General features: G+C 34.4%; 9 protein-coding genes and 1 non-coding gene across 18 annotated transcripts in view; 4 read left to right on the forward strand and 6 right to left on the reverse strand.

Moving 5' to 3' along the window:
- The window catches only part of LOC115995303, a 2,205-nt gene extending 1,198 nt beyond the window's left edge, over positions 1 to 1,007 (reverse strand). Inside the window, exon 1 of the mRNA XM_031119821.1 lies at positions 392 to 1,007. Coding sequence (XP_030975681.1) covers positions 392 to 1,007 — 616 coding nt within the window. The remainder of the gene's footprint in view (positions 1 to 391) is intronic.
- Positions 1,008 to 12,179: 11,172 nt separating this feature from the next.
- Positions 12,180 to 21,572, forward strand: LOC115979730 (histidine-containing phosphotransfer protein 1-like). Of its 4 annotated transcripts, none has more exons than XM_031101794.1 (7): positions 12,180 to 12,389; positions 15,661 to 15,791; positions 15,900 to 15,968; positions 16,788 to 16,859; positions 19,774 to 19,846; positions 20,495 to 20,616; positions 20,898 to 21,572. In XM_031101794.1, exons 1-7 carry the CDS (start codon positions 12,330 to 12,332, stop codon positions 20,986 to 20,988), a joined length of 618 nt encoding a protein of 205 aa, XP_030957654.1. In that variant the 5' UTR covers positions 12,180 to 12,329; the 3' UTR covers positions 20,989 to 21,572. The 4 variants fall into 4 exon arrangements, with proteins under 4 accessions (XP_030957654.1, XP_030957669.1, XP_030957666.1 ...); XM_031101809.1 differs by lacking the exon at positions 20,495 to 20,616 and adding an exon at positions 20,204 to 20,264 and having other exon boundaries at positions 12,181 to 12,389; positions 20,898 to 20,971; XM_031101806.1 differs by lacking the exon at positions 20,495 to 20,616 and adding an exon at positions 20,204 to 20,260 and having other exon boundaries at positions 12,181 to 12,389; positions 20,898 to 20,960.
- A 3,030-nt stretch (positions 21,573 to 24,602) lies between these two features.
- LOC115979753 (histidine-containing phosphotransfer protein 5-like) lies at positions 24,603 to 35,777 on the forward strand. 2 transcript variants are annotated; one of them, XM_031101819.1, is made up of 8 exons: positions 24,603 to 24,866; positions 26,906 to 26,992; positions 27,267 to 27,366; positions 27,745 to 27,875; positions 27,974 to 28,042; positions 29,969 to 30,040; positions 31,749 to 31,821; positions 35,490 to 35,777. In XM_031101819.1, exons 3-8 carry the CDS (start codon positions 27,307 to 27,309, stop codon positions 35,586 to 35,588), a joined length of 504 nt encoding a protein of 167 aa, XP_030957679.1. In that variant the 5' UTR covers positions 24,603 to 24,866; positions 26,906 to 26,992; positions 27,267 to 27,306; the 3' UTR covers positions 35,589 to 35,777. The 2 variants fall into 2 exon arrangements, with proteins under 2 accessions (XP_030957679.1, XP_030957675.1); XM_031101815.1 differs by having other exon boundaries at positions 26,906 to 27,366.
- A 5,909-nt stretch (positions 35,778 to 41,686) lies between these two features.
- LOC115979766 (flagellar radial spoke protein 5) lies at positions 41,687 to 46,250 on the forward strand. The gene is given in 10 exon segments (XM_031101830.1): positions 41,687 to 41,728; positions 41,730 to 41,814; positions 43,415 to 43,499; positions 43,636 to 43,752; positions 44,611 to 44,675; positions 44,765 to 44,853; positions 44,953 to 45,032; positions 45,352 to 45,463; positions 45,671 to 45,790; positions 45,894 to 46,250. Coding segments are annotated over 10 exon segments (978 nt in total). The 3' UTR covers positions 46,077 to 46,250.
- A 595-nt stretch (positions 46,251 to 46,845) lies between these two features.
- LOC115979777 (DNA polymerase epsilon catalytic subunit A-like) lies at positions 46,846 to 76,413 on the reverse strand. Of its 3 annotated transcripts, XM_031101839.1 has the most exons (41): positions 76,112 to 76,413; positions 75,633 to 75,698; positions 75,438 to 75,497; positions 75,260 to 75,355; positions 73,547 to 73,707; positions 73,283 to 73,371; positions 72,978 to 73,195; positions 72,080 to 72,166; positions 71,731 to 71,865; positions 70,744 to 70,866; positions 69,270 to 69,353; positions 67,890 to 68,054; positions 67,599 to 67,775; positions 66,882 to 66,995; positions 66,497 to 66,601; positions 64,645 to 64,763; positions 64,406 to 64,547; positions 64,233 to 64,327; positions 63,990 to 64,095; positions 63,822 to 63,901; positions 63,541 to 63,717; positions 63,235 to 63,322; positions 63,015 to 63,095; positions 62,788 to 62,931; positions 62,451 to 62,546; positions 61,735 to 61,935; positions 60,372 to 60,426; positions 60,145 to 60,287; positions 59,615 to 60,054; positions 58,795 to 58,942; positions 58,522 to 58,716; positions 58,334 to 58,408; positions 55,797 to 56,953; positions 55,669 to 55,717; positions 54,586 to 54,746; positions 54,442 to 54,508; positions 52,155 to 52,265; positions 51,840 to 52,010; positions 51,526 to 51,738; positions 50,118 to 50,224; positions 46,846 to 48,185 (listed from the first exon to the last, which is right to left on the reverse strand). In XM_031101839.1, the coding sequence occupies exons 1-41, from the start codon at positions 76,268 to 76,270 to the stop codon at positions 47,825 to 47,827; spliced, it is 6,621 nt and encodes a 2,206-aa protein (XP_030957699.1). In that variant the 5' UTR covers positions 76,271 to 76,413; the 3' UTR covers positions 46,846 to 47,824. The 3 variants fall into 3 exon arrangements, with proteins under 3 accessions (XP_030957699.1, XP_030957704.1, XP_030957711.1); XM_031101844.1 differs by lacking the exons at positions 69,270 to 69,353; positions 70,744 to 70,866; XM_031101851.1 differs by lacking the exons at positions 66,497 to 66,601; positions 66,882 to 66,995; positions 67,599 to 67,775; positions 67,890 to 68,054; positions 69,270 to 69,353.
- An 8,945-nt stretch (positions 76,414 to 85,358) lies between these two features.
- Positions 85,359 to 87,186, forward strand: LOC115979798 (60S acidic ribosomal protein P2B-like). 2 transcript variants are annotated; one of them, XM_031101858.1, is made up of 4 exons: positions 85,359 to 85,469; positions 85,555 to 85,644; positions 86,564 to 86,796; positions 86,927 to 87,186. In XM_031101858.1, the coding sequence occupies exons 2-4, from the start codon at positions 85,557 to 85,559 to the stop codon at positions 86,951 to 86,953; spliced, it is 348 nt and encodes a 115-aa protein (XP_030957718.1). In that variant the 5' UTR covers positions 85,359 to 85,469; positions 85,555 to 85,556; the 3' UTR covers positions 86,954 to 87,186. The 2 variants fall into 2 exon arrangements, with proteins under 2 accessions (XP_030957718.1, XP_030957724.1); XM_031101864.1 differs by having other exon boundaries at positions 85,368 to 85,469; positions 85,552 to 85,644.
- A 2,234-nt stretch (positions 87,187 to 89,420) lies between these two features.
- On the reverse strand, positions 89,421 to 89,492 carry TRNAC-GCA. Its single transcript has one exon. It is a non-coding gene; the product is annotated as a tRNA-Cys (tRNA).
- A 13,759-nt stretch (positions 89,493 to 103,251) lies between these two features.
- LOC115956893 (histidine-containing phosphotransfer protein 2-like) lies at positions 103,252 to 108,511 on the reverse strand. Its single transcript, XM_031075180.1, has 6 exons — positions 108,180 to 108,511; positions 107,594 to 107,724; positions 107,400 to 107,468; positions 105,542 to 105,613; positions 104,526 to 104,598; positions 103,252 to 103,605 (listed from the first exon to the last, which is right to left on the reverse strand). The coding sequence occupies exons 1-6, from the start codon at positions 108,237 to 108,239 to the stop codon at positions 103,561 to 103,563; spliced, it is 450 nt and encodes a 149-aa protein (XP_030931040.1). The 5' UTR covers positions 108,240 to 108,511; the 3' UTR covers positions 103,252 to 103,560.
- Positions 108,512 to 113,301: 4,790 nt separating this feature from the next.
- On the reverse strand, positions 113,302 to 125,244 carry LOC115979813 (peptidyl-prolyl cis-trans isomerase CYP71). 2 transcript variants are annotated; one of them, XM_031101872.1, is made up of 14 exons: positions 124,936 to 125,244; positions 124,742 to 124,827; positions 122,046 to 122,134; positions 120,867 to 121,106; positions 120,616 to 120,737; positions 120,266 to 120,341; positions 120,014 to 120,121; positions 119,752 to 119,928; positions 119,358 to 119,575; positions 118,873 to 119,005; positions 117,763 to 117,986; positions 115,563 to 115,716; positions 114,608 to 114,773; positions 113,302 to 113,637 (listed from the first exon to the last, which is right to left on the reverse strand). In XM_031101872.1, the coding sequence occupies exons 1-13, from the start codon at positions 125,085 to 125,087 to the stop codon at positions 114,690 to 114,692; spliced, it is 1,863 nt and encodes a 620-aa protein (XP_030957732.1). In that variant the 5' UTR covers positions 125,088 to 125,244; the 3' UTR covers positions 113,302 to 113,637; positions 114,608 to 114,689. The 2 variants fall into 2 exon arrangements, with proteins under 2 accessions (XP_030957732.1, XP_030957735.1); XM_031101875.1 differs by lacking the exons at positions 124,742 to 124,827; positions 124,936 to 125,244 and having other exon boundaries at positions 120,867 to 121,114; positions 122,046 to 122,135.
- An 8,127-nt stretch (positions 125,245 to 133,371) lies between these two features.
- Positions 133,372 to 137,990, reverse strand: LOC115979827 (serine/threonine-protein kinase D6PKL2). Its single transcript, XM_031101886.1, has 2 exons — positions 137,348 to 137,990; positions 133,372 to 134,878 (listed from the first exon to the last, which is right to left on the reverse strand). Exons 1-2 carry the CDS (start codon positions 137,917 to 137,919, stop codon positions 134,077 to 134,079), a joined length of 1,374 nt encoding a protein of 457 aa, XP_030957746.1. The 5' UTR covers positions 137,920 to 137,990; the 3' UTR covers positions 133,372 to 134,076.
- Positions 137,991 to 144,179: the final 6,189 nt, after the last annotated feature.

Genomic DNA, 144,179 nt, shown 5'->3' on the forward strand with positions numbered 1-144,179 from the left:
GTTTACAATAACTTCCTATAAAATAAGTTTTTGAAAATCCATATTTTTAGACATAATTATTTTAATATATATATATATATATTAATTCAATTTTAGAGTAATATATAGTGTTAAACTACACAAAGATAAGACACTATTAGCCGGTTTGAATTGAAGGGAGTAGAGTAGAGTAAATTTGGCTCAAAATTAGTCTATTTTCAGCCAACTCTTTTTTACTCCCCTTCACTCTCCCTCCTTCTTCCATCAATCCAAACATGCCCTATTCCCAAACGAATAGTTTTAAAGAATCACTTATTCAAAAGCGGAAAAAGACTTTGAGATTGAATCATATGTATTGTTACTCGTTAATTTAAGTTCTATATAAAGAGCAAAAGTGTAAGGACAAACTTACTGCAAACGGGACTGCAGGTGACGCAGTCAACCTCACATTGCTCGGGGCAACCACTAGGACAACTATGCTCCATGGCATAGCAGTGAGGGTAATTCTTATTCATGCATCTAACTTTCTTTCCATCGGAACTCGAAGCTGGGGGAGGTGGAGGGGGATGTGAAGAAGGGGGAGTGGGTGTTGTCAATGGAGGTGGAGGGGGTGAAGGATAAATAGTCGTAGGAGGTGGTGGAGGTGGTGAAGAATAAATGGTAGAAGGTGGCAGTGGAGGTGGTGAAGGTGGAGGTGGTGAAGAATAAATAGTAGGTGTGGGAGGTGGAGGAGAGGGTGAAGGATAAGTTCTAGGAGGTGGAGGAGGTGATTGCTTCCTAGGCTTTGGTGGTGGTGGTGGTGGTGGTGGTGGTGATGGTGATGATGTACAAACAGGTTGGCATGAAACACAATCCACCACACAAGTGCGAGGGCAAGTTGTAGGACAATATTTGTCTACATGGTAACAAGTAGGGTACTTTTTGTCTTTGCATTTCACTTTCTTCTGTTTTGGTGGTCCTGCCTCTGCCACCATCACTGTGAAGAGGAGAAGCAAACACACAGTCAGGCATGCTATAGATTTAGCCATTTGATGATGAAATGAAAGAATATTGTTCAAATGACTGTGGATATAGGTTCCCTATACTCCTCCTTTTATATTGATTTTGAAAGGTGGATTAATCGGTTAGCTTGTGTAAGCCTCAAATTTAGCATGGGCTTCACTTCACGCTTGCTTTTTTACGTGGAGTGCTCTTTACTTTAATTCCAATTGGCTGTCACATGCCCCATCAAAAATTAAGAAGTCAACCTCTAATTAAGTCTTGATCAATTTGTACGTCAAAACTGATTCCTAGCGTTTTCGAGTTAGACATGTAGTCTTTGTAGGGTAGATAAAAACTCCAAACTCGGTACTTACATTTTAAATAAGATCATGCTACTATAAATGTTCTTGAATCCCTAGCCTCTGCATAGGGTTGTCGATCTTATATTAGGATAATTATTTTGTGAAATAATTATGTCTAATAATGCCAGAGTATTGGTTTTTTTTGTTAAAATTAACGATATCCTCAATCATGTATGCATGCCATTATTTTGGATAACAATGTAAGCTTTCTTCTTCGCTCCTACTCCAATCAATTCTTTCTTGTATGTAGGCCTTGTGTATGTCATTTCTACTAGTAGTACTAGTATGACCGTAGGAATCTTGTTTGGATTTTTGAGTTTATGAAATTGTGTAACATGGGTGGCGCGCTAATTACCAATATAGTGATAATCACGTTTAAACTAGATAGTTGCATTTGGAAAAAAGAAAATGGAAACTCTACTCTAAAGGAATTAGGAATCTCATCTTAGAAAAAAAAAATACTCAAAAGAAATCTTAGTAGCATTCTTAAAGCCCTTCCTTTCGGCATTTAAATAGGTACTAACTTTACATCTGTAATGGACTTGCGAAAAGTCTAGTAGGCAATCCATGCATGATGCTATTCTATAATTGCCTTCAGGATAAATGATATAAAATAGAGAGAGAGAGAGAGAGAGAGAGAGAGAGGACTAAACGATTAACTGTACTGTTTTTTACATAAATGAGTTTTTTTAACGTATATATAAATAAGTTTTGAGTCATTTGACCTAAAAGAGGAAATTTCTAACTAATAAACTCCAAGTACTTGCAATGTACTTTCGGTCCATGTAATTTAGATAACCATTCAATTAGATGTCTATTCTAAGCCTTTCAATATTTATATGTCAACAAAGATTAATTGGAATTCAGTGGTCACAATGATGCGACATACTTTCTTTTAATTTTTTTAAGAAAAAAAAATCTCATTAAACATAAGCAAGTTAAAATATTTTTAGTTTTTATATATGAGTACTTTTTTGGGTTTATTCTCTTGGCAAGATATATAGGGATATGAACTTTTCTCTTTTAGAGTTTCAACCCCAAAACAATTGGAACATAAAATAAAAAACATGACTTAGGCTATGTTTGTTTTGGCTTCAAACCATTTTAAGAAATCATTTTCCGTAAAACCATGTGTTTGGTTGCGCATGAAAAATAGAATTTTCCGGATTTGCATTTCAGTTGACCGTAAAAAGAAGCCTTTGACCCAGAAATTATTTTACATTTCTATTTTCACTTCAAACCATTTCCGAACCGAGCTTCAGACGCACAGAGAGAGAGAGAGAGAGAGAGAGAGAGAGAGAGAGAGAGAGAGAGAGAGAGAGAGAGAGAGAGAGAGAGAGAGAGAGAGAGAGAGATGGTGAGCAAGAACAGAACGAGCTCCAATCCGACGACCACAGATCGAGCTCCAATTCGACGACCCACACTCCACCGGTCTCATTGATCGCAGCACCGCGCCGATCGCACCGCGCCGATCAAGCAAAGATCGACTCCAACGCCGCTTGATCTCGCCTCCGCCGCGCGATCTCGCCTCTAGATCGAACCCAGTCGCCTCTCTCTCTTCCTTCTTCTCTCAATTTGACCGGATTTGATGAATTTTTTTTCTGGGTTTTGTTTCTTGTGTTTCTGTATTGAGGAATGATATTATATATTTGTTTGGCGGCTGAGAAAATGTGAGCAACAAGTAGAAAATATGTTTTCTATGGTATTTTCAAGAACACAACCAAACACCAAAATATTTTTCAAAACATTTTTTGAAATGCAACCAAACACTTGAAAATATTTTCATTTCCCGAAAATATTTTCATCTGAAAATATTTTACACCCAGAAAATATTTTACACTGAAACAAACACAGCCTTAGGTTCAATGCTCCAATGCACTAACTAGCTAGACCCATCAAGATGATAAAATATAACTTGTCCAAAAATATGTTATAAAAAATATTTTTAAGTTAATCTTCCATATGGATATCACATGACTCAAAAATAAATTCACTAAATTTTGGATATCATATTCCAATAAGATGATATTGACTCATTAAAAAAGAAATGATTAATTACAAATTACACTCCTGAAGTTTTTTGATGATTGGATTTTACACCCCAAAATTTCAAAAACTTGATTTTACACACTAAATTTTAATTCCATTAGCAATTTACCTCTCATAATTAGTTTTTATTATTAAGTGACACATCATCGTATTAATATATTTTATTTTTGACAAATCAACCCAAAAATTACATCGTTTCAGTAATGGCCAAGTGAAGAGCTGACACAATCAAAACTATGTCATTTCAGGGCAAAATTTGGTATTTAGACTGTTTTTAGAAAAAAAATTTGTGAACAGCATGCGCGTCAAACTATTTAGTTAGTTGGACTGATTTTGGAACTCGAGTTTGGCAAACTCGAGTTCCGGCCCAAAATTCAAGCTATAGTGGCATTTTTTTTAGTGGCGTTTGTCAAAAACGCCACTATATGTACCCTATAGTGGCATTTTCTATAAACACTGCTATAGGAACAAAAAAAGGCCACTATAGGGTTTGCTTTCCAGCCCAAAATCGAGTTTGGCGAACTCGAGTTCCAAAAACAGTCCAACTAACTAATTAATTTGACGCGCATGCTATTCTCCAAAAAAATTTCTAAATTCAGTCTAAATAGCAAATTTTGCCTCATTTCAGGCCTAAACTTAAAACACAAACCTTTAGCTTAAACGACACCTAAACTCTAAAATCAAAAACAGAAACCATAAACCCAAGCGACAACTCAGCTCAACCCAGCTCATGAACCCAGCAGCGGCCAGCAAGTACAAATCTAGCAACAATAACCCTAAGAACTCACAAACCACTGCAAACACCACCAATCACGGCAAACAATTTTAGCATCAAAAATCACAAACCCCACCCTCTTTGACTGAAAACCTAGGCCTACTGCATGCATCCCTCTTCAAGAACCAAACCCAATCACAGTAAAGCCCACCAACTACAATCTCCAGCGAAAGCCACCTTCAAGTACCAAATCCACTCACACCACCTTCAATCAACAAGCCCACTGAACCAATCAACAGAGAAACCCACCTTCAGACACTAAACCCACTCGCACCACCTTAATTCAACAACCAAACAACTACAAATTCAGAAAAAATAACCTTAATAAAAAGCGAGAAAGAGAGCTGGAAAGAAATGAAGGAGAACTGATGGTTTTACCGTTGCTGTGGCCATCACAACCGAGGGGTTTGGGTTAGGAAGGTCTCGTGGGGTTTGGAGGTTTTGAACATATTGTGGGATTCATGGTTTCTATTTTTGATTTTAGAGTTTGGGTGTCGTTTAAGCTAGAGGTTTGTGTTTTAAGTTCAGGCCTAAAACAACGTAATTTTGATTATGCCAACTCTTTACTTAGCCATCACTGAAACGACGTAGTTTAAGAGCTCATTTAGCAAAATTAAAATACATCAGTATGGTGATGTGTCATTTAACAGCAAAAACTAACCGTGTTTTGAATTGCTAACAAAACCAAATTTCATGATGTAAAATCAAGTTTCTAAAATTTTGGAGTTTAAAATCCAATCAACCTCAAACTTCAGGAGTGTAATTTGCAATTTATTCCAAAAAAAAAGAACTTAGTTGGAAAAATCAAAACCTTAAAGACTTCATTCTTAATTGTATACTCAAATCACAAGAACTTAAAGTTTTTTGTAATTATAAAACCAAAAAGTCACATAATCAGTGGATAATTAAAAACTATAATATATATTGATAAACCATAGGCATTATGTTTGGTCAATGCTAATTCTCATGAAATCTACCATTAGCATGAACCCATGTCCATCTGGAACTGGTATCTTTATAATTCAGTAAAACTTAATTTATGTCCTTAATTAATTAGTAGGGCTTTGTTGATAAGTAATGAGAATTAGATGAGAAAAAAACATCTGGTACTTGTTTAATGTTTGTTTACAAGATGATCAATCGTTAGACACTAGAGAAAGACGCAATACCGAGACCAGTCAATGGAGGAAATTATATAAGCATAGTTATCATACTTTGTTGCCTTATTTTGGAGATTGCTTTGGCAGGAAGTGAGGGGCTGTGATTGGTTTCTTGGCTTACATGAAAACACGAAGTCCCCAAATTAGTGTGATGCCATGAAGAAAGGGTTCTGACTTCTCGATTTTTGGTCATCTGGGCGGCACAAACAAAGGCATAGATAGTGTGTGTGATTTACAAGCATAAGTCAGGGTCTTCTTCTCCATATATAGTCTTAGGAGCTTTTCTTTTTCTTTTTTTTTCTTTTTTGAGGAACTAGTCTTAGGAGCTAAGTACAGCTACCACAACACAATAAATTAAAGGTTGCGATCATAATCATATTGAACACCAAGATGCACGTAAGGAAATATATGCAGTAGAATGATGAAGAGATATCTCTAGTTATGATTGTTCAAGTATTGTAGAAAGAAAACCACTGCCTTCTTTAGAGAGAATTCATCTAACTTATAACCAATATATCTTGATAAACCCTTTCCTGGAGATGCATGTTCCCTTTTATGTCACTGTTTATTGGAAAATAATCAATAATTCCTTAATATAATAACGTAATTTTATTTTTCCTTGAATCCCATCATGAATATCAAGTTGCTATACTCCAAAAGTACTAATAATTAATTTTATTTATTAAATAGTGTTTCATCATTAAACTTTTCATAATTAATATATTTAATCTTTATTTATAACTCAAATCAATATTTAATAAACATATAATAATTAATCATTGAGATAAATTATGCATGGAAAACATTAGATATTCTAATATAAATTTATTTTATATTCTCCACTTGGTTCACTTGACATTTAAATATCTTATTAATTGAGTCATATATGGTATATGGACATTATTATACTACCATCTCATCTAGATTTGAAATACTTCCACTCAAATAGAGAGCCCATTATTTCTCTAAAAAAATTAAAATAAAGAGCCCATTACATGAATCATGACCATAATACCATTAATATATATAGCAACTAACAAGTACTTCATTCCGTGAATTACAATGCATTTTACTCTTTAAGTTAGTACAAATATCAATTTATAATGGACTTCCGGCCAATAAGCCATTCAGATTTTCATTTATATATCCCAATTAATGGATAAAATAAACTCTATATATACATGTTTTCTCAAAAAAAAAAATAAAATAAAATAAAATCTATACATATACCTGGTGTGAACAAAATAAACATCATTCTGTTTATTTTCTATTGAATAATTACATATATGTTACAAAAACTAGAATGACTAGAGAAAATTAACCCCCATAGTATATAAGTTAACAAGTCTTATTCTTCACGTGATCTTTTTACTAATTTACAATCCTTTAGCCATAGGATTTGTGATCATTAATTAACTCAGTAGGTATATGCTTAATGGATAACTTATGTTTCTTAACACTCTCTCTAACACAAAGGTTTTATTTGGTAGGGGAGTTGGAAGAGTAAGAGTATGAAAAATATAGGAAGAATAGTAAAGCTGGAAGAAATAAATTATTCTTGTTTTCTTTTCTTGTGTGTTTGATAAAAGGGATAAAAAAATAAATATAAAAATCCTTTATAGATATTTTTTGGCTTTCATATTTTCTTGAATTACGTGTTGATTTTTGTTTGTTTTCTCATGATTATATCATTTAATTTATTTCTAATATTTTGAGACTTTTTTTTTTTTTGAAAGTCTCACGAATCTACATAAATAAAGCAAAGATGAAAGAAGAACTAATATTTGAAGGGATGGAGTGATCAATGTTTGCGTTCTGCTTATTATTGTAATTTTCAATTATGCTAGTGTTAGGGTCATATTTTATTATAATTGGCTAATTTTTTGACAAAATGCACTTTACTTATAATTTGGTAGATCTAAGATGGGTTTAGTACTTCAAAAAACATGTTATTCAAATCAAGTATTAAAGACATAAAGACTGGTCTAAGAAACAAGTGAAGAATCATTGAGTCTCAATAGAAGCCTGCTATCGAGACTTAATGTGAACCTTGATAAATAACTCGACAGCAGCTCAATCTATCGAGAATTACGATTTCAGAATTTCCAGATCAGGAATTCGACCCTAGACATTTATAAGACTTATCTTAAGAACTGTTACACACGGATACAAAGACCAAGAGATTTTTTTTCTTTGTGAGAAGCTACCGCATTTGTACACCATAGGGTTTTGTAACTAAATATTTCCTGATCTTCATTGTTGATGAAGTGAAAAACTTTACAGCCAACAACATCTGTTCAAGTTGCTGAAGTTAGTCACGTACTGGGATCCGTGCAAAGGGTTAGTCACAAATTGGAAAGGTTCAACTGTAGGTTGGTATTGGAAAGAAAGCTACTACAAGATCAAATCCAATTAGGTATTAGAGCAAAGGTTCAACTATAGGTTGGTATTTCGGGATAAGCCAGGGTAGTTGATAAGATTCCTTATACTTGTAACCGCTTGATTGTTGATCAGTGGATTCTTGAGAGTGACGTCCTTAAAATCACCAGATGGGATTTTTGCCTTATGAGATTTTCCTCATTTGTCAACAAATCACCGTGTCTCATTTGTTTTTTGTTGCACTTAGTATTTTTGGTGATTTGTTGGTACCTTCACGATTTATATGCAATTGAACCTAATTAATCAACTTGGATAATTGAATTAATTAACCGGGGTTAAGCTATCTTAACCCAACAGCTAGAATTTGTAATTATAATATTGAAGGAAAATGACTTTTCTACCTTTTAATTTTTTTTATTTAAATAATCAATCAATGTGACCAAAAAAAAAACCAACCCTACCAACCCAAACCCATTTGGTTCGGTTACTTTAATAATAATGGGTTAGTTGAATTAATGGTTTTCAAATTTGATGATGTTGGATATTGGTTTAGATTGAAAGTACCATTTAAACCGACCCATTTCACATCCATAATATTCTTTTTAAATCAGTATAATTCTTTCGAGTAATATTAGTACCACTGAAATTGGCACAATTTTGTGCCTCAACTCGCCACATAGTGAGTTGTGGGAACACACATTCACCAATCACAATTCGCCATTTAGCAAGTTATAGCACAAAATTATGCCAATTTTGAGGGGACTAGCATCACCCAATTCTTTCTCATCTTCTTCATGGGAGTTGAAAAAATAAAAAGAGAAATAAATAGAAGCTCTAACAAACTTAATTAAATATAATTTGTCCTTATATAAATAATGACCAACTGCACAAAATGCATGGCTGAGCCACACAGAGTAACTCTTGTGAGCAACATACGTTACATACTTACCTACTATATCCTCTCGGGGTTACATTTGACAATAACTAAAAATCTCTAGTTATTACGATGAATTGCCATTCAAATCTGTGGAGAAGAAGAAGTCAAGTGTCTAATAACTTATTATGAATGAATGTACTCTCTATTTCTCTTGTTGCGTTCATAGAATTTGAGATTTTAAAAAAAAAATTAAAAATATAATTACAGAAGTTAATATTTAATTAAAAAAGTATAGAGTTTTGTAATTCAATGGTATTGTCTCATTTCCTTTACGAGGAAATCAAAGTTCAAATCTCCAATTTTTGTAATTATTAAACTATTTGAGAGAGAGAGAGAGAGAGAGAGTAATATTGAGTCATTTTGCAAAAAGCCTTTGTAAGTTGTAGCTAAAAAGAAAAGGTTGAGTCATTTTTAAAATCTTTAAAACTAAATCAAGATAATTGATAAAAGTCTCACTATTTTAATATAGGGTTGAACACACACACTAGCTTAGTTGAGTCATCCCCCCCACCCCCCAAATTATAAAATATATATTAAGTAAGACAATATTTTATATTCTCGATTAAGATTAGGTAGGTATGCTACATATTTGAAAAAATGTACAATATAATTCTCCATATATAAATTATTCTTTTTCCATTTTCAATTTATATGCTTAAATTTTTTTAAGGATAGTATCTGTAGGGACAAGGGCCCAAAATAATATATTGGGCCTTGAGCCTTGTCTGAGGACATTGATATGTCCGAGAAGAAGCAAGTAGTTGTTAAACGTTACCAATTAAAGTCTCAGAGATGGGGAACAAGTGAGAGGTTGTCCGAGGAGGAACTCCTCCTCGGATAGATGAATATAGTTCACAATATGTACTCCATCTGTTAGTGTAATCCTCCAAGAAACTTTAATGATAGAGACATGTTTCATAAACATACGAGAAGAAAGGAAATCTAAAAATATCTAAGGGAAAGCTACCACCACCACATTAAATGCACTGCAGCTACTTTTCTGGCCGCATTTATGTGAAGAAGACCTCTGAATAGTACTACCTTAGCTACCACAACTCACAGAAAACCAGAAAGGATATCTGATGGAACAAGTACTCAAGTAAGGGTTCGGATGATCAACAGGTGGAGGGTGAAGATAATCCAAAGGAAGATATATAAGGTGAAAAACTCTTCATGGAGAGAGGATTGGAAAAATGAGAAAGAGAACACTGTAGCAATCCAAATTGTCTTTGTATCTAACTGTGATCAATATATATAATTTTGATCTCCTCGGACTGAAAGTCCATTAAGATCAATACTTATTATTCGTGCTTGATTGTCATTTAATTTAATACTAGCCGTTGTTCAATTCATTAGAGCCTAGTTCTTGTATCCAATCTCTACAAATTTATTGTATTGAGCTCATTGGGCCGAGATCCCATACCCTCTGGATTTGGGCCACAAATCGGGACCCCACAATATCAATTTACAATTTAAACAGTGAATATTTGTTGACTTTTGGAGCTAATAAACAACAAAAGTTGTCAATACATTATCAAGCTTTAACATCTTCTGTTGAATATAAAAGTTTTAGACTATCATAACGACTTACTTTTTCCAACTAAATTTGTTAATACTTTATTGACTCCACGGCCTTCATTTGAAGACAAGTTTCAAACTATCATAACGACTTACTTAAATAACGAACAACTGATGAATAATAAGAATCTTCTTTTTTTTTTTTTTTTTTGTTCAAAATGAATATTAAGAATCTTGTTAATTTAACAACATGAATCTACATTTATGATTCATCATAGGAAAATCATGACTAAAATCAAGCCACAAAAATTTCACAACTTTGCATTTTTGCCACTAAATTTTTAGAGAACAAAATTTCATATTAAATTTTTTTTTTTTTTTTTTAAAAAGAAGAAGAAAGAAACATATATCTATACTACCATTTAAAGGGCTTCCTGATTTTATAATACATTATATAATCAGAGTACAACTACAAAAGGGTCTAACCTTTGTAGTTGTAGACTGGGGTTATAAACACTATTATTACTATTTTCATGTATGTTCTAATAAGTATTATTATTTACTCAAAAAAATAAAAATAAATGGGCTTCCCTTGTTTGGGATCCTCATTTTTTTTTTTTCAAAAATGCCCCACACCCCTATGTTTAAGTAGAGACAAAACTAAATGACAATCCGGTAAAAATATAACTTTAACTCCCACTAAAATATTGCCTAAAAAATTTGGTCGCTCTCCTATTGATTTTCAAATTATTTTATCCACTTATAAATTAAATTCTCAAAATAAAAATTATATATAAAAAATAAAGACACAAGTTTTTTTTTTGCTATAAAATAGGACAACTAAGCCCAACGTTTTCACTTTTTTTTTCTTCTCCTTTTTCCCCCTTTATCAAGACTTAAACGCTTCCCTTTCTCTCTCTTTTTCTTTTTCTTTTTCTTTTTTTTTTTTGTTTTTTCAGTTTCCTTTCTTCTAAATTCTAATCTCACTTTTTTTAAAAAAAATTTGGTTTTTGTTTTTATTTTTTAATCTATTTTTCTTTATTTTTGAATAATTAAAAAACTGTGATTTTTAATGTACTCCCTTTTTTTCTTTTTAATGATTTATTTATTTATTTATGTTGGTATTTGAATTGTTTTCTCTTCAAATCTGTTTGCACTACCTTTTTTTTCATTTTAATGAATATATTTTCTATGTCCAAAATAAAATCACTATGCATGTGGTTTAATTGGATAGAAGAGAGAAATGTCTCAAATTGATATAAATGGAAAATTATAACACTAAACCCAAAAAAAGTCTCATCGCATACACAAAGCGCGTGTGATAAAGTTAGTATATAGGTGTGTGTGTGTAGTATGAGAAATGTATAATTGTTTTGGGAAATTGGGATTGAATTCAACACATGCACGCACATATATATAAATTATTCTTTTTCTATTTTCAAATTGTTCCCTCGATTTCATACATAATAGCATTAACCGACAATTTATAACGGTGAATATTTGTTGACTTATTGTTAATAAACAACAAAAAAATGTTAATACTTGATCGGCTTTACGATTTTCATTTAAATACAAAAGTTTCAAACTATCCTAACGACTTACTTAAAATAACAAATAACTAACAAAAAGTAAGTGAATTAATTAATTTAACAACTCAAATTTACATTCATATTTCATCGTAGGGAAATCATGACTAAAATGAAATCACAAAAATGTAATAACGGTCATTTATGATTTTCATATTTAATATACGTTTAAAGTGGAATTTTTTTATATTAATGAGTAACTGAGAATAAAATTTACTTAGACTAATATTAAAAATTGACTCAAAATCATTAACAAAATGTGCTCAAGTAGAAAACCATAAACAAGAAGAAATTCAAATTAAAAATAAAATAAAATAAAAAGCTTTTCTTATGAATTTTTTTTTTTTTTTTTTAAATGGTGCCCTCATGGTTAATTTCTTAACGTAGAGGGGTAAATAAGACCCTAGTGCTTTTCCCTCGCCCGTTACTCCTCTTCATACCAAAACGACAAAAAGAACCAGAACCAGGGTCACAGACAGCTATCTCAGCCTCTTAAAAAGAATCAAAAACTATTCTATAAAAACCAAACCCCCATTCTCACTTCTCACTGCTTAGCCTAAAATCCTTCACTCTACTCTCTGTTTGTGTGTGAGGAAAAAAAAAATGTCTTTGGAGATTCAGAAAGCTCTGCTCTTTGGCTTCATTCAGAACATGTATGACGAGGTAACCGCTAATCAGATTTCACTGTTTCGTTTTTCTCTTTTGTTCAACATGTTTTTCATTTTGAATTTTGGTTCTGAAATGTGAAATCTTTGTTTTTAAAACATTTGGAAGCCACCAAAAAAAAAAAATCCCTGCTTTTTTTACACATGCATTCTCGGAAAAAGCACTGACTTTGTTACATGCTTTTACTGCTACTGTATTTTTCGTTTTGATAGAGATATTTAAAGAGAAGGACTTTCGTTTTCTTTTCTTTTTTTTAATTTTAAATATCTTGAATAGAGTATGAAAAGACCAATTTTTTCTTAAAAGAATTTTCCTCCAAATTGAAAAGCGTATTGATTTTCAGACTCTTTATTATACATCATTAGTATACATCACTAATCTTGCATCTAGAAATGTTAATATCACAACAAAGTTAACCATTTTTTTTTGCCAAAAGTGAGTGGTGGGTCCATAACAAAATCCACACCTCCACTACTCACAATCCCAACTTACTAGTAGAAAGTTGTGAAAAAAGTTATGAATTTTGTTATAGTTCACAACACCAACTCACTAGGTGTGTGTTTAAATACAGTTTATTTTGCTGAAAACTAAAAACGAAAAATAATAAAATAATTTTTTTTTTAATTACTGTTTATTAGAGAGAATACTGGGCATTTACTTTGATGCACTGTTCAGGTGCTAGACTTTAAAAAAAGCCCTGAAACGAACTTTGTTATGGTAGCGTTGTTCTTTTACATGTGAACAATGAAACATTGAATGTGAAATTATAGATATTATGTATATGATTGTGATTCATGTGTATTTTTTTTTTTTTTTTTTTGAGAAATAATTACAACATATAAAATATTCAGTAAAATATTTTGAAGGATTTGGTATGTCAAGTGAAACTTTTCAAACATCCCCCTAAAGTGAGTCATTGTGCCGGAGGTTCGGCAAACAGGCAACAGAAACGGCAACTGGAACGGTAGCTCCGGTGGCCACCGCTACAGTGGTATATCCGGTGATCAGACTACAACACTAGTGGCCAGAACGGTGTCTCCTACAACCGGACCGCCAACACCCGCTGACCGAATCTCTAACATTGGTCGTCGGAATGGCAGCTCCGATGACCGGACATCCGGCACTGGTCGTCGGAACAGCGGCTCCAATGACCAGACATCCGGCACCGGTCATCAGAATGGTGTTTGCAGTAATCGAATCCCGGCACTTGAAAATGTTCCATAAAATATTTTACTTCCAAACAAACGGAGCGATAATACGTCTTCTGAAAATATTTTATTTCAAAACAAATGTAGCTTTAATATTTCGTCTAATCCATTACATAATAGATTGGAAGAGATTTCTCCAACCCTGGAGGTCAACTTTTTTTTCCCTATTGATAAAATTTATGATTGGATTTGAGCTTTGTTCATACGTGGATTTGAAATAATTGTTGGGTGCATTGCACCATGAGTTCAGCCCACTTGTAATAGACATGCTCATTTAATGAGCTTGTCTTTAATGTTTCTTATCTTTTCTTCATCATGTACAAAAGTCAGCATTAGTAATTGGGTTGGTTGGCTTAGGCGTGTCCAACACGCTGAAGGAAGAAAGAAAAGAAAGAAGTAAAAGGCATGGTCATTCGGCTATGGCAGAGCTGAAGAAAAGAGAAAAGAAAGGCGAAAATGGGTAATTACCCATAAAAAACAAACTATTTAGTTAATAGGGTCCGTTTACAAACTATATATATTTTTAGCAACTCGAGTCTCTAAGACTCGATTTTGGGCCCCTAAATCGACCCTTTAAGACTCGATTTTCATGGGTTGTTCCTGTCTGATGTGGCAGTTTATCCAGATGGCGTCTACATGGAAATCGAGTCTTAGAGATTCGATTTCCAACCCAAAAATAAAATATTAATGACCCAAAATGCAGAAACAGCGGAAAAAAAGGCAGAAAGAAAAAAAAAAAAAAAAAGAGAAGAAGAAGAATTGAGGAAATCAAATGACAGACAGATCCAGGCCGGTGACCCAGGCCGTGCGCGACTTCTTCTCTGATGAACACATTCTTCTCTGGTTTTTTTTTTTTTTTTTCCTTTCTTCTCTGATGAACGGGTTGTTGTGGTTTTCCTGCTGCCCTTGTGGTTTTTTTTGTTTTTGTTTTAAATGTAAATCAAGTCTTAGAAACTCGATTTTCATGTAGACACCACGTGGAAAAAGTGTCATATCAGACAGGAACAATCCATGAAAATCGAGCCTTAGACGCTCGATTTAGGAGCCAAAATCGAGTCTTTGAGACTCGAGTTGCTAAAAATATATATAGTTTGTAAACGGATCCTACTAACTAAATAGTTTGTTTTTTATGGGTAATTACCCATTTTCGCCGAAAAGAAACAAGCAAGGCCATTCGGCCAATGCGAGCTGAAAAAGGAGATTTTGGTTGAAGCAAAGTCAAAGTAAGTGGCTTGCATTTAATGTGACTTGATGTGAAGAGTGTGAAAGGGAGAAAAGAAGGAATAGATGAAGAAATAAAGGTAGAGGCCATTCGGCCATTTGGGCAGAGGAAGAAAAGAAGTGAAGTCCCAAGAGTGTGGTGAGGACTAGTGCAGTCTTGAAGAGCTGCGTGAGTGAGAGCAAGCAAGAGAGAAGAGAAAAATAGAGAGAGTAAGAGAAAATACACAGTGAGAAAGAGAGCAGTGAGTAAAAAGAAAAAGAGAGTTTTTTTTACTCAAGTTGTATCTCTAAGTGTTATAATCTCTATTTTATATAGTGAAATTATTCGGAATTTGTCCTGTGGTTTTTTCCTTCAAGAAGAAAGGGTTTCCACGTGAATCTTTGTGTTTTTTGTGTGGTTGTGCTTTCGCTGTGCTTGCTAAAATTTATTCACAATTATATAGAATTTTTCCCAACAATAATAAGGTGTAAAATGTAATTTCAAATCATAATATCAAAATTTAAACCCTCATTTTTGTAAAATTTATATCAAACAATATATACTCATAATTGTTCTTCGAAACCCTTGATTTTAATTTCTCAAATCCAAACACAACTGACATGATAAAATGATTTTTATTTGTGTGACATTTTCCACTATCACTCTTGATTTGTATGATTTCATATTTTCATTACAAGATTTTTGGGAAAATAACATTTTTTTTTTATAAGTAGATTGAAAAAATTGTTTTTGGTTTCTTTCAAATCTTATAACTTTTTATTGATAAGTTGAAATGGTTTATAAATTGTGGTTTGGAAAGAAAATGCTAAGTTTTTGGAAAATGTTTAATTGTTTTCAGGGATATGTGAATGACCAATTCTGGCAAATACAACAAATGAAGAAAACTAATCAACCAGATTATGCTGTGAGAGCAGTCACCAGCTACTGCATGTCTGCACAAAATTTGTTCACTCAGTTGACGGATCACATGTAATTATGAACTAGTTTAAGTTTTGTTTGGAAGTTGATAACTTGATTATCATTTGTAAAATAAAGTTGGTTATGAATTTATAATCCATTTTCCATACTTATCTGCAGCAACCAAGAGAATGTTGATTTTCATCAGGTTAATGTTTCCGCTCGTGAATTATTTGAGCAATCAAACAGGTAACATTTCATATTATGTTACAATAAAGAAACGTGTTTATTTTTTGGAATAATAAACACTTTCACTAGAAATCTTCAAATTGTGTCTGTATTATATGGTGACTTTTAATATGTCTAACTTAAGTGTAATGTGTTTTTTTTTTTTTTTTTTGGGGGGGGGGGGTGTGGGGTTGTCAGAAAGTCTGCATTTCTAATTATGAAAATGAGTTGCTGTTTCATTTTTTTTTTTTTTTACTGTAATTGCCCAACCCCAAGGAGAAGTTTTTCCCCTTTCTTTATGAGTTTGACTTTTGTCGCTACAGCTTTCATCTCATGTAAATGACTGTTCTAAAGGATGTACCCTCTTTAAGGGGTAGTGTGTGTGGTCTAGGGTTCAGATGATTGTGTCCTATTAAGTTTTGGCAGTACTACCCTTTCCATTCTACCTGAAAACACTATGAATATGAATGTTTGAGTCTTTTTTTTTTACTATAATTGCCCAACCCCAAGGAGAAGTTTTTCCCCTTTCTTTTTGAGTTTGAGTTTTGTCACTACAGCTTTCATCTCATGTAATGACTGTTCTAGAGGATGTACCCTCTTTAAGGGGTAGTGTGTGTGTGTGTGTGGTCTAGGGTTCAGATGATTGTGTCCTATTTAGTTTTGGCACTTCTACCCTTTCCATTCTACCTGAAAACACTATGAATATGAATGAGTCATTATTTAGTCGCAGCATTAATCACATGGACTGAGAATGCATCTAGTTATCTAATTTTATAATTTTTCTTCTTTCCATGATTGTCTCAACAATACAATTATATGTTCCTTTCCTTCTTGGTACAGTGTTGGTGCAGCGCATGTCAAGCATGCATGTGTTGAACTCCTTCATGCTTGTGAGGAGAATGATAAGGATTAGTAAGAAAGCACTTTCTTTCTCTCTCTTTTTTGTATTTTTTTGGACTTAGCTGTCTATTATGTCTATATCCTCTAGCTTAAGAAAGTCATATACATGTTCATGACTAAATGATTATTTTGTCCCTGAAAATACTGTCAATCAACAAGTTCAGTATATCTTGTAGAACTTTTATCTTCATGCTGTAGGTCTTGTACATTTTTTTTCCCTTTCAAGGATTTCTAAAGAATTTTGCTACATTTATGAATGATTATTTTGTAGTTATGCCTTTGAGCTTTCCTTTTATTAATAAATTTCCTTATTACTTAATACATACATACATAAATATATATATATATATACACACACACACATATATATATATGTATATATGTACACACACACAATTTAAGCCTTAGTATCAGAATTAACTAAATGAGTCATTGGTGTAGATATTATTTAGACTGCACAAAGTCTAGGGTTTTATTTGCTTCTCTACTTGTTTTCTTAAAAAATTATCAAATTTTGCATAAATGTATTGTGGTATTTATTATTGTGCACACAAACACATTTTTTAAATCACTAAACTCATTTTTTTGTATAATATTAAAATACAAAATTAAATATTTTAAAGATGGAATGCCAATGAGCTCTAACTCCACTGACACCCCCTCCTCATGTAAGCTTGGTGGAGGGTGAAATCATGTGTTCAAGATCCATCGGGTGTGTGTGTGTAATTTTCCACACAAAAAATAAATAAATAAATAAATAAATAAAAAGATGAAATAGTTATTGATATATCATAATCCTGATCTTTTGCAGGTATCGACAAGATAAAGTGGCCAAGTAATCCAATGGATTTGTCAAAAACTCATCCAATAAAAAGTTATTGAGTGATGTAACATTAACAAAAGTTACATTGGGTATAACTTGAACTCAACCCATCTAATTTTATGCATTAGAGTATTATTTGAATAACCAATGACTTATATCTATTAGTTTTGGTCTATGATATTAGAGTTTAATTTTTCTTCTCTGCATTTTGTGGGACTTGTTTTGTATCCGGTGTTGATTGATCAAATTTCTTGTCACTCTTATGATTGATAGATGATTGGAAAGGCTTCTATATTCCAACTTCTCTTTTTAACATATTTGTGTGTGTTTCTCAACCTCCTGTTTTTCCCTCTTTACTGGGGTTGAATGGGTTCTACCAAATATGGATAATTGACTAAGGTAACTCATGCTTAATGGATGAGTTGTTTAAGCAGTTGACTCAAGTAGTGAAAATGCTCTTACAAAAAATGATGTCCTGAGTTCTGGTTAGCTGTCTTTAATGAATCAATTTGGTAGATATCCATACTAGTGCATAACACTTCAGTTGTCCTTGCAATTGAAGGCATCAAGGACAAAGTGGATGAGAAATATATGGAGAGCTTTGGCTTTTGAGCACAAACGAGTATCTTGTCATCAGTTCCAGTTCTGAGATCTCTTGAAATTGAAATCAAATCGACGATTTAAGCTATGGCATAATTGCTTAAAAAACAAAAGTCACCAAATGGTAGATTCTCAATTTAGTTATGTGTCTAGTAATAATATTTTCTTCCAATAGGTTATCAATCTTCATGACCTATTCATAGACTCCCCTTTCTAGTCCAAAAAAACATTTTTAACAATTTTTTGGAAGGTTAAGATTTCATCTTTTTTTGATAAGTCGGAAGGTTAAAAAATCCTCAAAATGATTGGCTTATACATTGATGTACTTTTTCTTATTAATTAACAATAAATATATTCGTAAATGTCAGTCAAGTTTGTCTTAGTATATTAATTCATATAACACAAGTTTGGGAAGTAAATACAATCCGTATTTATACACATTATAAGATAATGGCATCATATAATTACAGTTCACGGCAGGTATATCATGTGTAGAAAGTACACAAGTTGTTACTGCCAAAAGGTGTCCAAATATTATCTTCAATTACTAAAACTTTATTAGTGTTGAAGAAAGGTGCCTTGCATGATATGTACTATGGTAAGTGGTGCATTGGAGAAAACGTATTCTTTAGACATTTGGTGCTGAAGAGCTTTCTCTGCTAGAGTTGATGCTTTTGAGTTGCTTTACAAGTGGATGGCAGCAATTAGCTGTTTTTCCTTTTTTACTATTTTATTGTTTCTGGATTTTTTTAATTTCAGTAATTAGTTTTGTCTTTTTTATTTTCTGGCATTTTGTATGCCTACTAAGTCCCACCTAGGCACGTAATGGAGTACCACCCCCCGTTTTGTGAATATTTTTTAAAAAACATTCTACTAATCCAAAATAAAAATAAAAAAGTTTTGATTTCTGTATTTGGTTGCTTCTAAAAATAAAAAGAAAATTACATGATCTAGTGATTAATGTCCTTGAAAAATATCTCCATGTGTTATTGAGGGTTCTTTTAATGGTTTTAGTACCCGTGGGTTTATTAACAGTACCTTTTGATAGGCAAAGTATTATACTATCAATATGTCAAATATATTGAGAACAATGCTGATGTGACTTTATTGTGATATGTTAGCAATAAGTTGACATTTTAATGCAAATGTTTAAAAATTCTTTGATGCCTCTATTATTGAATTTCGTCACTTTATTATGAATTGATCATTGCATTGGTGGGCTTATAAAAAAATTGTCTGTGGATATTTAATTTCATTACCATACATGTCCACCATTAAAGCATGTAAACATGCTCTCTTTGTTCCATTTTTCTTTATATTCCGCAATTAACTTTTATTTTGTCTCTATCAAACTTAAGATATTTTCTCTTTTTTACGGTACTTTTTTCTTTATGATTATTATTGTGCGTGTGTGTCTTTTTTTATTATTTAAAATGTATGTTTCTATCTACGTATGTGGATTGTTAATGTGCATCTATTTTTGTTTAAATTGTGATATTTCAGTTGCTCCAAGACTCTGTATTGGACTAAGAATGAATTCTCCCAACTGAAAAGAAAATTTGAGACTGTTGTTCAGGTATGGTGGTGAATAGTTTAATTTTTATACTTCTAATAATCATTCTCTCTAGTTCTTCTGGGAATAAATAGCACATTCTACCTTCTTGTGCTTTTTTTTTTTAATCAAAATACAACATGGTCTTTGTAATTTATTTATTTTTTTACTTTCATGTAGAAAAGTTAGTAGAAACTAGATGGAAGTATAACCCTTCTGACATTTGAGAATGGTGTTGGTATTTAAATTTCTTTTGGATATTAACAGAGCTCATCTAAGACATGGGTTATAAATTTCATTTCAGGTTACCAAAGAATCTTGGTTAATACAATCAATGGCTATGTGATTATTGTGATTAATTGCTTTATTGTGCTGTTGTAGACAGTGGCAGAGTGATGTTTAGCAACTTTGACCTTGAGCTGGTTCTGATTATAGTATGTAGGTGAAATTTGCTGTCTATGGTTCCCTTCCCTTATGCATATCTGCAAAATACTCTTGCATAATTTCTAGACATCCATATGTGTTGATGAGTAATTGTGTTAGAAATTAGTAATTTATTTTCTGAAGTGTGAAGTGCTTGAATCATAAACCTTAATTCATGCATTCTCTTAATCTGAATTTTACTTATTTTATACTGACAACTAGCATGTCCTGTGCCCTCCTCCCAACCAGCAATCAAGACACACATGCATGTGCAGAGAAGTTTTTTTTGTTTATAAATGGTTTGTGGACAAAAGGGTAGTATTTTGGGGAACAAACAAAAGAAAAGAGAATTTGGGACAAACAAAGTCTAGGTGAGTAGAGAGAGAGACCTAGTGTTGCAGTTATTCTAAGTTGATTGTGAAGCAAAAGATTGAAGACATTAATTAAATGCTGTTGATGGTGGAATTAAGTATATATGTTCAGTAATGATTGAATCTCAATGTTTATGTTTCTCAATAAAATTTGTCCTCAAAGCTTCTCCCTTTTTTTCCCTTTGGCCTGAAAACTGATTGAACACATTTTAAGAGTAAGAACCTTTTCAAGTGCTTGCATTTTCTAATTATTTTCTTCTCTGGGCCAACTTCAACTGCAGATGGAGAGAAAGATCATTGACCTTGAGAATGGACATTGAAAGGAAGCTGAAACATGTCACTAGATGGGTCCTATATGATCTCTCCAGCTAAATAATATCTGATTGAAAATCTGACATGTGAGGTTCGAAACAGGAGAATGTGGTAGATAGATCAGCTTTGTTATATATGGTCTATTTGTATCTTTATGTTAACTTCATATCATATCTAGTTGAACCAACTAATGACTTGCTTATGTGAATGGTGTTGTTCCCAAAAGTGCTAAGTTCATGGGGATTTTATTTAAAACACTGAAAGCTGTTATTCTAGAATTCCCTTAAAATCATAGAACATGAAATGTTTGTGGAAAATCAGGCACTAACTTTGTTAGTGATGTTGCCAAGCAGTAGATTTTGGCTTTATATGACTGTTAAATATGCTAACTAATTAGTTGTGCATTCAATAAATGGTGGGTAAGCAAGGAAATCAATTAAATTTAGTGGGAAAGAAATAGAAATTTAACGGACCAGCAATATATTTTTGTACCCCCAATACTTGTCAGGTGTTTCTCAAGTTAGTTGTGAACCGCATAGAGTCATAGTCACAGAAAGTTTTGTTATCTCTAGCTACAGATAAACTTGCTAAGTGCAAATTAAACTTCTTATTTACTCTAAATGCCTTATTTTGGAGATTCCACATTTAAGTTTGGTGCAGGCACATGAAGCAATAAATGCTCAAAAAGTTGTTCACTTTCTAATTTCAGAAAGTTTTCTGCCTTTGATTTCCTTGCTATGCAGATATGGTGAATATTGATTTTTACTTAAGCTAGTATCTGCTAGGGTGAGCAAGATGTTGCTTGTTTTCATGATGAATTTATGGATCACTGGTCCTTGAAAAAATTTGAGTTTATGCATTCCCTTGATGCTGCTATTAATTAGGGTACAAAATTAATAAAAATTGAAGAAAAGTATGACTTGTAGGAAATATTTATTGATGTTATTCTAATTAGTTGAAGATGAAGAAATTAGAGTTTAGAGGTTTCTTTAATACTTAATTCCATGGTCGAATATTGTTGATATGATCTAATGATGAGAGAGGGAGAGAGAGAGAGAGAGGGAAGAAGAGTTGATCTAAGAAGATGTTTCACTTTCTTTTCTTGACCTTCTAGAAGTTCTTAGCCTTAGACATTGACCCTTGCTGACGAAAGATGGCCAAAACGATGCAGCAATAAAATTGAAGAACAAAACAAAACAAAACAAAAAAAGAACAGATAACCTAGGAGTCAACACCAAGCAAGAGGAACAAAACCTCTAGGAATTGGCACCCTACGGTTGGCTAGTGTCAACAACAGACCATTGGATAAATTCCAAGAGAAGTTCTATTCATCAATCAAACCGTTATCTTCTCCATAGGAGAATAATACTGTGCTTATATAGACTAATAAAACTAACCCTAATTCTAATTGACATAGGAAAACCCTAATTCTAATTCTAATTGACTTGAGAAATTCCATTTATTGAATTACAAAAACTATAATCTTTCCAGCTTTGGTCCTTGGTGTTTTTGTCTTTTGCATCTCCATTGGACCAAGCCTAGGAGGGTGGTAGACATGCTGGCTCTCACTGGAAGGGGCCTTCTGGTAGACACCAGAGTGCTGTTGTATGAAATGCAGCTCATTTGTGCATCATGTGCACCATTTGGAGAGCACAGAATAGTCACATTTTTTAGGCAGTTGAGCGCTCTTTGCTGGACCTAAAGTTTATCCTGCTGCACACCTTGGTTGGATGGCTATTTGGAAATGTCATTCTTGTTCTAATCTAGTTGAGTTTTTAGATGCTTGTTCTTAGGTGATGCTTTTGTAGCTGTCCGAGTCCGAGTAGACTGCTTGTGTACAAAGGATGCTATGTAATTTCTTTATTTCTAATAAAAGCTTTCTTCCTTATCAAAAAAAAAAAATAAAAGATAAAATACAATTGACTTCAAAAATTAAATTAAAAAAATATCTATTGCATCAGTTGGGTCCCTTCCTCAACCAATGTAGGGGCTTTGGCCACTTCCTTTCTTTTTAAATAAGCTTTGTTGTTGAAGAAAAGAACTTGATAACCTTGTACTCTCACAGGGAAGTGTAATTTTTACACAATCCAAATGTGCTCAAACTGTCACATTTCTAAAAAGTTGGTAGGTTTTCTCTCCCCACATTCCAACATTCTCAAATTAACCAAATGCATCCATAGGTTAAATCTAAATCATAATAAAAAATTTCTGTCTTATTACAAAGCATGCATTTCTACTTAATACCGAAGTGTCTATGACCTAAGGTTTTTCATTCTGCCGATAGTGTACTTGCACGGTGGTAAAGCACTATATGCTAACTGAGTCAAATCTTTGGTTGTCTCTACAGCCTTGGATCATATCCTAACTGAACTAGGGATTAGGACCTTAAGGAATGGAAGAATGCTGCGAACTAATTTAATATTGTAGCTCATTATTTTTTTCCTCACACAATGCCCTTTTTGTTTATCTTATTAAAAGACAAAACTCATAATCTTTTACAGGAAATATTTCAGTAATAGTTTTGTGTGAGAGAATCTTTTCCTTTTCATTTAAGGTTCTGTTAGATTTGGTAGGTCTTAATTGCCTCTCTCTGGATTGCATTCAGTTACCTCTGTGACATCACTCTTTTGTCCTATAGGAGTTGGCATTGGGAGCAAATCCCTAGCACCAATTCTGCTACCTCTGTGACATCACTCTTCATCCGTTTCTGTTCCAATTTTCTTTTAGGGTTCAATTTGGAAATGCTTCTTTTAAAAATGCCATTTGTCTCTTAAATTATTCATTGCTAGATTCATTACCATTTTTAATTGGTTCTGGTTATGATATGTAAGGGTGAAGGACTCTAGATAAGACATTTTGATAAGAAATCGTTCAGTAGGGTGTGAACAAAATCAAAAGCAACTCTGAAAGGAAAGAGTAAAGAAGCAAAACAAGTAAATGCAGATAGAAATGGAAAATATGGTAGAGAGAAACAGGAAAAATGCATAAAGACAACAGTTGTCATTTCCACTGCTCATCCATTCTGTGCACATGCCTTACTGTCTGTCACTCTCTCTTTCAATTTCTTTCTATAGAGTTTCTTTTTCTCCTTTACAGATTAAACTGTTTTATCATCGCCAATGAATTTAATAATTTAGCTATAAAGCGTGATCAGGTTAAATTATTCTTTTCATCAGATATATTCTTGTTTGTATTTTCAGCTTGAGTTAGTTGATTTCCTAGTCTCCAAGTGTTCTCTGGGATACTTTAATCGACATGAATTAGATTTTATAAATTTTATAAGTACTGTTTTATTCTTGTTTAGTACTTTGCTCATGTATACCTTTGATGGACTAGTTATGGTGCAACACATCTTATTTGTGCACAACAATAAATGGTGTTCACAGTAAATAATATTCATACTGGTGCCATGATAAGATAACTTACTTTTGACTTTCCTATGTGGTCTTTTCTTTTTGCTAGGGGAACTGTGACTTATCTTTAAAAGGAAAAATAAAATTAGTTTATCACATTATAATTTGACCAAGAAAAGAATAAAAGAAAATTCATCATTTTTGAGAAATTGTAATGTTCATCATCATATTAAATCTTATGTCAGAATAGATAATCTATTTTGATAGGGTAAGCTTTTACATCAATAATATTTTGTAAATTTTTTTTCTTTTTCAGGCTTGTGAAAAAACTAAAAATGCATTGTTGTTAAATCTTCTTCAAGTTAAATAATCCATTATGGTGTGAGATGTGATTCTTTCAGCAGTTTAGTATGAGATCTTCACTCAACGCCCTTGTATTCTTGCAGCTTCCATTGTTGATAATCACAATGCGGTATTTGCCCTGTCATGCAAGAGGCCTCAGTTTGAGCAGTGAGTACAGATTTGGGTGGCTAAAATGTACAACTAGATCTTACTTAATCATTGGAGCTTGGAAGCGCTTTTCCTGTGAGTTATGAATGCAATGTCATCTCTATAGATTCTATAAATTCTTTTTGTTTTTGAATAGTTGAAATTTAAAATTTCTCTTGTTCTTATGAAAAATAGAAAAGTTTCTGAGCAGCTTTCTCACAAACTGAACCCTGGAGCAAAAGTATTCCAAGTGTTTATGTACCAAAGCTTTTTTCCTTTACTTTGAATTCCATTTACTCCTTAAAATTAAGACTGTACTTCTAATACCAGAGTGATGCCAATGATGCTAGAAGAGGTGATCCTTATCCTGTGTAATGTGTTGCTGCAAGTAGAGGCATAGAGCTTGTATCGGCCCACTTTCTTGCCAGTGGGCATTCTCTGACTCTTTTTTTTTGGAATAAAGTATGTTGTTCAGCCAAAAGAAAAAAAGTAGAGGTGTAGAGCTACATAGTAGGGCAAGATTATGCAAACATATTTGACATAACTCTAATGAAAAGCCTTCTCTTAGACAAGCACAAATACTTTAACCCCAAATCTGTCATTTTTTATTACCTTTTGCCGACGAGCTCTGCCTCAAATGACACTTCCTCCTCCCACAATAACGGGATGGAGGGTGAGGTGATGGGTTTAGGACTCACTAAGTGCATGTCTCACTTGCAAATAAATTTATCTTTTTTTTAAAAATAATTATTTATAAAGCTGCAATTTAAAAACTTTCCTTATTTGATAACAACTCTATCAAAGCAACTAGCAAGTAAATAAAACCTAATCTAAGAAAACCTGTCATTTGAAATCCTATCCTGTCACATAAGCAGTGCATAAATTTCTTAAAAAGAGATTTCTCAATAAAGAAGTTACTTAAACCACTTTCTAAAAAAAAACAAAAAAAAAAGGTTACTTAAACCATTGTGGGCCAATAAGGAATCTAGTTCTGTTATCGCTATTAATGAAAGTGACAGACAATTATATTGTATTTATGCAACTAAATAGTTGAACATTATATTGAAATTTGTTTGTTCAAAAGACATGAAAAATAAATTTCATACTTTCTTAAACCTTATTCTTATTAATGTAAATAATCATGTTGTTCGAATTGATTTGATAAATTTAATTATGGGTTCAAATCCCTTTATATTTGGCAATGAGCTTTATAGTCATAAAAGCAAGTGCAATTTTTTTCTTTTTTGAAACAAGCGCAAATTAATAGGTATAAATTTAAATATGGGTTCAAATCTCTCTCTCTCTTTTCCCTTTTAACACCTAACCTGACATGTGGGCCCAAGACTCCTGTCATAAGTAGAGGTCAAAATGTGCAATTTCAAACTTAAATGTAGCCAATGAGTTTTAACTCAAATGATACTTCCTCTTTTCATAATTATGGGATTGACGGTGAGGTCTTGGGTTTAGGATCCAATGGGTGCATGTGTACTTACCAATTTTAAATTTTTTTTTTTTTTATAAATTACTTAAATGGGAGAAATGGAGATTATACGAGGTTCAAATGCAAGACCTCCTTGCATTTCTACCATAATGAATTACCACTTATCCTAAAAGAGTAAGTTTTTAAGAAGTGGGTCAACAATTTCTATTGTGCTCACAAACATGGTAATGTTATCCAACTCTTACCATGTCAAGTAGAAGAGGGAATGGGCATAATTAAAAGAATATATAATTTAGGTGCTATTACCTACCAAATATATTTTCACTTTGACTCTCACCATTTATTGCATTGATTGACAGCAAAATTCTTTCAAAAAAATTTTAAAGGTATTGTCATTCAAATTAGTTCCTCTAGAACCTAAACCTGTAATTTGCAGTTATGAAGCCACCCAATAATTTTTTGCCACACAGCTATTTATTGGTGAAGCCATCTTGAGAAAGGTTAATATATTGTGTCATTTCCTATCAAGAAAAGTGAAAATATTCCATTTTTATGCTTTGCACTAGAGCAGTTTGTTATCATGTCGTAATATGTTGTCTGATTATTAGAAAACTAAAGTTATTGATTTACTGGTTGTCATTAAATCACTTTAATGGTTTATGGTTGATTACATATTATCATACATGTCCAACAGTTTGGATCATTCAAAGGGAGCTGCTGGCCCGATCAAGTTGCCCCCATGGGCATTATTCATCCTTGACGCATCATTCCATGATTGTTTGTATGATTCTAAATCTTTATAACTCACTTAATCTATCTATATGAACAATGTAATTACAGAATGATGATTTGAAGGGCATTTGTCATTGAGAATGGCAAAGATGTTAATTTGCAAATTCTAGGTGTTATATCTACAAAGAGTCATGCTAATCTCATGGCAGTCTGACGCAGATTGTTTTCATCTGCAATTAATTTAGTCTTTCAAACCTCACACTGAAGCAAGTGTATCTCATGCAGAATGTTTCCTTCTTAAACAGTTAAAGTTTTTCTTTTAGTTTCAGTTTCTTAGGGCTTCTGACACCACGTTCTATAGAGATGGCTTTGTCTATTCTTAAAGGACTGCTCCAAGGATATGTTCAGTCATTGTTTGACGAGGTGACAGAAAACTTTTTATCTGGTTTTTGATTTGGTTCTTTTTTATCTTCTTTGCCAACAGTCCTTTTGCTCTACTTTGTAGGATTTTTGTATATCGAAATGATTTTAGGGGCTTCTAGAGGATTAACACCAATTGATATTCTTTCACTTGTAATGGCTTGATCATAATATAATTGAATTCTTCTGAATTCTTGGATGTTTATTCTAGTTGAGGTTTGGGATACTAAAATCTGATAATGCAGTAATTCACCTGTTCCTGCATCTTTTGCATTTTAATACAAGTTAGATTTAATTTTGAATGAGATTCCATATCCTGGCTTGAACATTTGTTTGGAAAAGAACGTTCAGACAGTTAATAATGTGTATCATTGCTTGCAGGGGATAGTAAATGATCAGTTTTCTCAGATTCATACTTTGAAAAGTGAGGAGGAACCTGAGCATGTTGTGCAGCTGATTGATAAGTACTTTGTTGATGTTGAAACAATCTTATCAGAACTTACAAGCAAAATGTATCTCCATATTCATTTAATTTTACATGGTTCCAGTTACAGATTCTAGTTCTATATTTACTTTTGGTTATTTCTCATTCATGTTTTTATATCTGCAGTGATTGTCCTGATGTTGATTTCTCAAAGCTGTCTGAACTGGTTCACAAAGTAGATGAGAGAAGCTTGAGGTAGCATGATAGATTAATTTATCAATTGCATTACCTTAATGATATTCACCTATGTCTGGTAAATGGAGAAACTCTGTCAAGGTTCGTAATGTAAACATGTTCACAGGCTGCTGTTATTGAAAGGCAATTCAGATCTATTTGGGTATATTTAAAAGCTGCTTCTAACATTGTGTAAAGGACAGCTGGTTTTTATAAAATGTCTTGCCTTACTCAAGAGCAGGAGGCTTTGATCAAAGGTTTGGGACTTGACATCTATCTTAGTGAAGGGCATGGCAGACTAAACACATGCCTTTCTCAACTTTTAGTAGTAACTGGTTCCGTTTCAGCCAGGCCTTTTTCCTTTCGCTTTACAATCCAACCCACTGAATATATGTCTATAGATTTGGATAATTTTTTCTCATTTCTTTTCTAGTATTGAAAGATTATTTAGTATTTTATACTTTTTTTTTCTTCTTCTTGTAATAGTTTTTGCTTGCTTAGTTATGTTGTTCTTCTTGACATTGCTTATTTGCAAATAGTAGTTACCATATAATATGGGTGCTAATGAAGGAACCTTGTTTTTGCATGATCTGCCCAGGCAGTTTGATCATTTTTCTCATCAAGTAAGAACACACATTGAGATTTTAATAGCACTGGAGTTTATCATCAAATTTTCTTCATTCTAATAGAATGCTAAGATTTGTTTTTCCTCCTTTGTAGTAAAAGTAAGAAAGCATTGTCTGTCCTTACCACCTGTTTCATGAAACTGTTTTTCTAGCACTTACATCCCAGCAGTCTAAACTATGAAACTTTTATAGAACATGGAATAGAAAATGTAATTTATTAGCTCCTTTTTCCTATTATTACTGGAAATTGCTGTAACTTTTTGTTAGGCAATAAAAAATTGTATTCAAACAAAAAAGAATTAATACATTGAAACTAAAAAAGAATTAATCCTATCATCAAGTTGTCATCATAAAAAGTTTAGAACAATGAATTCAAGAATGCATCAGAGTGTAAATTTCCCAAAGCAAGCAGCCAGTCAAATAAAGAACGTAAAAAAATAAAAATAAAAAAAAGCTTTTCAGTGAGTTCCCTGCCAGCTCTTTATCATTGAAAGTATGATTATTCCTCTCGCACCAAATTTTCCACATGATGCAAAGAGGAACTGTCCCCCAAATCTCACCAATCTTTTATATACGTGGATACTGGTGTAGAAGTGAATAATGAATATTCCTTGTTACAGATGATACACTGCGCCGTATCTTCATTTTTCCCAAAGAGAGGAATCAATTATAGTTGCACACTTTGATACTCAGATGCACCCTTTATCTTTGGAGTTTTGGGAAGAATGTGATTGACACATTGGTATGTACCATCCTTGATGTATACCTGAGTGTATGTAGAGTCAGAAGGAAATCATCCCACCCGGCTTACCCCTGACACATGTTGTGATTTGGTCGAAGGTTAAATATCAGAAGCTGAACTTCCTGATTCATGTTTATGACATCAACAACATTGAGTACTAGAATTTTCAGCACTACTTGTAATGGTCAATCTAATATAATGGGATCTCACAAAATGTAGACTACCATTACCTGCACTGAATATAACACGTCTACATGATTGTGGTTTGAATATTTAAGATATGAATCACATAATGCTAAGTTTCAAGCTATATCTAGAAACAATGGCAACCTTTAAAATTGATATCATGAGATTGAATAACTTTCCTCTTGTTCTTATGATCAATACTATCTGCTTTTCAACATGATACTTGGAGTGAATGGTTTAATTCTTATGTCATTTTGTTAAGGAAGTTTTAATTATAGACTTGTTTTCCCAAAATTATTTATGTTTGCTTCAAGGGATACGTAGAAGATTATTTTCTCCTTCCATCTCTTGGTGATTGCAAACTGGATCTTACTTTTTTATTTGGTGTTACAGCATTGGTGCCAAGCATGTGAAACTTGCATGTGCTGATCTCATAAAGTCTTGTGATCAGATGAACAAGGAAAAGTAAGGATTTCTGTTATTCACACTGCCTAAATATGAATGATGACATATTGAGAAGAAGCAATTAAGATCCATTTTGCTCATAGAGAAGTTACTAACAAATTTTGAATATAAGATATACTGGCATTAACCTAGCTTTTTCAAATACAATATACCAGGATCGTAGTAAAATTCAAAATTTGACCCCTAGTATATCAAATTTTGAATCCTAATGGGACCAGTGGGTCCAATCACTGTCACTATTGCTCTTGAAAATGTTAATAGTATGAAGTAGTTTAACCAGTAACCAATTGGAAGAAGCGTCATAGAAGGATATCAAATGAGGGTTTCATCCTCCTTTTTGTGTAAAGTTTACTTAAATGTGACTACTTTGGGGAGTTCCTGAAGTCCTTGTAGTTGTGATTACCGTTTTTCCTTTCCCTTTTCGAATGTTTTCCCTTTGCAATGTGGTTTTTGTTGTATGCTTGTGGTGTTCATGGGCTTATCCCTTTTTCCATCTATTCCAAAAAATTAATAATCATCCATCCAAACAAATTGCTAGGGGTTGTTTGATGTTTTAGATTTCTTTAATCACATTTTTTGAGTAATTTATTTTCTCTAATTTCCATCATAAACTGCTCTATCAAGTCTCTTTTCTTGTTCAACTTCAGGACTGAATGTATTGTAATTGAGTTTGTAATCCTTGTTATAAATTATTGCAATTGATTTTTATTTTTATTTTTAAACTGGGCCTTCTTAATTGGTAATGTCAGGTACTCTAATACTTCACACACTTGTGCATGTCACACTAATTAGGTTATGAGTTACCCAACCAAACCTCTCTTTTTCTTGCTTTCATGTCAAAATTTAAGCACATAGCAAGTTAGAGTGTTTTGACATATATGCATATATATTCACAAACTTGCATGCATATATACATATTTATATGTATTTATGTTACATGAAGGAGGTAGCCCTCCCTCACTTCTGGGTTGATCCCTAGAGCTCCGTTTTCTTAGGGGAAAAGATACCAGCTCTGCACAAAGGCTGGTAATGTGCTCTGACATGTACACTAGAGGGTAACCAATTTTTCCAAAAATGATTTTTTGTTCACTTTTCTACTAGCTAGTTGGTAACCGTGAAATGCACAAAGGAAAGCTTAACTTAATATGATTTTTCTCTCTTACTTTTTTTGTCTAGATATGAAATTTGATAATTGTGGTAGTTATTAATAGGCATTTATTATGATTGAGTTTGTATATGGAACTTATATATTTACCTTTCAAATAAAATATGACATGCCAAGATTTTAATAGAGGGTTTAAATATAAAATATAATTTTAAAATATTTACATATATAAAATAATGACCTGTAAAATCGTGAGGCCCCAAAAGCTAATGCGGCACAATCTTATGAGGTCAACCAAAAGTCAAACTCAATTTTACATATATTATAGATTATATATAATTCGATGTTTTCCTTGTAATGTATACATTTTAAATTAAGGCATAGCTGATTATATTCATTCAATCACTAAGTTTGTCCTCCTGTTGTTTTTTAATTCCTTCCATTTGAATGAATCTGCCAGTATCATTGAGTTTTGCAGTAACTAAAAACTTGCCTTTTACACTAAGAAGATTATTTTTATTTCTCAATTAAATTTGTCTCATACTTGCATAAATGAATTATTAATCCCCTGACCCCTTTGTATTGCAAATTTTTCTGTTTCAGTTTCTCCAGAGCCTTAATTTGGATAAAGAATGAATTTTCTCACACTCGAAACAAGCTGGAGGCCTATGCTCAGGTATTGCACAATGTTCATTTATATCTTCTAAAGTCTCATGATAATGTTTAATTGGAAAGGGCATTGTACTATTATTCTTGATCTTTCATATGTATGATTTTAAGTTTTTATTTCCTTGACCTTTGTAAGTCTTCTTTGGAGAGAAAATTATGGAAACCTGATTTTAAGGACGTTGGAGAAATAGAAAGATGATATTTTGGGTTGTAATGGGCGGTACTCTTCTATAAGGATCTGGAAGTTTCTAGGAATTTTTCTAGTGATGATGTTTTCTTCCCAGCTATTTCAAGAATACTCCTATTGTAACCGCTTGGTTATCAAGAATTTCCTCCACCTCCTTTATGTAATATCCTTCAAGGAGCAAGTAACGCATCCATTTGTAAATATTGAGAAAATCTGTGGTAGCAAAGACTAGATGAAGCAAAGATTTCTAGGCCATTGCTATGAGGGAATTTAAAGAATTCGCTTCCTCAATTGCAGGAAACATGGTTGGTAGGTCAGAAAATCAGATTTCGATAAGGATGTTACATTACCATTAATGCAACTCAAAATTATTTCATGGAATGTTAGGGGTGTGAATGACCCGAGGAAGCAAGTAGTTATATAGGAACTGCTTGCAAAATGGAGAGGCAACTATTTAGGGGAGGCAAGAAGATGAAAGTGGCAGATATGACTACTGGGGAGGCAAGACTATTTAGGGGTCCATATGTGGATTGGATAGCTTTCAATTTAGGGACAAGGGTGCGCGTGGTTGTACCAATGTCTACCTTGGTTTGTCTGTGTTAGTTAAATAGAAGATGCAAATAAGGAAAATGTGAATGAAAATGGGCTATTTCTAAGTCCAGCAGCCCTTTCCCAATTCATTCCATATATATGGGAGATTATAAAATATTATAAAGCACATTCTGATGAGTAATGCTACAAACACAAACTATTTTACAACATTTTTACAAACTGCTAATATAGCGAATTCTTACTAGTTCTAATATATGCTCATCACTAACATCACATTTTTACTTACAATAACTATTTGGAAAATGTTAAAGCCATATCAGCAGTTTGTAAAAATGTTGTAAAATAATTTGTGTTTATAGCATTACTCCATTCTGATTGTGACAGATGGACATGGGAGGGACATCTCACCAATGTTATCCTTCTAGAAGGATACAATTCTCTTTGTTTCTAACATTCCCCCTCAAGTCGGAGCATATATGTCATATAAACCCAACTTGGTACAAATAGATTCTAATTGAATCCCACATACTGATTTAGTAAAGACATCAGCAAGTGGGTTCTTTTCTTTGGGCTTCTTTGTGCTCATTATATGTACATGAAGTAGTCTCTTTAACTTAAAAAGTATTCTTACTTATCAAAAAAATCATCAAGTTAGTTCTCAGATTGTACGCACGGTGTAGCTATTTCGTCTTTGTATCTTGTCCCATACAAAGTAGCAGTTTACTTAGATGTGCTTGGTCCTTTCATAATTTTGATAGGTAATAAAAAAAATTATTAAAAAAAGACTACATGTATAAAGAACACAAAATAGCCTGAAGAACTACATCAAAAAGAATTATATACAACAAGGTATTGACTCTATGAACAACACAATGGAACTACTATTCGTAAAACCCCATGTGCAAGACCACTCATATAAGGATTCAAAGCAATGTTTGTAGTAGCTTGATTATCACAGGATTGTTTGATAGGAGTAGGTACTATGGCTAGAGATATATTTGGGGAGTCAAGTGCCATGCACAGTGGCATTTTTCAGATGGACAGCAACACTGGGTAGGATGTTGATAATTTACAAAAACGATACATTGGGATTTTAGATCAGTGTTGCATGAGTAGACAGAGTGGGGGGACAGTAGGGCATCTCATGCTTCATTGTTCTATGTTTAGAGGTTTGTGATCTTTGGTGTTTGCTTTAGTTGGAGTATCATGGGTAATGCAAAAGATGATAATCCAAATGTTATCTTCATAGCAAAGAAGATTCATTAATTATAGAAGTGAAAAGATTTGGGAAGGCTGTTCATTGTATAACTCGTGGACTTATTGACAAGAAAGCAATAGTAGGGCTTTTGATGGTGTAGAACACCCGATTATGTAATTAAACAGATTATGTTATGCTCTTTGTCTGATTGGGTGATTGCATTAGGCAACATCCCTATTGTATTTTTTCTGGATTTTTAGATTCTCTAAATCTTAGCTTGTAATGTTCTGCAAGTTGATTCATCAATTATATTTAACAAAATTATCATTTACTTATTAGAAAAAGGTTGATCCTCCCCCTTTAGTGCTTGCTTAATAACTTTATTATAAGTCCAACAGGGTTAGAGTTGGACAACATTACCAACTTCTACCTTAGACCATTAATATTAGACTTCATCATGAGATGATCAAACTCTATGGTATATTTTTCAACAGACATACCTTTTTGCTAGAAATTGTGGAACCTAAGTATCTTGTTGGTAGTTGTCTGGCAAAAACTTCCTCTTGGCATTTCTCAAGAAACAATACAGCTTCTACATTCATGATCTCCTTTTATTGGATTTTACACCATAAAGATGCGGATTTCACAAACTTCACCTTACTATGATTTAGTAAATATTTATAATCAAAGACCCCACCAAAACATGACAACAACAGCCATCCATGACAACCAAAACTATGACCCCAAATTTATACCAGATTGGTTTAGGGAGTAATGAGGGAATAAAGGTACACACTCAAAATGGATTGATAAGCTCACCACTATTAGAAATTGCCAAAGAGATATAGAGCAAGAAACTCAACACCTATAGGAATCCACAGAAGGGTGAGAATTAAACTAGAAATCCCTCTACTCACAAGGTAAAGGCTGATTAATTGAAAATAAAATTCTCTTTCTGATTCCAATTTACATATGTGATGAGCTTAGAACAACCCTTTAAACATGGTAATAACAACTTACATCCCCCAGACAAAATTAATTAATAAAAATCAAGAACTTGAGAAAATGTTCATAACAAAATTAACAAGACCCATTAACAAGACATAGGAATTGGAAAAACCATATTGGGAACTAATCAAGCATAATTAGAAGCAAAATAATTTAAACTTGGCTATTTTTGGAGTACTTTCTATCAGCCCAAACAGTCTATAGCAAAATTGCCATAATTTCGTATAGAAAACTCCAAATTGCACGCTGTTTGATACCTTGGAAACTGGAGACCTAGAGCCTTGCAATGGTATATAGCTTGCTAGCTAATTCTTCTGGAATCATTACCAAATTAATTTTGAAAATTCCCCAAAAATCTCTCTTTAAGTCCTTTGAACTTCACTAGTGTGCTTGAATTATCAAGCACCAATGTAAATGATATATACTGTTGGCACTTATTCAAAAGTTCACCCATTGGGAGGCATTGATGGTTTAAGATTTAAGATTAGTCATGGTTTCCCATCAAGTGCAATGGATTACCAGCCAAGCTATCCCCATGACTCAACAAGCTAGAATGTATATTGTCCAGCTTGAACCAGCAATTAATATCTATATATATATATATATATATATATGTACCAAATGCTGGTAATATCATAGTATAACTAAAGGGTAATAGCCTATTTATTTTGTTTTCAAACAATCTTGTGTTTTACTACATTTAAATTACTCTCAACACATTTGTGTACAGATGGAGCGGAGGATTATCAGACTCAAGAGCAAACAACAAAGCAGCGCTTGTGTGCCATCAAGTTCTCTCGGTTGTTTGAGAGAAGTTCCTGAGAAGTGAGAATGCAATCACTTCCGTATGGAAGTGAAGAACTGTAATAGCATGTATAGAATTTTTTATAGTTGCTCCATCTACGTGGTCGCATGTGTTTACAAGGGATGCTTTATAAACAAAAGCTCTATCTACCTATTAACTTGAGTTTTCTGTTAATGATTTGACAATTAATGTTCTATATTTTCTTCCTACTTATTGTGCATTGTTCAGATTCCAAAAAGGGAACTAGTTAGCCACTGAAAAAACTGCAGTATAAGCACTACCACATTGTCTTTAGTAGCGTAACAACAAATCGATAATTGAAAGTTCATGACATAAAGTACTTTTGGGATTATTACAATTTAGGATTTTTTTGCCATTTAACACAATTTTAGGAACAATTTTGTTAGTTAGCAGGTTTCTGAAATTATTTAGGAAACTAGCATCTCACTGAGTTCAATGTAAAAATCGAGCCTGTAAGGCGTACAAACTGAGCTGAAGGAGTGATGAAAAAAGAAGAAGGCATCCAATCCAGCTTCATTTGGGCAGAGCCCAACTGCCATCGCCTCATCTTGGGGCAAGTAATTTATGAAATTGCAACTTTATCTGTTGGACACCAACACTCCGTTCTTCCTTCTCATCGCCACCGCCGTCGATTGCTTTGAAAGCAATTGCCTGATAGAAGATGAGAGCGTGGGATTGGGATTGGGATTAGGATTGGGGTTTGGTTCTTGTTTTGTTGTTGTTTTTTGGGTTTGTTGTTGAAAGAAGATGAGAGCGTGGGATTGGGGTTTTTTTTATTGTTTTCTGGATTTCTTGAGAGAAGATGAGAGTGTTTGTTTTCTAGATTTGTTGAGAGAAGATGAGAGCTGGGTTTTGGGGAGAAGATGAGAGTGTGTTTTTTACGGGTTTTGTTTAGGGAACTCGAATCTAAAAGACTTAAGTTCCATGTGGAAAAAATTTTCACCGAGCTTTGCCAGCAGATAGTACTTGAGTATCTGAGACTTAAGTTGCTATAGTGAACTCAAGTCTGAGTGACTTGAGATGTTAATTTCTTAAATAGTTTGGAAACAATGTTAACTAATGAAATTGTTAGTATTTTGGTGTTAAATTGCCAAAAAAAAAATCCTTGCAATTTACCTCATTGTGGTTTGGCTCTATCACAATTTATAGTACACAAACTCTTAATTGTTACATTTAATCTCCTGAGTTTGGACCAAAATGAAACAATTAAGATTTCATTCAAATTATCACTAATACTTTCATTTTAATACAAACTTTAGAGGCTAAAAATGTTGCAATTGAGAAAGGCTTTTGTGATTCTAAATTGTTATTGGACCAACCCACGTGGAGATAAATTGTTTAACAGACTAAATTATGATGGATTAAACCAGAGTGGATTGTGTGTGTGTGTGTGTGTGTGTTTCGTTGGAATGAAGTGCTTTACTTTCATTGCTCATTGTTGATGGCCATTTTGGAAGTCCAAGTGGAAAGGAGAAGCCCAGTAACGTAGACAGAAAAGAGTTGGTAAATGGATAGAAAACATATTAAGCCCAAGTGGCAAGAATAATGGATCATAGGCCTATAAGATAAACAAATGGGTCTTGAGGGGGCAAATGGGCTTAAAAGGGCCTGGAAAGAGAGAAAAAAAGAAAACCATGGGCAGTATATGATGTGGAAAAGTGAGAATGGGTCACAACAGGCCCAAAGTAATGAAAGTAAAGAAAGTAAAGGGTTGATGACAAGCCTATGAGCCCCAAGGATGAGGGATAATGTAATTGGGCCGGAGAAACCCAAAGAACTCAGTAAAAGCCCATGGGAATGCAAAGTTAAGAAAAGGGCCAAGAAAGCCCAAGGAAAGCAAATGGGTTAGGGACGTCCAAGAGAAAACAAATAGGACACAGGAGCCCGCCAGTGATATAATAAAAGAACCAATGGCCGTACTGGACCATTGAGAGAATAATAAACGGCAAACCTAAAGAGGCCCAGCAGAATTGAGGCAAACAACTTCGCAACAGGAATGATAGAGTGGCATGGCAGGAGATGGTTGCAAAAAAAAGGGTGGACTGAAGAAAGGCAAAGCCCACCGTTAAGCAAAGCCCAGCTCCTAAGTGGGGCAAACCATAAAAGAAAGGGAAACCATATAATAGTCAAAAAACGAACGGCAGACTATACAGGCCAACCACAACGAACGCATGAGCAACAGGCAAATTTTGGACATACATGGAAGAGAGGCACGTGCATGGCCCAGACATCACCCGCCTGTACCCAGCCAATATAGGACACGGTGAGGACATGGGTCAAAGGTAAAAGGGCATGGTTTGGCAATGGGGAGAGGGGAAAAACCTATTCTAAGGTTCCTGCTCGGGCTCTTTTGGGGGAAGTGTCCTATTGGGATGACATACCACCCAAAATAAACAAAACTGAGTTTGAACCACTAGGTGCATGCCATAAGAGATAAGGAGAGAGAAGGCACCTACACCATAGTAGGGAAGGGTACCACGACAGACAAATAAACAAAATAGCTTTCTTTTGTCTGGTGATGGAGAGTGGCACACAGACGGACCAGTGGTAGTCGACAAGTACACCCAAACCAGACAAAGGTGATTAAGGCTAAAATAGTAAAATCCGATCACGGCAAGCACTATAAAAAAATGCCATTGCCGTGTACAGGAGACCAAGCACCACGGAATAGGAACTTGAAAAAACGGGGGAATAGAAAACAAGTATTGAGCAAAAGAGAAGAAAAAAAAAAAGATAAGAAAGGGGAATGTTAGAAGAAAAGGAAAGAAAAAGATAGAGAGTTAAAGCAACAGGCATGCACCAATAGGTTGATTCCTCTCTCCCACTCAAAGTTCTGCTCTCTGCCAGAAACAAAAAAATTCTCTTGTGCACCAACCATTTAGGTCCGTTTCCCTCAAAGTGATTAATTTCCACGGCAGGATTTCCCTGGGAGATTATTCACGTTGAGAAGAGACGTTCTTCCCTCTCCAGTTTTGGTCCTACAGATTAAATTTGATCTGATTTCTTTCTTCTTTTGATTAACCCATATACTACCTACTTATTCCCTTTACTTTCTTTATAAAAGTAATTGTTGTTAAACTGTGATTATATTTTCTTGATTAGGAATTATCTATTCACTTTAATTAAGAAGTCAAAGTACTTTCTTTTGTCTTATTATTATCATATCTGCCTGCCACGACTCATCTAAAACAGCTCTGTCTGCCATAAGCGTGCTTTTGGCGAGTGAGGCATAGTTTGCGCACAAACCGGACTAAATTGAGTTGCAGCTGGACCGGTCTCAACTCCCTTACTCAGAATATTTGAACCCGGTACCGCAAGAGGCAGCCTAGCCCGATATAACCAAAAAGGCCCACAACACTCATGATTATGCTTTCTTAGATACAAGAGATTGGTTAGAGATCCTTCTTGCTTTCAACACTGTACAACATTAATATAATCTACAAATGTTGCTCCAATCCTAATTTGGCTTAGGGGATAAACCAATTAAGCTCAAATTCAAATTATATTTCTAAGTCTGGCACATTTATAAATTTTGTACCCGTAGTTTTAGAGTTTATTTTTTTCCGCTGATGGACTGAGGTGCTTTGCTCATGAATCATGATGACGCATTCTTAAATACAGGAGATCAGTTAGACATCCTTGCTTTTAACCCTGTACAACTTTAATATAATCGACATATGTTGCTTTATTCCTAGTTTGGCTTGGGGGAGAAACCAATTAAGACTCAATTACAAATTATCTCTAAGTTTGACATGTTTTTATTTCTATCTCTATAGTTTTAATTTTTTTTTTGAATTTCATCCTTCAACTCTCATTTGGTCTTCTGTAACATCCCAGATATGTGGATAGAATTGGATGAATGAGTTGGGCGAACATGGGTTGAGGCGTTGAGCCACACATTGGGTGCTATACAACACAAACATGACTAGTGTTTTTAACGTTAACTTGACTAGTTCTTTTGAAATATAGCACAAATATGACTAGTGTTTTCCTTGGATCATGACAAATGGTATCAGAGGTAATCAAAATATTATCTCCAACCATGGGGGATGGGCAAGATAGATTTTTCACCACAACCCAGACATATTTACTAAAATACCTTTAAATTTTTCATAATTTCAAAATAACTAGTAGATTTTTCCTTTCTTTCATTTCCTTCTTTTTCTATCATATTTCATCTTTCACAAGATATACTCACACAGTCAATGCCCCACCCTCTCTATCATTTTTTTTTTGAGAACTACCCTCTCTATCATTTCATTTGATTGATTGTTTCATACTTTCATATTAGATCTTAAGTTTTTAATTTTGTTAATTAAAGTTTCAAATTTATGAAATTTTTTCAATTTAAGGCCTCTATACATCTCCATTTTTCATTTATAAGATTAAGGGCAATAACATAGCAAATAAAAGTGGGAAATAATTTATTAAACTTTGCATTTCACTTAAGGTAGTTTATAAATTAATTTAGTAGCTACTAAACATGAGAGTAGCAAGAGAAAGCTTTGTTTAAAGAGAGAAATGTTTGCTTAGAAAGAGATAATGATTGCCAAAAAACTAAAATTGAGTACCTAAGTAAAACACAGTTTTATAAACAATTTTTCTTTTTTCTCTACTCCATTAGAACATCAATCTATCTCTAACAAACTCTCTACCTTTCTTTTCTTTTTTTACAAATCTATAGTGTGTGGATCAAAAAAATCTTACGATGAAAATAAGAATATGATCGTCACAATTAATTTGTTAATATGGGCCAAGAACTTTTGCAAAAAAAGAATCTAAAAAGAGTGAGATCCTAAGCAAGAATGGCAATACAATCTTAAAAAGGAAGGAGGTGCAAGCTATATATTCACAATGGGTCCTTGGGCGTGCAGATGGACTTTTGAATACAATTGTTTCTCTCTTGCTCACTTTTTTCCCTTCACACTTTTTACTAAGAATTTATGGATCCCCCTCCTTTTGGGGTTCAAGTCTTATTTACAAGGGTTGAAGTCCCATCCTCACTGTACATCTATAGGGTGGATGAAAGGAAGGAAAGATACTTGTCTAATCTCCTTTTTTTTGCTTCTTTTGAGATGAATGTGGGTGGAAGCATGGATGTGTGACACTATTCCGGTGATCATTCTACATTAAATGCGGCTTGACTAGCAAGTAAAGCACATTTAATGCGGAAATGATCGTTGTGGAGCTTACAAGTTATCTCCCCTAACTTTTCGAATGTTTCCTTTCTCAAATAGACAGCTCTCTAGTCCTCTTCGTATTCTGAGGAGGGTGTTTGGTACTTAACCAAGGATGAAGCAATCCTCAAGACTGAGGTCTTTGTCACCTTCTTGGGGGCCATGGACTGGGCCTACTTGACCCTTCATTATTCTCTTTCTCCCTCGTTTGGTTCCTAAGCCCATGGGCTTATTTCTTTTGTTCAGTCCCCCCAAACACCCCCCCCCCCCTCATATAGTGACTTTGCAAAAATAAATAAATAATAATAAATGATTGAATAAAAATTTAGTTAACTCTTCCTTCTTTAATTGAATAAAATTTGCTAAGTTAACTGAAATTTACTATTTGAAATACTTATAAATTATGTGAAATATAGAAGAAAAAATTTTTTCTCCAAATTTTGATGAAAAACTAAACATAGAGATGTTGGAGTGATCTTGGTGATAGCAATTAGGACTTCAAATTAAAACGGTTTCATTAATTTGAGATTTTAATTTATAAAAATAAATATATAAATAAAAACTCTCATATTTGATATTTCCATGCATGAAAAGATAATGTAAGGGTATAAGTGTCTTTGCAGCAACTCCCAAAAAAAAAAAAAAAAAAAAACACAACGTATATATCAAACGCGCCAAATCCAAACGGCAATGAGTTTTATCCCCAACTCCTCACCACACAAACACAATACTCCACGCAACAGTGGAAATGGCAATGGCAATGGCAATGGCAGCCACTGTAAAACCTGTCTTTGCCAATCTCTCTCATATCAAATACACCACCACCACCACTACTCGGCCCCGAGCGAGCGTGAAGTGCTGCGCCGTGCGAACAGAGGAGACTCAGCGAGTCACGCTCGCCAACGGGAACGATTCCCTCGACATATGCCGAGTCCTCAACGGAATGTGGCAGACCAGTGGGGGATGGGGCCGAATCGATCGAGACGATGCCGTTGAGGCTATGCTTCGCTACGCCGACTCCGGCCTCTCCACCTTCGACATGGCCGATCACTGTGAGCACTACTCAAAACCCTAACTCTCTCTTTCTTTCTTTCTTTGTACGTGGCAGGTACTATTGAGCTGTGTAAAACTTTTTCTGACTTTTTATTCGATTTTAAATAAACCACGTTGCCTTTTGCTTGTCACCTGTTCAGCTTTGTTGAACTTTGAACCCTCTATTCCTATTTAATTACGTTTTTGTACCTTTTTAGTTTTGTTTGTTGAAATAATATTTCTTTTCTTTTCTTTTCTTTTCTCTTCTCAAAATGCCCAAAATGTTAATTTATTTATTATGAAAATAAATTTAAAAATTAGATAGATTTGTTATGGGAAAAACTTAGTTTAGGAAATATTTTTAGATTTTTTTGACAAATTTTTATATTTCTTATAAATTTGATATTAAAACTTTTATTTATTAACAAATTTGATACACATTTTGTAAGAACTCGGGTTGAACGGGTTACAAAGAATTCATGGGGTCTAATTGGGTTTTAACAGGTTTTTATGCACGGACTCAAACCCGTCTAAGTATCAAGGATTTGGCCCAACTAGCTCAGTCGGTTCAGGTTTAATAACTATGTGAGATATATTATTTATTTATATTTTTTTAAAAAGGAAAAAGACAGGGGTTATATGCAAAATTGGTACAAACTTTGGGACCATTGCAAAATTGATAACATTTGTAGAAAGTAAAGGCGCAGAGACAGTAGGAGATAAGGACAAAAATTAGTTGTACATGGTATGTGTTTAAAGCATATATACTAGAAAAGCAGAGACCTTCACAACCTGCTTCTATCTTATTTTGAAATGGCAGAGTTGTTGCACCATTCCTTGAGCAAGTTCACTTTCACGTTCAACTCAACAATAACAAAAACCAAAAGAGACAGTACTAGACCACGAAAACTGAATTTGGGACCAATAAGGTGTGTGTTAAGTGAAGAGAATCGAAGAACTGTAGTCAAGAATGGGAAGGATTCATTGGATATCTGCAGGGTCGTGAATGGGATGTGGCAGACGAGCGGTGGCTGGGGTAGAATTGATCAGGACAATGCAACTGATGCTATGCTTAAATATGCTGATGCTGGACTCACCACTTTTGATATGGCTGATATATGTATACTACTAATGCTACTTCTAACTGTTTTTATTATGCAGAGGGACTTCTGTTTGGCCAATTTTATGGAATGTCTAAAACTTTGAATGATGTCTTAGATTAGATAGTTAATAATGCTTTGTAGTTCTTGGATTGTCTTTTATGTTTTTTGATAATTAGATAGTTAGGGGTAGGGGATTTGAACCCTCAATGTCTCTGTTAGAAACACTAGAAGGTGCCAATTGAATTACAACACATTATAGTGTTCGTTTGGATGTAGCTTTTAACTGAAAGCTTATTTGATTATTGTCGAAAGTTGATTTAAGTATAGTTAATACTTTAAAAAAGTGAGTTTTTAAAAAATTGTACGTAAACAAATAAACTAAAAAGTTAAAAAGAAAAATCTGTTGGCAAACACACACATAATGTATGGATTCATGACAATTAGTCAACTGGTTTTGGATTTAAGTTCGGGAAATATGGGTTGTTTTCTTATTGTTTTGACTGTTATGATGTTGTAGATGGGCCTGCAGAAGATCTTTATGGTATCTTCATCAATAGAGTTCGTCGAGAGCGCCCACCCGAATTCTTGGAGAAGATAAGAGGGTGAGTGCCTCCTACTTATTATACTAATCCAGTTTGCATCTTTTTGGTTGAATAGAAAGAAACTAAAACCTTTTTGTTGGACAATATAGAAAGGGAACCCTTACAGTATGTTTGCCTCTTCTGTTATGTGATGCAGTCTTACTAAATGGGTGCCTCCACCTGTTAAGATGACAAGTAGCTATGTCCGGGAGAGTATTAATGTTTCTCGGAAGAGAATGGATGTGGCTTCCTTGGATATGCTTCAGTTTCATTGGTATAAATTTTTTCTTTTCCTACTCAGCTAACCTAGTGTGATAATTGATGATATGGCTGCATAATTTTTAGTGATGTGAATACCTATTATTTTAGTGCTTGGTAGGTAATCCAATATACAATAAATGATCATGCTATATTTGGATAGGGAGCTAGAAATTCAATGAAATTTTTTGTTTGATCTGGATCCATTATTCAGCCAAAAAAGAAAGAGAGAGAGGAAAAAGGCTCCGTTTGTCAAAAAAATTGTATGTGGAATAGATTATATGCTAGGGTTGACGTTTGATGCTAGTATTGATGTTTGTTGAGGCAAGCAAGGTTGTCAGGGTGGGTAACTTTTACATATAACAGAGTATTCCAGTCTGCATCAAACCAGATACTAGCAGGATTTTTTTGGAACCATTTTCTGGATGTACTTTTCCATAGAAGTTGGTTTGACTGTAATTATATTGGAAACTTATGTCATTTAACCCTGCGTAAGTATTGGTTCAGAGTTCAGACTGTTCAGTTCATAAGACAAAAGGTTTGACAAATAATGCATTGTCAGACTCTTGTAACTTGTGTAACAAGGAAACTCCAATATAAATAATTACCATGTGGTCAGAGTATACAAGCATGTCCAAATAAATTCTATTTTCACTATCTTTTATCTTTCTTGCTACTATCCCATACATTATAGTTTTTGTACATTGTACTACTTTATTACCTCAAAAATACAATTAATGTTCCTTACAATTGATGTTCCTTGTATTAGGTCCAACTTATCCAAACTAATAGACAATAAATAGAGTATTAAACTAATATTTGTTTAAGATTGTTATTCTCTGATGGCATTTTTCTCAATTTCTACTTGAAATAGGTGGGATTACTCAAATACTGGTTACCTTGATGCACTAAAACACCTTACAGATCTGAAAGAAGAAGGTTAGTATCATTTTTCTCATTAAGATACGTTTAATATCTCAGATTGCATTTCTCGATTTGATCAGATCATTTCAGCAAGTGGATTGCAGGTAAAATCAAGACTGTTGCCTTAACAAATTTCGATACAGAAAGATTGCAAATAATCCTAGAAAACAAGATTCCCATTGTGAGCAATCAGGTATATGCTAGATACAATTGTATGCTTTTACTTCTAAATATTTTAATGTTCTCCCTTACATCATATATTCTGTTGTAATAATAAGTATGGTTAATGTAGGTGCAACATTCAATTGTTGATATGCGTCCTCAACAGAAAATGGCGGAGCTTTGTCAGCTTACAGGAGTCAAACTTATAACGTATTTCTCTCTCTCTCTCTCCCAAAATAGACATGCACACAGTTATATTGTCTATCAAGCATTACCCTCTACTATAGGATGTAATCAGTAATATAGCATGAGTCTTTTTTTCTGAAAAAACAACAAAAGTTTGGCTCTTCCTGCATTTTTTTGCTCATTAATTGGCCAATAATTCCTTGTTAGTGTGATAATCTAAATTTAGTCTTGGAGGGAATGACCACCTTCAATGTTCATTTTGGTAAAACATTTTATAGTCTCTGGCAGACAACTAAGCATTCTTTTGCATTTCTCTTTTTTAAGATAAAAAATTCTGATGCAGGTATGGAACAGTAATGGGTGGTTTGTTATCTGAGAAGTTCCTTGACACCAACTTGTCCATTCCTTTTGCTGGCCCTTCATTAAACACACCCTCCCTCCAAAAGTATAAAAGGGTATGATGTTCTTGAACAGAAATATCCTGTCAATAGTGATTTTGGAATTTATTTTTTTGGATGAATAATGGTGATCTGGAAATTTGTAATACTATTCGGGGAGTGGGAGTCTTTTTTTGTTGGGGTTTGTGTGTGTGGTTTTAAGGGGAATTTGAAATGTTATGCATGATGTTGAATCGTTGATAGAAAGTTTACAATATATTGCAGATGGTTGATGCCTGGGGAGGATGGAGCCAGTTCCAAGTACTGCTTCAAACACTTAAAAAAGTAGCTTCTAAACATGGGGTCTCAATCCCAACTGTTGCCGTGAAATATATACTAGATCAGGTAAAATCGATTCTCCCACTTTATTATAAGCTTGAATCTATTTGACTTTCGATAAGCCACATTGTGAAGTCACCTTTGATTAGTTTGATTTGCAAAACTGCAGCCAGCAGTGGCGGGATCGATGATAGGTGTTAGACTTGGGCTGTCAGACCATATTCAGGAGTCAAATGCTGTCTTTTCTCTCGTTCTTGACAATGATGATGTAAACAGCATACAAGAAATCTCGAAAAAAGGGAAAGATCTTCTTAGAGTGATTGGTGATTGTGGAGATGAATATAGGCGTTGAGACTTAGAATCGCTTGTCCTCGTGAGCTTTTTTTTTTCTTAAGAAATGATCCTACAAATACTTGAACCCCCTTCTACCTTTTCCGTTTGGCTCTCAAAAATAATAATAATAATAATAACAGTATAATGTATGAGCTTCGAAGTTATTGAGTAGAACATGGGCGTATAAAGAGTATCTCTGAGGCAAAAATTTAATAGTATTCATATTATACATAAATCATGTCTTAACTCAAGAACACAATTTTAGTTCTACATATCAATTTAGATATCTCTTAAGGCAAAATAATCATAGAATTCATGTTATGTAGAAATCATGTCTTAAGAACACTATTTTAGTTCTACATATCAATTTGGATATTAGACATCCAAACCTTTGGATATCTTTAAAGCAAAAATTCAATAGTATTCATGTTATACATAAATCATGTCTTAGAAACACTACTTAAATTCTACATATTAATTTGGATGACAAACATCAAAAATTTAAGGTTTGGATATCTCTAAGGTAAAAATTCAATAATCAAATCAAAGCTTGAGTGACACTTAGATTAAATTAACAGCCAAGATTAGAAGTATGCCGGGTGCAATACCCCAACTGAGGTAAGAACTAAGAAAGCTTGAGTGACACTTGGCCTCTGGCAAGAAACAAGTGGATCAACATCAACCTTGTACCTTTAAAGGACAGAACTAAGCAATTAAAACAACCAAATCAAATATTGTATAATAAGAACAATTTTTCTTTTTCCTTATGAGAAGATATCAGAACTTGAACTCTTTAATATTCACAAGTGGTAACCTCGGGTTACAGGAACCGCACATGCTTAAATGTTAGGCAAATGCTCAAAATTCAAAAAGCTTAAAACCCTGAAAGCCATCAAGAACTCAAGTCTCATTGGAGGTTTCCTAGCTACTTTTTCTCCTGATCTTCTGCAATCCTTTTGGTCCACCTGGTGAGCCACCAAAGAAACATCTCTTCCGTTGTGATTTTCAGTTATTCTCTCCGTTGCGGGTCTTCTGCACTCTTCGTCACCTCTAGGTCATGATATCCACATGCAATGACTGATGTATCTGTAAAACTAAAAGGGACTTGTTATTATAGGGGCAAATGATACATGAGCCCTTTTCATTGGATACCGTTAAGCATCAAGTTTGCCTAAACTATCATTAAAGCCAGTATCCATTGCAAACCATTTAAAGACAGCTTCATCCAAAGTGTGCACCTCAAATCATTTGCTTTTGTCAAAGCCTCAACTCAACTCAACTTGGTAGTCAGGGATTGTACACTGAATACAAATTATATTTCATTGATTGAATGAATCATTTCAAAGTTATATACAAGTTTCTGATATAACACATTATACACAATCTACAAATAAAAGAAAAAAAAAATTGTAATACATCGTTTAACCAAAGATCTTGTGCCAACCCCAATCCCCCCCACCCCCGGAAAAGTGGGGACAGAAAATTTAAGTCATGAGTTTTACTAAAGCGAAAAAGAGAGATGGGGACCAATCCATGGAAGACCCTGCCTAGCATAACTATAGCAACATCTACCCATTGAGGAACCAATACCTGAGCCTATGTCATGAGTAGCAATACAATTTCCTAACCTCATTTATTTTTCCCTTCAACTACAATAGCTTCAACCCTAACATTATAATTTAAGCTCACCAATTTCAGGCATCTTTTAATAACTGCCCACATTGGTCACTCATCCAATTGAATTTATAGGAGACTATAGGTTAATAGTCATCGAAGTTCTAAAATCCATGAGGTACACTCCTGGAGAAGTTGAAATTTCTGATGAATAGCTATCTTCAAGAAAATCTGCATCTTACTCCGGAATTCAGTCAAATCTTCCTTGCACTTAAATGGGCCTGCACAAGCACATTGCTCAGCTAAATGTGCAGCCTTCACCTGATTGCACCTAAGACACACCAGGTCCTGCAAGTGGTAGAGACGTTCTCTCTGCCGTACAATTTGAAGAAGAGCGTTCTCCATGACCTCACGATCGTAAGGTTGGCCACATTGTGGCACAGCACAGCGCCACTCCTGAGCCAGTAGAGCTGTGTCACGGCATAAGTCCAGCTCTCTGCAGTCATTGCAGTAGCTGTCCAGAAAAATGAATGTTTATCAGTGATCGGTTTGAACTTTGGAAAAGGTTAAACATGATAGTTGGATCCAACAAGTTCAATGAGAATGAAAAGAAAGAAAGATTAAATTATTACTTTTTTAGTGTATCAATCAAGGATCAAGCATCTAAGAGCATAAATTAAACAAGCTACCAGATATATTTAACATAATACATGAAATCCAGCCTTCCACAGCCCCCCCTGTCACGATACAGACTCTGGTTTCACTATGACAAATTGTACTGTCATGACTTTCGTATAGAATGGCTCCTTTTCCTATATATTGATTAAATTAACTTTCGAATTTGATTTTATGCAAGGCTCATTAAAGGATACCATAACAAACTTTACACTCTTTTTGTGATAATTGCTTTCACTAGGGTACTAGCTTGTACCAATACACAAGTACTAGCATCTAGAGCATATCTTACATGCCTTCCAGTAGCAACGCAATAGTACACTTGAGTGAGTTGTGATGTTTAACGGTTTTCCAGATTTGGGCCTTCAGAATTCACTATATATTGCAAATCATTTCAGCCAACCTTATTTCCTACTTTGGTTTGTCAGACAAATATTCACAATGTCATTCAGAAAGAAATTCAAGAGGTGAAGCCAGACCTGGGAAACTTAGTCATCACAATTCTTATGTCCATTTATGTTAGTCTAGCTACACATCACACCCATAAGTTGGCTATCCTTTTGTGTAAAGTTCGTCCTTTCAATTATCCAAATCAAATATATCATTTGGGGAGAAATTTGATCCCCAAAATCAATGCAAAATATGGTCCTGTTCATTTGATACTACTCATAAGATTAAATTGCAAATGTAGCAACATTGAGGTAAATGAGCAAGTTGATGTATCATAGTAACCTGAGAGTAATGCAGTCTAACTGAATCTAGCAAACAGAGATCCACCTTCAATGTTTTAGACATAAAATCATCAAATAATTTATGATTTCTGATTTTCACTCTAAACCTATTTATGGTCGTAATAATTGACAAATGTTCTTACCAAGAGCCTTGCAACTCAACTAGCATCTCCTGCTGTTTCCAACAAAGATGCCCCCCCCCCCCCCTTCCCCACTCCCATACTATCAAATATATCCCAAAAAAACATTGACCAATGTTCTTTATCTTAATGAATTGAATTGTTTTAACCAAGAGAAAGAGAGAGAGAGTATAGATAACCTAAGAGCAACACCAAGCAAGGGAGAACAAACCTAGTAGTCAGCACCTAGAGTAATTGGAATTAACACTGGACTGTTGGAAAAATTCCAGAGAGATTTTATAAATCAATCAAACATGTATCCATAGGAATAAAATAGCAAGCTTATGTAGACTGCTAGGACTAAACCCTAATTCTAGTTGACTTAGGGAAAGGCAGTTATTCAATTACAAAACTAACCTCAACTCTAGAAAATTAAATAAAAATTACTAGTAACCGAATTAACTAATAAGACTAAACATAAAATACAATTGACTTTCAAAAACAAAACAAAAATTTCTGTGCTTCTAGCATCAACCACTTCTTGTCAAAGTCACTTGTACTCAACTTAGAAGCACTTAAATGTTAGCTTTGCATTTTTTTTATTCACATTAAAGAGATGGTGTGTAAGGTCATTATGGTCATGATAACAGGCCTGTTTGGCCAATTAGCTTTATCTTAAATCTAAAAACAAGGTGGAGGGTGTAGTTGCAAGATCAAAACCCACCGGGTGTATGTGCTATTACCAACTTTATTTGTATATCATTTGGACAGGCATTGTATGCTTTCTTTTATTTATGGACATGTTCCCTTTTTCATATACTTTTCCAATCACTAATTATCTCCTATCAACTCCCAGTAGTACAACTTGAAGGAAAAATAAAGCACTGGATTTTTTGGGAACCTCTTAAGAAAATCTCTTACCTGCAAATGACATTTGATAAATTGAAGGATGGGCAAGGATCATGAAACTCAGCTTCTGGAGCAAACTCCCTCACACGCACAAATTTTAAAAGATTCTTTCTCATCACCTGTGGAATATGGGCACATGAACAAGATATCACTTTACTGACCAAGGAAACCCATAAGGAAAAGCATTTCAACCTGTACCAATTGTCAGAAGAGTTGAGCTTTTGAAGATGAGTAAGTGTGGAAGAGTTCAGTTGCATATAATACACAGTTTAAACCATAAACCAGCGAAATATTAAGGTTGCATGAGAAAAGAAAATTCCAATTATTCCAACCTCAAATGTATATCTGCATATTTCTTTTGTTGATAGGTATATGTACATATGCATATTGATGCATCAATAACCTGATTCATATTCCTCAATTTTCAATATCTAGAGCCCTATCATTCAATTGTCAACCAGTCAGCCAGCAGAAGCAAGCATGCAAATTGTTATTATAATAATTATAATATGATGCAGAATCAGGAATTGCATTGGGTAGATGACAAATGGCTAAGTTAAAATTAATGTTCCATGGCATGTGGTCATGACCATTAGTTCATCTGTGTAACATTTTAATTTATATATCTTAGATGTATCACAATGATGAAATCACAAAATAGGCTCTGTGATCAAACTCTTGAAAATACATCAAATTTTAATGCTAAAGTTTATGCATTATTTGTTAAAAATCTCAGGTGAGAACAACCTTGTTAGAACCAGAATTCCAGATAAGATATTAGGGTCTTCAAAAGTGACTTGAAAATCATATGATTCTACAATATTGAAATAGAAAACTAAATCAAATTTGATAATCTAATATTGTAAAATCTTAAAATAATTGAAAACCCTAAGCAAAAAAGATAAAATGAGCAAAAAAATAAAATAAAAGGAATATATGAAGTAAAAAACTATGAGGTTACACCAAAACTTATACCATTTAACAATTACTCCTAGAAAGTAGAGAGCATTCCAATGGGAAAAGGGTAAAAAGAATAGAGAACTAGTAAAACCCACAAATCACTACATCAAACATCTATTTATTGGGTTTCTTTGCAAATGTTTATATTAAGCATACTAGACAAACATTCCCTTGTATTATATCATACAAAGTAAAAATATTGCGTCTACATATTATGGGTCTGATTGGGATTCGCTTATTTTGCTAAAACTGAAAACTTTTTGCTGAAAGTACTGTAGATAAAAGTAAAAGTTAGCTGAAATAGTACAGTGGAACCCATAAATAATATTAAAAAGTACAGTAGGATCCATGAATAGTACTAAAAATAAGCTGAATAGTAAAATAAGTTAGTAAAAATAATCTTTGCCAAACAGACACTATATACATAATATAATGCCTGAATCAATAGAAAAAGTATTACCAGAACATCATGTTGAACATTTTGGTCTAGGGCCAGAACAGCACAGACATGCTTAATGAACTCAAGCGCAGCATCCCCTTTGTGGGTTTTATCAGCAAATTGTGGGAGCCCAGAAGATATGTTTTGGTCATTTTCAGTTTTGCTCATCCCCTTCATATGAAGAATGGTATCACGAACAATACCCAAAAGTTTGTCTGTGAAGTAAGAGCTGATCTGTAGAATATTAATAAAAATACATAAATCCAATTAGTATTTACCCACATTGAGGAATCAAAAGTCATACAACCTTTGGTCACAAGCATTCTTATTCATACCTGCCCTTTTAGATATTCTGTCATATGTGACTCAAAATTCTCAGCACCTGCAACAGTCACTGACGGAGTAGACAAGTTGCCATCCTGCAAAGAGGCTCTAATTGCAGCTTGCTTTTGTGCATAACTCCAGGGAATATACATAAACTGAGAGACGATAAAAACAAAATGATCCTGCAGGAAGAACACAAAATGACTGAACCAGTCAGTCTGGGAAGTATATGAATGCACTAAAAATAGAAATTTTGTTTGATACTTATATTGATATTCCCCTAGCTGCCTTTCACTGTACAGTAAAAACATCACTGGGAAGCTTACCTGAATTTTCTTGGGTAAGTATTCAGCAATATTCCAGCTTGACACAATATCCACTTGAGATTCATCAGGTACAATATCATCAGCTTTGGCCGGAATTCCACCATAGTTATACTATCATTAAAAGTTAAAGCAACCACAAATCAAATGGAGTCTAGTTTGCTAATGAATATGATTCTAGTTTGCTAATGAATATGATTAAGGTAATAAAGAAGAAAAAGAATAAACTTTTTTTATAAGTAAATATTTCATTAGATAAACACAAAGGGGTACAACCCATGTACACGGGAAGTATCAACATTTAACTTAGAAATTACAACCGTCAAGAATTTTAATTAAACTTGCAAAGGAGAATAGACTTGAAGCATCCATCCACTCAAATAAATATTTGAGGAATAAAATTTTTAGGTATAAGACAAAACTTTCATTTATGTATATTCCCTCGGTACGAATAAGAATGTAGAATATTTGAGTTTTTCCCTTGGTATATGCATTTTGCAAATGATATAGTTTTAGTGGATAACATGGAATCAAAATCGTTTTAAAGATTTAGAGGGATAGTTTAGAATGTAAATGCTTTAGATTAAGTAGGACTAAAAACAGAGTACATGGAGGGTACATTTACATGTTTGATTAAAATGAAGGACATAAGGGAAGAGAAAGGACTTATCATCCTTTGGTTGGAAGGAAAGAGAGGAGAGAAAGGAAGTGTCGAGACAAATTGTTTATACGGATCCACCAATATTTTATTTTTTTTACTTTCCCTCCAAATCCATAAAATTACTCTTATACCCTTAAAGAATTTTGATTTTTTGTGAAATCACCTTTATAGCCTCATAATTAATTATGAATTTATAATTTACAAGCCCAATTATAAAATAAAGTTTAATTATTATTTTTTTATTCCTTCTCTCTCCTTTCTCTTCCCCTCTTCATCTAAACACACATAAAAGAAATATTTTCTTTCCCCTTTCTTTTTTCCTTTCCCTCCTTTTTTCTTTTCTCTTCTCTTCCCTCCCTTTCCGCCCAAACAAACATAGCCTTAGTGAAACAAAGATGCAAGCCTTATAAAATTGGATGGTCATGAGATATCAGAGATTGTGTCCTTTCTTTATCTTGGATAAAAAAATTCATAAGGATGAAGAGATCAAAGAGGATGTGAATCACAACATAGAGCAAGGTGAATGAAATGGAGATTGGAAAAACACATCAGGAATAATGTGTGATTGTAGAATACCTCAAGTTAAAGTGAAAGTTTTATAAGACTGTTATAGGACCAGCTATTTTATATAGTATTGAATGATGAGCTACTAAGAAGTAACATGTTAATAAAATGAGTAAAGTTGAAATGAGAATGTTAAGATGAATACGTAGAAAACAAGAAAAGACGTGATACAAAATGAAGAAATCCATTTAAAGAGATGGCTTCTATTGATCAGAAAATGAGGGAAAGTCATTTGAAATGGTTTGATCAAGGGCAAAGAAGAGTTATTAATGCACTAGTGAGAAAAAGTCAACTGATTCAAGTTGGGGGATCAAAAGCATAGAAGAAGTAACAAAACGGACATGATTATTAAGGATGTGACAGAAACTATGAAGTTGGATAAGATATATTAGCAGACAAGAAAACATTTGGCCGACCCAGATTAGTTTGTTGAGGATCCATCACGGATCCCAAAGTGTTGGGACAAAAGTCTTTGTTGTTGTTAGATGACACATTTTTCTTTTTCATTTTTCATATTCTTATCGTCTTGTAATTTTATCATGTGGATTACTTGATTTTCTACCAAAAGATCAAAAAAGTGACTATTTATAATTAAGATGTTTACTCCAGCACAAGGATCTTCAAATTTTAGTCTAGAAACTGACACAAGACTGACCCGTCACCAAACAGATAAGAGGCATCAAAGCATGACTTACTTGAATGCTTTTTTTTAACTAGGGTTTATGCAATCTAAAACCTAGCAAGGCCTACCAAATTTCAAGCTAAGCAAAAAGCCCGACCAAAGGTCAGTTTTAGCTTTACTAATTTCTTGTATCTGTACCTCAAATGCCTCTTAATATGACAATTTATGAAAAATTGAAGGTCCTCCAGAATTATGTGGCAAATAAATTGTGAACTACCCAATGAGATGGATACTTATTAAGATCTAAGAAATAATCTTTTACCAATTTATGGAAAACAAAAGGGGGAGGAGGGGAGACCAAAGACAACCAAAGAATAATGAGAAAGCCATAAAAATCCTAGGAAGTGCAGTCTAAGTTATAAACAAGGAGAAAGTAAACAAACCTGATCCATGAAAAGCAAAGAATGCCAGAAGTTCATTGGCTCAAGCTCAATCCACTCAAACAAGTCTCTACAAAATAGCAAAGACGAATTACATGACAGAAGACAATAGCAATAAATCTACTTAAATTCTTTGTCAAGACCAACCTCTTTTGCAGAGTTTTAAGCAAGCTATCACAGTAAGCTTTGGCAGCAGAGAGATCAAATTTGCCTGTGTCTATAATAACCTTTGAGAAGTTTGCAAAAATAATTGTGGCACCCAATTTCCGAAACTCGGCCAACAATAATGCAAACACCTTTTGCATCACCTGTAGATATTAAAAACAACCAACAGAAGTCAGATCAATTGTTTAGGACTTAATTTAGGTAAAATTCACATATTAAATGAATCACCATATCTCACAAGGTATACAATTATGAGAAATCCAATTCATTGTGAAAGATCTATTTTTTTCACAAATAAGATAATTCAAATCATTATTATAACTAGCTGATGTCCCGTGCGATACACACGTATGTTATAAGTTCATTTCAAAATATTTGATAAGAAATTATTTTTATGACCAATTTATAATACTCATTAAGTAATATAATATTTGAGAAATAAGCTTCAATTATTTACATGCCATTAGAAAAAGGGAAATTTATAATACTCATTAAGTATTGTAAATTTTTAAGATTAATATAATTTAGAATTTGAACCTATTGTAATATTGCTTGCATAAATTGGCAAATATTTAATTACTTTTCCAACTTAAGAACATAATTATTCTTATTATATTCTTGATTGTGTGTTAAATTTTTTTTGTTGGATTTTGTTTAAATTTGTTTTATTCTCTAAGAATGCATCACATGGTATAACCTTAGGCTACTAAGGTATTAAACGGAATAAAATGAAAAACTTTAAGTTTGATGGACTAAAATGACAATTATAGGGTGTAAATTTTATGTGTGTATGTGTGTAGAGAGAGAGAGTCATACAAATTTTTGAACTTTATTAATAAATACATTGAAATAAACACATCTTCCATTAATTAATACTTTGACATAAATGCTAAACTTTGAAGAGGTGGAAGCTTAAATAAAGATAATTTCAAGGAATGTGCCATGTAACAAAACCTCATACAAAGTAAAACAAAAAGTATTTAGAGTAACCTTAAAGCTCTATGTGCAGCCTAGACTACTTTCTTGTGTTACAAGGAAATCTTATGCAATCCAACAAGTATTTACCTTGTGAAGTATGCGGTGAAGAGCTGGGTCATGAAGTTTTGATTCAGGGCTGCAACATAAAAATGAAACTAGTAATTATATGATCCAAAAACAAGACGGCATACAAATCAGAGTTAAGATGCTGCAACCTGCAGAGCCATCGATATAGATGTTGCAATATTGCATCAGCATATACATTTCCAAACGTGACTGCATCTGCAAGGCACCTTTGGATCAACTGTTTTAGGACACGAAATGCAGGTGCACATGCAGTATCCTCATCAAAGCCAACATGTTCATTCTGAACAGGTGCTCCAGAATGCATGTCCTGGTCATATCCTAGCAAAGCACCTCCTTCCATTTCATTCACTTGGTTGCTTTTCAAAAGAGCATTTACAGCCAGGTGATGAATCTTTAGCTCCACTGTTATTTTTCTATATGCACCAGGGTATGTAAGAACAGGTTGATGGACCTCATCAGCAAAACAGGTATCTTCCTCATTAATGCCACCTAGATCTGGAACACCATCATCAGATATCCAAAGTACCTGTTGTTGATCACGTAGTGCTCTTGAAAAGAAGAGATCTGCTGTAAATACAAGCCAATCAAGTTCAAAATTCCCCACTGGTACATGGGCATATCTTGACAGAGAGATTCTGTCATTCAACCACTGGGACGATGCAGCACAACGTTGCATTCCAATTTTCGCAGCCACTTGCTGCCACCCAAGAACCTGATAGTGACTATCGCGAGCATTGGAAGGAATGGTCACACATGGGAAATCATCTAGAGCTCGTATACCTGACTTCATTGATTGAGCATTTGGGCATTCAATAACAGCAATTGTAGGTCCGTGATGTTCATGTCTGTACTCATTTATTTCTCTTTGCAAAATCTTTTCAGCATCCTTGATATATCCAACATAGTCCACCTTGAAAATTACACCATTTCTAGGAGGAGGTGGTTCAACAGATAGAGCTTGGCAAGCTTCACGGAATTGTTTTTCAAGAAAAGATGGTGACAAATCTTTATTTTGATAAGGATTAACCACCACAACAGATATTGTTCTTGATGCAGGAAAATACCCAATATATATAGCTCGTCCTTCAGAGATGCTGTGATACAAGTAAAAGAAGGAGATGGATTGCTCCAGATAAGAGCATTCAGTTGTTGTCTTCATGTGTAGTTCACTCAGACTCCAGGCATCCTGGATATTTCTTTTCTTAGCTGTTTTGTCCACTTTACAGACACAACCAATCTGGAGGATAGCATTAAACTCCAATGGCACCTTTGTTTCATATATCCCCTGATCAAAGGATTGCATTCCAGTCAAACCACTTAAGTAGATATCTCAAATAAAACTGGTAGCATATGAGTCATTTTAGCCCTATTAAACAAACCAAGTTCTGAATTTCAATATTCCAACCCTTAGAGTGGGACATTAGAGTGGACGTTAAAATACATATAAATAGACAAATTACCATAGAGGGGGGAACTATTATGTCTCAGAATCACTTAAGAAATCGTGAATTCAATCACTTAACCATAATTTTTAACACTCCCCCTCACGTGTGAGGCCCAACACATGGGATTTTAAACATTTTAAATGGGAGAAGAATAGAGACAAGGATTAAACTCAAGATCTCCTGCTCTAATACCATGTTAAATTATCAATTGCCCCCAAAAGCTTAAATTGTTAGGAGATGGTGAATTCAATCACTTAACCATAATTCTAACACACAACAAGAATGAAAAATAGGCAAACAAAATCAAGAGACAAACATGTGCACTTACATTTGCAAATGCATTAGTAGGATCATTCATCTAAGAGTTAAACCCTTTCCAAATGTGTTACAGCAAAGAATACGGGAAAGAAATCCCATAGTTTAGAGTAACTTAAGATGCTTGGAACCAATAAGTTCACAAGAAATTTCAATTGCCTATACTCACATTTCAAAGCTAAGAAGGAAATTCATAAAAGCCCTTAAAAATTAGCATTGTAGAGGGACAGGATTAATAAGTAATATAATTTTTACATAGCATGCAATAAAAACTTCCACACTATTTGAGCACTATTGGGAGATCTTGCATATACATTATCCCTATGATATCTACAGTTTCCAAAAATAGAAAGACCCAAAAAGAATGCCTATAATGCCTTAAAGCAATTTTAAAGTCATCTTAAACAAAAGTAGATGTAACCTGCTATACTTATTTGATGCAACTTACACAACTGATCATGAAATCATAAGTTGTACTCATAGAGTCTAAAATTTTATGTTTGACATAAGTTGTACCCATTGTCACTTTGCCAGCTGAAAAAAGACAATATAAAGCGCTAAAAAAATATAAAGTTGCTGATGCAACACCTCATACATTAAATTAATCTAGTTTTGATAGTTTGCAATCTACAAATAAAATACCCCACATTTCTGTTAATGCACAAGCAGAAAACATCAAACTTCAAACCATATAGGAGATTTCCTAACCAATCTCTTTTTGATTGGTAGCCAACATGACAACACAAGCGTAATTACCATTTAAAAAAAAGGCTAAGAAATTTGTGACATTAAACGGAAATGAAGACCAGTAATATAACTATATAAGAAATCATGCACAAGGTATGCAACAAGAACCATATATGCCTTTTTCAATTTCTTAAATGATTATAGATTAGCATACTGACCTCAACTTCAGGGTCTGCAAGGAGGGCTGCAAGTTTTTTGCTATATTTTCTAAATTGATCTTCATCAATTATAACCTATTAATAATTCATCAAAGAAGAAGAAAATTAAACCTCAAATACCTTTCATATGAAAAAATCTGGTAGAAGCACCATTATTGTAACTTTAAAAGAGCTAACAGTAAACATACCTCATACAAGTTAAAGCTACGCCTTCCATGAGGAAGAATCTTGCTTACGCGCCTTCCCAGAAATTCTTCTGTTACAGGTGCTTTTGAGTTGAGGTAAAATACCCTAGGAACAGTCATGGGAATCTTAAGCATGATTCCTTCTAAAACAACCCAAGCAAAAAATTGGCCATCTGAACTCGGAACTAGCTGTATAATCTGAACCATAGAAAGAAGAGATCAACCTTCAATTCAAGCCATTCCATCTAAGTGTTTAAAACGAATTAAAACCAATACCTGCCAGTGGCAGCGTGTTAGAGATGCTTCATGCCTCTTAAAATATGAACTGACACCAGATCTGCCCTGAGTATCTTTATGATTTGTCACATCACCCAGCACTTCAAGAACACCTTTACCACGGCGTGGAGTCCTTGAATTGCTCAATCTGTTAAAGTCAGTGCCATTTTACCAAGTAGTAGATTAGCAACATCATCAGGAAAAAATATCTAAGCTCACGTTAAGAGACTTGCATACATATCACAGTTCATTTGAAGTTCTACATATAGTTGGTGGGTAGAACCACATATTTGGCCAATCAAATAAAATTTACTAAGGACCTGTTTGTAGTCCCATGGAAAGTGGACAGTTATATTCTCATACCACCTAAATGATGCGGAGTCATCCACCATAGTTGTTGGGGTGGATCAATTTTTAAGAAATTAAGAAACTCCCTTATTTAGCTTTTTATGTTTATGGTTGCCACTTTTGAATTGCTTCATTGATGACAATATATTTTTTCACAAAATCATATCACATAAACAACAAAACAATTCATTGTCCATGGGAAATAAAAACAGGCCCTATTTTTGGTCAGCCTAATCTTTTTAGTTACACAATTCTATGCCAAACTCCAAATGGAAAAACAATATCATTTTATAAATAATAAAATGTAAACTGGTTCTTTCAATGTTATTAATCAGATCTATTGTAAGGAAGAAAACTCAAAACAAAAGATGTACTAGGCAAATTGTGAATCACATTTGTACAATATCCAATCTGTATGAACAGTTCTAAAACCATCAAATGGGCCTTTGTACATAGGAAACAAAGAGCATACCTTTGCCTCTTCCTTCTCTCTAGAGTATCTTTCCACTTTCTTTTCTTCAGTTCAAGCCATCCTCGATAATCTACATTTTTGTCAATATTTTCAGAAGAAAGGGCAGGTAGCCTATGATCAGTTTGTTGTTGCAGGCAGCCTACTTGGTCATTTGTCTTGACAGAGTTTTGTCTATTATTAACTTCATAGCAACGAACAATTGGTCTAGGTCCAGTTACAGATTTTCTGCTTTTGTTTCCAAAGTCCTCCAAGTCTTTAACAATTTCTTCATTCATCACACCATTGGCGCCAGCAGCATCACTATTCTTTTTCAAAAATTCATCCCTGTTCAACGAGCTGAAGATATCAACTAATTTGCGTTGTCGAAACTTGTCCTCCTTCTCACGAACCTTCTTATGCAGCCAATCAGGATGTACTACCCTAGGGACGGGATTCGCAACCTGAAAATTTCAACTCATCTTACATGAGGCACACAAAAGAAAAAGGGAGATAGATAACTTCAACAAATAACAATGAACAAGCAACAAAACCTTTTGCATTGCTGCAGGAATGGTAATAACTTTCTGAATTGCTGAACTAAGCCTTTGCTTGTAATAAGACCAGTCAATAATGGATCGAATGCCCACATCTGATGAAATCTTGCACCATCTCCGCACATAATGCTTCATTATTTCTGTGAATTCAAATGTGTACATGCTTTCTTTAGTACATAAACAAGAAGCAAATGAAATTTAAGAAAACCATGGCAGAACTTTACCGGCATCAGTTTCAAATATTGCAACAGGAACAGCACGCTCACTTACAGGTGTTCCCTACTTGCATAACACAAAAACAATCTTTAGATTAAAATGACACCACCCAAAAAAAAAAAAATTAGAAAATTAAAAAATAGATATGCCAAGTCTAGTACAATAACAGTATCTAAGATAGCAAAAAGAGATGAAACAAGCACACCAGGGAAACAATCTCTCCTTTGTTTCTGAAACAATCTCTCCTATGTTTCTGAAACAAAGAGATGAAACAATCTCTCCTATTATCATGCATATACAAGCATGGATATATCAGAAACAAAGCTGCTTTGATTTGAGGATGTCTAAGATAGCAAAAACAAAGGGAGGCCCGGCCTCCTATTTCTTCCTAATTACCAAGAATCTCACGTTGTTTTTGCTATGTCAGACATCCTCAAATCAAAGCAGCTTTGTTTCTGATATATCTATACTTGTATATGCATGATAATAGGAGAGATTGATATGTGCAGCATCCAACAATGCTAACAACACCTTTGACCTCACAAGGAAGATTTAAACATGATGATGATAGGCTGAAAACTTGTCCATGTTAAAATACACTTCAATGAGAATCAATAGCTCATATAAGAGGATAAAATAAAGGATGTATTATTGAGTGATTGATTTAAAACTTTGATCAAGTAGGCTTTTCACATGAGGAATAGATTATGCTAGCCTAAGAGTTGGAAAAGAGCAATTTAAATCAAGCTGACATTCTACAAAGTTTAGCTGGGGTCAGAGGCATGGATGAAATTGAGTCAAACACGTTGATGGAAAGGCAAAGGTTGGCACTAACAATAATGTTTCTGATGGTGACAAGGGCAGCAAACAAATTATAATAGGATTGTTGGCTTTACTGCCAAGATCCTGAAGAGTATAAAATTGCTCTTTCATTATGAGATTTGGAATGACTTTCTCAGCACATCAATCTTTCAAGTGTAAAGTAGATCAGCAACACAAATTGGGTGAAAGACAACAACAGCCACAAAATCCCGAGCCTACCATGAGAATACCCTTCCAGGACAACAAAGGTGATAAATATATCATCAATGCTGACAAAATTCATGCCAAATGTTAAATTAATCACAATTAATATACCAAGAGCTGCCATCATATAGCCAATGGTATTTTACCTAATCCAAGAGAATTTCTATTTCATTCCTATGAATGGATCTATATTGTCCATACTGAAGCCTATTTCTGATTGTTCCCTTGATTTTTGCACTGATAATGACCATATGATATCAGAAGAAACTTCACTGGCTAAGTACACACATGGAAGGATCCATAAAGCTCACATTCCTGAAGCTAAAAAGAAAAAAAGGAACATACCTTAGGTTCACATGCAACTATATACTGGCAGCGGAGTCCTTTATCTTTAACCATTGCATCACCAAGAAAATCAGCAAGGCGTCTTGCAGTCGTCACTGCACATGACTTTTGTTCACCATAGTCAGCTAAGGACTTGCTCATTGTGCTTGACTCAGATATGTAGTCAAGCAGCTCACTGTCTGCGATATCGTTTCCTTGATTCTGAGATAAGAAATGAAAGAAAAGATATGGGGAAATTTGAGCAATCCCTATGTTAAATTACCAATTGTCCCAAAAGTTTAAGCTATCAGGAAATTGTGAGTTTAATCGATTAACCATAATTCTAACACTCCCCCTCACTTGTGGGCCTAAACTTCCCCTTAATAAGCGAGGGCCCAGCAAGTGGGAAATTAACATTTTAAATAGGAGGTAGAGTGAAGACAGAGATCGAACTCAGGATCTCTTGCTCTAATACCATGTAAAATTACCAATTGTCCCAAAAGCTTAAGCTATTAGGAAATGGTGAATTTAATCACTTAGCCATAATTCTAACACCCTGTTTTGAAACTTGAATTAATCATGAAACTATGAACATCCTCTGTTACAAATAAATAAGAAAGAGAAAGAAAAAGGGTTTGCACAAGGAACCCTAGAGCCATACTTTAAACAAAGCAAGGGGAAATTCAAACTAGTGACCAAAGCAAAATCAAAATCAATACATCAAACTATTTACGTACATCAAGAAGATCGAGCCAGCGGTTTGCAACAGAAGCTACAGCTGAATAGCATTCCTCCAAGGTGGACCCATGGAGGAACTTATCAAAGAGCTCAGCCTGCAAACAAGATAGTATTTTACATACAGAAGGAGATAATTTGGAAAAAAAATATAGTCAGATGCATCAAGACTAACTACTAAAATGAATATAAAGTTGGCTCATTTTTTCTTTCTGTTGGTAGGAAGATTTGGTTCCATATAACATCAACATAATTTTATCAAGACATGCCACAATGAAGAAAAAACAAAGCCAATTCTATAGCAGGTAAAAGCAGGGACATATTACAATAAGAGATTACCTGGAAAACTTTGATGAGCTTCAGCTCACCTCTACGCTTGATCTCAAAACCTTTAAGCTCGGCAAGGGTTCCATCATCATTAAAAACAGCATATCGCTTCTTAATTAAGATTCCTTCTTCCTTAGAAGCAGGAATAATCATTGCCTGCACGGAAGACCAGATGATTTGCATGAATGCAATGAAGAACAAATCAATTGTTAAATTAACTAGTAACTATTCAACATTACCTTGTATGGTCCATCGACTTCAAATTCAATCGAGCATTCACTATGAGTTGTATATCTTTTATTGATTGGATCTGTTAGTGTCTGTAAAACATAGTAGTTAGAACTTGAAGAAATACTGCAGTTACATAGACAGCCAGAGTCATGTCGCAATACACTAAGCGTAACCAGAATGATACAGAATACATCAGGTATTAAACAATCAATAAGGTTCCAAGCTAACCTGGTATTGATCATTTGTATTGTTTCTGGCCACATCAACATTGAGCATAACACATGGATATGAGATTGTCAGCTTCTTCTTCAAGTCTCTGAAATATATATTTCCCATATGATAGTCAGCTTCTTTTGATACTCAATAACAATATTTTCACAAGTCAGAACAAAACCTTGGATGATGCATTTAAATTTGGCTACATGCAAGTGGTATAATTAAAATAAATGTCAGATAATTGATGAGGATTTTGACAGTTGACATAAAAAAAAAAAACACCAATAACTATGTAAAGCATGAAGAGCAGAATCGTACTTGGTTTTGAAAGTAAAGTTCTCTGGAAAAGATCCAGGAAGCACACACCAGATACCATCTGTATCTAATTCAAGTGGTTTTCCAATTTTTTCAACCAATACGCGAGCATTCTGAATTATTTTTGCTCCTGTATAAGTAACTACTCCAGCCATTTCCATTGAGTACCATCTTGCACCCCTGGAAGAAATAAATGTTTGAGAGATAACACAAACACAGAAGCCACTGTAACAACAGGCTCCATACAATTAGTTTTCAAACCAAATGGAAATCACCAAACTCACTTTCGCATGACGTAACCATAGAAGGAATTAAGTATACACTTATGGGCAAGTTGTAATGAATCATAAAGCACTACCATATCCTGCAAAAACAATACGAGACTATGTAACTCATCATCACAAATTGACTATATTCCAATTGTTCCAAAAGCTGATGAATAATCTTCATACTTGTGCTTCCTGGATTTTTATAGAATTTCCACTAGCCTTGGCTTCTGACAACTTCCCTTTCCAAACCTTGTTAAGTCCTTTGTATTCATACCTTCTGTCCCGAAAGCTTGAACAAGATCAAAAGAAATGCGACTTAGTGAAAAGAAAATGTAATTCAGGAATACACAGACGCACACAAAAGGACTTTCCTTTTGAATATTACAAATTCAGAATTTATAGCATAACAAAATTTTAACTGCTCACCTACGAACAGTGTCAACATAAAATGGGTTTTCCCGCATGCAGATCCCTGCTTCTCGGAGTTCAGTGACTGGCTTATCAAGTACCCGTTTATATGCCTGCAGAAGACAGTAAAATTTATTATCTCTGGCATTACTTAAGCAAAAGCATCTACTAGTACCAAGTGAGAAATATACCTTCTGACTGTACTTTTTTAGACGCTCCTTTAGCCTCAATTGTTGCTCTGTCTTTGGTAGGTCAAGAAAAGATTTTGGCAACTGACCACCAGTACCATCAACGAACTCAGACTCAATTTGCTTCTTCAAATGATAATAGTCACTGAAGTTATTAAGGAGATGTGCATACACAATCGTCAGTCAGTCTTTTATTGATGCACCTATAGAAATAAGGGAAGACTAAAACTAGAAATAAAAACCTCTTCTTTGCCATGAATGTCTCTCCACGCCAAACCCATTCAAGCTTTCGTAGACAAGTTTTTCCGGGACGGTTGAAATCACATGCAGTGCAGACCTCATCTGTAACTATTGATGGTGGCTGGAATAAAACAAGAAGAAACCTTGGTATACATTGATAGCAAAGGTACAAATTGGGGGGATGAGACTAACAAAAACTATTTGATGATGCCGATGTACAAAACAAAATAAACATTTAAAACCACTAATATATCAGCTCAAATTGGAAAAGACATTGTAATGCACTAATCAGGAGATAACTCTCAAAGAAACAAGATAATTAAGAGGCATCAACAAAGCATGTTAATGAACACAAAACCTTACCATAGCAATGTGATCCCACAGCGGGTGTACTAGGTCAATCTGGGATATATAAATGACTACATGGAGTTCCAACTTTTACTAATCTATTTGATGTATAGCACAAATATGGCTATCGCTTTATCAGGTTGTGACAAACAGTATTTAGGCCAACCTTGTAATGTAATGTCACCTGTTGCTTGGGGACAGTACAGAACTAGGTTGACCTTTGCTATAAAAGCAATTACAGTAATGTTGACAAAAACTTGTGAAAAGACAACAATTTCCTTGCTAAGGATAAGAAAACTGGTTTAATATGTCAAAGTAAGTGAACTTGTAGTAATTATAAATGTTGGGAAGGATTTCCAATGGAAAAAGTATTAGAAGTGGTTGGGATCTCTTTTCTGAACATTAAATTTGTGGTTGGGGATAATAACCAGGTTTGCTTTTGGCATGAGCTCTGGTGTGGTAATTCTCTTTTAAGATCAGTTTCTTGACTTAATCCTTCAAGATATGGACAAGGGTACTTATGTTGCCTCATACTTGGGTTGTTCAAAAGAGATAGTACATCATTGGAATCCTCTTTTTTTTTTTGCCAAATTCCAGTATTAGGGGTTGGAATTAGTTGCTGGATTTTTCATCTGTAAACTAATTTTCCAGAGTGCGTTGGAGGTTGAAAAGGTCAGTCCATAAAGCTTGATGTTCATTCTCTTCACGATGCCCGAAAAGGCTATTTGGTTTGGAATTGCATATGGAGTGCAAAGGTTCATCAGAAGGTCTCTTTTATTGTTTGAATAGCTGCATTGGAGAAGATATGATGGTGGACAAACTTCATAAGAAGGAAATTCTTATAGTTGATTGGTGTTAGATGTGTAAAATCTATGGGGGAGCAAGTTGATCACACTTCATTGTTTGGCGGCAGGAGAGCCTCAGTTACTTGTTTATACAAGCAATGCCAAGGAATTTGATCCAATTACTTGCTTGCTATCAAAGCAAGTATAGTTTTTTTTTTTTAAGTAGGAAGTATATTTGACATAGACTTATACTAAGAGATATGGAATAATTTTCCATTAAATCTTTATATGGACATTTTGGAGAGAGAGAAAGATAGAAATAGTCAAACATTGGATGGTGTTGAGCTCATTCGTAATTCAATCAAGTTATTATTATTGGGATTTTTAAACAATTGGATGACTCTTACAGGCTGCATTTATAAAATTCCTTGACCTTTTAAAGTTTAGATTGTAATAACTAAGGAGAAGTTCTGTACATTTCCAATTTACTTGGGCTTTCTAGTTTCTCCTTTAATTTATGAATTTAATCTTTATCAGAGAACACTGCCTTACAGATCTTATGATGTCCCACTGTCATATTCTCCGTATTCAAATCAAAACCATTCCATCCTTGCAACATATTTTACAAGCAAATGGAAAACATAAACCAAAATTTAAAAATAATTTTTTTTTTTAAATGAATATCATCCACAATTACTAAAAGCATTTATTAACATCGTACCTGGAGTCTGTTTGTTAAAATAATATTTGGATACATTGCAGCTACATCAAGATGATAAATAAGGGGGCATTCATCGCGTATAGGTTCGCCTTGCAGTCTTACAAGCTACAGATGAGGGAAGAAAATAATTAATGAAAAAAAATTCTTCCCGAATATATATCTTTAAATATTCAGATGTTAACACCATATTTAGGTGAAGAACTATACAGTAAAAAATAAAAATAAAAAAAGAATTGCAAGCTTAGTGGTTATGAGCTTTAAATGCAAATTACTATACAATGCATTACATATTATTAAAAGAAAATTTACTGAACATATTTGGACATGAGTCCAAGCCCCATTACTGGAACATAAATCATATGCTTGAAATAGAAATACTCAGTACCTTTTCCATTATAGCATTCTTCACTTCATCATAATTGGACACCAATTCCAAGTCCATCTTACCCTCTACTCTTATAGCATATTGCAAATCCCGGTCAAGGTTGTTGATCAGTTGCTGTAATTCAAAATACTCCAGAGTGAATCAAGTATATTCACAAAGCAGAAATAAAAGGATTCATATTAGGAAACCTTAATTCAGTAGCTTTTGATTAGGCACAGTAGATTCTTTTTCTTTTTCTTTTTCTTTTTCTTTTTCTTTTTAATTCAGTAAAGCAACTTCCAGAAAATTTTACAAAAGGATGGATCAATCTTGAAGGAAGTTGTTAGACTGAAATATATAGGAATAAAAAGGATAACATTACAAGATAAGTGATGCAGCAAATAAAACAATATTCCACACAGAATGCCTCGATGAACCAAGACTACAAGTCTACAAGGTTAAAGAACATATAGTAAGATTTTCAACAATACAAGCACACTCAAATTGCTGTTTGGTGTATGTTAAAATATTTCCACCTAGAGGAAATAAACACTCATTTGAAATAGATATATCATATTTAGTTGTTTTGACAAAATAGAATAAATTCACTAGACAGTGGCCTATGAATGTAGAGATACTGGATGAACACTAAATCAAACCAGAAATCATTTTCGAATGATGTAACTGAACGTCTGGTCAATAAAAACAGTACATGAAACAGAAGAAGAAATTGCATACCTCATAGGCAGATGGATCAAGCTTGAAACTAGTAGGAATATCAGATCTAAAAACCCCACTTTCGAGGCATTCCACATGGCCACCTATATAAGTCTCACTCTCAAGAAGGTGACTATTGTAAAACTTCTCTGGGTCAGATTGGTGTTTGTTAGGACAGATAACATTAGCCTGATACGCCTGTAAAGGTTGCAAAACATGTGAAACTGGAAGAAACTTGATAGCATAGTGTTGGAAGAATTTGCTTTACAAAGAAGTGCAAAAGCTTCAGAATGCATGCACACAAGAACACACCTGAACCATAAGCAGCATTTCACAAAGGGTCCCACTACCTTTGCGTAAAACCTCATCTGGTGACATAGGTATAATAGTAGCAAGAGAGAAAATGAAGGGATGAACATACGTCATGTACAAGTAGTAAGTTGAAACAGCATCAGAAACAGAATAGGAGGCCATCATCTGTGATAATATTTTCAACAAAAAAATACATATATACTATCATTAGAAATGATCCCAAGAAGGTAATGTACAAATAATTAATAAATAAAGGTAGGCAAAAACCAAACAGAATTTTCAACTGAAAAACTCAACAGGTACTACATATCAACAATGCGCTTCAAGAAAAAAATATTTTTACAATGCTGACTGCCAAGAAAAAGAATTGTGGTATATAACATCCCTGGCCGAGCAACCCTGAGACAACAATAGCAGCACTTGGGATCAGGGCATCTGATGTGGTGGCAGCCAGCAACTTCGACACATACATCATATTTATATAATGTCTGTGTGCATGTGTCTATGTATTACAGGAAGACTCATAGCTGTGGGTTCTCTTCATAACTAGGGTTATAAATAACCATATAGACATAACTTCCAGTGCCTCAACCAAAAGCGAAAGTGGGATATTTTATTGATGAGCTACTCTCTCTCCCCTTCCCCCTAAATGCCACAGGGTTAGTAATAGAAGCCAGCATATTACTAGCTCCCTAATTGCTTTTCACCCAAAAAACCTAATCAATTATGAGTTATTAGCAACACATCTATGAGGTTGCCTAACCAGTAAGGCCCTCTTCAATATCAAAATGAATTCTCATTAGAACATATTAGAATCAAACTTTGGGAATGTCAAAAGTGGCAAGATTGGCTTATGCATCTGCTTCTGTATTGCCCTACATATACAAAGGAAAAAGATTAGCTCCAAACCAGTTAGGAGCTATCTTCCTTTAACCCATTATGTGACAATTGAAGATACCATCAATGTGTAGTTATAATCACATGACTTTTTTAATGAATCATGTGACTTATTTAAATAATACACATGAATAGTCTTATAAATTGCCACATAGTGGGTTGGAAGAGATTCCTCCAAACTGGTTTGGAGCTAATCTTTGTCCACATACAAATTAAAACATGGTGGATGATACCGAGCTCAGCCAAGCAAATAAACTTACATGCCACTTGCTCCAAAAGACCAATAAAGAGGTCAATTTCAGACCTAACACACAAATATGCACATACAGCTATCATTTTATATATCTACAATAGTTCATATAGTGATCCTTTTGTCCTTAAATCCCATCATCATTATCATATAACATGTTCCAATTCTATAACTGGCACACCATGTCAAGTCAATTTTGCTACATCAGGAACAACATTTCCAGTCACTCATACCTGAGGCTTTTCCTTTGCAAAGCGAACCATATCCTCAGGATTCACCTCCAGGGGATCATAACCCAACTTTGCTTTAGTAACAGCCTAACATAAGATCAAAAAAAAGTAAATGCATAGCACAGCTACTAAAAAGGAATTTCATGTTACTGGAAACTAAAAACTAACAACACAAATAATAAAATTCTGTCATTATGATTATGATATTGAAGTTGCATGTCATTCATATTTTTTTCTCCTAAATCAATTTATAATATTTCTAAGGTAAGAGCATGGATGTACCACACAAGGTGAAGTTATTCTTTTGTCAACATGTTAATCAAGATTCAAGAGGATCATTTGTCATTTAGATTTTGCACAGTGTCTCCTATGTTGATATGTAAATATGTTCATTTTCTTCTCTCTCACTTGCCGCCACACCAACCCTACCACAACTGCCAACAAGTCCAGCAACCAAGACAAAAAACAAGGCTGAGCTCCATCAATCAAAATAGCTAACCACTGCCCATCATAACAATCACCAAACCAAGCCTAAGCCACCACTTCTCCCCTTGAACCAAAACCCAAGCCACCATAAACCCATCATTACACAAAGCTTTGGCAATTTTACAAAGGCTACACCACCATGTATCCAAACCATAATGCATCCATTACCAGGTCTAATTCAGAAAATATATATTCCCCAGCTGGATTCTGAGAATTGAAGTTTCTATTTTCAGAGATGGCAACACTTGTAAATTCACGCTAATCCTGCCATTGCAGGGTCTGAGAGGGGAGATCCAAATATACAGTCCTAACACTCAGCATATATACTTGAAAATGGCTGCTCATGTAAATTAAACCATGAACACCAGCCATTGTTTGACGAATATAAATAACATGTTAATCACGCAGAGTGGTTATCAACATGTAAAGAATTAACCCTCTAATTGTAGCATTTATTTATTAAGAAATGTGGGAAATGCTAAAGCCAATAAATAGGCCTTTGGATGTTGTGGATTTTAGTGAAAGCATAAAATTGGAATCCCACTTTGATATGGACATGATAAAAGAATGAGAAAAAAGACTAAAAAATGACCATGCCAATCAATAAGAACCAAAGTAAAGTTATCACTTACCAATTACAGAATCTATCTAAATATGGTTGCATGCAGATGTAAACCCAAAATTTCAGAAAATAAAAATAAAAACAATGAATATCACTGCTATGTGTTACCTCTATTAGTCATTTGAGAACTTGAAAAGAGAATAATACAACAATAATATGAAAATTTATTCTTTCATCTGTCATAGAATTGTAATAAGAAATGAAGGGGTTAATATTCAAACAATTAATAGCCTGTTAACCATTAACTCTCAAGATGTACATGCCATAATTAAGAATATTTTCTGGGTAAAGAAAAGAAATGCAAGAACTTGTAATGAATAAAAATTAAACTAATAACAAACAAATTGAACCCAAGTTGGGAGTTTGTACCTTTAGGCCCTGGCTTCCTTGAGGGAGATAACTATCACGTTTGACCCAAGCAAAGCAATCCAGATGGCAAGCAAATTTAGCACGACACTCCCCTTGATTCTTGTCACACTGAAATCCTACCTCCTGAGCCCAAAAAAAAAAAAAATTCAACAGGGAGGGGAGAAACATTAAAAAGAACAAAGCTATACTTCTACATGGAGCAACCAAGATATCCCGATGACAACTGAAATAAGAATATCTCAAAGATCACATGTATATAAGAACAATTCAACTATTACTACTCTTACTAGAATAATTAATGTTAAACTCGGCATCAAGTCAATAGTTTTGCACACGTTTAATCAAAGATTGAGAAGCAGAGAAAATTTTAGCTAACAATGCTTTTGAAACTTCTTTCATAATTGCCATGATAGCATCAAGGTCCAATAAAACATAAAAGAAATTTGAAATGTGTAACTTTTGTCAATTACTGTTGCTGTAATTTAAAATATGATATGAATACAGTAAAAAAAGAAATGAAAGTTCAAAGAAGTTCGAAGTAAAATGCATGCAATCCCACTACTAACAGAAAAGCCAAAAATTTTCATGTATGTGTAATTTCAGTTGAATTTTTTGGAGAGCTAAACAACAGAAAACTAAATATTCTGTAAAGCACTCTATATCTAAATACTTCAATTGAATAAAGACACAATTGATGTAACACAACATGTTACAGGCAAAAACATAGACTAAACAATATGAAAGTCTGGTTCAATATTTTAGTGGCAAAATGATTTCAGAAGTCTTTTGCTATAAGCCACAAGCCATTAGCCAGCAGTAGATCACTGACTAACTATAACAACATATTTATAGCCATTGATCATGATACAGGGTAAATTTATGCATGCAACTAATGATATTTATGTTCTAGCCTTCTCGGTAATAAAAAGAAGGTAAAAGTCTAAGCTGATATTCTAGTCATTCAACTAACAGAAATAAACAAGGCACCTCACTCATTTTTAACCCATGATAGGCTGCTCTGCTTTCCAGGAACGGCCAGTCAAAAAAATCACCATTGTACGTGACATAAATACCAGGCTTCACCTCTCGCATATGGGCAAACCACTGTCTAAGAAGCTCTACCTGCAAGAACAATCAGATCACTTAACAAAAATTATCCTGCATAAGCATCCTAAAGCAGTCTAGGAAACCTAATTGATATAAATGCACATGCATATTATATGGACAAACAATAAACACACGTGCTGGAACACAAACACATACACATGCAATATAAATGTATACCTAACTAAATACATGCATCTATACATACATATAAAGATTTGTGTATCATTACCTCATTTCTCACATTTGTCACTTTAAAATACCCTTCAAATTCCGGTTTTGGAGTATACTCTAAGTCCTCTATGTCATCTCCAACACACTGAAAATAAACACAAAAAAGTTGCAGATATTTATTAGCTATTGCCAATGAAGGATTGAGTCTATCAACACAGAACAAAATCATGGCTAGGGGATCAATGAATAACAAGCAATGGCAATAATGGGGCTTACATAGATGCAAAAGAAATGAATAATAATTCATTTTCATCAGCAATCACTGGAGGAAATCAAACTTTTATGAACATATACTGGCCACAATCTTAAAAATCATTGATTTGGTTAATTAATTACAAAGGTAACATAATATTGGAACTCGAGAATATAACATCTGTTGTAACCAAGAGTAAATCATAGATATTATAAGGAGATAATCTTCAATGCTTGTCAATGAACTGAATTAGTATTACCAAAATAGTTAGGATATATTGCTTATAAAAATAAAAATAAAATAAAAAGGAAACTTCTGTGAGAGCCAACCCTGCATTAGTCATCTTTTACAAATACATCCCCCCCCCCACACCCCAACCCTGCTCCTCACCCCCAGGTTCTTTAACATGCATCTGTGAGAGCCATTAACTCTACCAATATGTCCCAAACTTCTTAATTAAAAACCAGATAATACTCATTTTATACATCTTAGGCTGATAAATCACAGTTATACTGGGAACAGGGAGAAGAATACAACAACCCCCCCCCCCTCCAAAAAAAGCTTCAAATGCAAATAACTAGTTATAAAATTAAGCAACTATTATACCTGAACATAAGACAGACCAGAGGAATCACAAAATCTTATTGCAAGACAGATAAAGAATTCACTGAAAGAGCACTAAGCTTAAGCCAATCATGTGTACCTCTCTGTTAATAATCAGGTACCCTTGTCCATCAACCATGTACGAGATCATCATTATTAAATCGTATTCAGCATCAGGAAATTTCAAAGGAAGCTTTGTAGTCTCAATATCAAACGCACAAACATGCACTTCAGCACGTTGCAAAAGATCTGTCCTCTTTTCCAGCATAAGACCAGTACTGGATACACTAACGTCATACCATTGCCCACATCGCACATCTGAGTCATGAATTTCTCAGTGTCTCTAAAGGAGGTAGAAAAATAAAAATGAAATCTCAAAAGAAATAGAAAGAAACAAGAAATCACCATTATCAATGGCAAATCGAACATGATAAGGAACATCATACTCGCGGAGATCAACAATACAATCTAGAAAATCTTGAGGCCTTTGTTCTCTGCAGATCAAGTACCAAATATTTGGGATAAGTAAAGAGATACCACATGTAAGAAAAGGTAAAAGGTCAGTGCTAGGGAGTAGAACTGCAGAAAGAAAACAATAACCTTTTCACTGAAAGGGCAATAATGGCTGGTTCAACGCAAATGGAACCTGAATGAAGAATAGAGCCTTACCTTTTCCCTGCTATAATGGACTCATATGCTTCTGCAGCATCAAATTTTTCCTGGTTTCTTTGAACGACATGCAATAGGTCACTCTTCACATTCATTAATTGTTGAACCGTGTCAAAAGATAGCTTCAAATAAGGTTTGTGCAAGCCAGACAAATGGTTTTTCTGTCCAGAAGCATACAAAGATATCAGAATGCATATATAGGGATACAGAATTATAATACCGACTCAAGAATAAATAATGATAATGATGTGCAAGGATATGACCATTAAATAACCAATCATAACAAGCCCACTATGGTAAATTAAGTCTGCAGGTGAATGATATAGATTATAAAATTATCTGCAACAATTATTTTAGCATGGTACGACCTAACACTCTAGAAAAGATGATTAGCAAGAAAATGGGTTGAATAGACAACTGTACACCCTAACTGCAAATTTGATGTTTTTTTTTGCAAAACATAATGGTTCTTTAATCATGAAGCATACAAGGAAAGATAACAAAAAGGTGGAAATCCTTAAGCCTTATGCAAATGCCTCAGTTGTACAAACTAGCTTATTTATGAGAAGGACAAAGGTGAATGTAGAAACATCCAGATGGTGGTTTGTTGATTCCAAAAGCAGCTGGATTAATGTAAACCCCACAGTTTTACTAAAACAAAGAAATGTGATGCACCAGGGTAGGATAACGAGCTTATTGTATCAAAAGTGTGCTACATCCATCTGCGCTAATGTCAAGGGACATATGGCACGGAAAGGGACCATTTAGGAAGCCATCTCTTCTTTTTTTTTTCATTTTTCTGAAGATTTAAGTTTCAATGACTACCAGTCATCATGTGATAATCCCCATTTAACTTAGTAAACTATATTCCAGTTCAGTAAAAACACGTCAATAATACTACCATGTAAGATGCAGTGAGACCAAGACAATATGGTTTGGGTGTGTAGATTGGCAGGAAGGTGTTATTTATAAAGTAGGATAACATAGAAGGCGATCAACTTTCCTAGTCAAGGTTAGAAATTAGATAGATTGGTTTACCTTTTTCACCAAAAACTATGATTTTGCCAAATCAACTTGATGTGCCTTTCACTTAAGAAATGAGAATCGGGACAAGTACAAGATGGTGACTAACTTATGAGATAATTTTTTTACAACATGTCGGAATTAAATTATTAAAAAAAAGTGTAATCCACATCATGGCGTCAATCAAGCATTGTGTTCATTTCAATGTGAGTAGGTCGACAAGCAATCAAAAGAATACAAGACCTTGGTCCCACTCTTATGTCTAACCCACCATCCCAACATAACTTTAAATTCTGTGGGAAGATCTTGCTTCAAAAAACTAAACTTTCGAAAGGCTGGGCATATTAATATGCTTCCCAATTTAATTGAACTAAATTCACTTGCATAATGATTATGTAACATCAATTGTTATAGAATGAAACTAGCTCTAGCTCTGCCCAAACACAAGTGGAGCTTCTAGCATTGCCAATGGGATCATTGAGATCTCTCTATCCCCCAACCCTGAATTCAAACAACTTCACTTCTTTGGTATGCCCAAGAAGTAGTCAGGCAATCTCTTAAAAATGGTAGAAACTAGAAAACTTGCCTGATAAGCATAAGAAGGAAAGCAGTACAATTGTAAGACATTTCTAATATTCTCTAGGACAAGAAAAATTATAAGAATAGTAATGCAAAAAAAAAAAATCTTACAAGATCAAGGTCTTCTTTCTCAATGATTTCAATATCAGCAATTTGGCTTTCATAGCGCCGTCTCAAATATGCTTCAACATCTACTTCTGTTTTTTCCTATAATAACAATTCCATCAATGTGACCACCATTATGACAACTACTGACCCGTGCTAAATATTTCAAGTTAAACATACATACCTTAGTGGCTGCATAGAAATAAGGTCGGAACTTGTATTTTGACTTGAAAGTCGAACCATCCTACAATTAAACTAAAAATGTTATATAATCAAACAAGCCAAACAACCACCACGCAAGAAAACACATTTCGACTAAGTGCAGTAAGGAACCACTATCCATACACGTAAAGAATATAACTGCGTTGGGAAAGTTTACCTGTGAAACAAAATAAAGATCGACACAACTATAGACGTGTTGGGTGTCTTCATCCTCCCAAGATGACTGCAAAACACGAGAACGCATCAATAATTTTCCTCATGACAAAAGTTCATGTACTTGTGTGTTGCTAGTAAAATTGAGGCATATAGTAGAGCAAACTGAATATCACATTGTAAGACATTTTCATTCTCTGAGATATGAACATAGCACAACTATAGTGACTAAACCAATTACTCATTTTGCAACTAAATATTTTGAGCTTCAAATTGAATTATCAAATTTCATTTTCATATCAACACAAATATAGTTCCATGCAACTAAATTTGCAATTTCCTCATCGCGAACTGATAATAAAGGCAAAATAGCTAATGCTATGAACCAAATCGAAGCAGATAAAAACATAATCATCCAAAATTTGACTAACGGGACATATACATGGAGATGAAATTGATGAATAGAGACCAAAATTGACTTACGGGAGAGGATGTGAGCAACCATCCGAGGCGCTTGTCGCCTTCGGAGAAGAGATCGAAGCCGAACTTGGACTCGAGCTCTTCCCCGGCTGTGCGGATTAGCTTCTGCTTCTTGGAGCTCCGCGGGTCACGGCGGTCCCGCCTCCTTCCTTCGCCGTTCATTTGAACTCCCTCCGGCAGCTTTCAGGTCAGAAAAATTAGGACGGAGAGAGAAATGTCAGTGTAAGAGAGAGAGAGAGAGAGGGGTTTCGAAACCCTTTTCCGAAGTTGTAAATCTGAAAGTGAGGGCACGCGGGACTGAGGTCTGAGACTTGGGGAGTGTTTTTCCCGCGCTTTTGTTAGCCTGATTTTGGGCTTTGATTACACAAATGCCCCTCTCCTTCTTCTTTTTTTTTTTTCTTTTTTTTTTGGTAATTACACTCCTCGGAAGTTTTCCCCCTAATCTCTGATAGACCGAGCTTTATTAAATTAATATTAAAAATATTGTGTATTAATTTGTCCTTTGCTTAAGGTAGTTTTTCAAAATTATCTTATTTCATAATTAAAATTTATTGTTTTAAATTTTTTAATTAAAGTGTATTTTAAAATATTAAGTGTGAATTTTGCTTCTTTTTTTTTTTTTTCAATGTGTTATGGAGTAATTTGTCATTGCAAATATTTTGGTACTTGATAAATTTTGCATTTTTATTATAAATTTATCACTTATAATACCAATGTATACGTAATCAACCAAGTTTGATGATTTTACGACATAATCAAACTTATGGACATTTAGGCTTCCTTTTAGTATTTCTCTTTGGATGATCAAGTGCTTTTAAATAGTCCTCTTTCATATGCTTTGCATCAACATGCATTAGTCCACTTCTTTTTTAAGTATTGTGGTTTTGATAATCATATGTTTTGTTGTAGGTGTCTATCCCGGTGTGATGGCATTCTTTCGTGATCGTTTTGACTTGGTGCACCAAAACAAGTTGATGATAGATGTAGTTAAGGTAATGACAAACATGGAAACAGTAATTAGTGCTGGTTTTGGAGGACTTCTTTCTGATTGGTTAGGAAGATGGGCCACAAACTTATTTGCAGAAAAATTACTCAAAAAACTTCAAAATTATGACTCGGATTTAGAATCCTTGGTAACTGAGCCTACTTTGATCCCATATATAAGCCCCGCGATGCTCACAACGACATAAAGTAACCAAGGATTCCGAACCCAAGCCATGATTTTGAAGTCTTTTGAGTGATTTTTCGATCGTGAACAACTTTTCCAATGGTGCAATTAGGTTCATCATAATCAGTTTTAGAGTAAAGATGATGAATTGGAAAAACTGAATTTCCTAAGATGAAAAGGAGAGAGAAGCGTAAGGGTGGAACGGGTCTTCTCTAACATATGGAAAGAAGAGAAGGGGAGAGATAAGTTTGTCAATGTTTTTAGAAAATAAACATATCTCTTTTTAAAAACAAGACATAGGTTATCATTTTATAGTAATACATTATATGAGTTTTTTTAACAAAATTATTTTTTATTTTATTATTATCATATTATAGGTTCATTTAATCTAACACGTAAATTATGTTCGTTGTCCCTAAACATTCTCCTTACATTTATCGTATGCTCATATTTAAATAAGAAATTACTTATGTTTCTTAGTAGAAAATAATATAAAAACATATATACTCTTGGTTACGTTTATGTTTATGTTCATGGTGCTTTTATATAATTGTTTTCCTCACCCAAAAAAATCATCATTTATCATCAAATATGCTATAACTATGCTCATTGCTTTGGCTTAATTTAAAAGCATCATAAGGATTGTTGCTATCACCATGCTTTTTGGTTTTGTGTGGAGAATGTTCGATTAAGCTGGAAGATCCTCTAAATGGAGGCTCAAATTGCAGCATATGCTTCTTCTAGATTTGAGGAGTGTGTGCCTCTTTTAGTGCTCAAGGATTCTATGCTAAATACCATCCAAGTTTCCTCTACTAGCATTCCATTCATTTCAAGGAAACAAATATAGAGTTTAAGTGTGCTAAAATAGAGATAACAGTGAAAAAAAAAAATGCGATATCCTCCAAATCAATTATTCTAATAAGGTGATTAATTTAAAGATTGAATAGCCAATTTTCCGTAAGACCAATCCCACTAATATTGAATCTCCAATATTCCAACAAATTGAATTCTAATTTAAACAATCCGAGGCAGTGTCCCCATTGCAAATGGGTGAATTGCGTCATTTGCAATCAAAGGCATTATACCAATGTATACGTAATCAACCAAGTCTGATGATTTGATGACATAATCAAACTTATGGACATTTAGGCTTTCTTTTAGTAATCCTCTTTGGATGATCAAGTGCTTTTAAATAGTCCTCTTCCATATGCTTTGTATCAACATGCATTGGTCCACTTCTTTTTTAAATATCGTGGTTTTGATAGTCATATGCTTTTTGTAGAAATTGTCTGTCCCGTTGTGATGGCATTTTCTTGCGATTGTTTTAACTTGGTGCACCAACACTAGTGGATACTAGATGTAGTTAAGGTAATTATAAACATAATAACAGTAATTAGTGTTGTCTTTGGAGGACTCCTTTTTGATTGGCTAAGAAGCAGGGTTACAATCTTATTTGCGGAAAAATTACTCAAAAGACTTCAGAATTATGACTCGGATTTAGAATCGCTAGTTAATTTAATTAAGCCTACTTTGATCCTATATATGAGCCTTGCGATGCTCACAACGACTTAAATTAACCAAGGATTCTAAATTCAAGCCATAATTTTGAAGTATTTTGAGTGATTTTTCGATCATGAACAACTTTTCTAATGGTGCAATTAGGTTCATCATAATTAGTTTAAGAGTAAAGATGATGAATTGGAAATCCAGAATTTCCTGGGATGAAAAGGAGAGAGAAGCATGAGGGTGGAATGGGTTTTCTCTAATGGATGGAAAGAAGAGAAGGGGAGAGATAAGTTTTTCACTTTTTTGAGAAAATAAACATGTCTCTTTTTAAAAACAAGATATAGGTAATCATTTTAAAGTAATACATTATATGAGTTTTTTTTATTACTTTATTATTATCATATTATAGGTTCATTTAATTTAACACGTAAATTATGTTTGTTGTCTCTAAACTTTCTCCTTACATTTATCGCATGTTTATATTCAAATAAGAAATGACTTGTGTTTCTTAGTAGAAAATAATATAAAAACATATATACTCTTGGTTATGTTTATGTTTATGTTCATGGTGCTTTTATATAATTGTTTTCTTCACCAAAAAAAAAAAAAACCATTTATCATCAAATATGCTATGACTATGCTCATTGCTTTGGCTTAATTTAAAAACGTCATCTAAATTGTTGCCATCACCATGCTTCTTGGTTTTGTGCGGAGAATGTTCGATTAAGTTAGAAGATCCATTGAATGGAGGCTCAGATTGTTGCATATGCTTTTTCTAGAATTTGAGGAGCATGTGCTTCTTTTAGTACTCGAGGACTCTTATGGAAAATACCATCCAAGTTTCCTCTACTAGCATTCCATTCTTTTCAAGGAAACAAATATAGAGATTAAGTGCGCTCAAATATAGATAACAGTGAAGAAAAATAAAATGCGATATCCTCCAAATCAATTATTCTGAGGAGGTGATTAATTTAAAGATTGGATAGCCAATTTTCCGTCGGACCAATCCCACTAATATTGAATCTCCAATATGCCAAAAAATTGAATACTAATTTAAACAATCTGAGGTAGTGTCCCCATTGCAAATGGGTGAATTGCGTCATTTGCAATCAAAGGTATTATAACAATGTATACATAATCAACCAAGTTTGATGATTTGATGACATAATCAAACTAATGGACATTTAGGCTTTCTTTTAGTATTTCTCTTTGGAGTGCTTTCAAATAGTTCTATTCTATATGCTCTGCATCAACATGCATTGGTCCACTTTTTTTTTTTTTTTTTTTTTAAGTCTTGTGGTTTTGATAATCATATGCTTTGTTGCAGGTATCTATCACGGTGTGATAACGTTCTTTCGCGATTGTTTTGACTTGGTGCACCAACATAAGTGGATGCTAGATGTAGTCAAGGTAATGACAAACACGACAATAGTAATTAGTGCTGCTTTTGGAGGAGTCCTTCCTGATTGGCTAGGAAGAAGGGTTACTTTGTGGAAAAATCACTCAAAAGACTTCAAAATTATGACTCGGATTCAAAATCCTTGGTTAATTTAATTGAGCCTACTTTGATCACATATACGAGCCCATGCGATGCTCACGACGACAAAAATTATCCAAGGAATCTGAATCCTAGCCTTAATTTTGAAGTCTTTTGAGTGATTTTTTTATTGTGAACAACTTTTCTAATGGTGCAATTAGGTTCATCATAATTAGTTTCAGAGTAAAGACGATGAATTGGAAATTTTGAATTTCATGGGATGAAAAGGATAGAGAAGCATGAGGGTGGAATAAGTATTCTCTAACATATGGAAATAAAAGAAGGGGAGAGATAAGTTTTTCACTTTTTTTGAGAAAATAAACACGTTTCTTTTTAAAAACAAGTTATAGGTTATTATTTTATAGTAATACATTACATGAGTTTTTTTAATTATTATAATTTATTTGATTATTATCACATTATATGAAGGTGGAATGAGTCTTCTCTAACATATGAAAACATGTTTTTTTTTTTTTTTTTTATTAAATTATGTTTGTTGTCCTTAAACTTTCTCCTTACATATATCGTAAGTTATGTTTTTTTTAGAAGACATCATAAATTATGTTAAAGACATGTTTTAAGTATAAATTACATATGTATATGCAGTGGTGGAGCCATAAAATTTATTATGGGCAGATCAATCAAAAAATATATAAAAAATCAAATTCAAAGAATAACTTATATACATACATAAAAAATATGATTGTATCATGATTTAAAATATGTTATTTTCTTTCCCTAAAAAGACATGTTATTTTTCTTACATTTAACAAAGTACTTGCATCAAGTATATATATAACATTAATAAAAATTAATGTATCAAATAACATGTTAAATAAATGAACCGATAGTCTGATAATAATAAAATAAATAAATAAAAAAACTCATATAATGTAGCAATATAAAATAATAACCTATAATTTGTTATTTATTTATTTATTTATAAATACATGTTATTTAAAAAAAAAAGTGAAAAACTGATCTCTCTCTTTCTCTTCTTTTCATCTATTAGAGAAGATCCATTCCACCCTCATGCTTCTCTTTCCTCTTCATTCCAGGAAATTCAAGATTTCCAATTCATCATCTTTACTCTGGAACAAATTATGATGCACCTAATTACACCATCAGAAGAGTAATTCACTATCGAAAAAAATACTTAAGAGACTTCAAAGTTATGGCATGTATTTGGAATGCATGATTGGTTTCTATCATCATTAGCATCACAGGGCTCATCAATGGGATCAAAAGTGGGCTTTGCTTGACTTGATTGATGCTTGATCGATGTTTGACCGATTGAAACTTGCAAATTTTCAAATTTTAAATTCTTGTCTGATCAGTCTTTTCATGCATCATTTGTATTTGGATTCATGCTCATTACGTTGTTTACCTTATCTATCTTGCATTTTTAATCTCGTAGATGAGCCCTGCGATGCTCACAACGACATAAATTAACCAAGGAATTCGAATTCGAGCCATAATTCTGAAGTCTTTTTAGTGATTTTTCAATCGTGAACAACTTTTCTGATGGAGCAATTAGGCTCATCATAATTAGTTTCAGAATAAAGACGATGAATTGAAAATCCTTAATTTCCTGGGATGAAGAGGAGAGAGAAGCATGATGGTGGAACGGGTATTCTCTAACATATGAAAAGAAGAGAACAGGAGAGATAAGTTTTTCACTTTTTTGAGAAAATAAACACGTCTCTTTTTAGAAACACGTTATAGGTTATTGTTTTATAGTAATAGATTATATAAGTTTTTATTTATTATTTATTATTATCATATTATAGGTTAATTGTTTATAACTTCAATCTATAACTACAAAGGTTAGGCCATTTTATAGTTGTACTCTGGTTATGTAATATATTATAAATATGATTTAAAACAATAATATTACTATTTTCGTATGTGTTATAATAAGTATTATTATCAACTCAAAAAAAAAAAAAAATAGGGATGTTTATCCCACATTGGTTGTGTGTGTCTAGTGTCCGCTGTTTATAACTCCAGTCTATTACTATAAATGTTAGACCATTTTGTAGTTGTACTTTGATTATGTAATATATTATAAATAAGATTTAAAACACTGATATTGTTATTTATGTGTGTGTTCTAATAAGTATTATTTTTTACTTAAAAAAACAAAAAGTAAGGATGTTTATCCCACATTGATTGTGTATGTCTAATGTTCGATATTTATAACCCTAGTCTACAATAACAAAGGTCTGGTCATTTTGTAATTGTACTTTGGTTATGTAATGTATTATAAACCCGGTTTAAAATACTAATATTACTATTTTCGTGTGTGTTCTAATAAGTATTACTGTTTACTCAAAAAAAAGTTGGAATGTTTATCCCATATTGATTGTGTGTGTCTAGTGTTCACTGTTTATAACCCCAGTTTATAATTACAAATATTAAACCCTTTTGTAGTTGTACTCAAGTTATATAATGTATTATAAACCCGATTTAAAACACTAATATTACTATTTTTGTGTGTGTTATAATAAGTATTACTGTTTACTAAAATAAAAAAAAGTAGGGATGTTTATCCCACATTGGTTGTGTGTGTCTAGTGTCCGTTGTTTATAATCATAATCTACAACTATAAAGGTTAGACCCTTTTGTAGTTGTACTCTAGTTATGTAATGTATTATAAACTCGGCTTAAAGCATTAAAATTGTTATTTTCGTGTGTGTTATAATAAGTATTACTGTTTACTAAAAAAAAAAAAGTAGGGATGTTTATCCCACATTGGTTGTGTGTGTCTAATGTCCGCTGTTTACAGCCTCAGTCTACCAACTACAAAGGTTAGGTCATTTTGTAGTTGTACTCTGGTTATGTAATATATTATAAATCCAGTTTAAAACACTAATATTACTATTTTTGTGTGTGTTCTAATAAGTATTATTGTTTACTAAAAAAAAATTTATAGGTTCATTTAATTTAACACGTTATTTGGTACATTAATATTTATTAGTGTCATATATATACATTTTTTTTGTTTGAGAAAGTGTTATATATATACTTGATGCAAATACTTTGTTAAGTGTAAGAAAAGTAACATATATTTTTTTAGGGAAGAAAATAACATATGTTAAACCACGCTACAAACATATTCTATGTGTATATAAATATATATGAGTTATTTTTTGAATTTAATTATATATAATTTATACTTAAAACAAGTCTTTAACATAATTTATAATGTCTTAAAATTTTTTTTTCCGATATATGTAAGAATATAATAAAAACATACAATTCAACAATTGGGTTTTTAAAATTTACACAAAATATAAAGATATAGTAGGATTTTGAAGGGTTAGAGAGAAACCTTTTCTGACATATATAATAGTTTTTTTTTTTAATTTTTTTATAAATAACTATTAAAAGCCAAACAATTTTGTTAGTTAGCAACATTTCCAAACTATTTAGGAAAGTAACAACTTGAGTCTGTTAGACTTGATTTCATTGTAGCAAATCGAGTCTCAAATACTCAATTTCCATGAGGTGGATTAAGAAAATCCACGTGGAACTTGAGTCTCTAAGACTTGAGTTCTCTCCATAACTTTTTTTCCAGAAAACACGAACCAATAGTTTTTGTCTAGAAAACACGAACCACTTTTTGCCCATAAAACACAAACCACGAATCCAACTTTTTGCCTAGAAAACACGAACCACGACCCCACAAAAAACAGTTTTTGCTCCGATTGAGATCGTGATTTGGGTTTGGGATTTTGAGAAATGGATTTAGATGAAGAAGGAAGAATTGAAAACACTAACCCACAACAGAAAATATTCCTCTGGTGCCGAGATCATCAAACCCATGGCGCTTCGGTGCCGAAATCATGATTTTTGGGTTTGGATTTTTGCTCCAATTGAGATCGTGATTTGGGTTTGGGATTTTGAGAAATTAGTTTGGGATTTTGAGAAATGGATTTAGATGAGGGGTTTGGATTTTTGCTCCGATTGAGATCGTGATTTGGGTTTGGGATTTTGAGAAATGGATTTAGATGAAGAAGGAAGAATTGTCTTAGGTTTTTGGGGGCTTGGAAGAAGGGAGTGGGATGGCAAAAAAAAAAAAGAAAAAAAAAAAAAGAAAAAAAGAGAGAAAAAGAACGAAGGAAGAAGATGGTGAACAGGAAATCGAGTCTTAAAAACTCGAGTTCCACGTGGATCTTTTAGTCCACCTCAGATTTGCTAGCACACAGAAATCGAATCTCTTAAACACGATTTGCTATAGGAAATCGAGTCTAATAGACTCGAGTTGCTAGTTTCTTAAATAGTTTAGAAACATTGCTACCTAACAAAATTGTTTGGCTTTTATATTTATTTAAAAAAAAAAACCTATATAATAGTGAAAAAGTAAAAAAGGTAAATATGAAAAGTTAAAAAGGTCATAAAATTATACATAAGAACTTATTTTTTATATTTTACATATTTACTTTTCAAAATACTTTATTTCACATTAGATTACTTATTGTACACTATATTTAAAATATCAATATTTCTTAATTTTTTAAATTGTTAGTATTTTTTCACATACAACAACCATCATTTACTATTGAGATATGTAATGAAAGAATAAAAAACTAAATGCAAAACAAATGGTGCAAAATGTAAATTTATACAATTATTGTAGTAATTTTGCAATATTTACAAACTTTTAGCTTGACCGATGTGGGTGAGTTTATGGTTTAAATATGTACAATAGAACATTATTTTTTTGTTTTGCATTGTCTAATACAAATGCTCTTTCATGTGAGAGATGAGAGAGTAAAAAAATAAAAAATGTAAATGTGAAAAGTTAAAAAAGCCATAAAATTCGATAATGCAAGAGTCTAGATTAAAAGTCAATATTTTTAGTCTTTATCTCAAACATTATTCTTTTAATTTTTATCTCAACCCTTGAAAAAAAATAAAATAAAAATCACAAGGGACAATAAATGGAACAGAGCTAAAAAAAAGTAAAATAAAAATGAACGGACACGATTCAATCAAAACCAGTCTGCATCACAATAAGCTCAAACCCTAGCTATATATATTCCTTACCCACCCAACCCATACGATTCCTCTTCTATAAACCCTAAGTCTCCACAAAAACTCCATTAGCTCAAAGCAGCCTCTGCGCATCCAAGTCTCAAATCCAAGTACTCTCTCTCTCTCTCTCTCTCTCTGTGAATGTATAAGTTTGATATTGATTGACTAAGGCTGTTCTTTTGTTCGATTTAGCAGAAATGAAGGTTGTCGCTGCGTACTTGTTGGCCGTGTTGGGAGGCAACACAACTCCTTCCGCTGAGGACTTGAAGAACATCCTCGGATCAGGTTTCTATGACTGATTCTGTCAATTATAGCAATTTTCAAGCAATTTGTTTTCGTTATAGTTTGCATTTCTGTTTCTTATAGAGATGTTATTTGAGGTTTCACATGTGCATTTGTTTAGGTTAATGGCTATATAATTTTATGAGTATGATGGTTCTGTCTTCAGGTTTTTGTATTTACGAATTTTTGATTTGCATAATTTTTTTTTCGTATGAGAGTATTTACTGAGAGTGAATAAAGAAATTACTAATGGTACAGTTTCTTTTAAGGGTCTTTTAAATGCTTGCCCTCTTGTTAAATATCAAGATTTCAGCTGTTTTAATTTGTGTTTTACTTTGGGTCATAAGTTTTTCAGTGCAATGATTTGGTTGATGCATAATTATGGAAAGATTTTGCTGCTCATATGAGAAGTGTTATACTGTTTTGCTGTAGATTTGTATGAATACGGTTTTATTTAATTTGTAACTATTGGGAGCTGTGCTTATATGTCAAATAATTATATGATACGAATGGCTTTTTTCCCGATTTGTTTCTGTTTAATTCGGATGCTCTATTGGGTTGTATTTAGTCCAATTATCTGAGTTGGAAATAATCTTAGATGAAGTTAGTTAACATTTTATTGGAATATGAATATGGCTTTGATTCGAAGTAAAATATTTGCAAATGGAGATAATCTGATATGCTTTGTATTAAAGCGGGTTTCTAGTGTTTGTTTTTTTGTTCAATGATGTATATTGAAAGATTGAAGTACATACCAGTACAACAAGGGTACACATAAAAGCTTTATAGAACAGAGAATTAAATTTGAGACACTATCATTGTGTATTTGTAGTGATTTGCAGCTGATTCTTTGTTGAATTGCAATTTGGATGATAAGATTTTGAAGTTTTGCTAAAGGAAATGAAATTTGTTTGGCTTGCAGTTGGGGCTGAAGCTGATGATGATAGAATTGAGTTGCTCTTGTCTGAAGTCAAGGGAAAAGATATCACAGAGCTGATTGCAGCTGGTAGGGAGAAGTTGTCATCAGTGCCTTCTGGTGGCGGCGCTATTGCTGTTGCTGCACCTGGTGGTGGTGCTGGTGGAGCTGCTCCTGAAGCTGCTGCTGCCGAGTCAAAGAAAGAGGAGAAAGTGGAAGAGAAAGAGGAGTCTGATGACGTAATATTTTATCACATTCTTCATCACAATGAGCAAAACCTTAATTGTTTCTGTCTTGTCTTATTTTAAAAAAACTGGTAAAGAGGTTTGTTCATTTTGCTAACTTAAAAATTTGTTTGTTTTACTGCAGGATATGGGTTTCAGCCTCTTTGACTAAGAGATTGGACTGGCTGGTTGTGTGTATGAAGGCTCTTTTAATCTAGCGCTTTTGATAGAATGTTACTAGTTTTTGTCTGTAGTTGGGTATGGTTTTAGATGTTGATGAGCTATGGTATTTTTTTGGCTTGGATAACAAAGTTATATCAGACATTTCTTTTATAATTGTTAAATTTTGGATTTCTGTTAAACATTTTAGTTATAATTGCTAAATTTTTGGATTTCATCATTTGAGTTATGGTTCTCTTAAATTCAATGCTGTTGAGGTTCTTATAGTTTGTGGCAACTGCAAGTGTAGGATATTGATTAACTGTGAATGGTTTCATTTTGTCTGAATGCTTCTTTAACCAGAAATTATGTTGCACATTATTGCGGGTTGATTATTAGTTGTTAGGTATGCTTTTTTGTTTGGGATGCAAAAGACGATTGTTGTTAGTCTCTTAAGCCAGACAAGAACAGAGTTGGAATGCCTCTTAAATAAAGATTAGCCTCTTATGCCAAACATGTACGGGGTTGGAATGCCTCACAAATAAGATTAGTGCTGCATTTGTTTGTTCGTGTTAGGTGAAAGTCGCTTGAATTTCTGTGCACGGGTCGTGCTTGGCTGTAAGGAATTGAAATGGTCTTGTGATCCAAGTTGTCATCTTTGGATAATATTAGAAATCGAAGTTACTTTTCAAAGGCCGGATATCGTTCGAATTTCAATTAAATGCTCGTCAGGCACATCCTGACTATGCTGTTGGCCATCACTATGCTTACCATCGTTGAATTGCCTAATTGGTTAGTGGATTTGTGCAAGCATTGAGGCAATAGTGCTACTAAATTTTTAGACGTTAGCAAACGGTACAAATAAATCATTCCAATCTTAAGGTATGCGTCGAAGAGTTTATTAAATTATTTTTTCTTGAAGGCACATTGTCTAAAAAGAACAATAGTATTTTGTAAAAAAGTAAGTTTTAAAAAGTTGAAATTAATCAAATAAAAAACAAGGCTGTCCTTGGTCCCTCTTAATTGAGGCAGAGATTGGTTCAGTTGGGTCCTGTGGAGAATAGTTTTGAATGTTTTGGTTTTGCCATTTCGGCAATCGAAAATTGCCAGCATTCCCATAAAAGGGCACTGTACCGACCAAGACAGAAACGGTGAAATTGGTTTCTTCTAACGTATGCTATTAAGGACAGAAAGAAAACCAAAAAAAAATTGAAATCCATAAACAAAAACAAAACAAACTCAATACGGATGCAATTGCAAAGTGTGATGAAGGTGGATATCAAATTCTCAGTGTGTGTGTGTGTATATATAAAGATCTAGAAGTAATAATTAGAAAATTTGTTTGGGGTCTTATTTTTAGATTTAAATTTTTTCTTGACAAGACTTGATAATGACTAACGAATTTTAGATAAAAGGTTTTTATAGTAGCTTCAACTGGTGATATCAGTATTTCCAAAGGAAGGCCTTGTTCACCATATTGTCCATGGAAGAAGCAAAAATACTAGCATTGGCACATGGGTTGATAGAGATAGAGACAGAGGGATGAAGAAGAAGGGTTGAGAAATGAAATAATTCGGATTAGGGAGTGTGTACATACAAGGGTTAAAACTACGTTGTTTTGAGTTAAAAAAGAAAGAAAGAAAGTTAGAAAAATGTTATGCTCCTATTCTTTTGCCATGCCCCTATTCCTTTTCCATGAGTGATGGACATGGCAACCACCATGCTATTTGGGTGGCACTCCAGCAGACCATATTAAGGGACCTTGTCCTTAAAGCTTCAGCCTCTCCTTTCCCTCCCCTTTACCCACACTTCCAACAATATATATGTGTATACTCTCATTCTAAAAAATACAAGAAATGATGAGAATTCAAAGAGAGATATTATTATACAACAAAGAACAAGACGATCTTTGTATTTGAATTTGGAGGGGATTTTAAGAAGAGGATTCGTCATTGGACTATACACATTAGTTTGCATATATTCAAAGTTAAATGTTATTTGTTGATTCGGATAAATTAATTTTGTCGTAAAAAACAACAATATTAGATCGAATCAAAAACTAAAATAGTTGAACTCTGAACATCTAAAACTACAATTGATTATTCAAGTTGGAAAACTAACTAGAATAGAAAATTATGTTGAAGTATCGGACGATCATTTTGGTCCTACGATCTTTTTCAATAATCCTACTCTAATATTACAGACTTTAACTTTTCAACTAAGGCAAGAGTTTTGTAGTTTAGTGCTATTACTTGGTCTCTTTTATAAACAAAATCGTAATTTAAATATCTCATTTTCACTTATTGCAATAAAAAAAAGGCTCAACTATTTCATTATCTGATGGAGCTTTGCCTTGAACTTGAGCTTGGCTTGGATATGCACGTGGAGTTCTGGCCCTTCTGGGCATAAATAAAAATGAATTGTTCAATGTGTGCTGCCAGTTCTAAAAAGAAAATTATAAAAATATGTGAAAAAGAGAAAGGGCCCAACCGGGTTCGAACCGGTGACCTCTTGATCTGCAGTCAAATGCTCTACCACTGAGCTATGGACCCTTGTTGGTTCTATAGCGAAATTATTATTATTTGTCTTATGAAAACAACGCTCGTTACTCAAGCGTGACACACCTCTAAATATTCTTGCGAGCTTTCTTGTCTTTCATACCGCTCTCTTTCAACCCCACATCACAGCACCCACCACCTCTAAATCCGAATAGAGCATAAAATCTCAGAGATTTTTGGCTACAATTCCGATTTAGAGGTGGTAGGTGTTATGAAACTGGATTGCGCGGCGTCTTAAGTTTCGAAAATTTTCAATTTCTACACTAATCACGTAAAATTGTGCAATTAGATTGTAGTATGATTTGTTGTTCTTGTTGGTGTACTTGATTGATATGACTAACAATATTCCTTGATGCCTAGGAGCTTGGAGGGATATGAGTTATAATTTCAGGTACATCAATGAGTGCGTATGAAGTGTTTGTGAAAATGTCCCAACGAGCTTTTTTTTTTTTTTTTTGTTCGTGCTCATGTTTTAAAATTTGAAACATTCACATTTGAATTTGGTTGCTTTAAATTTGGTCGTGATTGTGTTGTGTTATCTCTTTGGGGGCATCGACATGGAATTTCAAGTCGTCAAGAGGACAATTTCCAGGCTTTCCAATTTGGTGGTAACCTGTCATGTAGGGTTGGAATGATGGAATCAAAATTGCAGCAGACTGTAAGCGACTTAATATGAGTTTAACAACTTCACAAACAACCATGCATATCCAATGTGCACTTATGTAGCATTAATCTACATTTTGGTTTCCATACAGGTAACAGAGTTTCAAAAGGCACTTAATCATCCAACTAAATCCATCTCTATGATTACTATCATCATCCAAATAACTAATCCTTCTATAATCATATCAGCCTTTAATGCCCTCTTTAAAAAAAGAATCGTGCGCTTGAGCTTTCCCAGCCTGCCTCTGCTAGCTCCAGCTTTGAGGTGGGCTCTTCTCTGCCTGTTCATGGGTTTTGTCTTCCCCCTTTTGGTGGGTCTTGCCTCGCCCTTTTGTGGGTTTTGTTCTGCCCGGTTGTGGGTTTGTGCTGCCTGTCAGTGGGTCAGTTTCCTTCCAAGCATCCTTCAGTGTTTGTTAGACCTATGGTTAAATGATTAAATTTACCATTTCCTAACAATTTAAACTTTTGGGACAACTGGTAATTTAACATGGTATCAGAGCAGGAAATCCTGAGTTCGACCCCTGGTTTTACTCTACCTTCCATTTAAGCTTTTGGGAGGATTGGTAATTTAACAGTGTTGAATTTCAGAATTTAGTTTTCATTAGATTAGTTTTTTTGCTTTCCTTTTCTGAGTATTGGCTGGTGGTTTGTTTTATGTTCGCGTGGGATTGCATTTGATGCGGTATTATGGAGCTTGTTTTGTGTTTTTAGATCTCTTGGGCATACTGTTCGTGGTTATTCTTAAGTGTATGGTAATTGGAGTTGGCTGGTGGTTGGGTTTTGTTTGTGGAATTTGGAGTAAAGTTTTGGTTGGTTGCTGTTCTGTTAGTGGGTTGTCTTCTGGAGCTTCTGGAGGGCTCTAGTAAAGGAGCTTCCTCCATATGAGCAAGGACGAACCCAGGATTTCAAGCTGGGGGGCTAGAGATAAGCGAAAAAAAATTTCAAATACGCGTCCATATAGTATTAATAAACTATCAACCAAGACAAATACCTAAAAATCATTATTTCTTAATATATTAAGATAAAATCATCTACCAACAAAAACAAAAGACACGAAAAATTATTGTTTCTTAATATAATCATCTATGAAAAGGGAATTCGACGCTCTTTCAAATCTTTAAAATTATCTACGATTGAATCCAAACTAAATATCAAAGCTATATCCTTTTCAATGTATAACATCTACGCTAAATGTTGTTACTAACTAAAGACAAATACTAGAATCAAGGTAATATGCATGATGCATTTAATTATAAATTTAGTATTTCCCACTTCTTATCAATTTATAAATTTATCTAATTTAGCATTATGAGTTAACAATAGGCACAAGTGAATCACTGTTATTTTCTTAAATTTGTATAACAATTTTCTATATTATATGATTTGTTTTTTTCTTTTGTCTTTGGTCTTTGCCTTTATTTATCTCTTTGTCTTTGTCTTATCTTCATATTTCAGACACTGACCCAATCCCACTAGGGACACTATAAATTTATTATGCACTACTAACAAATTTTTTTAAACTTTACCTTTAATTTTCTGTCACTTGTCCTTATTGTTGCACAACTACCAGTCTACCAGTCAACAAAGAACAAACAGACAAACACTACACTAAAAATATATTCTCTAATCTTACAAACTCTAATCTCTCTATCTCTCTTATCTATATAATAAGAGAGAGAGAGAGAGAGTCACAAACTCAGTCACAAAGAGTCACAAAGCCAAAAAGCCAAAAAAAAAAAAAAAAAACCACAAGCAGTTGGGGCCGTTAGGCATAGATTCAATTCACAATCACAGAATCACAAACATCAGTTCATCACTCATCAGTAAAAACACAAATACCACAAGTCCACAAGCATAGATTTTTAGATTCTGAGATTCACAAACATTATATTAGGTTGAAGGGGTTAAATACCTGTGAACTGTGAAGACTGGAGCAGTGGAGAAACGAAGCTGGGCTGGGCAGATCGAGCAACCGATGGCGGTGGTGTGGGTCTCGCAAGATCGGGCAACGAAGTTGGGTTTGGGTATGCGACAGTTGATGGCGACGTGGGTCTCTCTCGCGTGGGCGTGGGCAGCGGCGTCAAGGCGTGGGCGGGGGCGTCACGGTCTCGCCTCTCCCTTTCTTTCGTTCTTCATTTTAGGCTTTTCCGTTTGGTTTTGGTTTGGAGTCTTCAACTCTGAGTCTTATTTTTTTCTTTTTTACATTATTTTTTTTAACGTTTCATGGGCTCTTGCCTGAGTTGCCTCTTGGGCTGGCCGGCTAGATCATAGGGATGGTTGAGCCATTGAGGTGAGGGGGGCCCAGCCAAAAACCAAGGGGGGGCCCGAGCTAAAAACCAAGGGGGGCTAAGCCTTTTTTTTTTGGGCCCAGGTAAGGCCCGGGCCTCCTTAGGCCCCTACCTGGGCCCATCCCTGCATATGAGGATCCTATCTTGGAATTGACAAGGACTTGGGAACCCTTGGACAGTTCGAAGTCTTCGGAAGCTTGTAAGAATGCAAGATCCCCTTGTATGTTTCTTGATGGAGACACGCTTGAGTGTAGATGGTGTAGGGGGTATTAGCATGTCATTAGGTTTCCAAAACTTTATAGCAATAAAGAAACCAGGGTTAGATGGTGGTTTAGCCATTCTTTGGAAAGAGGAGGTAGATTTAACTATTACCAATTTTTCTGATAATCATATCAATGCAAATGTAGTAGACATAGATGGATTTAAGTGGGTGTTGACGTGCTTCTATGGGTGGCCTGAGACTTCTCAATGTGCAAAGTCATGGGCTTACTCAATCATTTGGTTCCCTCCATACGGATCCTTGGCTTTACATTGGCGACTTTAATGAGATTCTTAGCTTGAATGAAAAATTGGGTAGAAGACCAACCCCTATGAAACAAATGGATGCATTCTGGGAAGCACTGGATAAATGCGGACTGGTAGACTTGGGTTATCACTTATCAAGGATATTCGTTTACATGGAACAATGGGAGATTGAATGAAGCCCATACTAAAGTCCGACTAGATAGTGCAGTTGCTAATGTATCATGGCGATCCAAATTCCCCTTTTGTAGTGTGAACCATTTACTCCTACATGCTTCAGATCATCTCCCAATTATGCTGCATACGATGGGAAATAAAAGGCAGCAGGTTAGAGGACATCGTGGTTTCAAGTTTAAAGAATCATGGAGCTTGCAAGAGGATTGTGAATAAGTGATCACTAATCAGTGAAGCTTGGAATTAGGTAGTTAATGTGGATTCGGCTCTTGCTACAGTGAGTCAAAAAATTAAGAAATGTGGAGTTGAATTATTGGCTTGGGGTTCATCAACAATCCATTTAGACCATAGAGAAATTAAGAATGTTCAGAAGAAACTTTTGGAGTTGAACAAATCAATCCCCACAGAATAGTCAAGACAATAATTTTTAGACTTAAGCAAGCACCTAGACGAATTGCTATAGAAGGAAGAAATTTATTGGGCTCAAAGATCGAGAGTGGCATGGCTGAAATATGGTGATAAAAACACTAATTTTTTCACCAAAAAGCTTCCTAGTGTAGAAGAAGAAATTTCATTCAAGGAATTAAAGATTCTCAAGGACATTGGCATGAAGGGAATGAGGAAGTTGCTGGTGTAGCAATGAACTATTTTGAGACACTATTCAGCTCCGGTGCTCTTAACAGATTGGAGGAATGCCTAGATGCTGTTCCAGCAAAAATGACATTAGAGAGGCTATAATGTCTTATGAAGGAGTTTGATGCAGAGGAGATCAGATCTGCTCTTTTCAGATGGAACCCACAAAATCTCCTAGACCTGATGGTATGAATGCTCTTTTCTTTCAAAAATATTAGCATACTGTAGGGGGAAGCGTAGTGTAGGTTGTGCTTAATTATTTGAATTTTGGCCAAATGTTGAATGAGATTAATTTTACTCACATTATTCTTATTCCCAAAGTAAAAAGTCTAGAAAAATTGTCAGATTTTAGACCCATCAGTTTATGTAATGTCATTTACAAGATTATTGCAAAGGTTATTGCTAATAGATTGAAATAGGTCCAACCCAACTTAATCTCCATATGAAGCCATGCATTCCATGAAGAATAGACGAAGTGGTAGGAAGGGCCAATTAGCTTTAAAACTTGATGTTAGTAAAGCCTATGACCATGCGGAGTGGTCTTTTCTCAAAGGTATACTTCTAAAATTGGGCTTCCCAATTTTTTGGGTTGATTTAATAATGGGATGTGTTACTACACCATCATATGCTGTTCTTAGTAATGGTAAACCATATGGTCATATTATTCCATCAAGGGGTCTCTGACAAGGAGACCTTCTTTCTCTTTACCTTTTCATTCTTTATGCAGAGGGCTTTACATCTCTATTACAGAAGGCAGAACTCGAGGGCCGAATTCATGGGGTATCAATATGTAAAAGGGCACCAACAATTTCTTATCTTCTCTTTGCTGATGATTCTTTACTTTTTTGTCATGCCAATCAAAATGAAGTGACTGAAATTAATGAGATCCTCCAATTGTATGCCGAAGCTTCAGGCCAATGCATTAATATGGAGAAGTCATCAATTTTTTTCAATAGCAATACCAACCAGCAACAACACTTAACAGTGAAGAATTTATTTGGAGTGAGGGAGGTGCAGCGGTTTGAGTCCTATTTGGGGTTGCCAACTCTCATTGGTAGAGCTAAATATCAAACTTTTTTAGTCTTGGAGGATAGAGTGTGGAAAAAATTACAAGGTTGGAAGGGTAAGCTATTATTTAGAGTAGGGAAGGAAATTCTAATTAAAGTTGTGGCTCAATCCATTTTGACTTACACTATGGGAGTTTTTTAATTACCTACAAGGCTATGTGATGAATTAAACTCAATGCGTGCAAGGTTCTGGTGGGGTTAGATGGGTGATGGAAGGAAAATCTATTGATTTTTTTTTTTTTTTTTGAGAATCAAAATCTATTGAATTAGTTGAGATAAACTTAAACTTCTCAAATCTGAGGGTGGCATGGGGTTTTGGGATTTAAAGGATTTCAATTTAGCGATGCTCGCTAAACAGGGCTGGAGGATGATTCAAGATCAAGACTCGTTGCTATATCTTTAAAGCTTGGTACGTTGCCATTTCTTAGAGGCAACAGACCGTCCCAATAGCTTGTATGTTTGGAAAAGCATTGCTGCAGCTATACCATTATTAAATAGAGGAACTTGTTGGCGGGTTGGAGATGGATCTTCAATTAGATTTCTTTATGATAACTAGCTCCCACACCATTATAGCAAGAAAATCTTGCACCCAATAGCCCAAATTGATCTAGACTGCAGAGTTTCAGAGTTATAGATCCAGACTTGTGTTGGAGGGATACAAACCTCATTAATCAAATATTTAGTAAAGAAGATGCAAAGGAAATTCTCTCGGTTCCATTGAGCCATTGCCATATTGTAGACTCTATTTTTTGGCTCCATACAAAAAAAATGGATTATATTCAGCAAAATTAGGTTATCATCTTGCTAGACGAATGTCTAGGGAGATGAATTTAGCAGAGAACTCTGAAGGTGCTTTTGGTATCCAAATGCTTGTGCAGGGTCTGCAATGGAGGTTAGTCAATTGTATTAGACGTAGCACTAACTCTATAGCACATTTGTTGGCTATGCTAGGAATGTAGTAGATGAGGTTATTTGGATTGAAGATCCCCCCCCCCCCTGCAGTGGAAGCTTTGTATTTTGACTCTTTTTATATTTAGTCTGCTTAATGAAAGTTGCAGTTCTTTCTCAAAAAAGAAAAAGAAAAAGATTATGTGCTTAATTTATGGGACAAAATGGGCTTCTGCCCTTTTTGGGCAAAGTAATTAGCCTTTTGCCCTTCTTCCCAAACTAAATAGGGAAATGCCCCTCTTTTGAAAATCGAGTTTCTCAAAATCGATTTAAGCCCTATAGTGACGTTTTCAAGGACCTATAGTGACGTTTATAAAGACCTATAGTGGCGTTTTGTAACTTGATATCCATGAAATCGAGTTATAGGCAATTTTAATTGCCTATAACTCGATTTCATGGATATCAAGTTATAAAACGTCACTATAGGTTCTTAAAATGTCACCATAGGTCCTTAAAAACGTCACTATAGGGCTCCAGAATTTTTTTTTAACTTGATTTTGAGAAACTCGATTTTCAAAAGAGAGGCATTTTCCTATTTAGTTTGGAAAGAAGGGCAAAAGGCTACTTACTTTGCCCAAAAAGGGCAGAAGCCCATTTTGTCCTTAATTTGTGAGTATATTCCAAATTTTTTCTTAGCCTGTGTTGAGGCCCATTTTAGCAAAGAAAGAAGAAAAGGGCCAATGGCAAGAAAAAGCCCAACAATATAACAAAGAGTGAAGAAAGAAGAATTAGCAAAGTGAGGAAAAAAAAAAGCATTAAGTCCGAGTGGCAGGAATAATAGTCCACAGGCCTATAAAATAATAAAAAAGGCCCCAAAAAAAGCAAACGGGCCCAAGGGAGCCTAGAGAAAGAAGTAGTAAGTCCAGGAGAATTATAAGAAATGGAAAGCAAGCAAAATGGGTCAGAGGAGCCCAAAGAAAGGAATTAGTAAATGAGGTTGGTGCAAAGGCCAACAAACCCCCGAAAGTAAAGGATATGATAATTGGGCCGTGAAAGCCCAAAAGATGTAGCAAAGGCCCATGGGAATGTAAGAATGAAATGGGCCAAGGATGCCTAAGGGAATGAAGTAGGTCGATGATGCCCAAAAGAATGATATGGGCCAAGGGAGCCTAAGATGGCATGAGAATTAACCTAGTAGAAATACTGTACAACATGAATTGAATAAAGTAAAAGTACATGGCAGGCCCAAAGGAGGCCTAGCAAGTACAAGTCAAGTGGTAACATGGTAGAAACAATGGAGTGGCATGGCAAGAATACTAGTCGGCCCACAAACTAGCAATAAAGAGAAACAAGGGCCAAATTGAAGAAGAAAGGGCCATTGCCTAAGCAAGACCCAGCCCAGGAAGGAAATGAAATGCAAAGAATAGAGACCCAGACTCACCCATGCCACAAAAGATTAAAAATAAGCAGTAGAAACGCATAGCAAGACCAAACAGACTTATAGGCAATGGCAAACGCATGAATGACAAACAAACCGTGGACTCACATGTGAGTGGAGCACACACAAGGCTCAGGCACCATCCACTTGTACCCAACCAATACAGGCGTGGTGGGCCATGAGTCACAGGTAAGAAAGGGTATGGTTTGGTGGTAGGGAGAAGGGGGAAGTCTATTATGGGATTTCCGCTCAAGCTCTTTTAGGGGAAATATCCTGCTGAGATGACATACCAACCAAAAGAGGGAAAGATGAACTAGAATCAGTAGGTGCATACCATAGGAGTTAGTAAAAGAGAATACCTAACCCTTATCCGGATGAGGATGCTACGAAAAGCAAAAAAGCAAAACAAAACTCTTTTGTTTAGGAATGTATCGTGGCGCAGCCAGCATAAGGTAATGGCGATGGCTGAGCAGCTGACAGATCAGTGGGTGGTCTGGGAAGGACACCCACACCAGGCCAAAAGTAGTTAAGGGGTAAAACAATAAAACTCTTCATGGCAGGTAGTATAAAAAGGCCTTAGCTGTGTATAGTGAAAAACACAAGAAGAACAACGAGAGGCGTGCAGAGATTAAGGAAAAACAAGTAAGGAAAATAGCAAGAAAGAAAAATAAAGAAGAATAGAGGGAATATAGGAATAAGAAAGGAAATGGAGAGTAGAGGAAAACAGAGTGGATAAAAAGGGAAGTGAGGAAGCAAGAGTGTGATAGGGCACGAACCAATAGGCTACTCCTTTCTCTCCCTCTCAATAGCCTACTCTCTAGCAAGATTAAAGGATTTGAGGATAAGCCATTTAAGTCTATTCTTTCAAAGTAGGCAATTTCCATGGCAGGATTTCCTTGTGAGATTGCCCATATTGGAGAGTGGTTCCCTTCCTGGACCTAAACCTACTAAGGAACCAAGCACAGCAGACTAATCCCCCTTTCCCCCTTTTCCTTTTTACTAATTGATCAAGCATTGACATTATTCCTTCTTTTCTTTTATTATTGTCACTAACCTATTTCAACCATACTCATATCGCTGTGTTTTCCTTATTAAGAAAGTGGTTTAATTATTGTCTTTGGTTGGCAGCAAATATATTCTTCTTATCTTATTATATTATGCCCTCCTACTATAACATTTTTGTGATAGCATCTTTTGTCGTGGGCACGTGACCAAGATCTTAGCAAAGGGGCCCTAGCTTGCACACAAGCTGGCTTGAGGTGAGTTTCAATCAAGCTAGTCCCGACTCTCCTATCCTAGAATTATTGAATCACAATGCGGCAGGAAGTAGTCCAGCCCAGAAGCACAGAAAGGCCCACCACAACCTGTACAATTGATTTCTAATTACAATGTGTGTGTGTATGCAAAGTTTGAGGCTCATAAATAACCTTCTTTATCTTTCACATTATTCTGAATGCCTGAAACCAAATAAAGATTTTAATGTGAAGCGAAAGGATGACAATCTAAAAGAATATGCAAATAATAAATCCATCTTGCCTTGCGCCCAACTAACTGAACTCGACGATGGTCATCAAGTAATTATTACAAACTAATTTCTCAAGTAAAGTCTAACTCAAATGACACTTCCCTTGTAAAAGCTGGACAAATGGTGAGTTCGTGAGTTCAATGAAAAATGCTAAAGCCACAAGTTTTTTTTTCTTTAAACTGCTGATGTAATGAGTGGTTATTGATAAATAAAAAAATGATGTTAATGGTGAGCTAGATGAGGACTAGTAAGAATTTGCTACATCAATATTTTGTAAATAAGTTGTAAAATAGTTTGTGGATATAACATCATTTGAGTTCAATACTCACCAGATCCATGTGTAACATACAAACCAAAAAAAAAAAAAAAAAAAAAACCCTATGTATAATGTATTCACCAATAACCAAAAAAAAAAACCCTATGAATAATGTATTCACCAATAACCATACGAAAGGAAAGGAAGCAATTATAAATTTGATAAAACACTAATCACTGATTCTCCATATGGGCCATTATGCTCTCTCTCTCTCCCTTTTTAATCAAAAATTTATTTTGGGATTGGGCCATGATCCATGGTCCACCGGATTAATCCCCAGTTTATAAATTCATCCCTTCTTAGGTCATTTCAGAAAAGAAAAAAAAAAAACATGTTGTAATTCTATTCCTCACCAATCTCGTAATTTCATTCTCTGTTTGCCAAGTTGGACCAAGGTACTTCACTTTTTTAGCTAATTTATTTCACACTAGTATACATATAGTATACACACTCATAAAAAAACAAAAGAAATCATGACTTATTTCGAAAAGCATTGTGTATTTTACACACTAACTGACACATAATTCACACACACACAGTCACCGCTTTTGCAAAGAATTTAGATTAAAAAATTGGGTGTGTAAAGCTATGTCTTTTCTTTGTATACGGTGTGTAAGTGAGTGAGTGTAATAGCAATTTTCCTATTTTGAAAGTAATGTTTTCTTCGTGCGTGATATTATTTTCTCAATGATTGTACTCTCTCTTTCACATCTTTACCTACAATGTACACCTTACATGATACTATTCATGTAAACTAATCCATGCCTTTTTTAGTTCTCAAAACAATTAAAATTATCATGATTTTTATTTTTATTTTATATTTATTATGTTTTTCATATTTGAACAATCTTTTTTTTCCCGTCCTTTTCTTTTTTGGCTTTTATCCTCTTTCCTCCTTTTGCTATTTTATATATTAAACCTAATTCAGTTATTAACATGGTTCTAAAAAAGTAAAAAACCTTACCGTTAAACCATGATAATGTTAATGACATGGTTCTAAAAATCCTTATTGATGATCATAAGAAAAAAAAAACACGATTGTTCTTTCTCACTGATATATCTATTAACAATGCAAGCAAATCAATGGATATGAACTTCTCATTGAGATCCTTCTCTGGTTGCTAGTGACATGTTTGTTGTGTGATTGTAAATTGGTTTTGAAAAAGTAGTGTAAGATTATTTCTAGTTTTTATTTTAAGGAACTTTTAAGAAAGAGAAACACCACCAAGTTAGAAGAAAAGGATTTATCATCTTTGTTAAACTTCATAACTAGGTTAGAACATGCATTTTTACCTACTTCATCTTTGGTTAGGAAGAATACTTCAAATCATCGTAACAAATCCGTTCCACACGGTTGTTCATTTACTGCTTGCTCAAATGGTATGTGGCTTTTGGGTAATCATCACGAGCAAATCTACTACCTTTGTAATGCCACAAGTCGAACATGTATTTCCTTACCTAGATTGATAGTCCATGCTTACTCAAAAGTTGCAATGGATTTCATTTTGATTATGTGACTCAAAAGTTTGTGTTGGTAGACGTTGTCTTGCCAAATCATTTTGACATTCTTCTTGAAGAAATAATAGTCCAAACCACACAAAATCAAACACAAGAGAGCCATTTAGTTGGCAGACGTGATAGCATTCATAGGCCACTTATTGGGGTGCTCACAATTAGGCCTAAAAAAAGAAAAATATAAACATAAACGTAAGAACGTTATCTTTGTCTTATTTTGAGCCCATAGACATATTTTAATCTTTATCAAATTTGAGAATAGGAAAATATGAAAATTGAAATGTCAACATATGAATTTATTAGGCTATGTATAGCTCTTCATCCTTTGTTTTTAAAATATAGATCAAAGTCTTTATATCTCTTCATCCTTTATGAGAGGTGTGCTTAAGTTTCAAAGTCTTCAAGCTCTAACAAGTTTTAGTATCTAAAGATAATTCAATATTATTTTGGTGCTTTCTTCCACTTACTATTGATTTCATTGATTGCTATTTCATTGTAATTCTGTTGGGCACAAATGCAATTGTCCAAACAAACAAATGCAGCTTTAGGTATGTCTTGAAGTGTTTGAAAAACTAAAGTTTTTTTATAAAATATTTTAAAATAAATTTATACTGTACCCGTGCATGGGACATCGGCTAGTGGCTACTAACGGAGCATCCAGAAATATGTTCTTTCATACTTTAATATTTAACTTGAACAGAGGCATCCGCAAATAAAATTAGATTCCTATCATGCATTTATAATTAGTCATCAAGTCTGTATAAAAAATTTAATATTCGGGGATTTCGATTAATGATAAAAATCAAAGTTTGATTTCTAGTTTAACTTGGTTTCACAAATATCATGGAGGTCAATGAGTGAACTTGCATGGCAAAAATGGCAGCAACATGGCTCTTTGAATTTTCCAATCAACCAGATTTAGACTAGTTGCTTCCAGTTCTAGCAGTATCTCATCCTTCGTCGAAATGGGAACTGGACCTTTTATGTGTTGAAACAAACATGAAATTTGCATTGTAATGATCTCTTCTACAGACTACAGGGGAACTAATATGAAGATCATGGCTTTTGACATTATAGCTCTAACTCTATTTAGCAAGCAGCAAATGCAAGTAAATTATTCATAGATTTACAACCCAAAAACTAGTTTTAACAAGTTAACATGATCACAAAATGATTGGATTGTTTTAAAGCAGAATTTGGTAGAGTATGCAAATTGTTTGTTCTTGATTGTTTTATTTTTGAAAACGAAGAAGAAGATAGTTTCTTACTTATTAACTAAATTTTTTTTATTAGAATGCAATAAATTTATTTCATGTTTACATGTGGAAACCCCAAAGTCTAAAAGAACTCTTAAGTGAGGTGAGGTGGAAGGGGGTGGGGGGGGGGGGGGGGGGGGGGGGGGGGGGGAGAACTAGATAGATCTTGACTGAATCTCACATTGCCAAGGTAGAGGGAGTTGGGCTCTCTATTAGGCCTTGGACTAGTGTCATATTTTTAAGCCTTGAGGTTTGCATGACCAAAGAGGACAATATCATGTCAATGATAGATCTAGGTATGACAGAATGGTATTAGGGACGAATCTACTCGCTGGGGTGATGGGTAGGTCCAATATAAGAATGTGTGGTTCTTAAAAGGGGTGGATTGTGGGGATCTAAAAGTCTAAAAGACCTCTTAAGTGGGATAAGGTGAGGGGGAAATAACATAGGATTTATATTGAGTACGAGTCAAGAAATAGCATTGAAGAAATCAAGTTTTAGAAAACCCATTTAAGCGAACTTGAAATAAAAAGTTTGCAAGAATCTTGCTCAACATTCACTTGGCTGAAAGTTAAATATCAAGTTCACTTGACTAATATTATGACAAACAATAAAAGCTAATTTTGTAGGACTAATGGCTTAACCTTATTTATACCATATTAAAAGAGCCCTTGTTGCACAACGTTGAAAGTGATAGAGGCTGCCACGCTACTCTTGTGATAGCCAAAACTTCAGAAAATCTCTTCCTAAATGTTACTCTCGATGAGCCTTAATCACCGAGATATTCTTTTGAGTCAATAGTAAGTGTTGTTCATCCAAACCACAAACATCTTAAACTTCCACTAGTAAATTTATTGTTGTAAAATCCTCAAAGAGTTATTTGGGGTACTTGTGTTTTAGGTTGTAGTGAATGAGTTCATTCGTTGGGGTCACTGTGGGAGGCAAACAAGTTGTTTGTTGAGGTTACAGTCTTTACTGATATAGAGTTTAAGACTACAAAAGTTTTGTGAATATAGACTTATTTTAACTGTTTCTTCTATTAGAATTTTCTACAGGATTGGGACTGACTCCTTGGTTAGGCTAGTAGAAGGGTATGGTTTCAAGATGTAAGCCTGTGAGAGGATGTTGCAATACTAAACCTGATGATGGTCATCAGGTAGTAATTATTGCAAGCTACTTACTCTAATAAATTCTAACTTAAATGACACTTCCCTTGTTAAAGGGAGATGAATGGTGAGTTCTTGAATTCAATACTCACCAAACCCACCAGAACCATGTGTAACATACCAACCAATAGTTTAAAAAATGCTAATTATTGTTGCACACAATTAGTTACAGTGCCGTACACACAGTTTGTAAAATAAAAACACAATTTCAGTTATAATTGTGAAATGAAACACGATTTCATAATTTTAATTGAAATCATGTTTTTAAAACAAGATTTCTGTTTGTGTGTACGTAAACACTATGTGTAATAACCATTAATCTAAACTTAAAAGCCCTATGTATTCACCAATCACCATTTGAATGGCAAGGAAGCAGTCTTAAAATTTGATAAAACACCCAATGATATTGGGCAATACTGATGTTCAAACATGCAAAGATAATAAAACGAGTCACTGAACTGTTCTCACACAGCCGAAACTAGACACACTTATAGTGAGCCAATTTATTGAATTAAAAGACAGCATATAGAAACGGAGACTTTGATCTTCAGTAGATGCTCCTTCTCTTTGATCTTCAATAGATGCACCAGGAGCAAATACAGGCCAGCTCTCTACTGGCGTCCCCTTTGAGCATTGCCGATCAGTTGCCTCTCGATCTGTAATGAATAACAAAGTTGTTAAGCAAGCATACAATACTATATACAAGTAACAGCACAACATAACAAAAATACACAAACAAAATAAAATTGATAGAAATAGATTTATTCAAAGAACTCAGACTACTGGATCAATGAAGGGATCTAAAGTAATTTTGAGAATTGATGACACTACATACTTGTGCTTCAAGTAATTAACCTTGAGCTTGCAACCTCTTCCTCAATATTACCTTTTCTTTTGCTACGTTAAAGTTTCATCACACTCAAAAAACATTTTATGGTTTTCTTGAAAAATGAATCAGATATTCAAGATAGTGGATTAAGCAAAGCCCTAATTTTAATTATCTAAGATATATATACACACACTTATAAGGTTAGATTATTTTGTATTAAGTTTTATATATCTCAATGCATTGATCTAAAGAATTTAACAAAAAACATTTAACTGAAGCCAAATGAGTGCATGACTATCAATAACAAGATTCAAGTATTAAATATGTGCTGCTTTTACATATTATTTGGTTTTTAATAATGTCTACCTCTTTGAGTTTTTCTCTTTCTCTAATATATTCCAAAGACTTATTCCTTGTTTTCTACAAGATTTTTAGGGTTTGGTTATGTATATTAATATGCACCATGAGTACTATATCTTGTATATGATAAGATATTCCACTTTATGTGTATATCACATGTAATGACCAGAGAAAAACATTAAGTCACATTTATACTATACCCTAAAAGATTGATCAAGTTACACTTAGAGTTCTTCACTTATATAGCCCAATTCAACCTAATACACACATAATGTAGTACTCAACACATGCTCACAAAACACACTTAATCTAATCCAAAACAAACAACTCAAGGTGTCACACTACATGTACTAAACCTAATAGATCAAAGTTCAAAGTAACCATTACCTGAGAAATGTTATTGAGACCTTCCTTCAGAGAGTTGTATTCATGCTTGAGCCTGGCCATGCCTTCAATGCACCTAAAAGCACAAAAAATTACCTTAATGGAGTATTTTAGGAGGAAAAAGATTTTAGCTAGATTAATTAAGATAAATGACAAGTTTATAAAGGAAAGGAAACATGAGGAAAAAAGTTGAGAGCGCTTAGAGTTGTGTCAAATGCACTTTGTAAAGTACATAATAATTTTTTCATTTGGTTAATAGAAGGGGGTAATAAATATAAAATTCTCTCATCATCTTGAAACTTCAGTTCTTATTTCCAACAATTACATGCTAATTAAGGACGTTCTGATAAAGACATACAATTAGTAAACACATTGAATTAAAGTTGAATGTAAACTATTATTAGACGTCATAGAGTATGAGGTAAATAGCACCTTCACGAGCATACATGTGGTAAACAATATGCAGAAAAATTATATTGCTGAAAATTTCTATACACATGATCTTATTAAGACATTTTAATAATTTTCCTTAGAAATTGGATAGAAACAATTCGTTGAAATATGTGTTAGTGTATATCCCCTTTCCTTTTCTTTTACGTTAAGTTTATTTATTAGACCAGGTGCTTATACTTTTTGTATTTGAATATTATATACATCTTTATATAATTAAGGTGATACAGTTATTATTTGCGTTGGACACGATAACATGAAAACTCGTTTTTTGATTTCATAAATCTATGAGTCCAAGAACTAGTTACAATCAATATTATCAGTAAATTGCACATATGTCGACACAAGAATGCCAAAATTAAAAAAAGCTAATGGTTTGAAAATGCATGGTGGTAGATTGTAAAAAAATAGTGCTTGTTATGCATCCAGGTTTATGATATAGCAAGTTGATTAGTATATTTTCCTGAAAATAAACATTCATTTGATGAGGTCAAGATTTTTGAATATGGTGTGAACATGTGAATATTGTAGTGTAATTAGCATGGCAATGAAAGAAAGTGATTTCTTACCCTTGTTTGTTGTTGGCTTCGCTAGCACGTCGGAGATCACGACAAGCAAGGGCCATCCGAACACCACCAACGCTTTAATGCCAATACAACAGAGAAGATTGAGATTCAATCAGAATTCAATAACTATAACAATGGCATGGGAAAAGAAGCATCAATGAGATAAAAAGGGGATAAAATATTTATAGTCATATTAATTGCATCATATGTGTACCGATGATCACATATCACTCTACATGCAGAAATCCAGTCTATGGCTTTGGACTTTCATATTGCATGATATAAAATTTATGTGTAGCTAGCAGCTTGGATGGTGTACTCATAAGCAATATTTTATCTTCATAATGTTACTAATAAAATCACTGTGAATCACAACTTCCACCACTATTAGAGACTTGTATCAAACTTATTGTCTTTGCATACCATTTTATGATTTTAATACCAAGATGTAACTTCTATTAATGTAAATGTCAACTTACTTTAGGAAAGGGGAGAAATTATATTGAAAGTAGCACTTTATTGGTTTTGTTATACATCACAGATTCTTAGATTTACTTCAAAAATTTGAAGAAACATCATTGTTTACTTATACAGAAAAGCATATTCTACAACAAAATTTGTGTGCTGTAGGAGTGCTCAAATTATGGGAAGGCACCATGAGATCATGATTATAAGAGGAGGGCTTGGTGAAGGCAACAATGGAAGACACAATTGGTTAAAATTTAAAAAAGGATACTGCCCTAGATGTAGAAGTGATGTGAAAAAAGATTAGTTTCACTTATTCTATGTAGTTGTACATGTTGGAGCCGAGTCTGAGAAGAAAGATCAATTGAAGGAGGAAAAAAATTGAACAATGCCTTTTAGGTGGACTAGTTAGATATTTTCTTTGAAAATTTTATATGTGCATCTCACATGCTAAAATTTGCACGCGTATGTTTACATGCCAAACAATACATATGCTGAATTGGAAAAACCATAAAGATGGTTGTTCCCTTCAAAGGAGAGATCTGATATGCTAAATTGGATAATACTCAACTTATGAATGCCCCCAAAGTTTTGGAGATGTACATATAAAAAAATTTATATGTACATTTCACGCGCTGAAATGTGCGCGTTTGCTAACATGCCAAACACCACATATGCTGAATTGGAAAAGCCATAAAAATAGTTGTTCCCACTGAATTGGAGATTTGATACGTTAAATTGGATAACACTCAACTTATAAATGCCCCCAAATTTTTGGAGATGTACATATAAAAAAAATTATATATATCTCACACGCTAATGAAATGTGCACGTGTCTATTTATATGCCAAACAACACATATGCTGAATTGGAAAGTCATAAAGATAGTTGTTCCCACCAAATTGGAAATCTAATATGCTAAATTCGATAACGCTCGGCATATGAATGTCCCCAAAGTTTTGGAGATGTAATATGCTAAAACAAAAAAAGCTCCAAGGTACTGTTTTGGATATGTACCTTACATGTTATTTCCCAATATGTCTAAATTAGTACAATCTTAACTAAAGATCATTTTTAAATGTTAAGGAAATAATGCACATATTACACATGTATATGTCTAAAACAGAAGGTCTTAACCAATGCATGATTCATACTGTTCTGTAAATATATATGCAAGCCCTAGATCTACATTTACATCAGAAAATTCTTGATTAATGATTCATTTATCACATGCCGACTGCCAAGATGTCTTAATTTGAAACTTTTTTAACAATTATTTTTTTTCTATCTTTTTTTATATGATGTTCTCGGATTAATTGCATGCAAACAATAATAGGATCTAAATACTTTGCATATATATATACTAGTAATTCAGGAAAATAATCAAGATGATTACCTTGAGCTACTTCCCCTTAGAAAGTGAGATAAACCAGTCAAATTGGTAAAGTCTACAACCGGCCCTTCCCTGATTTTAGATCAAATGCACCAAAATTGATTAGAATGTGCAGCAAAGAAGGAAAGAAAGAAAGAACAGAAAACCAAATACATGAAACTAGACGCAAAGTAGAAGATTTGGAAATAAAAACTTACAGATATCTGGTCATCTGTGCAATGCCATTGTCAGCATCATTGCAGAATCCAGTGATGGTTTCCAAGACAAAGTGAGGATTCTCTTCAGTTTTCAAAGCTTGCACGCTTTGAAATTGGCTGTCCAGTATGCCCTGCAAGTAACATGCATGGTGGTCAAATGCTCTCTCTAATTAAAAATATTATTTTTCTCAATATTTTTGCATATGATCCACTATGACATACACATTCTTATTTATAATAAGTTAAAACCCCCCTCCCATTCCAAATAATCTATTTGGTGGCAAGAGAAAAACAGACTTCTAGTTGTATACATCCTCGATAAAGTTTATTTCTTTCCAGTTCTAGATTAAGGAATTCAGTTTGGTTCATTCAAATGATCTGGTCTTGTTTTCTTTTGGGTTCTCAGCTAGCTACCAAATCAAGAAAATAACCACAGAAAGTCAGTAGCTGGCTAAATCAGTGTTTCACTGGAAAAATCACAAGAATCAAACCAAACCCCAGAATCTAAAATCTTCAACTGTATCACACAAAAATAATATAACTATTATCTCATTAAAACAAAAAACTGGGTTTGATCAGAGCTCACTTGATCACGCATGGACTGAATATAGTTATTGAGCTGCTGCCTGAGATCAGTTCCCACCATTTTTTTTTTTTGGCTCTGAAAGTGAGAGAGAGATAATATCAATACAAAGAAGAAGTATTAAGGTGTGCCCTGCTCACCTTCTAGGGGGTGTTGCTTATATAGTAGCAAAGGCTCACTCAGTTTGAACCATTTGTCAGTCAAACACTCCATGCACTTGGTGTATAGTGTGAGACTGAGGATAATGATGGTCTCAGTTCGAAAAGAGTGGCATTGCCATCGTCATCACCAGATTTCAAAACTGGCAGTTTCGTCCATCTTTGGTAATCAGAACTGCATTCTTCCATTCGTGGTAAGTACTTTATTCCTATCAGTTACAAAGACAACTCTCTCTCTCTCATGGAGAACGTGACTCTTGCAATAACCACTCTCCAATATCACACGCGCTCACACTCACTTTTTTGAAAAATGTATGTGAAAGTTTTTTAAAAACGGAGAAAATTTAAGTTTTTCCAGTTTTATGATAAATAAATAAATATTTTTTATACATATGGGGTGGGAATTTGAATTTGAATGTTTCGGTTGGAAATATTGAAAAATATCAGTTAAACTATAAAATTTTTAGTACAATAAATACATATTTTTAATAAATTTATAATTGGGGACGAGGAATTTGAATCTGTTTAAAATATCGGAAAGTATGGATTAAGTTATAAGTTCTTAGCATGATAAATAATTATTTAATAATATAAATAAAAATAACCCCTCAAGTATAAAATTATCTTATCTCTAGCTCTTCATAGCCTCTTCACATCAAAATAAAGTACTTTTTTTTTCTTACACGTATCACCAATAAAAGGACACTAATGTACATGCTATAGTACTCAATTGTTATGTCCCTTCTAGAAGGTATTAAAAAAAAAATCATTTCTATGTTTATATACAACCCATTGGGATGTGTATATCATATAGATAGGGAACGGTTAGAATGTTATTTTGACATAAACTAAGCTAAAGCTTAGTTTGTATTTTTATTTAGAATATATATATTTTGACATAAACTAAGCTAAAGCTTAGTTTGTATATTTATTTAGAATATATATATATATATATATATTAAGTTCTTATGATTTATTAACCGTATAATAAAAATATGAGTTGATAATTAAGTTCTTATGAAGAATATGAGATTAATTACAATGAGGCTTTTCTCAAAAAAAAAAATACAATGAGGCTAAATGGTCTCCATTGATAGAGTAAAGAAAAATTGACGACAAAATTTTCAATGAACAAATGTTTTTTTTTGGTGATGAATATCTTCGAACTCATTAATTAGTCAACATATCAAATACTCATGTATACTTGAATTTCATGATCATTTGAATTACCACACATAATTGAAGGAATTATGTTCTCAACTAATTTAGAAGATTTTTTTTAAATTTTTTTTAATTTTATGATAAATATCTTCCAACACATTAGTTGACTATTGTGGCAAATATTCATGTATACTTGAATTGAATTTCATGATTATTTTTCTCCCAAAAAAAAAATCATGATTATTTGAATTACCACACATAAATTGAAGGAATTGTGTTATGGACTGGTTTGAAAGAAAGTCTTATCTATATTCCATTATAATCCATTATGTGAGAATAAATGCAATAGTCCCTATTAAATAAAGAATAAATGCAATAGTTAATACTATAATTAAGGGTCATAAATGTTCTTATAAAAGTCACAAAGTTTGAAGGACATTTGTCTATATTCAATTATGTTAGAAAAGGAAATAATTAATATCATAACTAAGCTTCCATAAATTAAAAGATGTGACTAAATTGATGTCTTTGACTAATCAAAGCAAGCTATCACTTTTTGAACTTTTCTTTAATGGAATATGATTTATAGTATCATCACCCAATTTTGACGCTTCTAGGTTTTTCGGAATCTCTCAGTAAAATTTGAGACGATTGGAATCACATTTTTAAATTAATCATATCTCAAAATTTACTAAAAGTTAATTTGTATTGATTGAACGGAGAAAAACTTCTTTGAGATCCAATTGTGGTTAACCGAAGTCAAAATACATCCATTTTTGTTAAGAATGCTTAAGAATGGCAAACTTGACCAATTTCAGGCTAAACCCTAGAGTTGACCACTGCATTTTAAGTAAAAATTTGACTATTTGATTGAAGTGAATTTATCCCATTGCTAGAGCATATAGATACATTTCAAGTTTCAAATGACAACATTTTATCAACTGAAATCGAGCCAAGGATAAGTAAGATATCATAAAAATCACGTGGAAATGGACAAAACACTCCGTGTTTTTTTGGCATCAATTTATAAACTCAGTTCTTATCTTTAAGTTTTTATGTATAAATTTTTAAAATCTTACTTAATCCAACATTTTCTCAAATTTTCAATTTTTATTAGGATAAATTGCAAAATACACCCCCAACATTTAGGGTTGCTTGGATTTTACACCCTGAAATTTGAAAATTGGGATTTTACACCTTATAGTTTACTTCCATTAGCAAAATCAACCCCTCCATTAGTGGTTTGCTGATGTGTCCGTTAAGTCACATCATACGGTGACATTTGCTAGTTAGACCAATTAAATGGTGACATGTATTATTAACTATTTAATGTATTTAACTAAAATTAAAATAAATCTTTAACAATATTTTTTTATACCATTTCTAATTTTCTGGTTATTCGAAATTTTCCCAAGAAAATCAAGAATCTCTTTCCAAACAAACACTGAAAAATGACAAAGCGAAGCAAAAATCCAAATGAATCCAGCCATAAACAAACAAGAAAAAAAAATCCTAGCATTTTCAGGGTAACCAAATAGAAAATTTTCCCAAGAAACCCCAACACAATAATGAGCAAAAGCAACAACCACAATACTTAAAATACAATATTTTGGGCATTCAAAATTTTCCCAAGAAATCAAGATTTTCTATCAAAACAAACACACAAAAAATTAGGGGTGGTAATTTGTATTCGCAGGTCGGGTTCATATTGTGTCGTATCGAGTCATAAGTATTCGGTTATATGGGTTAACCCGAACCTAATCTGTTTAATAAATGTGTTAAGAATTCTCAATTCTAACCTGATCTATTTGTTAAACAAGTCAACCCAACACGACACTTTTAACCCATTTAATTAACAAGTTATGTAATGGTCAATATAAATGACCCATTTAATAACCCATTTGATCAATAGGTCATACCTAATATGAATAACTTATTATCAATTTTCATATATTTAAAATTAAATTACAATTACAACCATAAATATAGTAATAAATAGATAATTATAACAAAAAATTAAGCAATAATAACAAAAGCTAATACCTTTATAAGCTAAACGGGTTAGGCAAGTTCACATATTGAACATGAACACAACTCGTTTATTAAACAGGTCAGCCGTGTCGACCCGAATATAACCCGAACATGTTTAGCCTCAACCCATTTCCTATTTATACACGGGTTAGTCCTATTGGGTTTGCAAGCCGTATAAGATTTTGTAACCCCTAACAAAAAATACAAATCAAATTAAAAACCCTTTATAAAAAACACAAACAATTTCAACAGGGCACATCAAAACTCACGTTTTTACAAGCCCTCATTTCTCAAACCCAAATGAAATCCTCAAGCTTTCATAACCTGATCACCAAATCAACCAAAGGATAAAACACACACACACACACACACACACACACACACACACAGGTGGCCGTCAGTGGTGGAGACCTCGTTGTCATGTGCTACCGTGTATGGTGATCGTACTCCTAAGGTTCCGGCATGGTTGAGCTTGAGAGAGAATCAGGCTTAAGAGAGAGAAACCTGTGTGTGTGTGTTTGAGAGAGAGAGAGAGAGAGAAAGCCATACTACTATGGCTCGCGGTGGTCATTGGCGACAGCTAAAGTTTGGTTGTGTAAAGCTTGGCCACCACTCGATCTGCTCTGTCACTAGTTTAATCTCCTCATCACTCTCTCCCTCTCTCTCTGATGAACACATCGGTTTGTGGTTTATTGATATTTTATTGGTTTGATTGTTGATGTGGGAGAAATAATTGATGTTTACAAAATTTGAAATGAACATTTTTTAATATTTACTCTACCAGCAAAGGCTTAAGTTTAACCGAAGGGAAGAAGACATTAAGAAAGTGAATAATTCCCTTTAGAAACCCATTACAATAGTTGCTAAGAAAGTGAATTATTATATTTTTAGTTTTTATTTAATTATTTTAAAAAAATGTTTTTATTCTAATTATTTAAAGTTATTTATTTGACGCAAATTTGTTATATCCATATGTTATATTTTAATTGGATCAACAAGTACACTTCATCAGCTTATGTGGCACTTAACGGACATGTCAGCAGACCACTAATGGAGGGACTAATTTTGCTAACGGAAGTAAACTTTAAAATGTAAAATCCAATCTTTCAAACTTTAGATTGTAAAATCCAATCAACCCCAAACATTAGGAGTATACTTTGCAATTTACCATTTTTTTTAAAGTATAAATATACTTTAACACATTTTCAGTTATAGATAAGTTATTTCCATACGGACACTTAATATATTTTTCCACTTAGATTATGAGAGAAATAGATTATTTTTATAAGCAAGGCTTGTGTGCAGCATATTTGCTCCCCACCTCAAAATATGAATCCCAAAACTGGAACTTTCTCAAAGTAGAAGTGATCCTCTACATTGTGGAACTCCCTATTCATTTACCGGAGGTCCAGATTAGGATTGTGAACAATGTTACCGTCAACCACTTATAACTTACCAAAGGGTTGCAAACAAAGCATTGAAAAATAATGCCGATAGACTTTTAAAACATCAGACTTCTTGTGAAAGCCGATGCTAACGACCCAAAAACAAAATGGGAATTGTTATTAAATAAAAGAAGTCCATTCTTTCTAAGGGCAAAACCAGCACTCGGAGTCAAACAAAATACACAAAAGCAAAAAAGGATGGAAAATTCTCATTTTGGTCTTGCAATTCTATAGCTGTTCTCAGCTCATCATAGGTTAAATATAGCCTAGAAAATCAGAGATAGATAGAAATAAAAAGATGAGCTATCATTAAGATGCACAATCTGTTCATGAATTTTAACCCACTGTATCTTTCTTCTACCATTTTTTTAATGAATAAAACATTATACAAATAGCAACATACAATTATCTTTTAAGTAAAATGATAATAAAAGAAAAAGTTTATCTCATGCAAAACCTCCCTCCCAAATTCAGGAAGCATTAAGATAACATTCCAAATACAGGTTAACTCCCTATCAAAAAGAAAACTAAAACTAAAATTTAACAAGAGAAACTATTCGTACATAGACAAGATCCCAAAATAGGTTCAGCAAGACGTTTTCAGCTAAGGCTACAAATTCAGTAATGTTACTCTTTGATTTCCTTTCACATGCAAGCACGGCATACCTGGCAAAGGAACATAATCTGCTGTTAGCTATAATAATGATTGCAGGTAATATGGAGGAAGAGGAACAATTGCACATTCAATGGAATGGAAGTTTTAGGTGTTAAGCAAAAATCCTTAGTTTTGAGATCACTATTTGAGTGGTCACACTTGTTTGGAACTAGTGTTATGAATTCAATTATAGAAATTACAAACCCTCTCTTTTTTAGTGTAATTCTTCCAAAATGTAATTTTAGGAGTACTCTATGTACACACATGGCTAGCCCCAACTTATTTTTTTAACAATCCGTAGTTAACTCCAAAAAAATTTGGGACTATGGCTTGCTTCTTCTTGTTGTTTGCGTATACATTTTTTGTATACATAAGGTATCTCCTCTTTGTCAATAAAAGCTACTAAAAAAGGTTGTACTCAATATACAAAGCTCCTCCTTATCAATAAAAGCTATTAATTACCCACCAAAAAAAAAAAAAAAGAAGAAGAAGAATAAGCGTAAATGGTTGCTTACAAATATAAACAAAAAATCTAGGTGGTAGGATCCTTTTTTTTTTTCCCCTAAATATTTCTAAGATAATAGAAAATGCAGTTATGCAGTCAGCCAGTCACATTGGTAGCAGATTTCATGCAACCTTTATAGCAGTGAAGTTTCCTCACAAAACACAGTGGAACTTTACCCCTCAAGGACCTATACGCCATCAGCGGGCAGTTTTCCATTCTTCATTCAATCCTTCAACAGTTTTTAACTCCTATCTTCCTCTACTTTTCCTTAAAAGTTACCATGACTTGGTAACTTTTAAGTGAATTTTGTAGTGTGCCTTTGTGTAAGAACCTCATCCCCTCTCCCCTGTGTGTATATTTATTTCTCAAAAAAAAAAAAAAATATATATATATATATATATATAAACATAGAACCTCAAATATAGTCCCAAGTGAACTGCAGGTGGCTGCCAAAAGAAGATAGACAAGGCATTTACCTGACAATCTTTTGCAGCCAAAGGACATTAATGAGGACCACAAACCAGATCTCGACAGATCAACCACCAGAAACGAGATACTTTAAGACTTGGGAACAGTCACATTTAGAATTTTCACATCTTGGTATGGCCTATCACCCTTATCTGTCTTCACTTTCTCTATAGCCTGTCAACAATGTTCAAGAGTTTCAGACATTGGTCAATCTTTGATTTTTAGATTCTTAAAAGGAAACAGAGAAACGTACAAACAAAATGTAACAATAGATCTTGTATATGTACACATGTAACATGTCCTTGTGCCTTACATGTGTGAATGGGTATGAGCTTATAAACCCAAAGAATTATTGGAAATTCCCACATCCAACAGCATAGAATCTCTCTTCAGTTTTATTATGGTATTGAAGGTTATCGAATAAATGGCCCAAAGTTGGAAAATATATGTAGCAATAGGTGCCAATCATTCCAATTAACAATCATGTTTTGTGAAGCTTTATCACATGGGGGGAGGGAACAATATAGCAAAACAAAACAGGGAAAAAAAGGGGTAAAATACTATTTTGGTCCCTAAATTTTACTAAAAGTTTGTTTTTTATCCCTAAACTTAAAAAAGTTCTTTTTTTCATCCTTAAACTTTGTAAAGAGATTTTTTAACAATATAGAGACAAAATTAGGGATTAAGAACTATTTTCAATAGTTTGAGGACGAAAAAGAACTTTTCAATAGTTTAAGGATGAAAATAGAACTTTTTAAAGTTTAGGGATGAAACCCAAAATTTTGGTAAAGTTTAGAGACCAAAATTGTATTTTACCCCCAAAAAATCATGTTCTGCACATCTTGGACAGGTTATTTGGTGTGTTTGTGTGTCCATGCATACTGCATATGCAAGTTGAAGGGAGATATACTACAATATTCCAGGTAATGAACAGTGACCACATTAGTGCAAACTCAACTATACCTGTACAACATCCATTCCCTTTATAACTCTAGCAAAAACCGTATGCTTGTTGTCCAGCCAAGGAGTAGCCACTGTGGTGATAAAGAATTGAGACCCATTAGTGTTTGGGCCTGCATTTGCCATTGACACGGTGAAAGGCCTGTCATGTCGTAAACTGCAAAAAAACACAAATGATTCATCCAATGTAACTTCTACTTAATACACAGAGAATTAACTAAATAACAGTATCAATTGCAGAAGCAAAAAGAAGTCTCAGTTAGTACTTGGTAATGCAGTTCTAATCAAAGAACCAAAGATTTATTTAAGGTTCCACTCATACCCAACCTATTGCCAGTCATCCAGCATACTAGTAAAACCAAACTTTTTCTTCCAAAACATCTAAATTCATTGAAGGTCCATCAAAAAACCAAACAAAAAAAAAACACTTAAAGGAAGGCAGACCAGGGCCATTCTTTTATACATGCAAGATCGCAACAGCATCAATGACAACAAAACTCAGCATGACATGAGTTAGGGCCACAGATACAAGATCTATTCCAGTGCCATCGGAATGAGGAAACTGTGGATCATCTCCTCCTCCATTGTCCTATAGCTCACTCACTGTGGGTTTATATGTTTCAGATCTTTGGGACACAATGGGTCATGCTAGGCTCTGTGGAAAGCTTGGTGTATTGTTGGAGCTATTGGCAGGGAAAATTTAATTCAGACATATGGAATATGGTTCCTAGCTGTTTGATGTAGATTGTTTGGACGGAAAGAAATCGACGCTCTTTTGGGGATACTGAGAAATCCTTGGTTCAATTACAACCTCTATGCCAGAAGAATTTATTTGATTGGTCTAGGTGTTGGGGCTTCTCGGATTGATCCACTATCTTGGAGTTTATTTCTTCTCTTAGTATTGCACTTTTAAGTTTTTTCTTGTTGTTTGTTGCATTTCCTTGTGTTCACTATCATGAACACCTTGTATTTGCTTTCTTTTGTTTTACAGTTTGTTTAATAATACTCTTATTACCTATCCAAAAAAAAAAAAATTTTGAAAGATAGGATTATCAACAAAGACTAAAGGAAACTCGAGTACAAATAAGTGGTTTAGCTCAAAGGAAAGCAGGATATTTTCAACAATAATGGAAATTATTACAAAAAATTGTGCCCAAAGTTCACACCCTAACACTTAACACACCAGATAGACCCTCTTTACAGTGAAATGTCTCAATTGTCACACAGGATAGACTCTCTTTATAATGAACTGCCTCATTCCTTTATGCATATCATAATCTAGTGTAAATTAGGGTTGCAAGCAAACCATGCCATTAATGAACAGCTTGGAGCTCAGCTTGATAAAGTTTGTTTGTGTTTGTATATTTATGCTTGTGAACAAGTCAACAAACTCTAGCTTTAATTTCAAGTTCGTTTAATAAACAAGCCAAGCTTGAATAGTTTTGAGCAAAACTCATTAAGGCTTGTGAAAAAGCTCACACATGGGCTTATCATGACTCAATAGATCTACAATTGATGGTGAGCCTTCTTAAAATCTTAATAAAGATAGTTTGGTAATTACTATTATTATTATTATTATTTTGGTAATTAAAATCTTAATAAAGATATTGATGACTAAAGATGACAATATTTGAAAAGCCCAAGGAAGTGTAATTTGACTATCTCTTAATTTTATCATTTGGTGGATGCTTGTAATCTGTGTTCTTGAATGTTTTGATCCCCAGCTGTATACATCGTTTATGCTTGGGTGAGTCTTTTTTAATGATTGAATAAAATTTTAATTACTTATCAAAAAAATAAAAAACAAAAAATTGGTCAAACCCACACTGGTAGCCAATGTTAAAGAGAGGAAAATCTTATTCTATGAAAAACACTCATTTTCCATCCATTTCAAAACTTTAATAGGGTTAGGACAATAAAGTCGGTAATTGGGACATGTGCTACTATGCAGGTCCACCACCTTAATTTAGTAAGTTTATGGAAGGGATTGGATGCTTCATGGTTGGTGTTAGTTTGTTGTTCACATGGTGAGCTCTAGTCAATCTGTGAGCCAGCTTGAGCTGGAATTTGAGGTTCAGATTGAGCTCAAGCCTGGATAATTCCTTACCAAGCTGAGCCTGAATAATGTGAAACTTGGTTTCGGCTCAGCTCATTTGCATCCCAATGCTAAATGCTTGTCAAAAAAAAAAAAAAAATGACAAACCTCTTGTGAAACTCATCCTCAAACTCCCTGCCCCAAATAGATTGCCCTCCGGTGCCATCTCCCAAAGGATCTCCTGTCTGTACCATGAAGCCTTTGATGACGCGGTGAAAAATGAGATTATCATAGTAGCCATTCCGGCAGTGTGTTGTAAAGTTCTCCACAGTTTTTGGACATTCCTCTGGGTACAATCTCATGTGAATATCACCCATTGTGGTATGCATAATCTGGGACAAAAAGAAATGGAGCAGAAAAGATAAGAGAACATATCACACAAAGGAGAGCGCTCATGCAGACAAGGTAAAGTGATGCACAAAATGGCATGAAAAGAAGAAATACTACATCCACCCATCTTGAAATGAATTATACTCTCTACAAGCAGATAGTAGGATCAAATCTACAAAGTGAACCACAAAAGAAAATATTTATCTAATTTCAGTTTGCAGGATGTCAACTCAAAAATTGAAACAATACGAGACTAGGATGGATAAGATATAAGATCCAGTGAAGAGATCTTGACACCCAACAATTCTCCCACCATCCAGAATGAACAGAAGAACTACATACAATTTGACAAGAAAACCTATAAATAATGCTTTGTCTCTCAAAGGGCTTTTTTTTCAGGATTGCAATTTAAATTTGTTTTTCTAAATATAGGTCATTTCAGAATCAGTGACACAATTTCGGAAATGTAAAATGTGCAGGCCACTTAACAGTTAACAAATCAAAACCAATAAAAAAAAACATCTAGAAATTTTCCATAGTTTTCAAATACATCAAAAATCTTGGCTGGAAAAATGTTTACTTTTCCAGCAAATGGCCCATAAATAGTTTTTTTTTTTTTTTTTTTTTAATACTTAATAAAAATATGCTTTTTTTGCGCATTTTTCATTCCACAAAAATTTTTTTGAGACAGGAAAATTTCTAGTAACAGAATTTCTTCCTTTTTTTATTATTATTTATAAATACCCAAAAAAAAAGAGGTCTGATACAAGAAAACAAAAGAATTTCCAATTGAGCTCATGCAAATAATTCAACTACAATTTTTCTTTAATTTGATTGCAAGAAACAATTTTAATCTAATTTAATAGGAAATACGGAAAGAAAACTCACCACATTGTCAGGAAGAGATGTTGTCACAGATTTTCCAATATCTGACGCAGCTAAAAGTTCATCAGGAGGAGGCTTCTCATTAAACACATCTCTTCCCTTAGTTGCATCTTCAGGCTCCTCTGGTTCTCTTTGACTATCAGGACCATAGAAAATGTCAGAATTAAGACTAAATGGAAATATAGTTCTTAATACTTATTAATAAATAGCAATCAAATGAAACAGTACTCTGAATGCATTTAGGAAAACGGTTATTCTCAAACACGCTTCCCAAGGTTAAAGAGAGTACTCGCTAAACATCTCACAAATGATACACCTACACCCTTCTAGACAATTCTAAACTTCACCACAATTAAGTTCATGATATGTAATTTGATGGTCATCAGTACAAACCTGTAACCAGTTGAACATACTAGTGCATGCCTTCCAGCAATAACTAAATTCAGGCAATGGTAACATTATCAGTCAATAAGTGCAAACTCTCATACCTGAAAAGATATATTCTGTGCTTCTTGAAAGCACAACATAGAAGAGTGGGATCCGTCAAAGGCTCTTTGCTCTCATTTACATTTGCTGCAGCTGCAGGAATTTTTCTAACTTTTTTACTGCTTCGGTCACCTTGATATAGCGCAATTCTCAAAAATCTATCATTGTTCTCCACCTTTCCAAGAATTCGGGCAACTTTATTGGTGTGCAAGTTTACTACCTAATAGTAAAACAAAAATAGGACAGAGGAGAGAGAGAATGATGTGTTAAAAATGACAATAAGATTATTCAGCAATAAAAAAATGACAATAGGACAAAAAAGAAGCTTTTTTCTTGGTAAGAAAAATAAATTAGAATATGAGTTGTATTGCCAATTACATGACAATAATATCTTACTTTTATCCCAAGGAGGGCTGCGTATATAATAAAATTAGAGCTTTCATCAAAGACTGCATTTGGTTGTGGTGCGCTTTCTGTTTTCTCAATTTCCTTCTCAACAGCCATTCTTCGCCCAAAATCAATAGCTTCCAACCGATATAAGGGAGCATCACTTCTCTGAAGATCTTGTGCCACCTTAACAACAATAGAGACATGATCATCAGAAGAGTTTCCAAGACAAATGTAACCTTAATGAAATTCCAATAAAAAACTACATTACCTCAAGGGATTCATCATAAACTCGTCTTAGTTTACCTGTTCTGAACCAAAAAACTCTTATCCTACGATCAGGTGATGTAATCACAAATTGCTTACCATCTGGACTCACCTGAAGGGTAATACAAAAAAGTCCACCAGTGAATTTTTATATATAAATCAATTAAAAAAAAGAATCAAGAAGATTAAGCATTCACAAAATGCATTAAATCCAACAGTAGACCAAAAATGTTAAAAGTACATGTGTACATAATACCTCAATAGCAGAAACAGAAGTTTTGCATTTCACAATTTCAAAGAGATTTGTATCACTTTTCAATCTAAAATTCACCCTGCAAGAACCATATAGTAGAAGCACAATTAGAACATCCAAGGCACAGGAAAGATTTGAATATCTAAAAATGAAGCAATAATAAACGATGATTCCAATATTAGGTTGTATTAATCCATTCCAGACACAATCAAGCCATTTAAGGAAGAAAGTTATTCAAGAAACATACAGGAGTACATCAAGTAACATAAAGACAAATTCGAGCCTTATGAATTTTTTAACATAAGTAAAAACACAACACCAATATTTTTTTAAGAGTAGAATAGAGCGTATACTCATTTTCTGGGAACTGAAGTGTAGCGGGGCTCCAATACTCAATAATTCCCTTCACATCAGCAGATATCACAGCATCAAATACAGGGTTGTACTTCATAACTTTTACCGGGCACAAATGTATCTGAAGAGGAAATAGAAACCAAAAATAAAATATAAGAGACTAACTAAACAAACTTAACATGTATAGTGAATATATATATATAATCAGAAAATTTTGAAAAGTGTGCTACTTTCAAGGTTGCTAACACACCTCTTTGGAGATGATCGGTTCATTTGAACCAGATCTAGCATCATATATGTGCACAAATGAGGAGTTCCGATCACTAATGGCAACCCTCGCTTTGACATCACCTTGTTTGTAGACCCATTCAATGGCACCAGGAACAAATTGTAGGCCAATCATGACCATCATATCATAGTTGACCACATCATATATCTTCACAGAACGATCATTTGAAATAGTACCACAAAGCAACCCATCAACGCTAACCTGCATAGCTGAAAAATGTCACGGTTGATGACAGCACTAATGAAAAAAATTTGACCACTAGATAATCAAAACACAAAAATATCAAATAGATAGATACTCTAACAAAAACTGCACACATCAGCACTATCCAGCAAAACTTTGAAGAGAATGCCTCTTTTGCTTATGATCCACATACATGAGGACTAGCACAAAGAGTTTTGAAGGCAAAATATTGCACTGGGCCAGCCATGATGGTATAGTTGCTTTTACATTTTCTTTTTGGGGGTTAAATTTTGTAAAACATGGAAGTAGTAATTAATATGCCATATTTGCACTTTACCATAAGAAGTTAAAACACGATTGGGCCACTTCTTTTTTTGATAAGTGTGATTCGACTACTCTAAATCGAACTAATCTGTATTTTAAGATTATTTGAGAAGTAGATTGAAACAGTTTGTAGTTCTCCAAAATACAACTTTGCATGCATTTTTATATTGAAAAATTAATACAGGTCATAATCTGCATTTCTAAACAAGATGAACAATATTTAGGATACTGAAACTCAGGTTGTGCGGGCATATGTGCCTTGTCTATGCCTAAACATAAATGACTTCACTTTTTAAATTAAAACTGGTACTTATTGTGGTTGTTTTAACACATCACCAGTAAAGATTTTGAATATGAAAGTAGCCTATGATGTTGCAGACTCCAAAGTAAACAATGTTACTCTTATTTCATAGCTTTCAACTAACAGCAATCCAAAAAGAATGACCAATGACATGATGCTATGAGCAGTACTAACTCCATGAAACAAAATCACACATATGCATAAAAGGAAGCACATGCAATTTATGCATATACATAATTTATAAGAAATGAATTGAGAATCAAAGTAAGGATTAATGATAAACAAGATTCCACATGCTTAAACAAGGAGTCATATAAGGAGAAATAACTCACAGCTATTCCTTCAATTGGACCGAGATGGGATCTAAAATGCTTTGCAAACTCAATACCGATAGGCTTTTTCTTCCAGAACTTCAAATGCCCTAATCAAAGAGGGAAGGGAAAAAGGGTGAGAATAAAGCAATCAGACTGATAAGTTAAGAGTAATTTCATCACACGCCCATCCCATTAGATACAATATCCCAACGTGATCTGGCTGTATTGGGTGACAATGTTACGGCATATATTCCACTAGACTGCTTTGAATCAATAAGCATATGATATAAAGGAAAATAAAATTAGGGAAATCACCACAACAACCAGGTTCATTCCACAAAGTGATAGAGTAATTGATACTCTTTTCTTTTCTTTTCTCTTTTGGCTAAAAATAGAGTAATCGATACTCCATTCAAATAAGTTAACTGAATTTTATCATATTCCAAGATATCACTACTGACAAAATATGCTGCAAGTATAAAGAGCCCATTCACTTCAAACTACAAAAAGTTCAAATAAGTATTGCACTATTGCTTCATTTCAATTTTTTGGACAATTAAAACAATACCATAGTATTGTCTAGTATTAAGCCAATGAACTCCTGCTTATATAGCACCTCTTCCCCTATAACTGTGGAGGGCAAGGTCATGGCTTCCAGACCATTGGATGTGTGTAACATACCAATTAAAAAAAAAACATTGTCTTACCATTTCAAGTCATCTCATATGGCCAAAGGAAATATCTAGCATAAGAAATTCTCTTTTAATAGGTAAACCAACAATTAAGGCAGCAAGAAAAGTCACTTTTCCCTTTCTTGACCATGCAGCTTCTTATCTTGAAATAACTAAAGGCTGCAACAACTTGTCCCAATCAGAACCCAAATTTTTTTTCTGTCACCCCTTCTACTCATTTCACATGAACAAACGCCCTCAGACAACTTTCTCACTTGTCTCAAACATTACAACCTATATAACTACATATGTTGGCACCACATCTTTTACCATGAAGTCTCAACTATGATCATCACTATCTCACTTAAATTTATGCACAAAACCATCTTTGAATCCATCCTCCACTCCATTTGATGGTTGACTTCAAGCAAGCATTTGCTGCCATCTCAACTACTTTAACTTTAAAAAAAAAAAATAAATAAATAAAATTGAACCTCAACTACTTTAACTTAATAACACATCACACATTCTTGAGTGTTGCTTACATTGGAATCACTCAAAAGCATCTTCCCATATATTGTACCTCACATTCAATTAGAAAAAAGTTGCTAACATGTGTATCCTTACTGTCAATCCTTTCCCCCCCTATTTTTCTTCAAAATAATAATAATAATAATAAAAGCAAAGTGTAAAACACACATACACATGTTCAGAAACTGTTGTCAGTTCATGGAATAGAATTTAGTATTATTAGCTATCCCCACCAATAGCCCCACCAAACAAAACTATCGTCAAATAAATTGAGTGCTACTATGAGAAAAATAAAGCAGGTTCAGTCAGTCAAATAAACAGAAAAACTAATGTAAACGAATAATATCCTAAATGGTTAAATAATTTGGTCCAAGACTTTGTATTGTTACAGCACCCAACATAGTTTAGCACATAATTTCTTTCAAATTCCATTAAGTAAATTGACTTGGTAAAGAGAATGAGGATGATTATGACTATACGTGATACTGCCCATATTGTTTGGACTGGGTTATATTGTATTGGTGCGTGTATGTTGTGCTGACATGTGTTGAGACCCACACCAGGCATGCGCTAGGTTGATTTGGACCGTATAAGCCATTACAAGAAATCTTAATTGTAACTTAACTAGTCTTACAAAACAAATGTGGATATTGCTTTACTCGATTCATGACAAATGGTATCATAGGCAACCTAGTAATGTTGTATGGCTTGGAGACAGTGCAGCACAACATGAAACCTGAGAACATACATCAGTCATTTATGTGGGGAAGATTGTTACACCCTAATTTGGATTGGATTGGATTGGATTAGATTCTATGAGTGCATGTGTTGTGTGGGTGCATGCTGAGTCTTAGCTCTTTTCTCAGGTTGCGACACTATGAGACAATGAGTGACGATCACGATGACAAGACATCCAACTTCAAAGGTCTTCTCCCCCCGCCCCCCTTTTCTTTTCCATTTAAAGACTATGCAGTCTCAAGATACAAAAGTATTTCAAGTTGGAGAATGCAAAGTGCAAAAATCTAAAACATTTAAAAACTTCATCGTCACCTTCATACTGATTACTCTCAAGTCTCAACCACTCATTGTTCACCAGGGTTCACCTAGGTGATTCATATATATATATATATATACATATAACTCAGGAACCCTTTGTACTCACCTCTAGCTAGTAGAACCTACAGGCAACTCAGTTGCCGAGTAATCCAGGGGCATTTACACTAAGTATCCGTTTGGGATCAGTTTATTTTGCTGAAAATATTGTAGATAAAGGTAAAAGTTAGCTGAAATAGTAGCTGATGAATAGTACTAAAAAGTGTAATAAGATTCATGAATAGTAGCAAAAATAAGTTGAATAGTAAAATAAATTGGCAAAAATAATCCATGTCAAACGCACACTAAACTTATATCCAATGCTAACTAAACAACCACATAAAAGAAGTAACACTATATCACATAATACAAATTTCTACTAATTAAGAGAAAGCACAAAAACAATGTGTGTGGTTTTACCATCAGCGCTTCCAGTGATGAAGAAATCTGCTGGAGAGACAGCCACATGCGTGACCACGTCGCGATGCATGTAACTTTTCTCATACCTGTAAAAGTGAAAAACCCCCAAATTCAATTGAGTTTCTGAAGCATAAACCCTAAACCCTAAACCATGTTTGAAAGAATACAGAAATTGCAGAGAAACTGAAGCTTACATGTTAGCGGAGGGAAGCGCGTCGAGATAGGCCTGCTCGAACTGGAGGGGTCGCTTGGGTCGGGCGCGCGGGGCAGGACCCGGCCCGACTATGGGCTCCTCTTCGGTCTCTGCTGGTGCAGAGCCTACGGCGCCGTTTTGAGGTTCCTCCATTCTTCTCTATTCGCTAGCGTTTTCTGGAAGGAGAATTCAGAGCTCAAAAAGTTTGGGGATTTTGATTTTGATTTTGTGATTCAGAGCTTCAAGCTGAAGTGAGCTGAACTGGCTTACAAGTTACAAGTACAACTATGAGAGCTTCTTCGTTTTATGACTGTTGTCGTTGAAGCTTCAAATTGTTTAGAATTCAGACGACAAGTGAACTGCCGTCGTTTTGCCGTCCCAAGCTCCTTGTGAACAATTTTATTTTGTGACGTGACGACTACGTAATCAAAGGTATTGTTTTGGTAGAAAACTAGATATATATAGAATGGGCCGGCCCGAGACTTTTTGAGGCCTTAAATTGAAAGCTGATTTTTCATAATGAAAAACGAAACCGGGTTATTGGGTAACGTTGTTCTAGTAATATTATTTGTATTTTTAAAAATATGGATGAAAAAATATGTAAAAATACGTATAATATTATTTAAAAATTGAAAACATGTATTTAAACACATGTACCAAACAGGCCGCTAATGATTTAAAAACCAAAGTCAAAGCAATGAAAATTGGAAGAGCCAAAATGAAAGTAGGTCGAAAAGGCAACACTAACAGCTGCTTAGCAGAACTTTAGGCCTTGAGAGATGGGCTCAACTTTGCTTCTAATTTAGGAATTCTATACATTTTTTTTAATACAATATAAAAATTTTACTCTAGAATAATCAAAGTGCATATGTATGTAAAGTTTCATACTGGAAACTTGAATCTTAACATTTACCGTCCCACACCTCACAAGCACTTATACTTGTGGAGTGACCATCGCACCAAGAGTATGCGGCAATAGGAATTTTATACTTAATTGTTGAAATGGATGCTTTGTTTATTGTTTAATTTATGAAGAATTCTGCTTCTAACCATCACTTGGAGCCTTTACTTATTGATTGCAAGAACTTTCTAATGGATGCCTTGGACTCAAATTAATCACATCTACAGATAAGCCAACCAATGTGCTAATGCATTGACAAAACTTAGCGCTAATTTAAACTCTGTTTTTGTAACTTTTGATCACCTACCTAATGTGGTGGATAACTTGCTTGCTCTAGATAAAGTAACAAATGTTTGTAATAGACTTATTTCTATTTATGTTTAGTCTAATATATTAGCCATTTTAAACCCCCCCCCCCCCCCAAAAAAATCATGTCAAAGTGGGTCAATTCGTTATGACATGAGCCAATTTATATTAAACACTACCTTGCCAAAAGTGTTTCAAGTTCAATAGTCGTGTCAAACATTGTCACCTGACTCACCCCTAAGTTCGAGTAAGGACAAGAATTGAGACCAAGTGTTTATTTTGGAAGACAATTCTTGAATTCATATAATTAACCCAAAGAGCTCTACTCTTTAATAATCCCTTTTCAAATTGAATTCTGATAACGAACATACACTTCAGAGTTTGACTTTTCTATGAACTTTATATATAAGGATTGTATTGACATTTATTAAACCTATCCACACAAAAATATCATAACCAGAATCCCTCACTGACACGACTCAATGACCCTCATAGCTTTCTCTTCCTTTGTTGTAGGTGTCCACCAATCAAAATCTAGTTGTTCAATCAACTATACATCAACAATTTCATAGAATGTATTAATTTTAAAACTTTAGTACATAGACTTGCATATTCCTTAATTATGTCTAAATTGACTACTAGTTTATCGTCTTCTTGTTTATTTGTTTTCCTATAAAGTTTTTTTCCTCATATGATTTTATTTATTTATTATTATTCTTAAAAAAACTAACAACTGAATCAAATAGTTGAACTAATGGCTCAATAGTCGAATTAGTTAACTTTTATGCCAATTCCTTACCATGTTCAACACAGGTTCAATAACTATATGGGTATTGTAGGGCGTAAATGATTTATGGGCCAAGCCGAGGAGGATTATGGCCCAAGTTCAACAAAATAGACTTTGGGTACCGCCGAGGGTAGTTCAGTCCTCGGCAGACCCAAAGTTCCCCCTCGTAAAGAAGGGTAAAAATGGTATAAAACTGAAACTCGGAAAAAAGATCTAAAATATCCGGGGAAAGCTGCTGTTATTATCATTTAATGTTCTGAACCCGACAGGGCCGCATTCTTTGGCTTTTACAACCACCCCCAATGACTTTGGGGGATAGATTGATGGGACAAGTATCAGCCTTGGAAAGATTGACCCTACACGTGGATGAAGGATAAATGGATACAGGCGAGTATAAAAGGAAAACTAAGTAATCTTGGGAAGGGGCTGGGAAAAATGGCCAAGAAACGAGAGCCTCCTAGCTCACCTCCAGGAGAAGTACTCTAGGGGTGACGATCGTTTAACCTTGTATGAACGCCATGAAAAACCCACCGCCTATCGATCAAGGCCTAGCCTTTCAAACCCACGCTCTACAAATGATATTGTTAGGGTCGTTTTACGTGCGAACCCGACATTGTTACGGTCCGCCACGAATCGTGACCCTACAATTGGCGCCGTCTGTGGGAAAGGCTTGCGTGTTGGCGCAGGTGGTAGGTTGAAACAGTTTCTCTGTTATTTCTAACCGTTGGTTATAGAGTTCAGGTATAAAATCTCACTAGGGGCTACGTTTCTTGACGAGGGGCTTGGCTGAGGAGCTAATTCCCCTAAAAGCTAAAGCTCCTCGTAAAGAACAAACTAGGCGCTTGGTAACGTTAACCGTATAGATAAACTCAAGGGGCTTGGCTGAAGAGCTAGCTCCCCTAGAGCTAAAGGCAAGCCAAGGCCCCATACAAAGAGAAAACTAGGTTTTGGACAGAACCAAGGCATTGCATAGTCATCGGACTCAAGCCTGTGGGAAAACCAACTACCTGGATGTGGAAAACTAGGTTTTGGACAGAACCAAGGCATTGCATAGTCCTCAGACTCAAGCCTGTGGGAAAACCAACTACCTGGATGTGGAAAACTAGGTTTTGGACAGAACCAAGGCATTGCATAGTCCTCGGACTCAAGCCTGTGGGAAAACCAACAACCTGGATGTGGAAAACTAGGTTTTGGACAGAACCAAGGCATTGCATAGTCCTCGGACTCAAGCCTGTGGGAAAACCAACTACCTGGATGTGGAAAACTAGGTTTTGGACAGAACCAAGGCATTGCATAGTCCTCGGACTCAAGCCTGTGGGAAAACCAACTACCCGGATGTGGAAAACTAGGTTTTGGACAGAACCAAGGCATTGCATAGTCCTCGGACTCAAGCCTATGGGAAAAACCAACTACCTGGATGTGGAACCAACTATGGCACGTAAACCTCAAAATCCATCCGAGGAGGACTCCTAGTTCACAAATGGGTTAATACCTTGAATGCATAGATTCCACAATCTGCCCTCGGTACGACGCAATTCATTACCCAAAAACACAATCAAAGTCCCTCGCTACTTAGCTACCCTTTCAGACGAATTATTTAGAGATTATCGTTCTCGGACATTGGTCTAACATGCATCGCGTAGTACTCAGCGCTTATCCCGGTTAGTTCCAAGAATTTAATTTATTGAAAGTTATCATTGTTATACTTGATAATATTTGTGAGTTTGAATTAGTAGGAACCTGTATTAAAGCATTTTTTCTGCTCGGAATATCCTTAAGAGCAAGCTTGCATTTAATATTCATGCATAAAGTAGTTGTTACGGAGAAGAAAGATATGTATAGAGAAATGGACTCCTGTTCTATTAAGACAAAGGAACAGTACAGTGTACAATGAAAAACTGAAACAAGCTTACACTAAAGCTGACTACATAAGTAAAGGGAAATACAAGCGAGTGGAGAGAAAGCCGTGGGGACAGCTCAGAGGAGAGGTTGGCTACTGCGCCAAGTTGTTGTCTAAGGAAACTATTCCTCGACACTTCTGCATGCCCATAACTCAGGCAGCCAAAGAACCTGACCTCAGGCTAACACCATCTACAGAAAAGGCGCAGGGAGCCGGAAGTTGGGAAGCCCCCGCAAGAATTTGCCGGTTACAAGGTAGACAGTGCTGATGGTGGAAATTCCTTCTTCGGACATACCAAAAATCTGGCATGACCAGAACCTGCTTCGGATTTTGACTGAAAGGGGGGGAGACACCCTCCCCCCTCCGTAGAAGTGTAAATTTCTCTTAAGTTTATGCTTTCTTGGCCCGTGCATCACTCCTTCGAGTCTCGGGAGGACACGGCGCCTCCGCGGTGGAGAAAGTTCTTTTTCCCTAACCCTCGCCTCAAACATGATTTCCTAAAGGAGGAAGCTGAAGGATTTGTGCGTAGGAAAAGTAACTTTCTCTCCTATTTTATATCAAAAGATAAAATAGTAGCATTTAATTCACGCAGCGTCCCAAGGAACGCTACAGACAAAATGTCTCTGGCTCGATTTCCAACGTCGTCTGCAACCCTGAAGTTAGAGGAGTCTCGAGAAGGCGCACCTCGAATACTGGGACGCCCAAAAAGTATCGCGTGGCCTGAGAATACGGAAATACCCCCTAATTTTGGGCCCAGTCAACTCACGGCCCAGGCCCGATTCAGCACAAGGGCCCGGGGACAGAACCTAGGTCTTGAATGGTCCTCGGACTCAAGCCTATGGGAAACCAAGTACAAAAGATGAAAATTACAAGTGTTGGACAGAACCTAGGTCTTGCATGGTCCTCGGACTCAAGCCTATGGGGAAACCAAATACTTGGGTAAGTAAAGGTTTGAATTTCGTAAGATGGGCTACTTGATAAAAACGTCAAGTCACTTCGTCTACGGCTTAAACACCATAGAAGGTTAAGGCCAATAAGGGGGTAAGGAAGGTGGTGGGACGCCTCAGCATTTAGTCGTATAAGAGGGCTATTCATTTGGCAGGGGATATGTCCTCGGACGGTTATTTCTCACACGGCATCAAGCCTTCGGTTCTCTCCTCGGCTAGTTCCGGGTAAGTACTATTTTTTACGGGTCGGCCTTATTGTGCCAAGCACTTCTATTAAAGCTATGGCGACATCATTTTATTATCAAATATTTTGGTCTTAGTCGTCATTGATTTAGATGCTATATTATTGTGCCGAGCAGCGCTTGCAAATTTATGAAAACATAGAGACATAACATGCGAAATAAGGTAGACAACAATTTTTATTAATATAAAAAATCATTACAACATACAAAAAGGGGCTCAAACGAGCCTATACAAAATGTAAACTGCCTAAGCAACCATTACATCTGTAGTATAGAAAAGTAAACTGTCAAGCGTCTTTTAAACTCGTCTTTTAAACTCGTCTTCAAAGTTTCTCCAATCTCTGCCTCATTGCTGCTCATACTAAGAGAGGGACTCACTTTAAAAAAGAAAATGAATGAAGAAGAAGGAAATAGTAAGGAAGAAATCAATGACGAAGATGAAGGGGATGAATAAAGAAAATGGAGGACATGAGTAAAGAAGGAGGAGAAGAGGAGAGAGAGATGAAGAGACAAAGAGAGGAACAAAAGATAGAAAAGAAACAGCACCAGGGTGGAACTGGTGCTGGGAAGACAATAAGAAGAGGGAGGGGGAGGGCACCAAGGAGCAAAAGAGGGAGAAGCAGGAGCACTTAGCCCCTGCCTCAGCCCTGACTCCTAACACGCCGGTGCCATATTAGGTACGCTCGTGAGGAGCCGGATGGTAACGATCTTGGGTGTTCTCGACTCAGTCACGTCGAAAGTTTGACGTGACGAGTCCCTGCTTCGGATTTTGACTGAAAGAAGGATGAGGTTGATTTTGAGTCTTCGCCATCCTTGTCCCGATCGAGCCATGATAAGCTTTATCGGAACGTGGCGTTTTTGGGAGGGGTGGGGCTTTTGCATCCCTTGTTGTTATGGTAAAGTATTTTACGATTAAGAGTATAAACCAGTGAGTAAACCGAATCCTAAGGGAGGCTAAGTATTCCAGAGTCGCAGGGGGATGAAAAGGGATTTTTGGTAAAAACAATAACCTCCTCCTGTCCTACTTATACAGAGGGCGGAGCGGGGGGCATTTAATAGGTTCAGATCTCCAAAGGAATCAGCAAACCCAAACACGCCGGTTCCACTTCTCCACCCCATCAAAATAAACCGTCGAATTAAAGTAGTCTCGTAAATAGTGATTATTCAAAGCGCGTTTTGGATACCCCAAGCGATAAGAACGCCTCAAGCGCGAAATTAAAAACTATCTCGTAGACCGGTGAATCTCTTGGGCATATGAGGAACCGCTAGCATGTTTAATAGGCCGAATGGATTGGGCCACAGGAAGAAGTTTGGCGTCACCAAAACCCCCCTGTCCAGCCCAGAGGTTGGACAGCCGGGTTTTGAGGGGCTAATGTAGGGCGTAAATGATTTATGGGCCAAACCGAGGAGGATTATGGCCCAAGTTCAACAAAATAGACTTTGGGTACCGCCGAGGGTAGTTCAGTCCTCGGCAGACCCAAAGTTCCCCCTCGTAAAGAAGGGTAAAAATGGTATAAAACTGAAACTCGGAAAAAAGATCTAAAATATCCGGGGAAAGCTGCGGTTATTATCATTTAATGTTCTGAACCCGACAGGGCCGCATTCTTTGGCTTTTACAACCACCCCCAATGACTTTGGGGGATAGACTGATGGGACAAGTATCAGCCTTGGAAAGATTGACCCTACACGTGGATGAAGGATAAATGGATACAGGCGAGTATAAAAGGAAAACTAAGTAATCTTGGGAAGGGGCTGGGAAAAATGGCCAAGAAACGAGAGCCTCCCAGCCCACCTCCAGGAGAAGTACTCTAGGGGTGACGATCGTTTAACCTTGTATGAACGCCATGAAAAACCCACCGCCTATCGATCAAGGTCTAGCCTTTCAAACCCACGCTCTACAAATGATATTGTTAGGGCCGTTTTACGTGCGAACCCGATACTGTTACGGTCCGCCACGAATCGTGACCCTACAGGTATCATTAGATAAAAATTAAAAAAAAAAAAAAACACACACACACACACACACACTACCCAAAAAACTTTAATTTTTACGAATGACATCTTATTATAACCAGAATCCCTCACTGACACGACTCAATGACTCTCGTCGCTTTCTCTTCCTTTGTTGTAGGTGTCCACCAATCAAAATCTAGTTGTTCAATCAACTATACATCAACAATTTCATATAATGCATTAATTTTAAAACTTTAGTACATAGACTTGCAAATTCCTTAATTATGTCTAAATTGACTACTAGTTTATCATCTTCTTGTTTATTTGTTTTCCTATCAAGTGTTTTTCCTCATATGATTTTTTTTTTTTAATTCTTAAAAAAACTAACAACTGAATTAATAGTTGAACAAATGGCTCAATAGTCGAATCAGTTAACTTTTATGCCAATTCCTTACCATGTTCAACACAGGTTTAATAACTATATGGGTATCATTAAATATATATACATATATTAAAAAAAAAACACACACACACACTACCCAGAAAACTTTAATTTTTGCAAATGACATCTTATTATAACCCTCATCACACTACTCAATGACCCTCATCACTTTCTCTTCCTTTGTTGTAGCCTATAGGCATCCATCAATCAATATCTAGTTGTTCAATCAACTATACATCAACAATTTCTTAGAATATATTAATTTTAAAACTTTAGTACGTTGACTTGCATATTCCTTAATTAAGTCTAAATTGACTACTAGTTTATCATCTTCTTGTTTATTTGTTTTCCTATCAAGTGTTTTTCCTCATATGATTTTTTTTTTTTTTTTTTAATTCTTAAAGAAACTAACAACTGAATTAATAGTTGAACAAATGGCTCAACAGTCGAATCAGTTAACTTTTATGCCAATTCCTTACCATGTTCAACACAGGTTTAATAATTATATGGGTATCATTAAATAAATAAATAAACACACATACGGCACACTACCTAAAAAACTTTAATTTTTGTGAATGACATCTTATTATTATATTGCTTATCTTACATAATCAAACTCAAAAGTCCGAAATTGCATAACTTGATAGCAATTATGCACCAAATACACCCATAGACTCCTTCCAAAACAAGAAAAAAAGAAAAACCCATTGATGGGCCAATAAATTTAATCACAAGGGGGACCCAAAGTTTTAATTACAAAGACCAGATAAAAAAGGCATTCTCAATCCCATAAAAAAAAAAAAAAGATGAAGCATTTCCAAGTTCCAACTTCTCTACGCTATAATAAAGAGATATTAGTCAACATTGTAGTTCAGTTCACACTTCTTAATATTTTCCAAGAGAGAAGTCTATGACTTAGATGATCTTCCCAAACCCAGCAATCAAATTATCACACAACATTTTTTTTTTTTCTTTTCATTTTTTCTTTTAAACGATACTACAGTGAACGAGGACAAGTATCATGCGTATCACCAAAAAGAAAACAAACTAAAGACTGGCTATCCTGAGCACTGTGCCCAGCCCCACATTTTTTTCCTTGCACAAAGCAGATCACGTGGTGGGGACCTGTTCTTCGCAAGCAAACACACAACCCAGCACGATGCATGCCCTTGGGCATGGCTCCGCCCCCGCGATCGGCGGACAACCAACTACGCGGTGCCACCGGCTTTTTCAATATCATCCATCCCCGAAGTCAATATCATTGTTTATGTTTTAAGTTGTCGGGATCCAAAGTTTCCACACTCTAGCGTTGACAATGATTTCTATAGCCCTATAAACCACCAAAGGAATTTTATTTTCCAAAGACACAAAATATTAAAACAAAATGGAAATAGGAAGTTGACAACCGGTTGTCGCTATCATCGTGTGAGATTGAGAAACCAAAAATATTCTTGTTCAATTTTATCTGCTACCCATCAATTTCATGCCTACCTTGCTTATCGCAAGGCTTTCAATACCTATCTGTATGATAGCAACTCTTCTAACCTCCCAATAATTCATCCATATCTCACTTCCTAGTAAACTTTCTAATCTACGATCAAATCAAAAATTCGACCAATCAAGTCATTAGCTGTACTTTGTATTATTAGATCTTTTTTTTCTTCTTAATAATATTCCACTGAAGTCTCAGGACAACAAGTTTCATGTGACAGAACTTCTTTACTAAATGGGGGAGGGATATAAGGTGGGGGTGTACATCTTAACAATGCCCAATTGACCCCTTGGAAAAATGGGTGGTGCTTGATGGCTGAGGCACCCATTGTGCACCCTAGTCGCCTTGCCGGGTCTTTAACCAATAGTTGTGATATGAGGTCCTTAGCCGTGGCGGGCAAGGCAGGTTCTTTTGGGAACTCGAGGGCTCGAGCCACGATATTAGCTAAGGTTAACTCGTTGTCCACGCCCCTGAAGGGCGTGACCCCATAAAATAGTTCAAATATAAATATCCCTAGTGTCCACCAATCCACAGCACTACCATGCCCCTCACCAGACACAATCTCCGGAGCCAAATACTCGTGGGTCCCAACGAAAGACATGGACCGAATATCAATGGGCTCGGCCACAAACTCAGGCCCACCTCGATGGCCCAATTTCTTCTTCTTTTTGCGTTTGGGGTGGAAGCACGATACAGCGGGGACTATACAATTGGGAATAATGCATGAAGACGAAGTGAATGGAGGTGGATCCATTGGGTAGTAGTCCTTTTGTGGGGCCACGATTGGTGGGTTTTGATCAGAAATTATCTGAGCCGTTGATGTAGAGCTGTCACACTTTAATGATAGATCAAAGTCGGTAAGCATGATGTGGCCGTCGGATCGAATCAACACATTTTCTGGCTTTAGATCTCGGTATACAATCCCCATCATGTGAAGGTACTCTAGAGCTACCACCACCTCTGACGCATAGAATCTGGGGACACAATTTATAGTTTAGTATTAGTATTATTATTAACCGACAGACTCATTATAAGATTAATCACTTCGACAAGTCAAACAAGATTAATATAAGAAGAAGAAGAAGAAGAAGATAGAATAGGACAAGTACAATATTGTTTCCACGGGGTCCCCATGGTTTTTGGACAGAGAAGCATTTACCACCCAACATGTTCAATTAAATTGCAATAATGTCGCATGAAAAAACAAATTGCAACAATGCCAATAACCGTGATTTCCCCTGATAGGTCACTCATTGATCCTCCATTGGGGCACGGGGTACAATTAAAAATATTAATAAAAAAATCTATGCACTCATATAATTGTGATCAACTGATTTATTATTAAAATCTAAGGGCATAACTGGACAAGGGGATGGAGGCTTCAGAAACCGAGTGAGACCATGTTGTATTCCACTGTTCCCAAAAATTCTTTGACCTTTAAACAGCTAAAAAATTTTAATTAGTAAAACACTAACATATTAGTACAAAACTAAAATTCTACAAATAGAGAACAATTTTCAACCCCAATAATATGACTTAATTGATGAAATGGATTTGTTGTACTCCTTTGTTTTAGAATGTTGGTGTGTGTCTAACTTCCATATTTTGTTTAAAAAGATGAGATTTCACAACTTCACATCAGCAGAAAAATTCATTGCAAGGCGTTGTGCGCTTTTGTTTGTTGTTACCATATTGTTGTTTATACTTTCCAAATGTGTTTCATCAAATCTTATGGCAATTTGCAAGGCGTTGCCCACGTTTGTCACCGTATTGTTGTATGCTTTCCAAATATGTCTGAACGGTTGAAGAAAATCACATAATTCATCAAAACCCATTGCAAAGCAGCCCATGATCCACATAAAACTCCCAAGAAGAATAGGAAAAAAAAAAGGCAAAACAACAAAACAAAAGTAGCAATAAAATAGATGCTTATAGAATTTCTAGAAGTGGCGGGAAATAAGGCAAAGAAATATATTTAAAATCAGCCAAAAAAAATAATATCAACATGGGGCCAGAAATTTACCCCCAAAAAAAAAAAAAATTCCCAGAAATCCCGCGAAAGATAACGGAACCCAAAACCAGAATATATGATATACTGATTTCATGGACATACCAATAATCAATCTCATCGAAAATAATATATATACTTTTTGTTTTTTTTTTAATCTTCCAAAGTGATTGCCATGAAAAGACATATATGCCCTCCCAGTTTCTAGAAAAGCACAACTTGAATTATTAATCATATAGCTTTTTTTTTTTTATAAATAATAATTCTATTTAGAACTTTCAATGATAGCAGTAGCACTATACATGCGTTAGTGTACCACAAACTCCTTCAAACCACAAGCAAACCTATCCATCCCATCCACCTGTTTAATTAACAGCCCTTAGTGCCTAGTGCCTAGTGCCTACTGTCTATAGTACAAAATCTAATAAATCCCAAACCGACCGTACCCCTAAATGCCTAGTCAGGCTCAATTCCAAAATCAGTGCGTTTCATTTAAAGTGCAAACCTTTCTCATACTACCTACAGTATAGCCCAACGGTTACATATTTGTTAACCAATGTGAATTTTAATGTCTTTGTTTGCTCTTTCTATCCAAAAATAAATATAAGTTACTTGTTTGCTCAACCAACAATGACACGAAGTTCATGTAACGCAATGACATATGTCTATGCGATATTAATGGTCTAAATTAAAGGAATATCAGTGCACTGGTTGAGACAACCTCCACATTAAATTAATACGGAATTGGAAACGACTAAAAGTTAGTGATATAATTAATTATTACTCCATTAACCGTAATGGGTAGCCCTATATGACTAGATTGTCCATTTGAGAGAGTAATTATTAGGTGCTAACTATGTCCGTCGCTAATTAAATTCATAGCAAAATATCGCTATATTCTAGGAAGACTTAATAATTTCTTCCATTTAACTTCCCGGAATTCAATCATTCCTTGTAGCTCGGACCAACTACATAACCATCACGTGACTGATGACACGATTACAATTTCATAACATGATTTTTGTTTTTGTCTATAATAGGTAAAAACGGAAGTTAATATCATGGGTCAATTTAACAGATAAAAAAATTAAAATTTATTTTTTCGCAAAGTGACTGACGCGTAAACAAATAATTAGCTGCATCTCAACAAAAACCGATCAGCCAGCCAGCCAGCAAATACAGAACTGACACAGCTTTGCCAGTGGGTCCATCTCCGATAGGAATCAGCTGATGGTGGGCCCCACAGGTGACCGTGAAATAGCACACAGGGAATCCCAGCCTCTCCTTCAAATTTTCGAAATATTTAAAAAGAGGGGGCAAATGAAAAATAAATAAATAAATTAAGCGCGTAAGTTGTACTTATTATAATTTTTAGTTACTTAGTTATTAATGAGAGGGAGAGAGAGAGAGAGAGAGTGTGTGCTAACGTGCGCACCTGACTGCGGATTCGGCGAAGCGTTTAGACGGTTGGCGTTGACGGTGGACGTGGAGGTCGCCGCCGGGGCAGAACTCCGTCAGCAGGCAGAGCCACTTCGGCGCGTCGATGCTCGCGTAGAGCGTGGGCAAGAAAGGATGGTCCAGCATTTGCAGAATTTCCCTCTCCGTCCTCGCGCGACCTTCTTTGCTTCGGCTCGCCAGTTGCTTCTTGTCCATCACTTTCGCCGCGAAGAGGCAACAGTTCGTTTCGGTTGTTTTCAGTTCGGTGAGGTGGACGGAGCCGATGTCGCCGGAGCCGAGTCGGGCGACGAAGCGGAGGTCTGAGAGGGAGAGTTGGCGGGTCTGGAGCTCGGAGCGGATCCGGTTGATAGCGGACCAGCAAGGGTCGGAGGAAGGCGCGTGGTGTTTGGTGGTCGAGGTGGAGCCGAGTGAGCCGAAGGAAGCCGTGAGTGTGGCTTCGGAGCCGGAGCTCGTGCTTCGGTTGATGTCGGCGGTGGTGTTTGTGGTGGCTGTGGAGGTGAAGCTTAGGCTTTGAAGGTCGTCGGTGAAGTCGTCTAGCCATGGCTCCATTTTGCACAGAAAGCGAGAGTGAGAGAGAGACAGAGAGAGAGAGAGAGAGTTGCGATTGTTGGAGAGAGAGACAGAGATAGGGGGGGGGGGGGTTATGAAGGTGGAGGGGAAGTTGGAGGTAAGGGGTGTTGGGCCTAAAAGGAGCCTTTTGGGCCATGTGGGGTTCGGCTTTTTGGTACACGGGTGGGCCGGATTTTATGTGAACATTGCTTAATCATAACTACCTTTTATGCTAAACTGCACAAAAATTAGTACTCTTTGAACAATTAAGGGAAGGTAATGCATCCTAGTCTTATAAGTTAAGGACTTAAAAGGGTTCTAAATAAAGCAAATTTGGTTGTGATTAGATTGAGTTTAACTCAATAAGATGGTTAGTTAAAAACAAATCAAATGTGTACTCAAGTTTGAATTAATTGATCATGAACCGAAGAAGATGGTAGATGACTAAGTTTATTAATAAGCATTCGCATCAATTTGTGTAAAAATTCTTATCTATTTTAGCATAATAACATATTTTTTCTATTTTACATAACTAATTTTCAAAAATATCTATATCAGATTATTTATTATACATTATATTTTATTCTTTGTTTATTATTATCTTCATAAAGTTCGAGACAAAAAAAGAGGAATTTGATGAGGTTAGAATTGTTTTTTTTGAAAAACGATATATAAAGTTGCAGAAAATGTCTATATTTATATGGTTACTGTAATAACTTTGCAAATTTATATATCTTTAATTTGCCTGATGTGAGTGATTTTGGAGCTTAAATATGTTAATTTTACACATTTTTCTACATATACTGATGCAAATGCTCTTAAGATGTATAAATTTAAAAAGAAAGTACATTTTTTAAGTAATAAGTATAAAAAAAAAAAAAAATTGTTGAGAGAAACAAAACTTATCAAAAGTTGCATTTATATTCTTGAAGTTCATTAGTAACTTTTCATTATACTATAATTGCCATTATGCCCTATGAAAAGTAATAAAAATAGAACATCGCTATTTTAAGTAAATTTATCTAATCAGCCTAATAAAAACTTGTAAATAAGCTTGAGCAAATGACCTCCCTTTCTAAGGGATGGCAATTTCTATCCAACTCCATTAAAAACCAATCTAAATGAGGCTAGTTTTCCCTACTTTTGTTAAAGATATCAATGTTCAGTTTTAGTAAAACCCAAGTCCAATCCTATTTGGTGTGCAAGCCAATAAATCATAATTTTACTTATATTGCAAGTTTTGTAATTATAATAGTTTAGGGTTTAACCTCTTATAAAATCATGTTATGAGTTTATTGTGATACGTAGTTTACTATTTAATTGTAAAGATGTAGTCATCAAGAATTTTATTTAATGGATATGTAAGCTATCAAGTCAAATTACATGAATTCCCTCTATTCCTCTCTATCTCTCTCTTGCTTCTGCTTTGTCTTTCTATTTTATTAAATTTTCACATGGCATTAGAGCCACAACTTTGCCCTTCTAGTGTCTCAAATACTGTTCATGTCTTCTTCAACCACTGTTCCTCAAGACAATCGTCTTAGAGTTATGTTTTACTTTTCATGGTTTCCATTGGATTTCAAGCAACCCTAAACAAACGATTGCTCGACTCGGCCATTAAACACCATTAGCTGCTGTTTTCCAACCACTTTTGACAACTAATTTTCTTATAACATGGCACTATCTCTTTCCATTTTTTTGCTTAGATGATGAGTTTGGGGCATGTTTTTCCATTTGAGGCTCATAAGTCACATAGATTGGCCATCAATCATCCTTTTTTGGATTCAATCTATGAAAAATTCACCAACTCATTCATGTGCATCATTACGACATTGTTTTTTGCCAACATTCCTTAGGACACTAGTGTAGCCATCCTCCAACGATAGCAGGCTAGCAGCCACTTTTTGGTCACTGTTGCAACAATTCTTAAGCAATTGTAGTTGTCTTCAGGCGTTCATTAGTTGTTGCTGTTTGCTGCCATCACTAGTGTTTCGCACGATTCATTCCATATTGTGCCTGAATCATTCTACATCTACTCCGGTTGCTTATGATCATCTTCTTGAACTTATATCTCAAAGTCAAGTTATCTTCAAGCTTCCACCATGAGTTTGAAGGAAGATGTTAAAGATATCAAGGTCTAGTTGTAATCAAGCCTAAGTCCAATCCATTTAGCGTGCAAACAAAGAAATCATAATTCTACTTGTATTGCAAGTCTAATGATCCTATTAATCTAGGGTTTACCATTCTATAAATACTTTGCTTTTGGTTCCTTGTGATACACAATTTTTAATAGTAAATATATGTATAGTTTTTAAGGGCTTTTTTATGTGAATGTAGACCATTAGGCCGAACGACATAAATTACTCATTTATCATTTTATCTTTCTCTTGCTTCCATTTTTTTCTTTCTATATTATTTTAATTTTAATCTTTCTATTTTCACATTATCGCTTGTGTAAAAAAAAAATTAAAAAAGTAAAATAAGAAAAAGAAAAGAAGAATAGGAAGCATTATTTTGCATGATGTGTTATAATAAAAGGAAGCTTGTAGTTTCCAACAACACCGTTGTCTCTCTGATTCGGGCCATGCATTGTCATAAAAATTAATCACGCAAGACGCAACATCAAATGCCATGCACCACATGCACCCAGTACTCTGCCATTTCAATTACTTGCTAGCTTACCTGGTATTTAAAACCGCAATTGTAGTTGACATCAAACTTTTAACTAGTACAAAGAGGACTAACGCAACCATACCTTTTTTTTTATAAAAGCTATAAGACCGATCCTTATATAAAGTCCATGTCAAATAAAGAAACTGGTGGAGCTAGCTAGCTAGCTGTTTCGCTTTAATCTCACACTTTGATAATCAATTAAAGTCCACTTTATACATGGATGATGGAGCTACATTGTTGTCTGCTATAGTATCACTGTCTTCACCATTAATAAATACGTTAACAAGGGACATAAGCAAGCATCTGTGTCATCACCATATACATTTGTTTTCTTCGTATGTCGCAACCGATGCATGAATGAATTCCCACTAATAAACAGTGATTAACATAGGATTACTTGATTTCAGGCTGAAATAGCGTTATACATGTCACATTTCAGCAGTGGGCCTATATAAACGTGTAATGTGTTGCTATCACAGTGCATTAATTCATGCATTTCTAACTGCGCTTTTACAAAAAGGAATTATATATTAACTGCTTATTAGCCTAAGAAAAGTTACTTTCAAGTTTCAACTCTATTGAAATAGTATTTGACAAAAATGATATGTAAATAAGAGTGATGACATTAAAAGAATGAGAATTTAGTGAGTGGTGTGCACCTTTTTTTTTTCTTTCCATCTTTTCCGTTCTCCATACCTTGTGTGTTTGAGATCAGTTTATAAGCTAGCTTTTTTCTTTTATGTGCAGTTTTTAAAACTTTATCTCTTTTCTTATTTTTTCTAGCTACAAGTATATTTTAACACACTTTTAAGAAAAAATTAAAGAAAATGTTTCCAAACCGAACAAATCATGGAACTGAAAGAGCATCATTTCATAATAGTAGCTAAAGAATCAAATCATAGTTATAGCTAGGTCTCAACTTTGGAGCACTATTAAAAATGCTTTAGTGACTCAGAACACCATTGGTAACGTAGTTATTGTCCTGCATGTTTTTATCATATTGACTGAGATAGACATGTAATTTTGTACGCACCCAAATGATTCTGTTGGCATTGCCTTTAGCATAAAAGTTTAAACACTAACTTGTTGAAACATTTAACATATACTTTCTCCTTGTCGGCATGGGGAATTGACTCGAATCCATACTCGTCGTTAGTGATCTTTAGTACATTATAAATTTATAATCATATCTTGTGATGTTCAGTACACCTCTGTTAAAGACTTCTTTTTTGGGTCATAACAAATGGGCTCTAATCCCAACGAATTGAATGGATGAGGCTAGGTTAGACAGGCCTCCAAGTTCACAAATGTCCATATATGTGCATGTATTGATTCTTTCAGTCAGCAATTTCATTCATGTGACACAAGCCCACTACATTTAAGCTTTACGTAAGAGCGATACTGGCTGGTGGGTATAGAAGGGGACAAATTTTGGAATGAGTAAAAGTCACACACTTTGTACACAAACGTCTCACACACACTCACTGCCACGGGCCCACATTACTCAAATCATGTTTTTAAAATATAATTTTACAGTTTAAACTAAAATACATAATTTTAATAGAAATTGTATTTATAAAAATACGATTTAAAAAGGTAGTGCGTATGGGCCGTGCAATTTAGAGTAATATAGTAATACACTTTTATTATACACTAACCTCTCACACACACTCATTTCCACAGGCCCACATTAGTCAAATCGTGCTTTTAAAATATAACTAGTCAAGGCAGCACGTGCAAGGCACGTGCTACTCATGGGGAAAAAAAATAGTGATTAAGATCAATTTTAGATTTTATTTGTATCATAAAATAAAAATATAAATCATTTGATTTTTAAAATACATAGGAAAAAAAAGTAGTGATTAAGATCAATTTTAGATTTTATTTGTATCACAAAATAAAAATAAAAATAATTTGATTTTTAAAATACATAGAGATTTATATTAATAAAAAGAGGCATTAATTTTAAGAATTTTGATAATTATGTTATAAAAAGTTAATTTCAATTATATAAGACCGTGACAGATCCCAGTCCAATATTTTATTATTTTATTTTGACCTATAACTTACACCTCAATAGTTGTGAATATATTGTAATAACAACAAAATGTCACGACATTTTTAGTTATGCTAGATCTCGATATAATATTATATTATTTTATTTTATTTTATTTTGACCTATAAGGAATTGACACATGCATCACAACATTTTCATAATATCTCTATGTATACATTGTACTTAATTACAATGTAAATTTATATTGTAGACACAAAAAAATTGGCAAATTTTGTACACATTTACAAAATTTGTACAATATTTACTGTAAGGACGCGTTTCGTGGCGGACCGTAACAGTGTCGGGTTCGCACGTGAAAAGGCCCCTAACAATATCATTTGTAGAGCGTGGGTTTGGAAGGCTAGGCCTTGGTTGATAGGCGGTGGGTTTTTCACGGTGTTCGTACCAGTTTAAGTTTTCCTACACCCCTGGAGTCTTTCTCCTGGAGGTGGGCTGGGAGGCTCAGGTTTCTGGCCATTTTCCCCCCCCCCTTTAGGTTGCTTATTTTTCCTTTTATATTTGCCTGCGTTCATTGTCCTTCGTCCACGTATTGGATCAACCTTTCCTAGATTGATACTTGTCCCATCAGCCCATATTCAAAGTCGTTGGGGGTGGTTGTAAAAGCCAAAGAATGCGGCTTTGTCAGGTTCAGAGCATTGAATGGCAGTAAGGGCAGCTTTCCCTGGATATTTTAGATCTTTTTTCCGAGTTTCAGTTTTATACCATTTTTACCCTTCTTTACGAGGGGGAACTTTGGGTCTGCCGAGGACTGAACTACCCTCGGCGGTACCCAAAGTCTATTTCGTTGAACTTGGGCCATAATCCTCCTCGGCTTGGCCCATAAATCATTTACACCCTACATTTACCATTTTTTGTGTAAATGTGTATAATATTAACCACTTTTGTGTATTTACAATGTAAACTTGCATTGTAAGTACAAAGTAAACATATAAAGATCTTAAAAAAACAAAAAGCAAAAACAAAAACAAAGCTCAAACCAACTGGCATACTTGAAGGGGAAAAAAAAGAAAAGAAAAGAAAAGAGAAAGTGCACCTCACTAATTGAATAAACCAAAAAACACTATTCATGAGCCTTGGGCTCTTTTTATATAGTTAATAGATATGACATCTTACATAAATATTAAAAAAAAAAAAACACAAACCGATAACAGGAAAAAAAAAAAAAAACTTTAGGCACTGTATAAATTAATGTTAAAATGTTGTGGATTTAACATTTTTATTATTAGATCTATAAAAACTGAGATCTCAACAATTGTAATAACAATAAGTGTTGTAACATTTTCTCAAAACATTTATTTTTAGTTGTGATTGGTCATAGTCTCATATTTTATTATTTTATTTTGACTTGTAAGAAATTGACACGTCAATAATTATGAAAATATTGTGAAATTTTTTGTGTCAATATAACAATATATATACCAGCTTACATAAATATTTAAAAGAAAAAAAAACAAAAAATGATTACTGAAAAAAAAAAAAAAAAAAAAAAAAAAAAAAAAAAAAAAAAAAA

Source organism: Quercus lobata, chromosome 1 (assembly GCF_001633185.2).
Source record: "Quercus lobata isolate SW786 chromosome 1, ValleyOak3.0 Primary Assembly, whole genome shotgun sequence".
Classification (NCBI taxonomy): Eukaryota; Viridiplantae; Streptophyta; class Magnoliopsida; order Fagales; family Fagaceae; genus Quercus; species Quercus lobata.

Bases quoted from the DNA above. Each gene is read 5' to 3' on its own strand.
- LOC115979730 (XM_031101794.1), top strand. From the start codon at position 12,330: ATGTCTTTGGAGATTCAGAAAGCTCTGCTCTTTGGCTTCATTCAGAAC. The intron at 15,969-16,787 runs GTAACATTTCAT...TTCTTGGTACAG, and splicing joins TTATTTGAGCAATCAAACAG to TGTTGGTGCAGCGCATGTCA. The intron at 19,847-20,494 runs GTATGGTGGTGA...CCTCCCAACCAG, and splicing joins AATTTGAGACTGTTGTTCAG to CAATCAAGACACACATGCAT.
- LOC115979827 (XM_031101886.1), bottom strand. From the start codon at position 137,919: ATGGAGCCATGGCTAGACGACTTCACCGACGACCTTCAAAGCCTAAGC. The intron at 134,879-137,347 runs GTGCGCACGTTA...TTGTGTCCCCAG, and splicing joins TTCGCCGAATCCGCAGTCAG to ATTCTATGCGTCAGAGGTGG.
- LOC115979753 (XM_031101815.1), top strand. From the start codon at position 27,307: ATGGCTTTGTCTATTCTTAAAGGACTGCTCCAAGGATATGTTCAGTCA. The intron at 30,041-31,748 runs GTAAGGATTTCT...TTTCTGTTTCAG, and splicing joins GATCAGATGAACAAGGAAAA to TTTCTCCAGAGCCTTAATTT. The intron at 31,822-35,489 runs GTATTGCACAAT...ATTTGTGTACAG, and splicing joins AGCTGGAGGCCTATGCTCAG to ATGGAGCGGAGGATTATCAG.
- LOC115979777 (XM_031101839.1), bottom strand. From the start codon at position 76,270: ATGAACGGCGAAGGAAGGAGGCGGGACCGCCGTGACCCGCGGAGCTCC. The intron at 66,602-66,881 runs GTACTGAGTATT...CCTCATCTGTAG, and splicing joins AGAATGCTATAATGGAAAAG to CTTGTAAGACTGCAAGGCGA. The intron at 60,427-61,734 runs GTATGTTCCTTT...TTATGCAAGTAG, and splicing joins TAGTTGCATGTGAACCTAAG to GGAACACCTGTAAGTGAGCG.
- LOC115979813 (XM_031101872.1), bottom strand. From the start codon at position 125,087: ATGGAGGAACCTCAAAACGGCGCCGTAGGCTCTGCACCAGCAGAGACC. The intron at 120,342-120,615 runs GTATACGCTCTA...TGGTTCTTGCAG, and splicing joins CTTCAGTTCCCAGAAAATGA to GGTGAATTTTAGATTGAAAA. The intron at 119,576-119,751 runs GTAAGATATTAT...TTTTACTATTAG, and splicing joins CAGCCCTCCTTGGGATAAAA to GTAGTAAACTTGCACACCAA.
- LOC115956893 (XM_031075180.1), bottom strand. From the start codon at position 108,239: ATGGTGGGAACTGATCTCAGGCAGCAGCTCAATAACTATATTCAGTCC. The intron at 107,469-107,593 runs GTAAGTTTTTAT...ATCTAAAATCAG, and splicing joins GCACAGATGACCAGATATCT to GGAAGGGCCGGTTGTAGACT. The intron at 105,614-107,399 runs GTAATCATCTTG...TTGGCATTAAAG, and splicing joins CTAAGGGGAAGTAGCTCAAG to CGTTGGTGGTGTTCGGATGG.
- LOC115979798 (XM_031101858.1), top strand. From the start codon at position 85,557: ATGAAGGTTGTCGCTGCGTACTTGTTGGCCGTGTTGGGAGGCAACACA. The intron at 85,645-86,563 runs GTTTCTATGACT...TTTGGCTTGCAG, and splicing joins GAAGAACATCCTCGGATCAG to TTGGGGCTGAAGCTGATGAT. The intron at 86,797-86,926 runs GTAATATTTTAT...GTTTTACTGCAG, and splicing joins AGAAAGAGGAGTCTGATGAC to GATATGGGTTTCAGCCTCTT.